At 42.2% G+C, this 144,179-nt stretch overlaps 1 protein-coding gene across 1 annotated transcript; it reads right to left on the bottom strand.

Annotated features, from left to right (window-relative positions):
- Positions 1 to 37,565: 37,565 nt before the first annotated feature.
- DUSP10 (dual specificity phosphatase 10) lies at positions 37,566 to 124,240 on the bottom strand. Its single transcript, XM_003419885.4, has 4 exons — positions 123,538 to 124,240; positions 120,482 to 121,335; positions 84,625 to 84,996; positions 37,566 to 80,477 (listed from the first exon to the last, which is right to left on the bottom strand). Exons 2-4 carry the CDS (start codon positions 121,290 to 121,292, stop codon positions 80,212 to 80,214), a joined length of 1,449 nt encoding a protein of 482 aa, XP_003419933.1. The 5' UTR covers positions 121,293 to 121,335; positions 123,538 to 124,240; the 3' UTR covers positions 37,566 to 80,211.
- Positions 124,241 to 144,179: the final 19,939 nt, after the last annotated feature.

Below are 144,179 nucleotides of genomic sequence, written 5' to 3'. Positions count from 1 at the left end.
AAGGACTATATGGCAGTTTTCCAAGTTCCGTCCAGTTTCTTCAGGGGCCGGACTGGTAAGTTAAATACATAGAGACCACCACCTTACAATATTTAAACATGGCACAAGTCTTTGATAACCCCCACAGCCACAGTATGTGATTCAGTTTGTGTCTTACCATCTTGGCCAGGGGTGAAGTGGAGCAGTTTTTGAGGCTCCCACTCAGACTTCCGCATTCTGATGGCTCTCATAGCCAGGTCCAGAACCCCGTGTGAGTGTTACTCCAACTGTGAAGTATGTCAATACCAGTTATACAATTAGAGACAGGAGAAATGGCCACTGGGTGGGTCTACGGATCCAACAGACTCACTTTAAGCTGGAGCATTTGACCTTGGTGATGCTCTGAGTCTTAGGATATCAGTGCCAACTCAGGCCCTGTGTCCAAGATTTCCCTAAATATCTAATAGTTCCTTTGCCCCTAGGTACAGTCAAGTAAATGGCCATAGGTCCCTGTGGGGAAGGACTAGGAAAAACAACGCAATGTATGCTTGCCATGGTGTTACAGGGCCCTTCCCCCCAGTGACCTGGCCACTTCTTTAGCCAAAAGGTTCTGGATCTGAAAACTGACTCAGGTCTGAAAATTGGGTAAATGATTATGATTTTTTATTAGGGTGTCTGCTCTCAGCTTTCTGTTTTTCCATCCTTGCTCACTTTTGAATACCTGTATATCTATATATTTCAATACTCTGCTTTCTTGGAACAGACTCCCTGGGTAGTACAAATGGTTAATGTGCTCAGCTTCTAATTGAAAGGTTGGTGATTCACCTACATCCAGAGACACCTCAGAAGAAAGCCTGGTCATCTACTTCTGAAAAATCAGCCATTGAAAACTCCGTGGAGCACAGTTTTACTCTGACACACATGGGATCACCATGAGTCTGAGTCAACTCAACAGCAGCTGGTCAGTTTTGCTCGGAACATGCCTGGCGTTAACTCTGCCAGTTGGATTTTCTGGGAAGTAGTTTCAGAGACAGAGTTAGGAGTGAGGTTTATTGGGGGAATATCACATCTGGGAAGGTGTGAGTTGGAGTTAGGAGTGAGGTTTATTGGAGAAATCAACTGTGAAAGAAAAGATATGAAGCAGGATTGGACAGGGGAGGCTATCCTGTCAAAGTCTCTATCAGCCCAGTGAGAAGCTCCAGAACAGAGATCGCTTGCTTTAGGAGCCCTGCATTGGGCTGAAGTGATCAGGCCTCTGTACAACCGTCTTGCTGACTCATTGGCTTGGAGCTGCCCTGAGAAGAGCATGGCCTCAGCTGCCGCCATTTTGCTTAGTCATTGAAGCAGGTCCATTCCAAAAGAGGTGACCATGGCTCAAAAACTGAGGCAGACCTTGAAGAAGCAAACATCTGGAGACTGCCAGCTAACCACGTGCTTCACAGCTGGGCAGTAGGTCCTTTCTTGAAGGAGGATCTAAGCGGCACGCCTCCATCTCGGCCACAAGAACGATAGACACTTACAGCCAGAAGGACCTTTGAGAATCATTTTGCCCACTCCCTTACTTTTAGATGCCATTAATTGTAAGAAGCACCGTTAGTTTGTCTACCTCCAAGAAAGAAGCCATCCAAACATACTCATATTTAAATATATTTTACCAGTTGCCATCAAGTCAACTCCAGCTCATGGTGACCCAATGTGTGCAATAATAGAACTATGCTCCATAGAGTTTTCTATGGCTGATTTTTTTTAGAAATAGATCACTAGGCCTTTCTTCCGTGGCACCTCTGGGTGAACTAGAACCTCAATCTTTCACTTAACAGCTAAACGCTTAACCATTTGCACCACCAAATGACTCCCATATACAAATATACTACTATCCAAAATATATAAGGACCTATGAGTCAATAAGAAGACAAGCAAACTGGAAATGAAACTTGAACAATAATTAGACACATGAAGAAAGGCTTAATGTCATCATTAGTCAGAAAAATGCAAATTAAATCCACAAATATACACTATGACATACTCTCCAGATTGATCTGACAAGTGTTGGTGAGGATATGGGGAAATGGGAACTCTCATTCACAGTTGATGGGAGCATGAATTGCTTCACCTATTTTCAAAAACAGTTTGGAATTATATATATTTACACATGTATATTCTAGCTACAAACAATTACATTCCTAGCAAGAATGTTCATGACATCACTGTTGTAATTGTCCAAAACTAAAAACAACCCAAAGGTACATCACTATTAGAATAAATAAATAAATATTTGGTCTATATCGACGGCACTGGGTACTGGGTGGGGATTCATTATTTCAAAACAAAACAAAGCTATCGGCATGTGGATAAATTTTACAAATATATGAAAGAAACAAGTTACCAGAGAACACAGCCAGCATGATTCTATTTATATAATTTTTACAAGCAGGATTATTCAAATAATATGTCTGAAGGATGCATACATACGTGCGGAAAGTGTTAAACAACAACAACAACCAGGGAACGATTACCACAAAAGTCGAAATAGTAGTTATTTGTGTGGAAGCAGACAGTGAAGGCCATCTGGGAGGGTCACACAGGAACTTCTAAAGTACTGGCAATATTTACTTTGCCTGAATGGCTATAACATGGATGCTAATTTTAATATTATTATTTAAATTGTATGTATGTTTATACAGAGCCCTGGTAAAGCAGTAGTTAAAGCATTGGGCTGCTAACAAAAATGTTGGTTGTTAGAATCTACCAGCTGTTCTGAGGGAGAAAGATGCGGCGTTCTGCTTCCTTAAAGATTTATAGCCTTGGAAACACTATGGGGCAGTTCTACTCTGTCCTATAAGGTCGCTATGGGTCGTAACTGACTGGAGGACAGTGGGTTTATTTATTTATTTATTTAGAATGTTTATAGGAAGCCCTGTGGTGCAGTGGTTAAAGCGCTTGGCTGCTAACAAAAAGTTGGCAGTTCCAACTCACCTTCTATGGGAGAAAAGACCTAGCGATCTGCTCCTGTAAAGATTTCAGCCTAGGAAACCCTATGAGGCAGACAATTCTACTCTGTCCTATGAGATGGCACACGACAGCAACATGTTCATACACTCCTTGGTGTATAAAATATATTTCCAAATTCACAAAAAAAATGAAGGAGGAAGTTTTGGGATTTGGTTCTTGATAAGTCTTTGACCCCTTCCTTACCAGCTGTGGGCTGACAGCAAAACCACCTTCAAGATGTGAGACGTTCAGTCAAAGCAACCATTTGTTTCTATCTCAGAGCATCACACTTGTTTGACCTGATCGCTGGGTTGCCTGCATTCTTTTGCTTTCTAGAGTTACATCTTTTGATTATAGGGTGTCAAGGGATGGTGTCAAGAGACTGGGTAGAACACCAATTTGGCTGGAGTCATTGTAGGGGTGTGGATATATATATATATATATATATATATATATATATATATATATGTATATATATGTATGTATCACCAAGGAGTGGTGGGAAGCTCTTCCCCCATAGGTTTCTAAAAACAAAATACGTATTTAGTAATCCGGAATGGATTAAGCTACCATCCAGTGAAGATAAGAATGTAACATCTACATTTCCCAGGACATTTCCAGTTCTATAAGATACGTTCTTCCAACACTTCCTTTATGGGCTTCATTCGTTTGCCACCTTCCCCCATTGCCCAGATTACAGGAAAAACTCAGTACTAAGTCAGGAGCTTTCAATAAATGGTGTTCTACTGGGCAGACAAGGTTAGTTAAGTATAGTTGCCTCAGGATTATTACTTTCAGATTCCTTTTTATAATTCTTATGGCACTTCTAAGTATTGCTTGATTAATGCCTGTGTTGCAAACAAGATTGTAAAAATGACCAAGAGAGAAGGGATCCCCTACCAATATTATTCACCTCTGTATTTCTCAGCTCTCAACAAAAGATCTAATGTGGAGAAAGTGTTCAATAAATATTCGTCAAATGAGTAAATAAGCAAATAAACACATGTATTAATATACATTGAACTACAAGCTCAGGGTTCAGAAAGTTCCCTTCTCTCATCATGGTTTTTTATTACCAAGGTGTGTCTTGCAACTAGACTGTCTCAGAGGCAGTCCTAAGATGCAAGCAGCCACAAGACTACTAGGATGAGGAGCCCAACCAGTAGCATCAAGCCCTCTACAGGTGCTGTGTCCACCCAGTATGACTGAGCCACACACAAAGTGCTGGCAAATGACAGAGGTTTAATTACGCTCAAAAAACACACAGCAAACAACAGGAACGGTTCCATGGTAGGCGGTCCCCTGTCTTGGAAAGCTGTCACGGGGGAGATAAAGGCTGTACATGTGCCCCCACTTAGCATCGTTAAGCAAGGCACTAGGAAGTCCTTTCCCCACCCAGATTTATACTCCATGGGCTACATCACTCATTGCAGGGAGCACAATCTTAGGTATTCTGGCCTGACTGCTCAAGGAGTGGGTATGGTTAGACATATGGGCACCAGGCAGAATTTCATCACTTTAGCCCTGCTGCTTATCTGGACAGAACATCAGACATTAAGGCGGGCTCTTGTTTGGTGGTGCAGTGGTTAATCTCTCAGGTGCTAACCTAAAGGTCAGTGGTTCGAATCCGCTGCCTGCTCCACAGGAGAAAGATGTGACAGTCTGCTTCTATAAAGATTACAGCCTTGAAAATTCTATGTTGTTGCTGTTAAGTGTCATTGAGTCAGTTTTGACTCACAGCAACCCTACATACAACCAAATGAAACAATATCCAGTCCTGTACCATCCTTACAACTGTCGCTGTGCTGGAGCCCAGTGGTTCAGCCACTGTTTGTCAGTTCATCTTGTTGACAGATATCCTCTTTTTTACTAACACTCTGCTTTACCAAGCATGATGTTCATCTCCGGGGACTGGTCTCTCCTGATGACATGTCCAAAGTATGTGAGATGAAGTCTCACCATCCTTCGTTCTACGTAGCATTTTGGTTGTACTTCTTCCAAGACAGGTTTGTTCATTCTCCTGGCAGTCCATGGTATGTATATTCAATGTTCTTTACCAACACCTTAATCCAAAGGCATCAATTCTTCTTTGATCTTCCTTATTCATTGTCCCAATTTCACATGCACGTGAGGCGATTGAAAATACCATGGCTTGAGTCCAGTGCCCCTTAGCCCTTAAGGTGAAGAGGTCTTTTGCAGCAGATTTGCCCAATGTAATACATCGTTTGATTTCTTGACTACTGCCTTCATGAGCGTTAATTGTGGATCCAAGTAAAATGAAATCCTTGACAACTTCCATCCTTTCTTCTTTTATCATGATATTGCTTATGGGTCCAGCCGTGGCATTCTACTCTCTTCTATAGGGTTGCTATGAGTCGAAATTGACTTGACAGCAATGGATTTGGTTTTGGGCTTGTTTGTTTGTTCTGAAGCCTAAAAGTACCACTGGCATTTTCTGAAGGACTGCCTCTTCTCACAAGGTAATTTTCCATAGAATCAACAGATATACTAGTAAACACGTACTTTAAAAAAATGATCAAAACAAATTCAAATTAAATGAAGAACAAAATATTTGCCATTTCAACACCTAACGTTGAAAAACATTACAGATAATAGTCAGTTTTGGCCAAGCTGCAGGGAAACAGGTATTCTGTGACAAAACACATTAAAACTGGTTGCCGTCCAGTCGATTCCAACTCATAGCGACCCTATTGGACAGAGTAGAACTGGCCCATAGGGTTTCTAAGGAGTGGCTGGTGAATTAGAACTGCCAACCTGTTGGTTAGCAGCCGTAGCTCTTAACCACTACACAAACAGGATTTCCGTTCTGTGACAAGGAGTCTATATTATTAAAAGATTTGTGAAGACAATTCAAATGGGAGGAAAACCTGCCAATTCTGTTTCTTGGTATTTGTCACCATGACATACTAAAAGATACGCACAAGACATAGTTTAGCAACATTTACTGATAACATTGTACATAATAATGAAAAACTGAAGATATCCTGAACACCCCCAAACAGGACATTGGTTCAATAATACAGGGTATATTCATTCAGTAGATTACTTTGAGCCATTAGTATTTATGTTGTAGGAAAATATTTAATGACATAGGAACACAGTTGCTATTTATTTGTTGTTGTTGTTAGCTGTGGTCAAGTCAGTTCTGACTCATGGTGACCTTACATGTAACAGAAAGAAATGTGCACAGTCCTGCACTATCTTCTTGGTAGTTGGTTTGTTTGAGTCCATTGTTGCAACTATTATATCAGTCCATCTTATGGAGGGCTTCCCTCATTTTTGTTGGCCCTCTACTTTACCAAACATGATGTCCTTTTTCAGCAACTAGTTTTTCCTGATGATGAGCTCAAAGTAAGGAAATCAGTCTTGACATTTTCACTCCAAGGAACAGCCTGGTTGTATTTCTTCTAAGGCTGATTTGTTCATTCTTTTGACAGTCCATGGCAAATTCAATATTCACACCACATTTTGAAAGTATCATTTCTTCTTCTGTCTGCCTTTTTCACTGTCCAACTTTCACGTGCATATGAGGCGATGGAAAAAACCATGGTTTAGGTTAGGCGTACCTATTGGCAAAGTGACATCTTTGTTTTTTAACACTACATATTTTGTTTTATTCACTTTGGACATGTTATCAGGAGGGACCAGCCTCTGGAGAAGGACATCATGCTTGGTAAGGTAGAGGGTCAGTGAAAAAGAAGAAGACCCTCAATGAGATGGATTGACACAGTGTCTATAACAATGGGCTCAAATACAGCAAGGATTGTGAGGATGGCGCAGGACCAGGCAGGGTTTTGTTCTGTTGTACATAGGATCGCCATATATTGGAACCGATTCCATGGCACCTAACGGCAACATTATTGTGTTTAAAAATACAAGTAGATTGCAAAGCAGTGTAGTTGATGTCATCCTATTTTTGTGGAAAAATAAATCATAGACAGGCATAGAAAAGGCATTATCTAAACCCTGAAAGAATATATGTCAGTATTATAGTGATTATCCTTGGGTAGTAGGATTAGGGATAATTTTTATATTCTTCTTGTCTGTATTTTCTAATTCTTCTACAATGAATTTATATATCTTTTATAATTAGAAAAAGAGATAAAAGTTAATTAAATTCTAATCAAATGTGTATATGGCAATAGGAAAAGATTGGAAAGATATTAAGCAAAAAATTAAATAGTAATTATCTGAGTATAGGATTGTGAATTTTATTTTCTTTTCACTTGAATGTATTCTTAATTTTCCAGCAATAATCTCATATTACTTTTGTAATAAGAAAAAGCCATAAAAGTCAGTTATATTTTAATAAAATGCATATAATTGCATTGGAAAATTTTGAAAGATATACAGCAAAACGGCAGTGGGTTATACAGCAAAAAATAAACAAGAGTTATTTATCTCCACATGAAGCATTAAGGGAGCTATATATTTTCTTATTTTTGCTTTTTTAATACTTCACGATTTTTTTTTTTAATGAGTACAGAATATTTGTGTAATGAAAGCAGAGAAAATGTTATTAGAACTTTTTCCCCATCAAGTTACAGGGACAAAAGTCTTCTATTTTTTTAATAGTAATTTTTTTTTGAGGTTTTGGTGAAAGTTTACACAGCAAGTTAGCTTCCCATTTGACAATTTCCATACAAATTGTTCAGTGACATTAGTTGCGTTTATTACAATGTGTCAACACTCTCTTTAATTGTCTTCTATCTGTTCTGTTTCTGGTACAGGCAGTCTCCAGGTTACAAATGCCTGATTTACATGTAACCCATAGTTAAGAACAAACCCCCATAAAACCCATTATATTAAAAATTCGAGGTTCATAATGACACAGGAGCTCCTTTGTGACACATATCAAAACATTATTATTACTGTATTATTATGTTAAAAAGGAGCCCTGATGGTGCAGTAGTTAAGAGCTTGGCTGCTAATGAAAAGGTCAGCAGTTTGAATCCACTAGCAGCTCCTTGGAAAATGTGTGGGGCAGTTCTACTCTGTCCTATAGGGTTACTATGAGTCAGGATCGATTCAACAGCAATGGGTTTGTTTTTTTGCTTTTATTATGTTAAAGATATTTTAGTGTATCTGGAACCATTTCTTTAATGTTTTTGCATAGAAGGTACACCGTATACTATATTTGAAGACAAACATACGACTAACTGATGTTAGATATAAACCATACCTAATTGTTCTGACTTATGTACAAATTTGACTTAAAGACAGACTTAGGAACGAAGCTTGTTGGTAACCTGGGGACTGCCTCTACTCTAGTTTCCCTGCCCCCTTATCTTCTCATGTTTACTTTTGAGTAACGGTTGACCTTTTGGTCTCACACAGATGGTTTTTAAGTAGAGCATCAATCTTACGGGTAATATCCTTTATTTTATGTGGTACTCTGCTATTTCACTAAAGGGTGATCTTAGGAGATAGGCTCAGTTCTAGGTTTAAAGAGTGTCTCAGGTCAATAGTCTCAGGGACTCCTCTGCTCTCTACTGTTTCAGTTTGTCTACCTTTTTTTTTCTTAATAAGAATTTGAGTTCTGCTCTATATTTTTCTCCCATTCTATCCAGGGCCAATGATTGTGACCCCACTCAGAATGTTCAGTGGTGGTAGTTGGGCACCATTTAGTTCTTCTGGTCTCAGGGTAGATGAAGTTGTGGGCCATGTAGACTTCCTTCTTCTCCAATCTCTTTGTTACCTTTTTACTGTTTTGCTCCTGGCAAGTAGGAACCCATAGTTCTGTCTTAGATGGCCACTCCCAAGCTCTTAAGACCCCAGATTCTACTCATTTCACTAGGATACAGATCATGATTTTTGTAAACTATGTTGTCTCCAATTGACCGAATGAGACAAAAATATTTTTGAAGAATGAAATGCCCTGCGAGTCACTTGAAAGGTTTAGAAAAGGAGTATTTTTTTCTCATAAAAATCGTCACTGAGGAAAATAGGAAAGTAAATGGATATCAATTATCACAACCCAGGTCAAGTAAAATTTGCACCCAAAACTTCAAAGCTGCATTCACAATGCTCCTTTCCACCTATGAAAGTCTGCCTACAGCTTGCTGTAAAATTCACAAAATATGGTGACAGAAATAACACATCGATTAAGGGTAGGGTTGCACAAAAAAGAAAAAAAACCAGGGCCGTCGAGTCGATTCTGACTCATAGCGACCCTATAGGACAGAGTAGAACTGCCCCATAGAGTTTCCAAGGAGCTGAGTATTATAATTTCTGTCAATAACTTGTATGCCTGTAAAAAGTTGAACTGGTAAAAGTTGTGTGATAGACATGTTTACAATAATGACTAAATAAATAAATAATAAAAGTAGCTGCTAAGGCTACTTATGCACAACCAAAAACCTCATGGGATTTGGTTCATTTGTTTGGAGGTTTGGTGTCATGGTTTCATGGGATAGTCCAGTTAATTGGCCTAATAACATGTTAAGTGCTTCTGTTCTACCTCCTAGTTTGTTGCATAGTGCCTAGGATCTTAAAAGCTTCCAAGCAGCCATCCAAGGCACAACAATTGGTTTCTATTCACCTGGAGCAACAAAGGAATAAGGAGAGTCAGGAATACGAGGAAGATATGAAATCTGAGGCTAATTGCCTCCATACACAACTACCTCCTTTACCATGAGACCAGAAGAACTGGTTGGTGTCTTGCTACCATTATTGAACAGTTTGATCAAAGATTCTGTAGAAGAATACTGATCAAAGGGGAAAATGCAGAACAGAATTTCAAATTCTCATGGACTCCAGGTTACCTGGGGCGATGAAGGTTGGACAAAGCCCTGAAACTATTGCCCTGAGATAATCTTAAAACCTTAAACCAAAAATATCCCCTGAGGTCTTCTTAAAATCAAGCAATAGCTCCACTTAACTAGTAAAAAATGTCTGTCTTGAGCATCATGCTCTTTTAAGAACTATCTGTATGGGATCAAATCCATAACAGCAAATTGAAAGATTAGATAGGAGCCTCAGTAGGAAGTGAATTTATGCTAATGGGGAGGAACAACTCAGAAATGGAGGGTGAGAATGGTTGCACAACTCAAAGAGTATAATCACAGTCACTGAATTGTACATGTAGAAACAGTTGAATTGGTGTATATTTTGCTGTGTATGTTCTCAGCAATAACAAAAAATTAATAAAATCAAAAAACATTCTCAAAATGATATTGAAATGACAGATTATCAGGTAAAAAAATATATATGTTGAAGGATTAAGGCACTCACAGTTTTATCCATTGCTCAAAGTCCACAGGTAAACCAAATATTGGGGAACAACAATAGTTCTCAGCAAAGAGACCTTTAGCAAGAAATATTTTATATATTTTAGGCACTATATTCAGCAGTAAAGCACTTGAAGCACTTCCTAATGAAAACTAAGGCTACAGCCTTCAGTATGAATTACACCTCAACATAAAGAAAACAGAAATCCCCACAACTGGACCAATAAACAACATCATGATAAACGGAGAAAAGATCGAAGTTGTCAAGGATTTCATTTTACTTGGATCCACAATAAAATCTATGGAAGCAGCAGTCAAGAAGTCAAACAAGGCATTGAACTGAGCGAATCTCTTGCAAAAGACCTCTTTAAAGTGTTAAAAAACAAAGATGTCACCTTGAGGACTAACATTCTCCTGACCCAAGTGATGGTGTTTTAAATTGCCTCATATGCATTTGAAAGCTGGACAATGAATAAAGAAGACTGAAGAACTGATGCCTTAGAATTATGGCATTGGAGAAGAATATTGAATATACCATGGACTGCCAAAAGAACAAACAAATCTGTCTCGGAAGAAGTACAGCCAAAATGTTCCTTAGAAGCAAGGATGGGGAGACTCACATACTCTCACATACTTTGGAACGTTATCAGGAGGAATCAGTCCCTGGAGAAGGACATTATACTTGGTGTAGAGGGTCAGCAAAAAAGAAGAAGATCCTCAAGGAGATGAATGGACACAGTGGCTGTAACAATGAGCCCAAGCACAACAATTGCGAGGATGGAGCAGGACTGGGCAATGTTTCCTTCTGTTGTACTTAGGATTGCTGCAAATCAGAACCAACTGGAGGGCACCTAACGATAAAAGCAACAATAGGCACACCTTCAGAGGTAAGAATTCACTGAGAGGATAATCAGTTTTAGTTGATGTGATGATCATTTTCATGTGTCAACTTGGCTAGCCTACGGTTTTGTGAAACACTAGTCTAGATGCTGTTATAAACTAATTAAAAAATGTGATTAAATCCGTTAGCCTTAAGTAAAGCAGCTTACCTGCCACAATGAGTATGCACCTGATCCAATTAGCTGAAAGGCTTAAGAGCCAAGAAAAGAGTTTCTCTAGTGTGTATTCTGCCTTGACTGTAAGCAGACATGTTGCCAGAACTTCTCCATTCTTCCCATAACCTGACCTATGGATTTTGGAATACAAACCTGCAGGACTCTCCAGCCTGTTGCCTGAGGTATGGACTTTAAACTTACCAGACCTCAAGATCATATGAAACAATTCCTTAAAAATCTCTCTTCTTCTATATTCTCTCTCTATACATCTGTTTCACTGGTTATGTTTCTCTATAGAACGCTGACTGTGATGGTTAAAGTTGTGTGTCAACTTTACTGGGCCAAGATTCTCAGTGGTTTAGCAGTTATGATGTAGTTTGGTGGCTGTATAACGATGTGATCACTCCCATGATGAGATCTACTGTGAGTAGCCAATCAGTTGAAAGGGAGTTTCCTTGGGAGTATGGCCTGCACCCATTATAGGTGAACATTCTGGCAAGTCTCATGGGCTTTTGTTCACTCTGGATCCCACTGATGTCTCCTGTTCATATGACCTCCAGTTCTTGGGACTTGAGCTAGCAGCTTACCTGCCGTCTTGCCTGCCAATCTTGGGATTCGTTGGTCTTCATTGCCTGTGAGAAAGAGCCTTGCTGTCTGACATGCCTATCTTGGGTTTGCCAGCCCCTTTGGCTGCTTCAATCAGGAGAAGCCTCCTGCCTGACCCACGGACTTGGGACTTTCCAGCATCTACAACCATGTGAGCCATTTCCTTGACATAAATCTCTCCATATGTATATGTATATGCTTTACTGGTTTTGTTTCTCTGAAAACCCAGCCTAAGAAATTTGGTACCAAGAGTGGTTCTAGAGAAATAAAATTGTAAGGATGAATTTTCTAAGTTGGTTCTCAAGTCTGGTTAGTTTTAAAGATGTTGATGACTCTTCTTTAGTTGTAAAGAGGGCACTGCTAATCCATGGTAAGAGGTAGCAATGTAATGCACAAAGTATCACCACCAATAGGTCAGGTAGTGGTGAAAGGCGAGCTCTCGATGAGTGCACGTTTGATACCTTTCTATAATTTTGTCATAATGAGAAGTATAAGAAAGCTTGTTGGTTGGTCCCACTTTCACTAGACAAAGTGTGAAAGAAAGAGATGAGCTCAGGGCTTCAGAGTCAAAGCTCAAGTGCCACATAAATGACCTCAGGTTCCACTGTGCCTTGAAAGAAAGTCTTATTTCTTGCAGTAACAGAGCTGATATTGCCGAAAACCAAACCCAGAATCTTATAAGACTGGCAGAATTACAACACCAACTCAATTCACAACCATGAGTGGTGTATGAAGTTAAAGTGAAGGCATTGGTTGGAGAGAAACAGGATCCTGAAATTTGGGATGGGGACATATGGAGGTATAATCAAAAAGTTGGGGACACTGAGCCCCTAAATTCTCTTGAATCACTCCTGCCAACAAAACCAGCCCTCTCACTCTCATCTGAAGAGATTACTCTGCCTTTGCCTGCTAAGCCACCCTCTCCAGTAAAACCATTAACCTCTCCCACCATCTGATGAGATTAATCCAGCTGGGTCTAAAGAGACTTTGTCTGAGTCATTACCTGGGGCATTGCCTGAGGCAGATGCCTTACAAGACAGTGCTGAATATTCTCAAAACACATCCCCATCACTTATTTTGGCTTCTAGACCTGTAAGGAAACTTAAGTTCCAAAGAGCTCCAAACGGTGGAGTATAAAGTATGACCCAGGAGGAAGTATACTGCACTCCAGAAGAACTGCTTGACTTTTCTAATATATACAAACAGAAGCCCAGGGAATATGTGTGGGAATGGCTATTAAGGTTGTGGGATAATGGTGCAAGGAACATAAAGATGGATCAGTCTGAATTTATCCATATGGGCCCACTAAGCACAGATTCTTCATTCAATGTTTCAGCTCTAGAGGTTAGGAAAGGATTTAACATTTTATTTGGTGGTCACTGAAGTATGGATTACACGGTGGCCTATAATAAATCAAGTTGAAGTACCAGACCTGACTTGGTATACTGTAGAAAAAGGTATCCAAAGGCTTAGGGAAATTGACATGCTACACAGTGCATTTATCAGGTTAGACCCACAGACCCACACATGGAGTGCCCAGAGGACACACCTTTACCACAATGGTGAGGAACAAATTTCTGAAGGTAGCCTCAGCATCCATGAAGACTGCTGTGATTGCTATTTTATGTAAGTCAGATTTGACAGTGGGAACTCCCCTAACTGAATTAAGACACCTAAGTACGATTAGGTGGCTGATTGAATCCCATGACAGCAGGGGCCAAGTGGCAGCACTCAGTCGACAAAGACAAGGTGGACATGGTTACCGTAATGGACAGCAGAGTCAAAGTGATAATCAGAATACTCTGACTCTTATGGACGTATGGTGCTGTCTACTTAGTCATGATGTCCGTAGCAGTGAAATAGATGGGAAATCTATTAAATATTTACTTTATCTGTACAAATGATGAATTCTGGGTCAAATGAATAGTAGTCTAACTCAGAATTACCAGAATAGAGAGTCACGGCCCCTCAATCAATTTCCAGACTTGAGCCACTTTAAAGACCCACAATCTCTTGAATGAAGGGGAGGCTGGGTTCCCTTGAGGAAGGATTCCAATACACCACCAAAAACTTATACTGTTAATCTTTCTCCCAGCCTTCCCCAAAGGGTCCACAGAGTTTTACTAGAGTGACTGTTCATCAAGAAAAAGGAAATAATCAGACTTTTTGCAGATTACTGGACACCGATTCTGAACAGACACTAATTCCAGTAGACTCAAAATGTCACTGTGGCCCACCAGTCAGAGTGGGGGCATATGGAGGCCAGGTCTTTAATGGAGCTTTAGCTCATGTCCATCTCACAGTAGGTCTGGTAGGTCCCTGAACCCATCCTGTAGTGATTTCCCCAGTTCCAGAATGCATAATTGGAATAGATATGCTCAGCAACTGGCAGAGCCCCCACACTGGATCTCCATCAAGTAGAGCAAGGGCTATTATGGTAGAAAAAGCCAAGTGGAAGCCATTAGAACTGCTCCTACCTAGAAAAATAGTAAACCAAAAGCAATACCATATATATATAGAGAGAGAGATTTATATCAAGGAAATGGCTCACGTGACTGTGGAGACTGGAAAGTCCCAAGTCCGTGGGTCAGGCTGATGGCTTCTCCTGACTCATGTACCTGCAGGGGTTGTGAACCCAAGATCAGCAGGTCAGACAGCAGGCCTCTGGCTCACAGGCTGCGGAGCTGACATATTCCAAGATCTGCAGGTAAGCTGCTAGCTCAAGTCTCAAGAACTGGAAGTCAGATGAATATCAGCCAGCTGCAGGATCCAGAGAGAGCAAAAAGACAATGAGCTTTGCAAGAAAGTACACCCATGTTGGATGCAGGCCACATCCCCTAGGAAAATTACCTTCAACTGATTGGCTGCTCATAACAAATCTCATCATGGGGGTGATCACATTATATCTGACCTCATTATGGAGGTGATTACATCATTACATAGCTGCCAAACTACATCATAACTGCCAAACCACTGACAGTCATGGCCCAGCCAAGCTGATACACAACCTTAACCATCAAAACTACTATCCAGTCTAAGACGAATCTTTGCATATTCTTATTCAGTGAAATCACGATTGATAAAAGCTTTGGAAATCTGGAAAGCTTTTGGTTTGGTTTGTTAATTGCAGGAAGAAGGCTGAGAAGAGATGGAAAACTGAGAGCAGATGCCAGATGCAAGTGACTAGAAAGGGAGGAAGGATGAGCAACATTGTATGGGTAAAGCTAAGGGTGTGACAGGGTGACGGGGGGTCTTATGTGAAGAAAATAGTAGAGACAGAGAAACAGTGCTTGTGTTACACCGCACTGAGAGTAACACAGAAAAATCCACATTCCACAGACTGGTTTGACAGTAACCGAAGATCAAAGTGCATTGATCCAATTACTGTCCTTGGCACCCCAAACCACATGCTAACAGGTGCAGTAGAGTCAGCTCTGACTCCTGGTAGCCCCATGTGGGTCAGAGTAGAACTATGCTCCATAGGGTTTTCTATGGCTGATTTTTCAGAAGACCTGCAGGCCTTTCTTCTGAGGTGCCTCTGTGAAGACTTTGGTTAACAGCTGATCATGTTGACCTTTTGCCCCACCCAGAGACTCCAGAGCTAGGATGAAAAAAATAAGCCCCCAAAATAAACAAATGCTATTTTTGGGCACTGCGAATATGAATCATTATGGGAGATCTTTGTGTCCAGGGGCCCATATTTCCTTACTGACATGAATGACCCAGTTCCTAGAGAAAAAAACAAACAAACCTAGAGAAGCACCTGGTAAACCTCTCCCTCCTCGGCCATTTGCTTTGACCAGTTCCTGCACTTTTGAACGAAGAAACAAGTATTTTCCTATTCATACAGTGAAAACTGTTGCTAATCTCATAGATGAGATTCCTGGTATCTTCAGATTTGTAACATGACAAGTGCGCATGCATAAAATCTCAGGAGACTGTCTTTGAAAACACTTTAAGTTGTTGTTGTTGCTGTCAGGTGTCGTTGAGTTGGCTCCGACTCATAGTGACTGTATGTACAACAGAACAAAACACTGCCCAGTCCTGCAACATTCTCACAATTGTTGTTATGCTTCAGACCATTGTTGCAGTTCCTGTGTCAGTCTGTCTCCTTGAGGGTCTTCCTCTTTATCACTGACCTTCTACTTTACCAAGCACAATGTCCTTCTCCAGGGGTTGGTCTTACAAAATTCTACCATTTGATCTCTGGCATTGTTTCTATCACCAAGGCCATATTTTTCCAATTACTGATCCTTCTTTTTTCCAACTTCCACATTCCAATCACCAGTAATTATCAATGCATCCTGGTTGCACGTTTGATCAATTTCAGACTGCAGAAGTTGGTAAAAATCTTCAATTTATTCATCTTTGGCCTTAGTTGTTGGTGAATAAATTTCAGTAATAGTCATATTAACTGGTTTTACCTGTAGACATATGGATATTATCCTATCACTGACAGTGTTATATTTCAGGATAGATCTCAAAATGTTCTTTTTGACGATGAATGCAATGTCATTCCTCTTCAAGTTGTTATTCCAGGCATAGTAGACCATACGATGGTCTGATTTAAAATGGCCAATACCAGTCCATTTCAGCTCACTAACACTGGTTTTAACACCTACGATATCAACGCTTGTGTGTTCCATTTCATTTTTGATCAGTTTTCCTAGATTGATATTTTGTACATTCCATGTTCCGATAATTAATGGATGTTTGCCACTATTTCTTCTCATTTTGAGTCATGCCACATCAACAAATGAAGGTCCTGAAAGCTTGACTCCATCCACATCATTAAGGTTGACTCTTCTTTGAGGAGACAGCTCTTTCAAAGTTGTGTTTTGAGTGTCTTCCCACCTGAGGGGCTCATCTTCTAGCACTACATCAGACAATGTTCCGCTGCTATTCATAAGGTTTTCACTGGCTAATCTTTTCAGAAGTAGACTGCTGGGTCTTTCTTCCTAGTCTGTCTTACTCTGGAAGCTCAGCTGAAACCTGTCCACCATGGGTGACCCTGCTGTTATTTGAATACCAGTGGCATAGCTTCCAGCATCACAGCAACATGGAAGCCCCCACGGTATGACAAACCGACAGACACATGGGGGTCTGAAGGATAAGGATTTAAAGTTTTTTTTTTTCTGTAATAGGAACATTGCAAAGCTGCAAACTTTCTACCCAAAAAGGAAATTTTCAAAGGGATTTTGCAGATATTTCATATTATTTAATCCCTGTTGATAATGCATAATTTATCTTCTTGGTAGGAACACATACGTAATTACTTGAGTCAATAGACAAAAGGGATACCTTCTATAAATTCTTTCAACTTCCCTTGAGAAAGAAAAGAAACATTATTACATGGTATTGGCAAAATGTCCCTCATAAGAGGTGTTTCCTAAGAGTCACCTATAGCAATGGAGAGATGGATGTACATGCAAGGCAAGTCGTCTTACCTCTTTCACTCTTCATATTTCCATAGCCTTGTGTGACTCACATCCAGCAGTTGCCAGCCATGCCACGAACACCACAGAATAAACATCATAGAAGATGTAAACGGGAATTTCAGGGGAGTAGAAATGTTACTTTTTAGGAGATAAATTGAAATGAAACTATCTTTACTCCAAAGGTTTTAATAGTCACTTTTTAAGTCACATATTAAATCCTTGCATTTATTTGGATCTATATCTATTTTTACTGTTCTTTTGCTCTGCCAGGTCCTATGCCTGTACCTTATTGTTTTCATTACTGTGCCTTTATAATCTGTTACTACTAAGTAGAGCTACTCCCTCTGTTGTGGAAGTTTGGGGTTGACGTCGAGGAAATGCAGGAACTCAGAACCCTTGGAGGACAGTCATCCTCAGGCACGAGCAAGCTGAAAGTGCTCAAGTTGAACTTTATCTTATTAAGTGAAGAGTGTTCAGATGTTCTTTGCTAAACTGATAAGCAATAACAAATGCAGTTAAGTCAATGAATGTAAGGATGCTGTGATATTATCAGGAAGTTAATATGTGCTTCATGCCTAGATCAAAGGGGAAGGACCATGTCATCATTTCAGCAGATGATGAAAGGGCATTTGATTCAACTAAACATTTATTCCAGATTTTAAAAAATTCTTAGTAAACTAGGGTAGAATAACTTGATAAAGAGATACACATCATAACCCAAAGCTAGCAGCATACTAACCAACGCAACTGAGCAAGACAGAACTACATAAAACTTATGATGTGTATGTGTGGTGTGAGAGGTGGGAAGGGTTAGAGAGAGAAAGAGCATTCTTTTGCAGGTGATCCTATTTTGCACTTGGAAAATCTAAGAAAAGCAATAACAGAAAATATAACATTGTTAAAAACAATGCTTCTATTGCTTCTGGTGCTCTAATATATTAATTTTTCCATATATCTTTATTGGTTCTTTCTTTAGTTTTGTTTGTTTGTTTTCTTTCTTTCCTTTTTTTTTTAATTTTTTTTATTTTGTTCCTTATCAAACTTCTTCAGTGGATCACTTCACTCTCATCTTAATTATTTCCTGAGGTCAGTGGTAGAGCTATGGATGTGTCTGTAAGAAAAGCTCTAGATGTATTCTGTAAGTTTTTAGTACATCTCACCAATTTTAATATGAACATTTCTTCATGTTCTACCACCCCTGAGACAGAAATGTATCTGTAATGGCAATGGGATCTTACCTTCATTGTGACCAAGAAGCAGTTGTGACGTGACAGTACAAACTTGATCCTAGCAGCTCATTTTCACCACTTCTCTTGACATATGTGTGCTGTTGGTAAATATCAACTAAAATACCTCCAAAAAGTTCCTACTTATTTGGCATTGAAATGAAATTATTGTATATGCAGAAATACATGGGAATGTATCAGCGGGGTACACATTTATATTAGTGATATGAATTTTGCCATTAAACAAATGACTACCACTCCATATTGTAAATCAGCTACCAAATGTTTTACTGGACCTAAGAAAGGAGCCTATCCCTAAGTAGGTGAAGCTGTGTTACATTTTGTTCCTGAGATGCATGAAAAAGGATTACCCATCACACACTAAGCTGTGCAAGTAAAGATAGGAGAAATTGCCAAATCCCTTGGAACAGATAAAAGAAAAATCAGAGCAATGAGAGCTGGTATGGCTCATCCATGAATAATCCAGGACTTTTTTTTTTTTTTGTCAAAGCATCAAATATCCATTTGACTGAGATTTCCTGCTGATTTTTAGCAGAAGCTGCTTTACCTCTAGTTGTGTATGATTCATTTGAGAAAAAAATTAAAATTAGGAGCTTGGTCAAATAAGAAATACTGATGAAACAGCAGTGTTCTCTGACATGCCTTTAAATTATACCAGGAATGTAAAAGGTGTTAAAGGGATCAATGTCATGTGCACAGGACACAAAAGCAGCAATCACTGCTTTATGATGCTTTTCATAACTGTTATTAGCCAAACAATAACAGAACATATTTACTTGTAAACCAGAAAACAATAACTGAGAATGAGATTTTTCTTAAAAGATGTCGTTAGGTATGAATACAAAAAATGGATGAACAAAGGTTGAGCTGCTGGAGGTCTGACTAAATGTCATCTGGAAGAGATGTATGGGAGAGTCTTAAAAGAGAATAAAGGAGGAAAAAGCAACACAAACCAGAGGATAAGCATAACAAAGATAGAGAAGAACATAAACCCATTTGGAGAAATGAATGGGTTCAGTTCGGACACGAGCGTCTACATGGCAATAAACATATCTGTTTGACACAATATAGATTGAATCGTTTCCCCCAAAACATGTTGAAATCTTAACACTGGTACCTATAAATAGGATTCTGTTTGGAAACAGAGGGTTTCTTTTGTTATGGTAAGGTAGTCATACCAGAGTAGGGTGGATCCTAAACCTTATCACTTCTGAATTATAACAAGTGTAGAATAGACACAGAGACACACAGGGGAAGAGGAAGACAGATGACAGAAAGGGATGCATCTAAAAGCCCAGGAATGCCAAGGGTTGCTGGCAGTTACTAGAAGCCAAAATAGACAAGACCTCCCCCTAGACCCATGCCCTGAATTCGGACTTTCAGAACCATGAGAAAATAAATTTCTGTTCTTTGAAGCCATCTACTTGTGGTGTTTTTTGTTATGTCAGCACTAGAAAACTAAGACACATATCCTTAAAATAGGACCAGTAAGCCAATGTAGATTTCAAAGTTATCTTGCTATCGAAGTCCTTCAGTGTTGGCAAAACTGAATTCACACCTTTTAAGGTGCTGCCTATTTTCAAATTTATTCCTTTTTGTGCCCTCTGCACCTAGCACAGGACTTAGTGCTTATTGGACATTGAGAAGCTGTTTTTCAGTTGAAAGCATTACGTGATTTTTGTAGCTTCAACATTGTCCTACAGAATGCTGAGCAGAAAGAAGACCTCAATACATGTATTGAGCGGTGGCCTGACTTGCCAGACATTGTCATGAGTTTGTTGGCAGGATTCATGATCAAAATCATGTATACTGTATTTCTTCCTCCTTTATATTGTTTGATTTTCCAACCATATAGATGTGTTCCCCAGGGTCCCTTCATATTCCTGCCTCCTTCACTGTATTTCCATGCCCCCTTGACCTCTACGTGCCCTTTCCTCTGCCATTTTGCCCAAATCTATGCAACGGTGAGTAGTTAAAGCAGCATTGCCAAGTGCAGAGTAACACTTCCCCTCAGCAACTGCTTTTTGGGCATCTTCTCACTCAACTCAATTAAAAAAAAAATCTTATTGCTCCATCGGTATAAAATGAAAAAGCATCAGTGTTTAGTGGAATCTTATTTTAGGTCTTCCTGTTTTTAGCAAAAGCCAATGAGGTCACACCACCCCCCCAATCACCACCAAATAAGTTAAAAGAAAAATAAAACACAGCTCTATCTTTGGCCCAGTGGCAAAATTGAGGCTGTTACGTAAGTGGGAAAAAAATACTTGAGGCATGCATTAGAAATATCAAAGATTGGATGACTTATTCTTTGAGCTTGGAATTTTCAGTATTTCCAAAACCAAACTGAAGACCCATGACTGGATGTTGGAGGAACAATGTGGAGAGCTGGGGTTTAACCTAACACAGAAACCTTGATTAATTAGCAATGAACGCTGGCAGAAAAATCTGCTTTCATCTTTTCTAGATTTAGTTTTATTATTTATACTACTGGTAGTGCCTTTGTTTTAAAGAAAATGTTCTATTTCACAGAGCTAGGATTGATTACCGACTTGTGCCAGCCAAAAAGACACATGGAATACTGTAACCCCAATTTACCATGTCACTAATTTGGCAGCAGGAGATTATGCCTAATGGAGTGAAAGAATGATATCATTTTTTGCCTGTGTCTTCAAAGCCAGAAGTTTATACTGTTTGAAAGAGAAGCATCATCACAAATTTTAAAACTATAATATTATAGATTGTAAGAGCTGGCAGGCCATTAAAATGAAGTGGCTTGTCCAAGACTTTACAAGTTGGTGATGGGGCCAAGACTAGAACCCAAAACTCCTGGCTCTACACCTATTGTCATACTGCAAATAATCTGTTCAAGATGTTCCGTGGACCCAAGGAGAATGTATCAGAGACACCAGAGTTGTGTATGAAGCCGTAGGACAAGTCACAGTGAAAATCAAGAACGCTTAGAGTCTCTTTTTTTGCACAGATTTATTGATTTATGAGCAACGAGTAAAAAGCATTAAGATAAGTTTTTTCCCCCCATGGTAGTAGTTAAGGTTTATTGAGTGTTTACAGCCTGCCACAGGCGGTTGTCAGTTCTTCCCTGCACTTCTCATTTAATCCTTCCAGCACCATGAGGCTGTGGTGCTGTTAGTTGCTGTCAAGTTGATTTCGACTCATGGCAAACTCATATGTGCAGAGTTTTTTTTTTTTTTTTTTGCTTTTGTGGGGCTCACATTCTTTTTTTCTTTTTTAATTGTACTTTACATGAAGGTTTACAGAAAAAAACTAGCTTTTCATCAAACACTTAGTATGCATATTGTTTTATGACATTGGTCAACAACCCCACGACATGTCAACGCTCTCCCTTCTCAACCCTGAGTTCCCTATTACTAGCTTTCCTGTCCCTTCCTGCCTTCTAGTCCTTGCCCCTGGGCTGATGTGTCCCTTTAGTTTCATTTTGTTTTATGGACCTGTCTAATCTTGGCTAAAGGGTAAACCTCAGGAGTGATGTCATTACTGAGCTAAAAGGGTTTCCGGGTCCATACTCTTGGGGTTTCTGTAGTCACTCTCAGACCAGTAAGTCTGGTCTTTTTTTTGTGAGTTATAATTTTGTTCTACATTTTTCTCCAGCTCTGTCTGGGACCCTCTATTGTGATCCCAGTCCGAGCAGTTAGTGGTGGTAGCAGGGCACCATCTCGTTGTACTGGACTCAGTCTGGTGAAGACTGTGGTAATTGTGATCCATTAGTCCTTTGGACTAATCTTTCCCTTGTGTCTTTAGTTTTCTTCTTTCTCCCTTGTTCCTAAAGGGGTGAGACCAGTGGAGAACCTTAGATAGCTGCTCAAAGGCTTTTAAGACCCCAGACTCTACTGACCAAAGTAGAATATAGAACATTTTCTTTATAAACTGTGTTATTCCAATTGAGCTAGATGTTCCCTGAGACCAAGGGCCCCACAGCCCAGAAATTCAGACCCTCAGGAAGTTTGGATGTGTCTATGGCGTTCTCACGACTTAAAGTAAGTATTGCTTGGAGAAATCCATAATTAAATATGAGAGATCAAAAGTCTTAATCACTGCACCATGCCTGCCTTTTTAAAGTAGCTCTAAGGAAAGGGGGAGTAAGAAATGTCTGTGCGCTTCTCCCCTTTTCCCAGGTGAGGAAACTGAGTCATGAGAAAAACAAAACTACACAGCTGCAGTAGAAGTAGCTCCAGAGCAAAGGCTCCCCCATCCCTGGGCTGCTTTCTGCAGCTCAAAACTTGTGTAATTCTATAAAGCACTCAAGATTCAGTGAGGACTCCAGCCCAATCAATAAATGATATATAGAGTTGAGAGACTGGGGTCTCTCAGCAGCTTTGCCAAGATCTATTAAAAGTAATTTCAATTCCCTTTTGAATTGCAGTTCTTTTTCTCTTAGCTCTGCCAGAAGGTTTTTATTTTATTTGTCTTGCATTTGGATGGCCTTCTTTGTTGGCTGTGGGATGGATTTAATTATCTCATTTCATTTGGTCCTTTCCATTCTGTTTCTGTGATTAGAGTGGATTGAAAATGGATTCCAAACTTGCTGCCTGAATATGAGGGAGGAAGACTTGCTCAACAACTTTGCTCCTGATCTGCTGTGGTAGACCAGAAGCCTTCCTTCCCATCTGGAAGAGCCCATGAACCCAGGACTCCCAACATCCATTCTCATCCCAGCCATCCTCACTCTGTTTTTTTTGTGCAGGGCTGTAGTATATCCTCAAACATGGCAGGCTTTTTCAGACTGACTTTGTGGAGAAAAGTGCCTGTTGTTTAAAGAATTCCAGGTCAACTTAAAAATCCACAAAATCAATCAGCTAATCAAGCAACAACTCTTTATTGAGCAGCTACTGTGCATCTGACAGACTGAGAAGACAAATAACGGCCCTGGAGGAGACCCTGGCTCAGAAGGACTGATGATTTTCCTCTCTGACTTCCACGTCCTTGTTCATACAGGATTGGGTAGCTCTCCTCAGACTAGAAGGTTTCTTTGATCAAGGTCATGCAGCCATTTTGTGATAGAGAATGGAATCAAAGCAAGGTGCGTCTACTACACCACAGTGTTCTTTTCACGCATGATCTTCCAGGACATAGCAACGCTTATGCTCAAAATGGCGTGCTCTGACTGGCAGAGCGCTCTGTGAAACGGCACCTAATTACACCAAGTCTCTGGTGGCTGCTCCCTGGAATTCAAGAGCACCTGCACTTTTGCAGAAGCTTCCCATGATCCCAGTGATGAAAAGGCAGGCTTCAGAGACCCTGCAAAGTGGCAGCCCCCTGCCGAGCGTGCATCAGCCACACTGTATCTCACAGAGTAAAAGATAGGGAACGTACCCATCCCTGGAAGTGGCCCAGCGCTGCTCACATGTCTTCTGGCGCCACAGCAGGATGGAAATTGTGCTGCTCTATTTCTTTCAGGGGGCATATTCTCTTATAGCCAGTGACTTTGGAAACATTCTGGACACTCTACCAGTGGAGCCTTATAGGGCTGAGAGGCTGGCTGGTGGATTCTGCACTGTTGTTCTGAATAGAGGTGGGACCCCAGAGCCCTGGGAAAAGCTGAGGCCAGAGGGTGTGCGGGGTCTGTTCTGAAATCCCTTGCCTACTGGGGATGCTGATGAGGCTCCAGAAACACTGAAGGACTGCCTCAGGTGCTTTGGCTGTAACCCTCCAGCATGTTTTGGCTAAAAAAGAAGGTATAGATTCCCTCAGAGCTTCAGAGCCTCTCTCAGGGAGATCCTGGTTTATTTCTGAATAGGCAGGGATTCAAGTCAACAACAGTAGTGTTTATTAATAATTTTCCACAAGCTCAATGTGGTAATGAAGGCAGCTCACCTTAAGGTCCTATAAGCCTCCTTGTGGAGTCAAGATTTATGACTTTATGATAATAGAGGATATCAAAATATCAGATGCTGTGTTGAATGATCTAATAATACATGCTTCAATAAATTGTAAAAAAGAAACTCCGTGTGAATTATTTTGGGTAGATTAGGTGTCTGGGTAGCTTAAATGGCTTGTGCTCAGCTACTAACCAAGAAGGTTGGTAGTTTAAATCCACCTGGCAGCACCGTGGAAGAAAAGCCTGGCAATCTACTTCAGTAAGATTCCAAACAAATAACTAAACAAACCCATTGCCACTGAGTCAATTTTGACTCATAGCGACCCCGTAGGACAGAGTAGAACTGCCAGCCATTGAAAACCCTAAGGAGCAGTTCTACTCTGAAATACATGGGGTTACCATAAGTCAGAATCAACTCAATGGTGAAGACTTTGGTTTTAGCTTTTTTTAATTGTTCAGCAAGGCTTTGTGGAGAAAAAGAAACTGGAACCAGATCTGGCAGTGTGAACCCGATACACAGAGAGGAGGGTAGGTGACGACGTTAGGCCCGCAGGAACGAGCATGTGAACAGGTTGTATAGGGTCCTCCTTCCTCTGCTCAGGAGAGCCCTCTCCAAACCCTGGTGCTGAAAGGAACAGAGAAGCCACCTAGGACAGTTAACGCATTCCGGAGTTAGCTATAGGCAAAAGACACTTAAGGCAATTGGATTTTCCTCTGTCAATAAGAAGAGCTTCCTGATAAAGCTAAAAAGCCAATTTAGATCAACTGGAAGAACTGCAGTAGATGACAAACGAAAGGAAGCCCCATTTTCATGTGGAGACAGACATACTGCAGCCACGGCCTCCCCAGCTGCATGAATCTTGTAATTCTATCAAAAAGCAACGATAATTAACTTTGTGCAACATTATTTTTCCATCAAACAACTTTGTTTATAGTTCAAGGGTTGGTTATTCTCTAGTTATTTATGGGTATTTTTCTTTTTAAATGTGAATTTTTGCATAACAGAGGAGAAACAGATTAGCTTTAAGGAGTCGTTTTAGAAGGAAACAGATATAGCTATAAATCTCTACCCATCATCAGTTGTGAGATCTGGAGTAAGAAACTGACATCTTTACTGAGCCCTGATTCCTGGGCCAATGAAATGGAGCCCAGTACTCGCCTTCTATAGCTGATGGGACAGTTAAGTAAAATGATACCCCCAAACCTTACTTACCTGGCATGTGGTAATCATTCAAAAAATGGTAACTATTATTATTCTTACCTTATTCCATAATAGCTAGGAGTTCCCTCTATTTGTGAGTATATGGGCGGGGGGGAAGTTACACAATCCTTAATTATTTTTCTACTTTATTTTCTATTGTCTTTCAACTATTTATACTAGCAAATCTAAGCAACTATTGAAACTAATCTCAAGATGTGGTTGTTAGGTGCTGTCAAGTCAATTTTGACTCAAAGCAACCCGAGTGACAGAGTAGAACCGCCCTATAGTGTTTTCTAGGCTGTCATCTTTAAGGAAGCAGATTCCCAAGTTTTTCTCCCATGGATCCACTGGGTAGGTTTGAACCACCAAAGTTTTGGTTAGCAACTGAGCTCTAATCCCAAAATACCAAACTAAACCAAATAAACAAACAAACAAAAAAATCTATTGTTGCCCAGTCCGTTCCAATTCATGGTGACTGCATAAAAAAATAGCCTAAATGTTGTCCAGGAATCCCAACAGGTTGTAAAGAGATCAAAGCTAGATCACATAGACATAGGACAGGCAGGTTACGTAAACAAAAGGCCCAAAAACTTCAGCTCTTTTCATATGGGGGAAAAAAATATCCAAATACTTGCCCAACAGAATAACCAGCTGGATTGACAAAAATTTTAACTCTCCAGGTCAATGGGAATCATATTATTACCACTTCACATGAGATGACCAAAAAATCTGTATATTGTCAAAGCAAGAAGGCCAGGGATAGTAGATTTCTGTCTTTTGCTTCTTTCTGAACTGCTCACTGATTAGTTAATAAGCAGGTGAAAAGAAACAGGAATGGTTTTAGGCACAGTTGAAGTAGCACATGGCTGTTGGTATGGTTGAAGAGTCAGCCTATCGCTGCCAGCCAGGAAGATCCCAATGGGCTTTATATTGTTTAGTTTGTATCTGGAAAATAGCAGGTTTTTAAACTCTTCACACTTACAGTATTGAGAATGCTTCATCAAGACTGCACAGCCCTGCCAAAGCTCTGATACGCTCTCCTCGCCTCTTCCCTGTAGAAGATCACCGATACACAGAGTGACGTGGTTGCCAAGAAAAGTAATGTTATCTCACTCTAGAAGCGTGACCTCCAGAATGAGGAATATATTTGTTCTGCCTGTTTTCTTTTTTGGCTGGGCCACACCTAAATCATTGTGTTCAATATTCAATCCCTTTAAAAGGAATATTGGCAAACTGGGGAGAGAAAAAAGACTCCAGATCCTCTTACCTCACACATGATTTAAGAAACTCCAGTTGTCTAACTGGGATAAGAGTGCAATGTGAGGAGACAGGAGAACTTAATTCCCATCCCTCAATCTTTGAAGGTCCACCGTACCTCTGCTGGAGCAGGGCTAACAATAGCGATAGTGACAATGGCTAACTTGTTGTTAGGTGCCGTCGAGTCGGTTCCTACTCATAGCGACCCTACGCACAACAGAACAAAACACTGCCCAGTCTTGCGCCATCCTTACAATCATTGTTATGCTTGAGCCCGTTGTTGCAGCCACTGTGTCAATTCACCTGTCGTAAGCTGTAAAAGGCTACGTCACTAAATCTATACAAAACCGGTGAGGGAGATACTATTATATGCATTTTATAGGTGAGGAAGCCAAGGTACAAAGAGATTAATTGACTTGTCTGTGGTCAGACAGTAAGTTGGGGCTGGAACTTGGCTCCAGAACACATACGCCTGACATTTGTTCTGTGTGGCCCAGACTGGAGAGAGGGAAGGTAACCAACTGGTGGGGACAACCATTTGGTAATTTAAGCAGGTGGATGATGGAACACATGAGAGAAGTCATTAGTAAGTCAATTAGGTGAAATGAGTCTTCTAAGGTTACCCCCACTAGTTTTCTCCTATTTTCACAATTAGGGTTGATGGACGCACTCTCTCTTCTTTTAGGTTGTAGTGTCCAAAAGCAGCGTGATAAGGTGGAAAGGGTGTGGACCAGGGTCAGTGCTGACTCTGTTGTTTCTTAGCTATGCGATCTTGGGAAGAAAACTTGCTCAACCTATTAAGTCTCAGTTTCCTTGTCCGTAAAACATACTTTAAAATATCTTCAGAAGGCATACAATAGGCCTTATTAGGAGATGAGTGATCACAATCTATTCTTATTGACACTAAGCTGATTTTCCCACCCAGAGTGGATGGGGCTAAAGGAGAAAGACATTTGTAGGAACCTCTCTGGGAAACTAGGATGGTTCTTTATGAATGGGATGTGGGAGCTTCTCTCTGGGTCATCATCCTTCACTTCTGAAAGCTAAAAACCAGGACACCACGCGCATTACATGCAGACAGGACAGTAAACAGCAGTGTTTCTCAGGGTTGCATTTCCCAGACTATGCTCTCAGAGGAGTTAGCAGGCACTCCGTGAGAAGGAGGCTCTGAAGTCAAATTTATCTGGGCCACGCTCTCACTTAGTGCTCCTCTGAGGTCAAAAGATCATTCGCTTACGAAAGAGTCTGAGAGTCTGCTGCAAAGAAAACTGCTTAACCTTGTAATTAAATAATCCCATGTAATGAGTAAACCAAAAAACAAAAAAACCAACCTGGGGCCGTGGAGTCAATTCTGACTCATAGCAACCTTCTAAGACAGAGAACTGCTCCAAAGGGTTTCTAAGGAGCGACAGGGAGATTTGCCAGGATTTATTCCAGGGAAGCAAGAGGGGTTCAATACTAAGAAATCTATCGGTGTAAATCACTCACCAATGTATTATGGTAGAAAAATCATACTCATTGTTTTTAAAAAGGAATTTGAAATGCACAAGTTATTCCTAGTTAGATATTATACCCGCCCTCAAAAAAAAAAAAAAATCAAACCCATTGCCGTAGAGGCAATTCCAACTCACAGTGACCCTACAGGGCAGAGTAGAACTGCCACATAGAGTTTCCAAGGAGCAGCTGGTAGATTTGAACTGACAACTTTTTGGTTAGCAGCCATAGCTCTTAACCACTGCACCACCAAGGCTCCAAGCATTATATAAGAGGGATAAAAAGAAATACTTTAAATATAACGATATTGTTTATCCAGACAATAGCATATATTACACTAAATGACGAAATAGTAAGATCATTTCAATTAAAATAAGAGGTCTATATTTGTTCAAAGTCTTTAGTCCTCAGAGAAATGCAAGTTAACGCCACAGGAAGGTAGCACTACAAATAGACCAGAATGGCTAAAATAAAAAAGACTGGGAATGCAAGTGCTGACAAGGATGATTTTAGCAACCAGGGTTCTCATACATTATTGGTGGGAATGTCAAATATTACAACCACTTTGGAAAACAATTTGACAGTTTCTTACAAAGTTAAACATACACTTACCATGTGATCACATGGTAAGAATTTGTCTAAGAATTTGTCTAAAAGAAATGAAAACATGTACTCACACAAAGACTTGTATATAAATGTTTGTACAACTTTGTTCATAATAGCCCCAAACAAAAATCAGTGCAAATATTGATCAAAGGATAAATGGATACACAAATTGTGGTACATTCATAATACTATTCAACAATTTAAAAAAATGTGAACTCTGATTCAGGAAGTAATATGGACGAACCTGAACACCATTACACTAAGTGAAGGAACCAAGTGCAAATGTGTGTACTGTATGTTCCTAATTTGTCTTAGTTATCTAGCGCTACTACAACAGAAATATCCCAAGTGGGGTGGCTTTAACAAACAGAAATTTATTTTCTCACAGTTTAGGAGATGTAGAAGACTGAATTCGGGGTGTTTTTTGCTCTAGTGGAAGGCTTTCTCTGTTGGCTCCCAGAAAAGGTCCTTGTCACTTTTCAGCTGCTATTCCTTGGCTCCTTGGTGATCTCCATGTAGTGTGACATCTCTCTTCCCCCACCTGTGCTTCTTTGGTTCCTTGAGCCTTGTCTAATCTGCTGCTTTTATATCTCAAAAGAGATGGACTCAAAATACACTTGACCCTAATGCTGTCTCATTTACATAACAAAGAAAACCCTATTCCCAAATGGGGTTATAACCAAAGGTATAGTAGGATTTACAACACATATTTTGGGAGACACAATTCAGTCCATAACACCATTTATATGATGTTCTAATCTATAGTAATAGAAATCAGGTGCGTGGGGTTACCTAGGGCAGGGACCCCTACATACCTTGGAAGGAATTGATTGCAAAGGCTCACGAGGGAACGTTCTAGATCTTGGCGGGGATGATAGTTACACAGATGTATATATTTATAGAACTTAATGAATTGTGCTCTTCAAATGGGTCAATTTTATTATTGGAAAATTTTATTTCAGTAAAGTAAAATAAAGGAAAGTTAAATATATTTAAAAACTAAAATACCCAAATAGTATAAAGCCCCTAATGAAGGCTTTCTGTCAGAAAACCTATTTGTGGGCTGCTCTGATTTTTTTGGGCTTCTCTAATTCTTGCCAAACTGTTCATAACTATTAAGACTGAGTTCCTCTCCAAATGGATTCAGAGCAATTGACATCATTTTTTTAAAGGGGAATCCCCTACTCCTTCAAAATTTTAGATCCATTTATTTCCTGGGCCTTTCTTATAAACTTTCAATGTCCACGTTGAAAAATTTCAAGTGTGTGTTTCTTAGGCCAGTGTTCTGGGTGAGTAGTGGGCTCACCTAGACAACACTTAATGGCCACGATTGTATAATCTCTAGCATTCTTTGATGAAATCTGTCTGGTGCAGTAATAATGAATAAGGAATTTATGACACTGGACAGCCTCTTGTTACTAGTAAGCCACGGAATCTCAGTGGGAAGCTCGCCGTGTGACCCACTGCAGGTGGAGTCTGGTCAGATAATGGTCAGTGACAACAGAGGCTCTCCAGTTTGGCTGCACACTCAGTCACTTCAGATGCTTTAAAAAATACTTCACAAGCCCCTCCCCAGGCCTACTAAATCAGCCTGTCTCTAGGGGTGAGGTCTGGGTATTAATATTTTTCAGAAGCAGCCAGCTCATTCAAATGTGCAGTCAGGATTGGAAATGCCAAAAAAAAAAAAAAAAAAAAGTCTGTCATTTGGTACCTTTTAAAAAGTCATATACATTTGTGACATGAAACTACTTTTAAAAGAGCAGGAAACATGTATCCTGCTATTGAAAAGAGAAAGATAAATATATGTTTTTCATTGAGTTAAAGGAATAATGCATTTAACGCCAGAACTTCCCCCCTTATTTGACTGTAGAAGATTGACACCTGTCAACAGGTTCCAGCTCAACCCTGCTTCAGTGAACACAGCCTCCAAATGGCTGGCCGAGTAACATAAGTCTAGATGTCACCAGAGGGCCACCAAAGGCCCTTCCCTTGATGTTTTTTTTCCATTATGTCTCCACCAAGGAGCTCTGGTAGCGCAGTGGTTAAGCTCTCAGCTGCTAACCAAAATGTCGATGGTTGGAACACACCAGCTGCTCCTCGGAAGAAAGATGTGGCAGTCCGTTTCCGTAAAGATTACAGCCTTGGAGACCCTATGGGACAGTTCTACTCTGTCCTGTGGGGTCCCTTTGAGTCGGAATCAACTCCACAGTCATGGGTTTTTATGTCTCCACCTCTCTGGTAGAGCTGAGCCAGTCTGCTCAACATTTGTTTATATCTACCTTACAGGTTCACACCTTTCTACCATCTTATTCCTTCATCTAAAATACTATTGCCAATGCTAGCAAACAATTATGTCTTTTCTTCACTCAAACCCTGCTCTACACTTCTTTCCTGGGGCACCTTCTCTGATAAATAGAGTGCCATCTTACACACTGCCTAGAGCCTTACTACTCAATGCCTGATTTGTGGAATGCACCAATGGCAGCATCCACCCAGTAGCTTATGAGAAATACATAATCTCAGGCCCTGCCCCAGACCTGCTAAGTCAGAATCAGCATTTTAACAAAGTGTCTGGGAGATTTACAGTTTACTAAGAATCTTATGGATGCAAAAATACGATAATGAAAAAGGAAGACACAAGAAGAATTGTTGCATTGGAACTGTGGTGCTGGTGGAGAAGCAAGATGGCAAGGCTTTGATGCACTTGCTTTGGACATGTCATTAGGAAAGGCCAATCGCTAGGAAAGGACATCATGTTTGGTAAAGTAGCAGGTCAACAAAAACAAGGGAAACCATCAATGAGATGGGTTGGCACAATAGCTGCGACAATGGACTTAAATATACTAACAATCATGAAGATGGCACTGGACCAGGCAATGTTTTATTCTGTTATACATAAAGTAGCCAAGATTGAGAGCTGCCAAGAAATCCCTGGTGGTGTAGTGGTTAAGTGCCACGGCTGCTAACCAAAAGGTCGGCAGTTTGAATCTACCAGGCACTCCTTGAAAACTCTATGGGGTAGTTCTACTTTGTCCTATAGGGTCACAATGAGCCGGAATCAATTCTATGGCAATGGGTTTGATTTTTTTGGTTAGATAGCAACTAACAAGCATCAAGGATTTTCCCATAACTCACGGAAGCCTTACACCAAGCAAGAGAGGAATGGTGAGACCACTGGCCTTTTATACCATAGGGTCGGTGTTTGGTCTGGGATGTATTCCATGGGATGTTGGCTGTAGAGGTGATTTATTGTTAAGTTTTCTCTTGTTCTTTCCAAGTTCAAGTGGCACTAAGCTGAAATGTGGATTTTACTTCTTTTATTCCTTAATCATCCCCAAGAGTTACTGGTAATATTGAAAATGAAAGAGAAGTATTATTCTCCCATGTGCTGTGAGAGAAAGTAAGTCTTCTCTGAATACAGGTCAAAAGAAAAGATAGTGTCTTAGTTATCCGGTGCTGCTGTAACAGAAATACCACACGTGGGTGGCTTTAACAAACAGGAATTTATTTTCTCACAGTTTAGAAGGCTAGAAGTCCGAATTCAGGACACTGGCTCTAGGGGAAGGCTCTCTGTTTCTGTCAGTTCTAGGGGGAGATCCTTGCCATTTTTTTTTTGTTGTTGTTCCTTGGCTCCTTGGTGATCTTCATGTGGTATGGCATCTGTCTTCCCTCATCTCGGCTTGCTTGCTTCATCCTTTTTCAATCTGCTCTTTTTATATCTCAAAAGAGATTGACCTAAGACACACTCTGCACTAATACTGCCTAGTTAACACAACAAAGAAAACCCCTTCCCAAATGGGATTATGACCACAGGTACAGAGGTTAGGCTTTACAATGCATATTTGGGGGGACACAACTCAATCCATAACAGATGAGTACTAGCATTTTTTAAACTGAGATATAATTCACATACCAAAAAAAATCCACCCTTTTAAAATGTACAGCTTAGTGGTTTTCAGTGTGTTCACGAAGTCACACAAAAAATCACTGCCATCTAATTTTAGGACATTTTCATCACCCCCAAAAGAAAGCCCATACCAATTATTAGTCATTCCTCGTTCCTCCCTCTCCCCTGTCCCGGGTAAGCACTAATTTATTTTCTGACTCTATATATTTGCTTTTCTGGAAATTTCATATAAATGGAATCATACATCACATGGCCCCTTGTATCTGGCTTCTTTCACTTAGGACAACGTTTTCAAGTTTAATCTACGTAGTGGCATCCATCAGTACTTTATTCCATCTTATGGCTAAATGATAACCTGTTGTATGAACATACCACATTTTTTTCTTTTTTTAAAATTGTTGTTGAAAATATACACCGCAAAATATACACCAATCTAACAATCTCTACACATACAATAGCGTGACATTGATTACATTCTTCAATTGTGCAGGCATTGTTATCCTCCTTTTCTGATTTGTTCCTCCTCTGCTGAGATACAATCACTTCACCCTACGCTTCCTATCTAACCTTTTGAGTTGCTTTTATCAGTTTGATCTCATATAGATAGTTCTTTAAAAGAGTACAATGCTCACGGCAGACATTTTTACTAGTTAAGCTAGACTGTTGTTTGGTTTAAAGAAGACTTCAGGGAGTATTTTTTGTTTAAGGTTGCAGGGCCATAGGTTATCTCAGGACAATATTTTCAGGGCTCCAGAAAGTCTGGATTCCATGAGAATTTGAAATTCTGTTCCATGTTTTTTCCTCTTTTGATCAGGGTTCTTCTATAGAATCTTTGATCAAAATGATTAGTAATGGTACCTGGGCACCAACCAGTTCTTCTGGTCTTGTGGCAAAGGAGGCAGTTGTTCATGAAGGCAATCAGCCACACGTTCTTTTCCTCCTTCTACTCCTGCACTTCCCTCTTCCTCTGTCATTCCAGGCGAAAAGAAACCAATTGTTGTATCTTGGACGGCCACTTGCAAGCTTTAAAGACCCCAGACACTATGTAATGAACTAGGAGGTAGAACAGAAGCACTAAACACTAATTAGGCCAATTAACTGAATGTTCCATGAGACCATGCCCTTAAACCCCCAAACCAAGAAACTAAATCCCAATCCCATGAAGTGTTTTGTTGTACACAAGCAGCTTCATCAGCTACTGTTCTTTTTGTTGTTATTGATGTTGTAGAAAAAATATGTATGACCCTGCTTTTGTCACTTCAACTTACTACAAGCGTACAATTTAGTGACATCAATTACACTAATCGGCTGTGCGACTATTACCCTTAATCAATGAGATTTTTTCATCACCGTGAACAGAACTCAGTACTCCATAAGCAAGAATTCCCCCTTCCACTCTCCCTCCTGTTCCTGGTAATCACTAATAAGCTTTGGTCTCTATGTATTTGACTGGTTTTATCTTTTTATGTAAGTGAGGCCATACAATATTTGTCTTTTTTGTGATTGACTTATTTCACTTAGCATAATATCCTCAAGCTCCATCCATATCGTAGCACTTCTAACTTTTTTTTTTAATGGATATTTAGATACTATAATTTGGTAACTTTGGAAATAAGATTCCCCTCTCTCTCCGGGGTTTGTTTTTTGTTGTTGCTGTTATTGTTATTTGTTTGTTTAGTGACTTTCCTGAACTAATTCTTAAAGTCTATGTTCTTTGTTGTGTGTTGTATTGGAATCTCTACTCGTTTAGCTTTGTGGTAATTAATGATTGGACAGAGATTTCCTTAAGTGCCTTGAACCAGTAAGTCTTCTAGCCTCTTCTGAGAGCTCTGTATATGTATTGGAGAACAATTTCAGTGCTCCACAAGCAGTTTGTATTTCCGCCTTTGCCTTCATTTTTTTGCTTGTGGAGAGCCTCAGCGTTAGCCAGAAGTGAAAGATTAGGGCCTTCTCAGATGTTTCCTGGGCATGCACAGCCCTGTATATGCACATGACCTTACAGTTTCCCAGGGGCTTTTCAAAGTCTCTATGGATGTGCCATCACCCAGGTTTTCCTTTTACCTTTTTTGTCAGCTTCTTGTTTGCTGCAACTGTTATCTCCACCTCAGGCAGCTGCCATGTTGAACAATTGCTGCTAATCACTTTTGACAAATGTCCCAGGGGAAAGGTGGTTTACAATAAGCGAGCTCTAAATTAGGTCAAATAAAGATAAACCCTTTGAGTGGGAATTCCCGGGGAACTTCCAGATGGGTAAAATAATGACAGCTTTCCAGGGATGGGGCTTTGGAAGAGTTACAGACTAGTTCTGTCCCTTCCAGTAGCTACAAAGCTGCTGATTTTCATGGTTACTGTTCTGGTGTTGGCTAAGAATACTGACTATAAAAGGGACTACCAGAAGAATGAACAAATCTGTCTTGGAAGAAGTATGGCCAGAAAGCTCCTTACAAGGGAGAATGGAGAGACTCTCCTGTACTTTGGACATATTATCAGGAGGGACCAGTCCCTGGAGAAAGACATCATGCTTGGTAAAGTAGAGGATCAGCAAAAAAGAGGAAAACCCTTAATAAGATGGATTGACATAGTGGCTGCAACAATGGGCTTAAATGTAGCAATCGTTGTGACGATGGCGCAGGACTGAGCAGTGTTTTGTTCTGTTGTACATAGGGTCGCTATGAGTTGGGAACCAACTCAACGACACCTAAAAACAACAACATTATTATTGTAAGCCTGTTGGCTTTAAAGGCTAACTCAGGGCTGGGGAAAGAGAAATGAGAATGGGGTAAATTAAAACAACACAAAACTCACTGTTCTCACAAAGATTCGACTGTATTTCTTGAATAACTTTTCCTCTGTTTGTTGCAATTTTTTGGTTAATTTCCAGGGTTCTGATAAAGTTTATTGTGACAATTTTTGCCAGCATTCTCACTGCTTTTAATAAAAAAAAAAAAAAGCTTTTAGGGAGGTACAAATTTTCAGTGACACTAACACCATCATTCTGGAAGTGTTCCTTCCTGGGATTGACATTTTAAGTTACACATAGTCATTTATGATAATTCATAAACAAAGCCATCTCTCTCAACCATAAATTGAATTCCCTAAGTACTTTAAAAGTTGTGAAAGTTTTTTTTTTTTAACTTTTATGCCACTGATGACAGAGAGTAATACTATAAATGCATTATTTCACTTTCCTCTCAGACCTCAGTAAATGTGTGAATGGCTGAGTGAGTCAAAAGAACATGACTCAAGAAAAAATGAAATGAGCGTTAGGAGATGTTATGGATTAAATTGCATCCCCAAAAAGTGTGTGTAAACTTGGCTAGGCCATGATTCCCAGTATTGTGGTGTTGTCCACCATTTTGTGATCTGAAGTGAATTTCATATTTGTTATAAATCCTACCTCTATTATGTTAATGAGGTGGGACTCATACAGGATTAGGTTGTATTTTGAGTCAATTTCTTTTGAGACATAAGAGAGAATCCAGCAGAGAAGAGAAGAGAAGAGGTCACATACTACCAAGAATGAAGAACCAGGAGGGGAATGTATCCTTTGGTCCCAAGATCTCTGTGCTGAGAAGTTCCTAAACCAGGGGAAGATTGATGACAAGGACCATCCTTGGTACCCTGAATTCAGACTTCTAGCCTCCTAGACTGTAAGAGAGTAAATTTCTGTTTGTTAAAGCCATCCACTTTTGAATTTCTGTTATAGCAGCACTAGATAACTAAGACAGGAGACCAGGATAGGCAGATTTTTGAGATCTTGTTTTGAAATTGGTCATAGGCGAAATAGAATAATAGGGTAAAGTATTTGAGGATGTATTTCCAAAAAGAAGATATCCAAATGGACAATTGCTGATCTCTTTCTTTCAACATATATTCATTTTGCTTTTCTAGAATTTCATATAAATGAAATCATACAGTGTGTACTCTTTTTTGTTTGGCCTCTTTTGCTCAATATAATGTTTTTGAGATTCATTCATGTTTTTTGGTGTATCAGTAGCTTATTTCTTTTTAATGCTGAATAGTAGTCCATTGAATAAATATATCACAATTTATTTATACCTTCACATATTAATATTTTAGTTGTTTGTTTTACTCTTTTGGGGCTACCTGCTGTGAATCTTCATGTACAGATCTTTTCATGGACATACATTTTTAGATAAATTTGAAGGAATGGAATTATTGGGTCAAAAGGTAAGTATATATTTAATATATATTTAGCTGTATACAAAACTGCCTAACTTTTTCCAAGGTATTTATAACATTTTACACCCTTACCACAAATATATGAGAGATCTAATTTTTTCAAATCTTTGTCAACACTTGGTATTGTCTATCTTTTTAATTTTAGCCATTTTAGTGGATTTATAAAAGTATCTCAATGTAATTTGCCTTTCCCAGGTAACTAATGATGTTGAGCATCTTTTTATGTGAAAGTTGCCCATTTGGATATCTTCTTTTCGGAAATACGTCTTGAAATATTTAACCTATTTTTTTGTTGGTTGGTTGTCTTATTGTTGAATTGAAAACATTCTTTATATATTCTGGATTTGAGACATTTGTTAGATATATGTTTGTGAATACTTTCTCCCAGTCTGACCCTTGCCTTTTCCTAACTGTGTCTTTCAGAAAGCAGTCTTCTTTTTTTTTCTGGAAGAGTCCTTTATTTAACTTATTTATTTATTTTAATTTTTTTTTTTTTATTGTACTTTAGATGAAGGTTTACAAAGCAAACTAGTTTCTCATTAAATAATTAACACACATATTGTTTTGTGACATTGGTTGCCAACCCCATGACATGTCAATACTCTCCCCTTCTTGACCTTGGAGTCCCCATTACCAGCTTTCCTGTCTTCTCATCGTTTCCCCTAGGCTGGAGTGCCCATTTAGTCTTGTTTTGTTTTATGGGTCTGTCTAATCTTTGGCTGAACGGTAAACCTCAGGAGTGACTTCGTTACTGAGCTATAAGGGTATCTGGGGGCCATACTTTTGGGGTTTCTCCTGTCTCTGTCAGACCAGTATTCTGGTCTTTTTGTGTGTGTGTGATTTAGAATTTTGTTCTACATTTTTCTCCAGCTCTGTCCGGGACCCTCTATTGTGATTCCTGTCAGAGCAGTCAGTGATGGTAGCCAGGCACCATCCAGTTGTGCTGGACTCAGCCTGGTGGAGGCTGTGGTAGATGTGGTCCATTAGTCCTTTGGACTAATCTTTTCCTCGTGTCTTTTGTTTTCGTCATTCTCCCTTGCTCCAAATGAGGTGAGACCAGTGGAGTATCTTAGATGGCCATTCACAAGCAGAAAGTAGTTTCTAATTTTGTTGAAGTCCTGTTTCTTAATTCTGTCCTTATGGTTCATTTTTTGTATGTCCAAAAAGTCTTTGGCTAACTCAAGATCTTAAAGATTTTTTTTCTATGTTTTTTTTTCTAAAAATGTGATAATTTCAGCTGTTACATTTAGGCCTATAATCAATTTCGAGTTAATTTTATGTATCTTTAAAACTAGAAATAAAGTACTTTTTTATTTTTTCTTTCACCACATTAATGTCCAGTTGTTCTAGCACAGTTTGGTGAAAAGACTATTCCTCCCCCCATCAAATTACTTTGGAACATTTGGCAAAATCGAATGCCCATTATAGCTTTTCATTAAAGAGTCTTATATTTTGTTTTGGCAAGTAGATTTGTCCTTTCAAAGCTGGTTTTTAAGATTTATTAGGCCAAGTCTAGAGGAGGCTTTATTCTATGGCTAGTAGGCTAGCCCTGTTGCTAAAGCATAACTGCTCTGGGGTTACTAATGAATACTCCAAGTATTCAGCATGTGTCTCTGCTCTGACTAGTTGGGGATATCCCTCTGTGAGCTCTGGGAGTTATTCAATTTTCAGTTCTTCACAATTTCTTTTTTTTTTTTTTCCCTGGCCTCATGGATTTCCACCCAATGTAAGCTTAGCTTCATATTATGGCAAAGACCCAAGGGAATAACTCTGCAGATTTCTGAAACACTTCTTGAAAGTTCTCTCCTCTCTGGTACTCAGTCCTTCAAATTTGAGCTGCCTCAGCCTCTCTGAGTCCAGCTTGTTGTTTCCTCACTCAGTGAGAATTCCGTGCTCTGCTTGGCTTCCCCCTCCCTGCATGCTGGCCCAGAAAGTACTTTTGTACAAAACACTGAGGTGACTCTGGGGCTTATCTCGTGATATCCCCTCTCTTAAGGATTACAGTCTTGATTTCTTTTTACCTAATGTCTGAACGTACTGTGTCATATACTTTGCCCAGTTTCCTCATTGTTGATGGCAGAGGAACAAGTCTAGTATCAGTTACTCCATCATGGCTGTATGTGGAAGACCAGTGGGAAACAAGGCTTCATGAATATTTTCACTTTTCTATACTGTCAGGGTTTCTGAGTAAAAATTACTAACAAGCTGGATTAAAGGATGATTGAATGGTAAACAGACCTCTAGGTCAGTAATAGTGAATAGCTCTGAAGAGATTTAAAGCTTTATCTTCTCCAGAGCCATTTGCTTACATTCTAAGGGTATTAAAAGCCTGAGGACTTTCCTCTCCTTTCCCTAGGAGGGATTTGTTTACATTCCAATGCAAAGGTCTCTCTATTTCTCTCTGTCTCTTTCCCTCCTTCCCCCTAGAAGGAAGAAGGGGTAGATGGATCAACCCATATACTCTTCCAGTCTCATAATATCGGGGTTCCTATCCTGTAGGGAAACCTATGAGGTCGTTGGTGGTTCAGTGGTAGAATTCCCAACAAAGGTTAAGAGCTTGGCTGGTAACCAAAATGTAGGCAGCTCAAATCCACCAGCTGCTCCTTGGAAAATCTATGGGGCAGTTCTACCCTGTCCTATAGGGTCGCTATGAGTCAGAATTAACTGGACGACAATGGGTTTGTTTTTTGGTTCATGCTGGAAACCTGGGTTCAATTCCTGGCCCATGCACCTCACGTGCAGCCACCGTCCACTTGTCAGTGGAGACTTGCATTTTGTTGTGATGCTGAACAGGTTTCCACAGAGCTTCCAAACTAAGAGGAAACGCTGGTGGTGTAGTGGTTAAGAGCTACAGCTGCCAACCAAAGGTCAGCAGTTCGAATCCACCAGTCGCTCCTTGGAAACCTTATGTGGCAGTTCTCTGTCCTATAGGGTCACTATGAGTCAGAATCGACTCAATGCAATAGGTTTTCTTCTGTTCCAAACAAAGATGGACTATGCACTAGGAAGAAAAGGCTGGCAACCTACTTCCAAAAATCAGCCAGTGAAAACCCTATGAATCACAGTGATCTGATCCCCAATTGACCATGGGGATGGTGCAGGACCAGAAAGCATTTCATTCTGTTATGTCGCCATGAGTCAGAGGCTAACTGGACAGCAGCTAACAACAAGGGCAATCCCCACCCATGAAGATGCATCTAGCCTTCATCCAGTCCCCCACAGAGGGGACACTAAATACTGTGTGAGTAAATGGTTTATTTTTTTGACCCAGAGACCTCTCATTTCCTGTCAGGATAAATGGATAAATAAATAAAGGTGTACAAACTTGACAAAAACCCTTTACAATTTGGGGACATTCCCTGCATAAATTACAGGTTGAAATTTTGTACACTGGTACTTGGCCAAAGGGTCAAGGACTAGCCTGTTCCCACTGAAAATTCCCTGGCCAACTGTTTTCATGAATGTGAACATCCCACATTACAGCAGCAGCAAGCCATGATCAAGAGAAAGCATGGGGACATCTTACAGCTCAATTCCCAGAGAAATGGGTTGATTTAATCTCATCTCTGGCCCAAATCTAGAAGAAAAAAAAATTACATATCCCATCCTAAGCACATGTGATATGGATAAAGGCTAACCATAAGGAAAGAGAGTATACCAGGAGAACAAAAGCTCTGTCCCCGGCTGCTCACACTTACTGGCACTTTCCATATGCCAAGAATTATACTAACACGTGGGAGACAGTGATCTAACCATAGTCACCTGAGACTTACACTCAGGTCGCCTCGTTCCAGAAAGACAGGGCATAGACTGGAAGAAAATACAGAATTATCTGTTCCTAAAATGCCTTCCCCCTGAAAATCATCCGCATTAATACATAGACAACTACATTGGCTGATAATGATTTGAAAAGATCGTATGCTAGTTTAGAGAGTGCTATGTGGGTATTCTTTTATTCAAAAAAAGAGAACCCAAAAACAAAAGCGTTGGGGAATGGGAAGTGGGAACTGTCACGCAATGGAGCCCTTCGATCTTTGGAATTTTGGATCCAAAACTCTGCTCTGTTGTTGCTTTTCCCTTTTTAACCACTCCTGTTTGTCAATCTCTCTGATTTTTCTAAACTGCCTTTATTTCAAATCACCAATGACCCTACAAAACTGTTTAAAAACTGTAGCTATCCCTTTTGGACTGATCAGGATTCTTGATGCTACCACATGAACAGTTTCTAAAGTTTAACCAGATCCACAAGGACAGAAGGGACCAGAGATGAAGTCATGGAGAAGGTCTCATTTTTGTTGAAAGAATTTTAGACAATTCTATTGCCTATTATTTTGTTTGATTGGGAAGACTGAATTATAGAAAAGTCATCCCATTTCTAATTCCTCCAATTTAAACAATAGAAAAAATATTCACTTCCTTTCAATTCAAGCATAGAAAGCAGATACAGTCCCACAGGAAAAAGATGGTGGCAGTCACAGGTTGATTCATAATTGTATCCAAAATTCCCAACCAACCGTGTTTAATGTCAGTAACAGTTAAGATAGAAAAGCAAATAAAACATAAGGAGCCTTATTCAAGTAGCACCTCTATGAAATAGTCACTGTGGAGTCTTCCCATTTGCAGTGTACTACACGCGATACTGGAGTCTCTGGATGGAGCAACCAGTTAAGTGCTCGGCTACTAACTGAAAAGTTGTTGGTTCAGATCCACCCAGATGTGCCTTGGAAAAAGGCCTGGTGCTCTACTTCTGAGATATCAGTCACTGAAAACCCTATAGAGCACAGTTCGACTCTGAAATATATGGAGGGGGTCTCCATGAGTTGGAGTCAACTTGATGGCAACTGTTTTGCTGTTGTTGTTGTTTTAAATGTGTGATACTGGTGATTTAGGTCATCGCCATTTGTCAAACAGAAGGAACAGCTTCTTATCATTGTTTTAAGAAAGTTATAGCCTAAAGCTTTTCCAATATGCAATGAGCAGCTTAAGGGTAGGTACCACATCTCAAATATCTTTATATCTCTAGTGTATCACAAAGTGACTTGAACATAGTAAGTGCCAAACCTATGCTTTTAAGTTGAATAAACATGATCAGTACTTTTTCCAAACTATCTCATTTATTACTTACAGCAACGCTATGAATTAAGTCTTTATCAGCTCTAGTTTATAGATAAAGAAACTGGGGGTCAGAGAGGTAAGCTCATTCACCCCAGCTAGTTAATAGCATAGCTGGGATTCAAAGAGGACATTTTTGACTCCAAAGATCAGTTGATCTTCAGCTGCATGGAAGACTAGGTCATCTTGTCACCAACTTCTCATTTAATCTCAACTTTAATCTCATTTTTAAAGAATTTACTGGGATATTAAATACCAGCCACAATTATTTACATAAATGCCACTTGTCACCTGAAATGGGAGGCATTCAGAAAAATAATGTGAATATGATATTCATTAAAATGTCCATGAATTTAGGCAAAGTTGTCAATATTAATAGTGGTTAGGGATATTGGAGAACTAACACATGAAATTTTAAAAAAAGGTAAAATTGGTGGACTGAGTAAAAATAATATTATTGTGCTCATCATTCAGTCTAATTACTATCTATTACAATAATTTTTACATAAATGTTTAAAAATGGTTTCCATTAACTTGTGCTGTAACTCATGGGGTCATCCTGAGTTGGAATGGACTTGAAGGCAACTAACGACAAATGACAGGTTTACGCACATCTCAGGGTAAGCTCGTCTCAAGGCAGCTCGGCCTTTGGTTGTTTTGCCCATGTCGCTTGAATAAGAAAGCACGGGGCAGCAAGTCTGCTCACGAGGTAAAGATTCATTCATGACATCCAAAGAGGAAGCATAGGGCTAGATTTCTTTTCAGTCCCTGCTCCCCTTTTCCTTTCCTATGCTAAACTTGAGCATTTATGGTGAAAAGAAAACTCAAAACACAGCCCCTACAGCAATGCTGTCAATAGAATTATTCTTCAATTTGAAGGAACAGTTCTTCCTCTCTTTCTAGGCTTCTGCTCATTGGAACTGATGGCTTCTCTTTATAATCCAACCAGTTTCACAAGGTTCGGAGTTATGTTTTCAGCTGTCTGGTGGCCTTTTTTAAAAATGCCTTTTTAGCTAGACGTAAAGCCTCAAATAAAAAGAGAAAACACTCAATGGAAATTCTTATTTCAAGAATTAATGTACCATCTCAGAGTGTCAGAAGCAAGAAATGTGTGTGAATTACATGCTCTTGGATAAAGAGCCTTGAAATACCCACACTGTGTCCCATTCATAAAGACATTATGTTTGTAAGCACTCACAATATGTTGCCTCACTGATATACGTAGCTAAACAGTGGATACTGGTGAGGCAGCAAAGGAATCTCACTAGGGCATAATAAATAAGGGCAGCTTACTAGGGTAGAAGCATATTAATAACTGGCAACATAATTTGAAATAAAATTGGTGTTAGTCATTCAGGAAACAAGAAAGCTGCTCAACAATATAGCATGTGCTCTGGTGGGTTTGACACAATAAAATGGCAAGTGGCGAAGCCACACGTGGAGAGAAATGCCTGATAACATGACAATAGCTTTATAGATGAGAGCGGAGGGGGGTGGAGAAAGTCACTCTAAGGGAAACTAAGTTAATATAAGACGTTGATGGTTCAGTTGTAGAATTCTCACCTTCTACACAGGAGACCGAAGTTTGGTTCGCAGCCAATGTACCTCACGCACATCCACCACCGTTCTGTGGAAGCAGAGGCTTGCATGTTGCTATGATGCTGACAGATTTCAGAGTGGTGCAGTGGTTAAGAGCTCAGCTGTTAACCAAAAGGTCAGGAGTTCAAATCCACCAGCTGCTCCTTGGAAACCCTATGGGGCAATTCTACTGTGTCCTATAGGGTTGCTTTGAGTCAGAACCAACTCGATGGCAATGGGTTTGGTTTTTGGATTTCCACACTAAGACAGACTAGAAAGAAAGGCCTGGTGATTCATTTCCAAAAATCAGCCAGTGAAAACCCTGTGGATCACAATGGTCTGATCTGCAACGACAACAAAATCCATATAATCGTCAGGAATGACCAGGCTGTAATGAAGTCAGAGTGACTTGAAGGCTGTAGCAGACCTGGACTAGTAGGGAGGAGAGAGAAGGGTGTGGGGGAAACAGCAGCCTTGGAGGTAATTCATAGGCATATTGTGCTTTCAGTTTGAAAGATACTTCTGGAACTATTAGTAGTTGTGAAAAAATACCTAAACGTCCTTAATATCTAACAATATACCATATTTTAGTACACAGAGCACATGCCCTCAGGGTGGTGTATTATGCAATTAGTTAAAATGATCAATAAGATTGCTGAGTAATAACTTAGGAGTAAGAAAACTAACTTAGAAAACTGCTTTGATATATTATTAAGCTACAATAGCAATTCCAAAAATATACATACAACATGACAACAATTATATAATTGTGTATGTACATAAATGTCAGTTATGACCATGTGACCAGTTACAGCATCACAGCAACACACAAGACCCCGCGGTACAACAAACAGACAGACGCGCGGGGGATGTATGCATGTGTGTGTGTGTATATATGTGTATATACATATATATAGCAAATGTCTTTGTTTTATCCCCGCCCTTATTCCATTGCTTACTATAAAATATAAGCTGTAAATGGGGCCAGTGTACTTTTGGTTGTATGCATGTTAGTTGTATCATATCAGGCACAAGCATGAGTGTATAATTGTCTTTATTTAGAGATTATGTATGGTTTTAGGGGATGTGTACAGGTGCCCTGTTGACAAATGGTGGACTGTAATGGTTATAAGTCAACTTGGCTAAGCCATGATTCTCAGTGGTTTGGAAGATATTACATAATCATCCTCTATTTTGTGACCTGATGGGAGCAACCAATCAGTTGAAAGGAGAGTTTTCTTTGAGGTGTGGCCTGCATCCAATGTATACGGATGTTTTGGCAAAGCTTACTCACTCTCAATCCTACATCCAACTTGTCATCCTCTGACCTCCAGTTTTTGTGACATCAGTCAGCACCCTGCCATTTGATTTGCTGATTGTGGGTTCATCAACCCCTGAAACCATGTGAGTCAGGTTCAGCCTCCAAGCCTGAAGCCTGACCCACGGATCTGGGACTTGCCTGCCTTCACAACTCCGTGAGCCATTTCCTTGAAATAAGTCTCTCTCTCTATATTTATATATACACTTCCCTAGTTTTGCTCCGTAGAGGACCCTGCCTAAGAAGCTGCTCCATTGAAGCCAATTGTATTTTTCTCTCCAAATACTGTTAATATTTTCAGTTTTTCTTTGATATTTATCAGCTTAACTATGATGTACTTAGGTGTGACTTTCCTTTTATGTATTCTCTTCTGTGTTCATGCTGCTTCTTCAAGCTTTAATTTGATATATCAGTTTTAGAAAAAATATCAGTCATTATCTAGGCAAATATTGCTTATGTCTTAGTCTATTCCTCACCTTCTAACATTCCAATTACACACATACTAGACCTTTCATTCTATCACATATGTATTTTCTCATATGTATGTAACTGAATCACATGTGTTTCTTCATATGCATTTCACCCTATCCTTATGCATTTTCCATCTTTTTAGTTATTCACCTTTTATTTTAGAGATTTTCTTCTAATCTCTCTTCCTCAGCTATGTCCAATCTTTTTTTTTTTTCTTTTAAGCCCATACAATGAGTTCTTACTTTCAGTTACTATATTTTATAGGAAACCTTGGTGGTGTAGTGGTTAAGTCTATGGCTGCTAACCAAAAGATTGGCAGTTCAAATCTGCCAGGCGCTCATTGGAAACTCCATGGGGCAGTTCTACCCCATCCTATACGGTTGCTATGAGTCAGAATTGACTCGATGGCAATGGATATTATTTGGTTTTTATATTTTATTAGTGTTAAAATTTCCATTTGGTTCTTTTTTTTTTTTTTTAAATACCACAGAGTCTACATCGGAAACTTCACTATGTTCTCTCTTTTTTTTTTTTTTATAATTTTTATTGAGCTTTAAGTGAACATTTACAAATCAAGTCAGTCTGTCACATATAAACTTATATACACCTTACTTCATACTCCCACTTACTCTCCCCCTAATAAGTCAGCCCTTCCAGTCTCTCCTTTCGCGACAATTTTGCCAGTTTCTAACCCCCTCTACCCTCCTATTTCCCCTCCAGACAGGAGATGCCAGCACAGTCTCAAGTGTCCACCTGATGCAAGTAGCTCACTCTTCATCAGCATCTCTCTCCTACCCATTGTCCAGTTCCTTCCATGTCTGATGAGTTGTCTTCAGGAATGGTTCCTGTCCTGGGCCAACAGAAGGTTTGGGGACCATGACTGCCGGGATTCCTCTAGTCTCAGTCAGACCATTAAGTCTGGTCTTTTTATGAGAATTTGGGGTCTGCATCCCACTGATCTCCTGCTCCCTCAGGGGTTCTCTGTTGTGTTCCCTGTCAGGGCAGTCATTGGTTGTGGCCGGGCCACCATCTAGTTCTTCTGGTCTCAGGATGATGTAAGTCTCTGGTTCATGTGGCCCTTTCTGTCTCTTGGGCTCATAGTTATCGTGTGACCTCGGTGTTCTTCATTCTCCTTTGATCCAGGTGGGTTCAGACCAATTGATGCATCTTAGATGGGCGCTTGTTAGCATTTAAGACCCCAGATGCCACATTTCAAAGTGGGATGCAGATCCATTTGGTTCTTTTTTAAAGTTTTGAGTTTTCTGCTGAAATTCTCAATCTATGTTGCCATTAATTTGTTGAGTATATGAAGCGCATATTTGAAAGCTCACTATATAGATCCCCTGTGGATTTATTTCCATTTTCTATCATTTCTCTTGTTTTTCGGTTATGTTGTTTTCTTGTCTCCTCATACGTGGGTATACACATACACATTATGACATACACATACTATATCTATCAGCTAGGCTAGTGCTAAGAGCACTCTCAATCTCAGGCTCATCTGACTCCAATGAGTGATTCAGATGGTGCAGAGCAGAGCTACACTGTTTATAAGCATTGGAATATCATTATATATCTTCAGTCATAAGCTGTTTTTTGGGGTACCAATCCAACAACCTGGAGATTTACCGGTATCCTTACTTTTTTTTACTTCCTAAGAGCTACGGCTGCTAACAAAAAGGTCAACAGTTTGAATCCACCAGGTGCTCCTTGGAAACCCTATAGGGCAGTTCAGTGGCAACAGGTTTTTTTGACGTTGTTGTTTTTTCTTTTACCTCCTAGAGATTCTGAATCCAATGTTTCACCTAGACTCCTGAGCCTACCAGAAGCTTTGCTCAACTTTTCAGCCTCTCAGCTGCCTATTCCAGAATTGAAGAGCAGTTTCTTCCTGGTCCAGATCATTGGGTTCCAACCCCTGCTGAGAATTTTCATTTCTAATAATTCCCCAGGAAGTTATACAGAAGAATCACCAGGGCATCTTGTCAAAATTTATATCCTGATTTAGAATATCTGTGATGGAAATGCAAATTCTCAGTAGGGAACTTGTTGGAAATGAAAATTCTTGGCAGGAGTTTGAACCAGAACAAACTGGTATGTACCCTGTGGAGGACAAATTCAGGTAAACATCCCCAAATGCCAGGCTTATCTCTCTAGGTTTCTTTTTTTTCCCGGATTTTGTCTCCCTAATTCAGAATGGTCTTGACAGTTTTCTCATGTTATTGTGTTATTTATATTTTTCTCAGATTGCCAAATTATTTTCAGTGGGAAAATTAGTCCAAATTACTAGACTTCCATTACTAAATGCAAAGCTTTCTCTGGTAACTTTTAAAATTTTCTGATTTTCCTTGATATTTTGTAGTTTCTCTAGGATGCATTAAATATCAATTTGTTTTTATTCATCTTTCTTAGTACTCCTTGTTCTTTTTTAATCTGCATTCAATGGCCCTTTCAATTTCTGAACTCTCTACTACCACCTTTTTAAATATTATCTATCCTCATTCTCTCTATTCTCCCCTTTTGGAAATTCTGTCCTTTTAACTTTTCCTCCAAATTTTTAATTTATTTATCCTTGTGTAGTACATTCTAAGTGTTTTCCTCAGAATTATCTTCTAATTTAATAATCACTCTTCTGTTGAATCTTATCTACTGTTTAACCTGCCCATTGTGTTTATATTTTAATGACTGTATTTGTCATCTCTGAGAATTTCTATTTTTTTCTTTTCAAATATATTTGCTGTCTTTCATAATTTTCTATTACCTTCCAAATTATTTACTTTCCCTTGTGACTTGAACATCTTTAACATATTTATTTGAAGTTATTTTTAGGTTGAGAAATTTTTATGTTAAAAAACTAAATATTTATTCTGCCTGTTTTCTGAAGAGTCTCCGCACTTTCCCAGAGTTGAGCAATGTCCCTAAAGCTTCTTCTGAGACCTTTGCATTGGTAATATATGAATTTTACCTTAGACCAAAGCATGATGCAAATCAATTTCCCTGTATTTTTATGTGCTTAGAGTTGAGGATGGGCTTAGGGAGGTGGCTTCCAGAACTTACTTGTTCCACTCTCCTTTAAGGGAGTCAAAACATTCTTTAAGCTTCTAAGTGAAATCATATTTGAGAAGAAGAAAATGCTGGTGCCTCTGCCAATTTGCTGTTAGGTGCCGTGGAGTTGACTCATAGAGACCCTATGTGCAACGGAACAAAACACTGCCCAGTCCTGCACCATGCTCACAATCATTGTTATGTCTGAGCGCATTGTTGCAGCCACTGTGTCAGTCCATCTGATCGAGGGTCTTCCTCTTTTTCGCTGATCCTGTACCTTACCAAGTATGATGTCCTTCTCCAGAGACTGGTCCTTCCCGATAACAATGCCAAAGTATATGTGACAAAGTCTTACCATCCTTGCTTCCAAGGAACACTCTGGCTGTATTTCTTCCAAGATAGACTTGTTTGTTCTTCTGGCAGCCCATGGTATATTCAATATTCTTTGCCAACACTTAATTCTGAAGGCATCAATTCTTCACTCTTCCTTATTCATTGTCCACATTTCACAGGCATATGAGGTGATTGAAAATACCAATGCTTGGATCAGGCCCACCTTCGCCCTCAAAATGACATCTTGGCTTTTGAACACTTTAAAGAGATCTTTTGAAGCAGATCTGCCTAATGCATTGCGTTGTTTGATTTCTTGACGGCGGCTTCCATGGGCATTGATTGTGGATCCAAGTAAAATGAAATCCTTGGCAACTTCAATCTTTTCTTTGTTTATTGTTATGTTGCTTATCGGTCCAGTGGTGAGGATTCTTGTTTTCTTTATTTGAGGTGTGTTCCAAACTGAAGGCTGTGGTCTCTGATCTTCATCAGTGTTTCAAATCCTCTTCACTCTCAGCAAGCAAGGTTGTGCCATCTGCCAATAACTCATCATAAATATCCTAACTTCTATGTTTTCTCCTGACAAAATTAATTAGTAAATAATTTAGATAAAAAATCTGAACCCAAGTTCAAGTGATATGCATTATAGAACATGTGTAGTGGTATGAGTGGTAGAGGAATATTCTCTCTTAGACTCAATTCCAAAGAGGTTTATAATAAAGCATCCAATGGACTTCATTATCAAATAGTATCTTCTGACTTTTAACTACTGTGGAGCCTCCAAGGACCATGGTCAGGACTCAGAAGGCATTTGAAAGCGTAGCCCTGGGAATACATCCAAATTTCATTGCTAGAACTCACAGCTGCCTAGCTGAATAAACCAGAGCATTCACTCAGTAAGAAAATGGTTACCACTTCTGTTTTTCCCCAAGACTATTTTAGAGCAGTACGTCGCTCATAGTAAGACCCTGAAAAAATCCAGTTGAACAGTAGCAGTAATAAATGATTGCAGGAAAGTAAGTGTGCTAGGACTGCAGTATAGATTACCATAGTTTACCCAAACAACACACATGTTGTATATTTTTTTGCCAACCATGCCCTCCCAACCACAAAGTATTTTTGTAAGCACGCTGTGCTAATTTTTTTACAGCAACAATTCTTTTTACAGAAAAAAATTAGCATAGCGCACTTAAGAAAATACCTTAAGGGGGAGGGTGCAGTTGGCAAAAAACAATGGATAACACGCATGTTATTTGTGTAAAAATATACTACTACAGCTCTTGATGGAGACCTCCCAAAGACATAGACAGGAGGGTACCATTAGCAGTGCAGTCAATGGGGACCCAGAATATAAAACTCGCGGCCCACTGCTCTTTCCTGAACGTCTTCATAAGGGTTTTGCCACGGTAATAACCTAAGGGTTTAAAATCCCTTCAGTGACTTGTGTAAAAGCCATAATAAAGGAAATCCTGGTGGCATAGTGATTAAGAGTTCAGCTGCTAACCAGGTGCTCCTTGGAAACCCCATGGGGCATTTCTACACTGTCCTATAGGGTCACTGTGTTTGTTATTTTTATCCTGCAATGGAAAGAATGCTGTCCTGGCAGTCTTGACTGTATAACCTTGAGCAAGTCACTTCCTTTTTCTGGGCTTTCATTTCCTCATCTGTAATTTAACATTGGAGAGGCTTAGATTAAATGACATTTTAAATCCCTGTCCTGCCTGGACATTCTCTGATGGGCTAGAGAGCTTCAAACCAATGTAGTAATAATAAAACTGTTGATTGATTGGGGCCTTTCTCAGCAATATGGCTTTTTTCAAATAGCCAGTGGTTATTAAAAATGTAAATACATCTCCCAGTTCATTCATGATGATTTTCTAGAATTTACAACCGATTTATTATAGACTTTCAAGAGCACAAAAGCCAACATTATGTTAATACTGGACTCCCTTTATAGAGTGCAGTTTATTCTAAATCATCATGAGATACCGTCTCACTCACCAATGAACTTCAATTATATCAGAAAGGGAAAAAATCACCTATACTCAACAATGAATCTGTGTGGTCAGACGAGAAGAGGAAAACAATGCACCTGGTGCATTCTGGGGAGGAATTCCCAACAGAGGAAGTGAGGTGATGGAAAGGCCCTTACAGGGGTCAGAATCCTGGATGCCACCCCTAACTCTAGCACTTCCGGCTGTGTGGTCTCGAGCATGTCATTTCACCTCAGGTTTCTCATGAGTAAAACGGAGGGTTTCTCTAGCGATTTTTTAACCCTGGCTGTGCAGCAGAATTACCCACAGAACCTTTTAAATTCAAAGTCCTGGGCCACATACATTATAACTAAGGTGAGGCCCTATAATGTACGTTATTAAACATCTTCCCAGGTGATTCTGGCTCCAGTCACAGGCCAGCGTTTGAAGAAAAGTGGACTAGAATCAGCCCCCTCTCAGAGTTGACTTTCTAGTATTCTGTTAATATATCTTTTTGATAAATTGCTCCCAAATCTTCTAAAATATATTATAAAATCTCAGTACCAGTGATGGGTTACTCTGAGAAGAATTAATAAACAAACAAAGAAGAGCAAAAAGAAACCTTTATCTTCAGGGTTATAGTACCTTAGTTACTGAGTTTATTTCACAAATACTTACGGACAATCTACTATATGTAAGAAAATGTACCAGACACTAGGACTACAACCATGAACAAGCCTCAGAGATCTTACAGTCTGCTGCAGGATGTTATTGTTAATTGTTGTCAAGTCAGCTCCAACTCATGGTGACCTTGTATACAACAACAAAACACCGTCCAGTCCTGCACCATTTTCATGATTGCTGGTGTATTTCAGTCCATTGTTGTAGCTCTTGTGTTAATCCATCCCACTGAGGGTTTTCCTCTTTTTTTCCCTGGCCCACCACTTTACCAAACATGATGTCCTTTTCTAGCCATTTGTCTTTCCTAAGGACGTACAACATTATACCAGGCAATATTCTATTGTGATCCATAGGGTTTTCATTGACTAACTTTTAGAGGTAGATCTCCAGCCCATTCTTTCTGGTCTATCTTAGTTTGGAAATGCTGCTGAAACTTGTCCACCATGGGTAACCATGTCAGCGTTTGAAATACCAGCAACAGAGCTTCCAGCATCATAGCAACAGGCATGTCACCACAGTACAACAAACTGACAGATAGTGGGCTAGAGAATTCAGACAAGTAAAGAGGCTATTACAAAGCAGGGTTACTTTATCTCTAAATACTTCCATAAGGCATTATGTTCAGGGTCTAGCCTGGGTATGTGAGAGGAGCGTGTAATACAGATTTTGGAATACCAGGTGTCTTAGGCTGGGTTCTCTAGAGAAGCAAAACCAGTAAAGCATATAAATATATATAGAGAGAGATTTATATCAAAGAAATGGTTCACAGGGTTGTAGTGGCTGGAAAGTCCCAAGTTTGTAGGCCAGGATAAAGGCTTCTCCTGAATCACATAGCCACAGGTGCTGGTGAAAACAAGATTGGCAGATCAGGTAACAGGGCTCTTGCTCACAGTCTGTGAAGATTGATAAATTCCAAGATCAGCAGGCAAGACTGCAGGTAAGCTGCTGGTCCAAGTCCCAAGAACTGGAGGTCAGATAAACAGGAGGCAGCTGCTGGATCCAAAATGACCAAAAGCCCACAAGCCTTGCCAGAGTATCCACTTATATTCCATGCAGTCCACACGTGCAAGGAAACTCCCTTTCAACCGATTGGCTACTCAAAGCAGATCCCATCATGGAGGCGATCACATAGTATCAAATTTCATTACTATGGAAGTGATCACATCATATGACTATCAAACCACTGAGAATCACGGCCCAGCCAAGTTGACGCAAGACCTTAACCATCATACCAGGGAAGGCTTCCTGGAGGAAGAGACATCTAAGTTGAAACCTGAGCAGCTTGGGCAAAGGCAGGAACTCAGCGCTGGTACATAATGGCTCTGGTGAGATGGATGGAGCAGGAAAGGAGCTGCGGGGTGAGGAAAAGAGAAGCTGGAGAGAACAAAAAATGAGGTGTCAGATCATTAAAATGGGACAGGTTGTCCAACAGTGACCACCCTTTTGGAAACTTGTCAAACCCTGCCGTGGAGTTTGGTATATGTATCTGTGCACCCAGCTGTGCTTGCAAACGTGGCCTCCAGCCTTTCCCATGAGTGCTTCCCATCTTAGATCCAATCAGTAAGGTGCAGTGTGATGAAGTCATATTATTTTTCTGAGTGGTCTCTTTTCCTGAACATCCCATTCAGCAGATTGTACGTTCTAGCTAACAGTCTAGGGAGTGGGATGTAGAGACAGGGCTTTTCAGCCCAGGCTTAGCATGAAGATGCAGGCCCAGAGCTTACAAGTTTCCGGTGCGAAGGAGAAGGCCCAGGTGAGGGCTGTCAATTGGGGTGTGCCAAAAGGGAGGGAGCTAAGGAAACCTTCATGGCAGTGCACTATCCTCCCCAGGGCCAGCTGTCAGAATAAATACATAGTTTTACCTTGCATGATGACCCTTTTCTCTTAATTTTCTATAACAATTTCAATTTTACAAAAAAGTTACAAAAATCTTCATATATCTTTTATTCAGATTCACCAGGTATTAAAATTGTGTCTGCATACGTTACATATAATGTAAATTAAAAAAATTTCCATCAAGTCAATTTCAACTCGTAGTGACCCTATATGTATGTATTAGTTTCTGAACCCGAAAGTAATTTGCAAACATCATGCTTCTTTATTCCTAAATGCTTCCATGTATATTTCCTGAAACAAGGACATTCAAAAATAATCACAGTATAATTGTCAAAATTTAAAATGGCTACAATAAGAACAAAAAAAACAAACCCATTGCTGTCAAGTCGATTCTGACTCATAGTGACCCTATAGGACAGAATAGCACTGCCCCATAAGGTTTTCAAGGAGCAGTTGGTAGATTTGAACTGCCGACCTTTGGGTTAGCAGCCGGGGTTTTAACTACTGTGCCACCAGGGCTGCACAGTTACAATACTATTAACTTATTCACAGTCCATATTAAAATTTTGCCAGTTGTCCCCAAAACTGTCCTTTGTTGCTCATTTTTCCTAGTCCATGACCCAATCCAGGATTGTACTTTGCATTTGGTTGTCATATTTCTTTAGTCTGCTTCAATCTGATAGAGTTTCCCACTCTGTCTTTCATGATTTGACATATTTGTCATACATGATTATTTTGTAGGACAGCTCTCAGTCTGGGTTTGTTTAATGTTTCTCCATGATTTGATTTGTTGTTTTTGTTGTTGTTAAGTGCTGTCAAGTTGGCTTCAATTCACAGTGACCCCATGTACAACAGAATGAAGCACTGCCTGGTCCTGTACCATCCTCACATTGTCATGCTTGAGCCCATTATTGCAGTCACTGTGTCAATCCATCTCATTGAGGGTCTTCCTCTTCTTTGCTGACCCTCTACTTTACCAAGCATGATGTCCTTCTCTAGGGACCGGTTGCTCCTGATGACATGTCCTAAGTGTGTGAGAAATAATCTCGCCATCTTTGCTTCTAAAGAGCATTTTGGTTGTACTTCTTCCAAAACAGATTTGTTCGTTCTTTTGGCAGTCCATGGTATAGTCAATATTCTTCACCAAAACCACAATTATTCTTCGGTTTTCCTTATTCATTGTCCATGGTTTGGGTCAAGTGCCCCTTAGTCTTCAAGGTGACATCTTTGCTTTTTAACACTTTAAAGAGATCTTTTGTAGCAAATTTGCCTAATGCAATGTGTCTTTTGATTTCTTGATTGCTGCTTCCATGGGTGTTGATTGTGAATCTAAGTAAAACGAAATCCTTGAGAACTTCAATCTTTTCTTCATTTATCATGATGTTGCTTACTGGTTGAATTGTGAGGATTTTTGTTTTCTTTATGTTGAGGTATAATCCATGTTGCAGGCTGTGGTCCTTGATATTCTTCAGTAAGTGCTTCAAGGACTCTTCACTTTCGCCAAGCAAGGTTGTGTCATCTGCATAGTGCAAGCTGTTAATGAGTCTTCCTCCAATCCTGATGCCCTGTTCTTCTTCATAAAGTCCATCTTCTCAGATTATTTGCTCATCATACAGAATGAATAAATATGGTGAAAGGATATGACTCTGACACACACCTTTCTGACTTTAAACCACGCAGTATCCCCTTATTCTGTTCAAACTACTGGTTCTTGATCTATGTACAGGCTCCTCATGAGCACAATGAAGTGTTCTGGAATTCCCAGTCTTCGTAATGGGAATAGAAATGATTTGGTTTGGGATATGCACTTAGAATATGCATTTTTAGTTGGTAGAGCATGAAAGATGTTGTGTCCTTCTTTGTGCATTGTGTCAGGAGACACAGGGATGTCCTGTTATTGGTCAGCATAAGATCTCTTAAAGGGGATTTTGGAAAAGTACATCTCAGCATTGCTAGACCTGACTTCCCAAGTCCAAAATCTAGACCCACAAATATAAGGGTTTTCATGGGGACAGAATATCAAAAATCAGGAGGGGACCAACATCTATTGTATGTCTTGCACTCTAAAAACTGTATCATAGACATCATTTTAGTCCTTGTAGAACTCCCTGAGGTAGGTATTATTATCACTAGTTTAGTGCTGAAGTGAGTCAGCAAGGTTAAAAACTTGATAGAAGTCATACAAACTAACAGGCTTTGAATTTTGGTGTACCTTACATTAGGTTATAGCTCATAATCACCTTATTAAACAGATTGATTTAAACTTACCCAGATTGATTTAAACTTAGAGGTAATCAAATTGAGGTACTCTATGTGTTTTCTGTCAATAACCCCTGCAGAGCCACACGGCTCCATGCACCCTCTTTGACCCCCACCTGACAGCACCTTATCTACTACTCACTGTCTTTGGCTGCCTCTGGCTGGCTAGTTCCCTACTTCTCCCCACTCACAGCTCCTCTCATCAAAGATACCTTGGGCTTGAAATCTACCCAAGGATTTCTTAACCTTCATCAGCATTTTTATTATTTCTCACTCTCTCGGGTGCTTTGGAAACCTAGGCTGTAGTTGCCAAAGCATTTCACTCGTCTTCCTCTTAAGGAATCCCGGGACTAAACTCTTGGGAGAGGAGCTGTGTGGTTGTCTTTTCTCAGAAATTGCTCCTTAAACATTGATGGAGGTAAAATGCTCAGAAGTTGAATGGCCAGAAATGAAGAGATATACAGCTCTTTCCATGGGAATTTATACTCTAACAATCCCACATCCAAAGGAAGGTTCACACTATAAAATACTAGGCATCACAGAAGGCCACAGGCAGGTCTGGTCATGGGGGGTAATCTCTTGAGAAAGTCCACTTTCAGGCAGTGCTCACATTTCCATCAGTGTTCCAGAGGGTTCGCTTTCCCTGAGGGAGGCTGTGCAATGCCTTTGGAGATCAACAGGAACCACCAAAACCAACACGCCAAACCTGTTGCTGTTGAGTTGATTCTGATCCATAGCAACCCTATAGGACACGCAACTGCCCCATAGGGTTTTGGTTAACAGCCATATCATTTAACCACTGGGCCACCAGGGCTTCACAGGAACCACAGTTAGTGGAATTCGAAGGTTAAGCCAGGAGAATAGAAGAGTCGAAGGGCAACCGATAACTTCCTTTAACTAACAGTTATTCATCCCTTTGTTTTTTTTTTTTTTAACTCGTTCATCCAACTCTCCAAACAACACAGGAAACCAACATCTGTTTATTTAGAGAAAGTTTAGCATAGAGGTAAGAGCAAGGGTTTTTGGGTCAGACAGACTGGGCTTCCAAACCTGCCCTCACCTGCCCCTGCTGTTGCACTCAGTGTGACCCTAAGTTAGGTGTCTGACTTTTCAAAGTCTCTGTTTCTCATCCATAAATGGGGATAATAAGGTCTACCTCTGGGGAGGTGGTGAGTACTGGATGAGATGGTATCTGTAGAGTTTGTGATAGTGTTAGTGTATTCTGAACACTCAGAAACTTCTAGCTATTACTATGGAGCACCCACTCCCGTGTGGGAAGGGGAGTAGGCTCTTTCCATTCATTTCTTAGTGGATTGATCAGGCATTCCAGGTGTCCCCTCTGAAGAAGGTCATACTAGGTGGATATGAGACATGGGAACTGTTCAGTTACAACACAGGGATGCAGTACGGGTCATGTTGTGTGTACACATGTACTAGGGGAACACGGGAGTGGAGAACCTCAGTCCTGCCTGGGCAAGAGGTGGGGAAGGATGGGGGCCAGGGGAGAAGAGTGCTGGGAAAGACTTCAAAGTGATAGTGACATCTAAGTTGGGTCTGAAGGATGTGGAGGACTGCGTCGTGTGGGAGAGAAAATAACTGCATGGCGCCTCTGCAGGTCTGTCTGCAGTCATTTGCCCTGATTTACGTGTTCACAGGCAAGTCTGTTATTTTTGGGTTTTCATCTATGTTTGGTTTCTTCCCTGATAATAGATGGTAAGTTGAGACAATAACCTATCTTCTTTTAGCAAGTTATTTATCTTTGCTGAACTTTTCTTCTCCTCTATAAGATGAAGCTGAAGCTGCCTCATGGTTTCTTTGTGAAAATTAAATGAAATCTCTCTCTCTCTCTTTCTACATATATGTATATATGTATATTTATACCAAAAAAAAAAGAAAGAAATCCAACCCGTTGTTGCCGTTGAGTTGATTCTGACTCATAGTGACCCTAATAGGACAGAGTAAAACTTTTGGTTAGCAGCCAAGCTATTAACCACTGTACAGTCAAACCAAAAACCAAACCCATTGCTCTGGAGTGGATTCCAACTCACAGTTACCCTATAGAACAGAGTAGAACTGCCCCCATATGGTTTCCAAGGAGCAGCTGGTGGATTCGAACTGCCAACCTTTTGGTTAGCAGCCAATCTCTTAACCACTGTGACACCAGGGGTCCACTGTATCACCAGGAGTCCGTATATTTATACATAGACACATACATATATGTGTGCATGTATGTGTGTATATGTATATAAAATTAAAATGTATATAGTAGTGCCTGGAGCCTAATAGCTGCTCAACAAATATTATTTATAATGGCCTCCTCTATTCCGTTGACAAATTTCTCCTTGCCTGTACACCGTAGAAAACAAAACAGACAAAAAGGATAGTTGGCTGGGATTAATGGGTCTATAATTTTAACTTGAGGGCGACTTGACTCCCACAATGCTATAACCCACCAAAAAGCCAAACCAAACCTGTTACTGTCGAGTCAATTTAGACTCACAGCACCCCTATAGGACAGAGTAGAGCTCCATAGGGTTTCCAGAAAGAGCTGGTGGATCCAAACTGCCAATCTTTTGGTTAGCAGCCAAGCTCTTAACCACTGCATCACCAGGGTTCCTGTATCTCCCAAAAAGTCTAGCATATAGGAGGCTGGGGAAAGAAGGGAGGAGGGGGGATGGCAGAAAAGGGAAGAGAGAAGAGGGAGGAGAAAGACTGGCCCGGGTATTACTTTATGAACCCTGTGCTGTGGGAAATTTATCTCCTTCCCTGCAGGGCAAAGTTGAAAATAACTTAGTTATTGTGGAATTTTTTCTTTCTTCTTTGCGTTGTGCTATGGGTTCTCCATCTACATTGTCTCATTTAATCTTCACAGCTGAAGCTCAGAGGTATTTGAGTAACTTACTCAAAGTCACACAGACTGAAACCCCAGTCTGATTCCAATGAAATTTCTTTTTCCATAACATCATACTGAACATGACTAAGATATTGCATTTCTCTAACAAGGAACCACGTGTCTCCCAGAAGTAAAAGAGAAAATATCTGGTTTCTTGTCCAAGATGTCCTTTGCTAACTGTATGTGATCTTCGGGTACTCACAAACTATTATTTGTTAAGGCTCAATTTGCTCTTTTGTAAAATGGGGATAATGCCTGCCTTTGCTAACCTCACAAGATTGCCATGAGGGTCCAACAGCATGGGTGTGTAAAAGAAAATAACCTGTGTAAATTGTAGAGCTGTAAACATGTGAAAACCTATTAAAGGCACATTCACACTAATGTGGACATGACTGATATCAGATTCTACACGGAGCAGAGATGGAATAGGCCAAGTAGGAAGAAATGGACAGAGTAAAACATTGGCACAGAGAAATAAAAGGGTGCAAGAACAGGCTGGGGCATTTAAAGGATGTTTCAGCTATATAATTTTCTGAACCAGTTCTGCCCAGGCCCAATGTGGCATTCTTTACTCTCCCGCACACTGTTCCTGTGTTTACCTAAGCTTCCAGAATCCATAGGATGTCCCCCGCAAACACACGCACACATACACACAGACGTGCACACACACACACGCATGCATGTACGCACACACGCATGCATACAAACATACATACACCCTCCCTGGGGAGGAGAGCCTTTCCTCTCCAAATATGTACAAAACCACCAGACCCAAAGCCGGCTGTGGGCTGAGATCAGGGCTATTCTGGGGCCACCAGTTTGCACGCTGATAGGGGGAGATTAATGAGACAGTCTGCTCATCCATTGCAATTAGTAACAACACTGGAACTATTCTGGGGCTATTTCTATGCCGGGAACTTGAACTGCTCATCAGCCGTCCTTACTTGAAGACCTGTGGGTAATTAGGGCCTTGTTAAATATAGGAGAATCAGCCCCGAGCAGCCCCATCTGTGCCGGCGCCTTTGGAGCTGAGGAGACGTTGTGCTCTTCAAGAGCAGCAAAAGGGGGATTTAGCTTCGACCTGGAGGATTTTGGTGTTGCTTAAGGAAAGCTAAAAATGCCCCAGGCTTTTAGCCCCACACTGGCTGTCAGATACAATTTAGGAGTGAAAACCACATCAGGCTCACACATTTATGGGTCCTGATTAGCCAGGCCACAGGTTTTCCACCTGCCCATTATAAAAGGACAGCTTAGCTTAGGACGGAGGCCACAGAGGGACTGCAGTGTGACTGTAAACTTCATATTTGAACAAGAACAGCTTAAGAAAATAGAGAGGGTGAGGAAGGATGCACTAGCCTGTAGTCGCAACACCCTCCGACCTCCAGCTCCAAACAGTTGTGTAGGCATTGGCTCATTATGAAGCACTTTTCTGTCCTTGTGAAAAAGTACTCTTAAGTAATGAGCTAATACCATTGCCCTCGCGTTGATTCTGACTCATTGCAACCCTAAAGGACAGAGTAGAACTGCCCCATAGACTTTCCAAGGAATGCCTGGTGGATTTGAACTGTCGACCTTTTGATTAGCAGCTGTAGCACTTAACCACTGTGCCACCAGGGTTTCCAACAAGCTAATAGCATTCCGTATATCTAAAGTACTTTCTTCTGAAGGGTTTGGAAATTCTTAGCAGACATTAAGCTATTTATCTCACAAATATTTCTGAGGGTCTAAGAAAGGACACATATTATTATCTCCATTTTATAGGTTTTATTGTTGTCTCTCCTTGCTTGAAATTGGGGTGTGGAGAATAAAATCAGGCTCCTGGGTAGAGTCCACAATAGGCCCCAGAGAGTGCCACCCTGGGGTCCTGTGGCCACCAGTCTCAGTGGTCATGGTCTCTTTGTCCTTTGAGCCCTGCGACTCAATATATGGTCCTAGCACATTGTTTCAGCAGCAGGGAGTTTCTGTTTATCAAGATGGGAAATTTGGCAATGATTATGGGAGATTTTTGAGCAGCATGATTCATGTGATTACTATCGCTAAATAAACTAACCTGTGGCCGTCGAGTCTATTCTGACTCACAGTGACCCTAAAGGACAGAGCAGAACTGCCCCCATAGGGTTTCCAAGGAGCGCCTGGTAAATTCAAACTGCCGACCTTTTGATTAGCAGCCGTAGCTCTTAACCACTACGCCACCAGGTTCGCCTGAATTGGAAAATGTCATGTTATATATATTTTTGCAACAATAAAAACAAAACAACAAAACAAGTGTGGGCCTTGGATCAGCAGCATTGGCGTGCCCTGAAATCATGGTAGAAATTCAGGTTCTCAGGCCCCATCCCACTTCTACTAAATCAGAATGGACTTTTTTACAAGGTCCCCAGGTGATCTGTATGCATAGGAAAAGCCTGATAAACACTCTCCAAGATGCTGCCACCTTGTGTCTTGGAGGGAAGTGGGTAAAAGGCGGCTTTCCAGGTAATCTCAACCAGTTTGAGGAGATGTACTGTGAAGCCATTAGACTTCTGCAATGCCCTCGCTGTTGGTTTGTTTGTTTTGTTTTCCTAATGCCTGAAGATCAGACACTTTTCTAACTCCCTGGTCTCCCAGGATGGCATCTAGATAAACTCAGTTCATCTGACATCCAGCGTGGAGGCCCACGATTGTCTGCAGCTCCCCTTCTAGGCATTGCCCTGAAGTGCATATGTCTGAGCTTCTTGAGGCGAGTTTCTGGGCCAAGTCCTGTCCATCCATCAAGCCTGATGAAGGAAGAGGATTCAGGATTTCTAGACTGAGAAACCCTCTCCCCTAATTGATTCAGGATATTCCATTGTATTTGTGATTACTGAATGTTATCTTATCTACAACTCAGTTACTAGCATCTTCAAGAAGGGGAGGTGGGCTGTGCATTCCTACAGCTGTAGACCTTGTCACTGTTGAGTTCATATTTCATTCCTGCTACGTTGGCCTGGCCCTGTGAAATCTCCAGGGTGGTAGCAGGGGCCATCCTATGCTAAGCAGATCCGTGGGAATCAATTCTTGGTAGACTGGCCCCAGCAGAGGTCAACTGTCCCGGACAGGAAGAGAAATTGCTGACTTTGCAGGTGCTTATGAGTTGCTGGCCAGGAAGGCCACTCTCAGGGCTTAAGGTACTAAGCGCTAGGCAGCAGGCACTCAGGCTGCTGCAGCTTAGTTGTTGTTTTAATTATCTAGTGCTGCTATAACAGAAATACCACAAGTGGATATCTTTTAACAAAGAGAAATTTATTTTCTCACAGCCTAATAGGCTAGAAGTCCCAATTCAGGGCGTTAGCTCCAGGGGAAGGCTTTCTTTCTCTGTAGGCTCTGGAGGAAGGCCATTTTTTTAGTAGCTAGAAGTCCCAGTTTAGGGCGTTAGCTCCAGGGGAAGGCTTTCTTTCTCTGTAGGCTCTGGAGGAAGGCCATTTTTTTAGTAGCTAGAAGTCCCAGTTTAGGGCGTTAGCTCCAGGGGAAGGCTTTCTTTCTCTGTAGGCTCTGGAGGAAGGCCATTCTCATCTATCTTCCACTGGACTAGGAGCTTCTCCACGCAGGAACCCAAAGGTCCAAAGGACGCTCTCTGGTCGCAGTGCTTCTTTCTGGGTGGTATGAAGTTCCCCCACCCTCTGCTCGCTTTCCTTTCCTTTTATCTCTTATAAGATAGAAGGTGGTGCAGGCCACACCCTAGGGAAACCCCCTTTAAATTGGATCAGGGATATGACTTTAGTAAGGGTGTTACAATCCCACCCTAATCCTCTTTAACATAAAATTACAATCACAAAATGAAGGGCAACCTCCAATACTGGGAATCATGGCCCAACCAAGTCAACACATATTTTGGCAGACACAATTCAGTCCATGACAATTGTTGAGACTGCACCAGGCTCTCCATCTCTGATAAGCCATTGGGGCTATCTTTTTTGAGTTCTTTTGATTTTTCCAACTCATGGACTTCAGGCAATCAAAACCACTCATATGACACCTGAAAAATGAATAAGGAAGACTGAAGAAGAATTGATGCCTTTAAATTACAGTGTTGGCAAAGAATACTAAATATACACGTACTGCCAAAAGAATGATCAAATCTGTCTTGGAAGAAGTACAGCCAGAATACTCCTCAGAGGCAAGGACTAGTCCCTGGAAGACATCATGCTTGGTAAAGAAGAGGGTCAGCGAAAAAGAGGAAGCCCTTCAACAAGATGGATTGACACAGTATCTGCGAAAATGCACTGAAGCATAGCAACGATTGTGAGACAGGCACAGAACTGGGCAGTGTTTCGTTCTGTTGTACGTAGGGTCACTATGAGTCGATAGCACCTAACAACAACAACCCAGCTAGAAAATTATCAAGGGGTGGCAGATACAGCACCACCCTAGTACGTGGTATTCCACAGGACATTTTGCAGCCATTTAGCCCCATCTGCTGCTGATCAACCAGTTGCTGTCATGTGGTTTCCAACTCATGGCGACCCCATGTGTGTCAAACTATACTCCATAGGGTTTTCGATGTCTGATTTATCGGAAGCAGATCACCAGGCTTTTCTTCTGAGACACCTTAGGTGGACTCAAACCTCCAAACTTTAATGCTTAACACACTTGACTGCTAACCAAAATGCTGCCGATTCAAGTCCACCCAGAGGTACCTCAGAGGAAAGGGTCTAAAGATGAATGACGGGCAAGTATGTGCCATCTTTTTACCCCACCTGATCACTCCTGTCCTGTGGTTTCTGAGAGGTTCTTATAGCTCCATGTCAAGAACTATACAGTGTATTATGCCACCAGCTATTACATGACACACGGAAGGAATTTCAGGAGAGGAGTATCTTCACTGGCTCTACTTCCTTAACTCTTGAACAATTCTCTCCTTGCCCAAGTAAGCAGCACAGATGCCATTTGTCAGGTTGCCCTTTTTGTTGATTTTCCTTAACAGCATGAAGGGCCCAGAGTAGACGTTGTTTTAGGTGCTGCAGGTGTAGCAGTGAACAGGCAGACATGGTTCCTGCCCTCGTGGAGTCTACAGATTGGTGAGGGAAGAAGATCTCAAATAAACAATCACAAAAATAATTGCACAGTTAAAATTGGAACAAATGTGACCAAGGAAATGTGCAGGATGATACATACATTGGTGTTCTGGTTAAAAAAATGCTGTCAAGTCGATCCTGACTTATGGCAACCTCATGTGTTACAGAGTAGAACTACTCCATAGCATTTTCTTGGCTGTGAAAGCTGGAAAATGAATAAGGAAGACTAAAGAAGAATTGATTCCTTTGAATTATGGTGCTGGCGAAGAATATTGAATATACTATGGACTGCCAGAAGAACAAACAAATCTGTCTTGGAAGTACAGTTAGAAGGCTCCTTAGAAGCAAGGACAGCAACACTTCAGCTCGTGTACTTTGGACGTGTTGTCAGGAGGGACCAGTCTCTGGTGAAGGACATCATGCTTGGTAGAGTAGAGGGTCAGTGAAAGAGAGGAAGACCCTCAATGTGATAGATTGACACAGTGGCGGCAACAATGGGCTCAAGTGTATCAATGATTGTGGGGATGGTGCAGGACTGGGCAGTGTTTCGTTCTGTTGTACACAGGGTCGCTGTGAGTCAGAACTGACTCGACAGCACCTAAAAACAACTAATGGCCTTTCTTCTGTGGCGCTGCTAGGCAGGTTTGAACCACCAACATTTAGGTTAGTAATCAAACACAAACCATTGGTGCCTCCCAGGGATCTTTGTTATGCTGGCAAACCAGCATCAAAATTAAAAAATCCTCATTTGTAGCATTTGCCCATTTCCATGGTGTAAATATTTCTACCATGGCTGATTTCAAAAGATCAACAGTTGCCAGCTCACAAAATTCCAGAATATTTAACAATCCTCTCATGAGCTGGTAGGATCCTACTTCCACATACCACTGGGTCAAGTAGAACATAATAGAAAGGGACTGAGCCAAGTTATGGGGGTCAGAGCTTTCCTGAAGAAGTTCAATTCGACCTGAAATCTGTAGGACCAGCAATAGATAGCTAGGAAAAGAGTGGGGGCAAAATACTTTCCAGGCAGAGGGAACAGCTTATGTAAAGACCTCAAAGTAGGAAAGAACATAGTGTTTGAAGTAAAAGGAGAAGGCAAATGTGGTGGAGCTTACAGAACCCCAAAACCACATGAGAAAAGGAACTGAGCTACAGGCAGGTTAAGTAACCAAGTAATTTGTTCAAGTTCACACAACTGCAAAGTGGTAGGGTATGGATCTGAATCTAGGCAATCTTTCTCTATAAAAGTCTTCCATATTATCATTACTTTCTGCTGTTTTTCAGATGAAACTGGAGAGGTAGGCAAGGATCAAACCACAGAGAAGCTGGTGAAATTTGGGACTTAGTCTAAGACTGATATCAAATCCATGTTCTCAGGGCATCTTTCTAGGCTGTCACTGAATCCATTTGGTTAAAAGACCATCGAAAAAATCTGATGAAAAGTATAGAGTCCTGCATCATGTTGAATATGTTCACACACAAACACCTATGTGGGTTTTGAGGGCTTATAGACACCCTGAAGTCCATTTATGATCTCTCTATTGCTGCAAAGACTGCAGGAAAAGAACTCCTGTGAACTGAAGCTCTCTTCCTGCTTACCTCTTATCTACTCTCCTTCTTACATCCTTTTTGGATTTCATTCTTGCTCTCTGCCTGCTGTCTTTCTAGCTTCTCTTGCTATTCCTAGAACAGGACACTTTGTCTTCTATTGGAGTCTTGGGGCCACAACCCTGAAAATACCTCTAGCAAGAGTGTGGAGCTAGGGATCAGAAGATGTTGGTTTTTATGTCGCCCTGCTATGTGACCACTTTACCCCTTGGTTTCCCTACCTATTACATGGAAATGATTTAGGATCTACATTTAATGTTTTCCTCAAAGATCCATACTCTGGGACTTCCTTTGTCAAAAATACATCATAAAAATTTACATGTATATGTTAATAATTTAATTTTCAGTAAGTATACTCTGTATTGACATATTTCAGAGTAAAACTGTAATTATACTTTGCTGTACATTCTTAAGTAAATGCTTTTGAATTCAAAAAAGATATTTAGAAAAGTATTAAAAGCTCTTTGGAAAGAGAGTGCCATTTAAATGCAGAGTGTTACAATTATGGTAATAATTATTTTGCTGCTCTTCCACCATTGAGCCTGACCTTGTCTCTTCCCTCACTTGGAACCAGCTATTTTCTCCCTGCCATCCAAAAGAAGAAGGAGTCATGATGGCACAGAAGTTAAATATTCAGCTGCTAACCAAAATGTTGACAGTTCGAACCTACACAGCGGCTTTGCAGAAGAAAGACCCGATGATCCGTTTCTGTAAAGATTAAACCCAAACCAAACCAAACGTGTTGCCATCCAGTCAATTCAGACTCATAGAGACCCTATAGGAGAGAGTAGAACTGCCCCAGAGAGTTTTCAAGGAGCTCCTGGAGGATTTGAACTGCCTACCTTTTGGTTAGCAGCCCAACTCTTAACCACTATGCCCCCAGGGTTTCCACATGATGTAAATGAAGCAAGTGTTTGTTGAATGAGCAAATAAATGGGTAGATGTTAAGGGCTAGTACTGCCTGACATTGAGAAGATCATTTTCTTGAAGAATTCCACCTACTTATGTCCAGAACAGGGAAAAAAAAAAAAAAAAGTTGCTATCGTGTCATGGCAACCTCCTGTGTGACAGAGGAGAACTGTGCTCCTTAGGGGTTTCATTTGCTGATTTTTCAGAAGCAGACCACCAGGCTATTCTTCTGAGGTGCTTTGGGTAGACTCGAGCTGCCAACATTACAGTTAGGAGACTAGCACTTAACTGTATGCACCACCCAGGGGCTCATCTGTCCCGAAGTTTAACAGCTTGGTTAGTCTTCCTGATAACTACACGGAATCTCCTTTCTGATAATTGGGGTATGTTATGGATTGAATTGTATCCCCCAAAAATGTGTGTCAACTTGGCTAGGCCATGATTCCCAGTATTGTATGATCGTCTACCATTTTGTCTTCTGATGTGATTTTCCTATGTGTTGTAAATCCTACGGAAACTCTGGTCGTGTAGTGGTTAAGTGCTACAGCTGCTGACGGAAGGGTCGGTGGTTTGAATCCACCAGTTGTTCCTTGGGAACTCTATGGGGCAGTTCTGCTCTGTCCTATAGGGTCGCTATAAGTAGGAATCTACTCCACAGGCGAAGGGTTTTGGTTTGGTAAATTCTACCTCTACGATGTTAATGAGGCAGGATTAGAGGCAGTTATGTTAGTAAGGCTGGACTCAATTTACAAGATTAGGTTGTGCCTTAAATCATTCTCTTTTGAGATATAAAAGAGTGATGTGAACAGAGAGATGGGGGCCTCATACCACCAAGAAAGCAGTGCTTGGAGCAGAGCACTTGCCGTCCAGGGGAAGATTGATGACAAGGACCTTTCTCCAGAGCCAACAGAGAGAGGAATACTTCCCCTGGAATGAGTGCCCTGAATTCGGACTTGTAGCCTAGCAGACGGTGAGAGAATAAACTTCTGTCTGTTAAAGCCATCCACCTGTGGTATTGGCGTTATAGCAGCATTCAATAACTAAGACAGCAGCCAAGCAACCACTTGCACCACCCAAGGCTCCTAAGCCAAATATAAGGCAGGGCCTCTTTCCAAGATCCATAGTTGGCTGGTAAGAAGTTAAGTATCTTCTGGAAGGTACAAGTCTGAAAGCTCATCCTGTGTGCAAGCAGGTGGGGGCATCCATTTTTCCAATGGTGAGCAATCATTCCAAGTTCCAATAGTAGTCCCCCCTTCCCCACATCAGGAGCATTCAGGTTTGTCTTTGCAACATATCAAGCCAAAGGAAGGAGAGGAGGTCCAGAGAATTAGCACTGAGTTATGAACTATAAAATGGCTCTCAAACCAGTCACCTTCAAAATGTGTTACATTGTGAAAGTCTGATCTGGGTGAAATAAAAAGATAGGTGGTGTGATTCTTAGGAAAACTGGCATGCCTATCAGAACAAAGAGTTCAAGGAATTGTCAAGTAGGTATAGCTCTCCCTTGGCATCCTTCCCCCCCCACCCCCATTCTTCAGGGTTTGGGCTAGGAGCCTGGAAGAGGAGTAGTCATTGGAACCAATGTGGAGTTCAACTGTTAGCCCTGAATTACAAAACTATCTGAAATGATTTACGGAGGAAATTAAGGTCTTTGCTTTCCTTACTGTCATCCCCCATTACTGCCTTCTCTAGATTACTACTAAAAATGATTCTTCTCTCCTGAATCTGATCTTGCCTTAGTGCTTCACTTGATAAATAGAATGTACAGAAGTGACATCCTGAGAGATCACTTAATCTGAGTTTATGTGATTTAGCATCCTGGCATCTTTCATCCAAGCTCCTTGGAATGCTTGCTCTTGGAAACTAGCTGCCCTGTTTTGAGGACACCCAGACATTCCCATGGACAGGTTAATGTGAAGAGCATCCACGGTCTCCAGTGGACAACCCTGGATGAGTTTCCAGTCAACTACAAGAAGCAAATCACCAAGCATCTTAGGCTGGGTTCTTTAGAGAAGCAAAACCAGTAAAGTGTATAAGAGAGAGATCAATATCAAGAAAAAGGCTCCTGAGATTGTAGAGGCTGGTTCAGAATGGAAGCTTCTCCTGATTCACGTAGCTGCAGGGGCTGATGAACCCAAGATCAGCAGGTAAGCTGCTAGCTCAAGAGTCAAGAACCAGAGGTCAGACAAACAGGAGGCAGCTGTAGGATTCAGAAAAGACAAAAGCAGAATGTCCAGTTACATTCGGGTGCAGGCCACACACCCAAGGAAACTCCTTTTCAACTGACTGGCTACTCACAGCAGATCCCATCATGGGGGTGATCACATATAAACACTGAGAACCATGGCCCAGCCAAATTGACACACAATCTTAACCCTCACACCAAGCCATTTGAGCAAGCCATCTTTGAAGTAGATCCTCCAGCCCCAGTCAAGATACCCAGATGATGTTTCTTGAAGCAGTGATGAGCTGCTACTATTGAACCTTGCTTAGATATCAGATTAATGAGAAAAACAATTTGTTTTTGTTCTTTTAAATCACTAAGTTTTGAAATAGATAAACTACCTGCCAAAATAATGAACAAAAGCAATATTACACCCCTAAAATAATTATGGAGAGCCAGCAACAAGGTGCTCCGCAAGAGCTACCATATACCCATTTATTTTATCTGTTTGACCTATGCAGAACACAGATGAATATTGGAGAATGACAGTGGATTTAAAAAAAAATCTCAGTCTAATGTTAGCTCTAATTGCAGCTGCTGTTCCAGATGTGGCTTCATTGATGGAGCAAATCAACACAGCTCCTGGCACCTGGTAACTAGCTATTCATTTGGTAAATGCTTATTTCTCTATTCTTCTTAGTAAAGAACAGGAGTTGGACCATTCCAGCCCATGAGCCAAATCTAGTCTGCTGTATGTTTTCGTAAATAAAGTTCTACTGGAAAACATCTATACTCACTCATTTACATATTATCCATGTCTGTTTTTGTGTTACAACAACAGAGTTGAGAAGTTGTGACAGAAATGACATGCCCCACAAAGACTAAAATATTTACTATCTGGCTTTTTACAGAATGTTTTTGCTAACCCCTAACTAAAGACCATCAGAAGCAATTTGCTTTCAGTTGGCAGGACCAGCAATGTACCTAAAGGCTATTTCAACTCTATAGTCTATGTCATAATTTAGTCCACAGGGACCTTAATTGTCTCCACATTGCACAAGACATCATGTAGGTACATTATATTAATGATATCATGCCAACTAGACCTGGTGAGCAGGATGTAGTAACTATTCTAGATAACTTGTTAAGATACTTTCATACCAGTGGGTGTGAAATAAATTCCACAAAAATTCAGAGCCCTCCCCCAGTGAAATTTCTAGAGATCTAGGGGTTTGGAACATGTCAAGAAATTTCTTTTACGTTGCTACATCCAGTACCTCCTACCACTAAGAAAGAGGCACAATGTCTAATGAGTCTCTTTGGATTTGGGAAGGAGTATAGGCCTCATTGGCCATGCTGCTGTATATAACCCATTTACAGTGTAACATGAAAGGTCATTAGTTGTGAATGGGGCCCAGAACAAGAGAAGGCTCTACAAAAGTTCCAGACTGCAGTGAAAGCTGCTCTGACATCTGCACCCAGTATAGCCGAAGGTGGTTGAAGTGTTTTTATTAGACAGGGATCCTTTATTGGGTCGTTTAACTTATAGGTGAATTATAAAACAGATATTTAGGATTTTGGAGCAAAATTACGACAGCTTTTGCAGAAAAATGACTCTTTTTTGAAAAGTAGTTTGAAACTGGAAGTTCGATAATGGGCCATCAAGTTACAGTGCAGCCTGAGCTATCTATGATGAGCTAAGTGTTGTTTGACCCACTAAGCTAGACATGAATAACAGTGGATAATGGATAATCCCGTTATCAGATGGAAGAGAAACAGATGAAATTGGACTCAAGATGGTCCTGAAAGCCCAAGTAAGTGGAATAAGTGAGTGACCTAGATACCCGTAGCCGCTATTGCTGCTACCATAGCTGCTTTCCTGGAACTCATATCTTTGGTCTCATGAGAAGTTCCCTTTGATGATGGACTGAAAGACTGTTGGCCTTGTTTACAGATAGTTTTGCATAATATCCTGGTATCATCCAAAAATGAATGGCTACATCACTACAGCCCTACTTTGTGGTTGCCTCGAACAATAGTGTTGAAGGACAGTCATCCCACTGGGGCAGAACTTCCAGCAGTGCACCTGGGTGACTTTGCCTGGAAGGAGAGAAAACCAGAAGCATGAATCTACATTGTTTCATAGATGGTAACTAATGATTTGACCAGATGATCAAGACCTAGAAGAAACATGATTGGAAAATTAGTGACCGGAAAGTATGGAGAAGAAGTATAGAGATAGACCTCCCTGAATGGGCATGGAATGTGTCCCACGTGAATGCTCACCACAGCTCAACCTCAGCATGTTGTTGTTATTAGCTGCCATCTAGTCAGCCCCAACTCATGAAGACCCCGTGCACAATGGAACAAAAGGTTGCCTGGTCTTATACCATCCCCAGGATCAGTTGCGTATTGGCCCATTGTAATCCATAGGTTTTTCATTTGCTGATTTTTGGAAATAAATTGCCAGGTCTTTCTTTCTAATCCATGTTAGTCTTGAAGCTCCATTGAAACCTCTTCAACACCACAGCAACACAAAAGCCTCCACTGACAGGTGGCTGCTGACTGTGCATGAGGTATATTTACCAGAGATCAAACCTGGGTTTCCTGCATAAAAGGTGAGAATTCTACCACTGAACCACCACTGTCCCTCAGTCTCAGCATGTTGTTGTTTTTGGTGCTGTTGAGTTGATTTCAACTCATAACAACTCCATGTAGTGTAGAACTGCCCCATAGGGTTTTCTAGGCTATAATCTCCACAAGAGCAGATCACCAGGTCTTTCTCCCACAGAGCTGCTGGGAGGGTTTGAACCATCAGTATTTTGGTTAGCAACCAAGTGCTTAACAGTTGCGCTACCAGAACTCCTTAACCTCAGTACAGGGGGAATCTTAATAATCAGTTGGAAAAGATGACCCATTCCATGGACCTCTGTCAGATCTCTTTCTCTGGTCACTCTTATCCTTGACAATTGGGCTCATGAATAAAGTAGTCATAGTGGCAGGGATACAGGGTATGTATGAGCTCAGCAAAATGAACTTCCCCTCACCAAGGGTAATCTGGTTACAGCCACTGCTAAGTGTCCAACCTGCCAAAAGCAGAGGCCAACACCAAGCTCCTAAAGTGGCACCATTCCTTAGGGGAATCAGACAGCTACCTGGTGGCAGATTAATTACATTGGACCACTTCTATCACAGAAGAGGCAGTATTCTGTTCTAGATTCATAGAAACTTACACTTCATATGGATCTGCCTTCCCTGCCTGCTTTTGCCAAAATCAGTATCTGTGGATTTACAGAATGTCTTATCCACCATCGTGGTATTCTGCGATGCTTTGATTCTGACCAAGAAACTTATTGTGCAGCAAATGACGTGAGGCAAAAGGCTCATGTTCATGGAATCCACTAATCTTACCGTGTTCTCCATCAGTCTGAAGAAGTGGAACGGTTCTTTTAAAGATTCAGTTATTCTGATAGTTGGATGGAAACACTTTGCAGGGCTAGCAAGATGTCCAACAAGATGTAGTAATTCTCTAAATCATCAACCAATAACGTTGCTGTTTCTCCCTTATCTAGGATTCATAGGCCCTGGAATCAAAGGCTGGAAATGGGAGGAGCTCCTCTCACTATTACCCTTTTTGACCCACTAGCAAAATTCATTCTTCTTACCCTGTAAATCCACCAAGTGTCTTCCAGTTTGTTGTACTGTGCTGGCTTGCATGCTGCTGTGATACTGGAAGCTTTGCCACGGGTATTTCAAAAACCAGCAGAGTCGACCTTGGTGGTCAGGTTTCAGTGGAGCTTCCAGGCTAAGACAGACTAGGAAGAAGGACCTGGCCGTCTACTTCTGAAAAATTGGCCAGTAAAAACCTTATGAATAGTAATGGAATAGTTTGATGTAGTACCGGAAGATGAGTCTCTCAGGTTGGAAGGCACTTAAAATACAACTGGGGAAGAGCTACCTCCTCAAAGTAGAGTTGACTTAATGATGTGGATGGAGTCAAGCTTTCCGGACCTTCATTTGCTGATATGGCATGACACAAAATGAGAAGAAACAGCTGCAGACATCCGTTAATAATTGGAACCTGGAATGTACAAAACATGAATGTAGGAAAATTGGAAGTAGTCAAAAATGAAACAGAAAGCATAAAGATCAATATCCTAGGAATTAGTGAGCTGAAATGGACTGGTGTTATTCATTTTGAATAGGACAACCATATGGTCTACTATGCCAGGATTGACAAATTGAAGAAGGATGGCATTGCATTCATCGTCAAAAAGACCATTTCAAAGTCTATCCTGAAGTATAACACTGTCAGTGATGGAATAATATCCATATGCCTACTTGGAAGACCACTTAATATGACTATTATTCAAATTTACCCACCAACCACTAATGCCAAAGATGAGAAAATTGAAGATTTTACCAATTTCTGCAGTCTGAAATTGATCAAACATGCAATCAAGACACATTGATAATTACTGGCAATTGGAAAGCAGAAGCTGGAAATAAAGAAGAAGGGTTGGTAGTTAGAAAATATGGCATTGGTGATACAAATGACGTTGGAGATCACATGATAGAATTCTGTAAGACCAACGACTTCTTCATTGCAAATAACTTTTTTCAACAACATAAATGGTGACTATACACATGGACCTTGCCAAATGGAACACACAGGAATCAAATTGACTACATCCGTAAAAAGAGATGATAGAAAAGCTCAATATCATCAGTCAGAACAAGGCCATGGGCCAACCGTGGAACAGACATCAATTGCTCATATGCAAGTTGAAGTTGAAACTGAAGAAAATTAGAGCAAGTCCTTGAAAGCCAAAGTACAACCTTGAGTATATCCAACCTGAATTTAAAGACCATCTCAAGAATATATTTGACACATTGAACATTATTGACTGAAGACAAGACTAGCTGTGGAATGGCATCAACGACATCATACATGAAGAAAGCAAGAAGTCATTAAAAAAACGGGAAAGAAAGAAAAGGCTAAAATGGATGTCAGAAGAGACTCTGAAACTTGCTTTTGAATGTAGAGTAGCTAAAACAAAAGGAAGAAACAATCAAGTAAAACTGCTGAACAGATTTCAAAGGGCAGCTCAAGAAAACAAAGTATTATAATTATATGTGCAAAGACCTGGAGATAGAAAACCAAAAGGAAAGAACATGCTCAGCATTTCTCGAGCTGAAAGAATTGAAGAAAAAATTCAAGCCTTGAGTTGCAATATTGGAGGATTCTATGGGGAAAATATTAAACAACACAGGAAGCATCAAAAGAAGATGAAAGGAATACACAGAGTCACTATACCAAAAAGAATTGGTCGACTGTCAACCATTTCAAGACATAGCATATGATCAAGGACTGATGGTACTGAAGGAAGAGGTCTAAGCGCCACTGAAGGCACTGATGGAAAACAAGACTCCAGAAACTGACAGAATACCAACTGAGATGTTCCAACAAATGGATACAGCACTGGAGGGGCTCACTCATCTATGCCAAGAAATTTGGAAGACAACCACCTGGCCAACCGACTGGAAGAGATCCATATTTGTACCCATTCCAAAGAAAGGTGATCCAACAGAATGCAAAAATTATCAAATAATGTCATTAATATCACACTCAAGTAAAATTCTGCTAGAGATCATTTAAAAGCAGTCACAACAGTTCATCAACAGGGAACTGCATGAAATTCAAACCGGATTCAGAAGAGGGTGTGGAACGAGGGATATCACTCTTGATGTCAGGTGGATCCTGGCTGAAAGCAGAGAATACCAGAAAGATATTTACCTATGTTTTATTGATTAGGCAAAGGCATTTGACTGTGTGGATCATAACAAATTATGGATAATAGTGAGAAGGATGGGAATTCCAGAACACTTAACTGTGCTCATGAAGAACCTGTACTTAGACCAAGAGACTTCAAACAGAAGGGGATACTACATGGTTTAAAGTCAGGGAAGGTGTGCATCAGGGTTGTATCTTTTCACTATACCTATTCAATCTGTATGCTGAGCAAATAATCCGAGAATCTGGACTATAAGAAGAAGAACAGGGCATCAGAATTGGAGGAAGGCTCATTAACATCCTGCAATATGCACATGACACAAACTTGCTTGCCGAAAGTGAAAAGGACTTGAAGAACTTACTGAGGAATATCAAAGACCACAGCCTTTAGCATGGATTAGACTTCACCATAAAGAAAACAAAAACCCTCACCACTGGACCAATAAGCAATATCATGATAAATGGAGAAATGATTGAAGTTGTCAAGGATTTCCTTTTGCTTGGATTCACAATCAATGCCGACGGAAGCAGCAATCAAGAAATCAGAAGACAAATAGCATAGAGCAAATCTGTTGCAAAAGACCTCTTTAAAGTGTTCAAAAGCAAAGATATCACTTGAAGAACTAAGGTGGGCCTGACCCAAGCCATGGTGTTTTCAATTGCCTCATGTGCACGTGAAGGCTGGTCAACGAATAAGGAAGACCGAAGAATTGATGCCTTTGAATTATAGTGTTGGCAAAGAATATTGCATATATCATGGAGTGCCAGAAGAATGAACAAATCTGTGTTGGAAGAAATACAGCCAGAATGTTCTTTAGAAGCATGGATGGCGAGACTACGTGTCACTTACTTTGCACATGTTATCAGCTGAGAACAGTCCCTGGAGAATGACATCATGCCTGGTAAAATAGAGTGTCATCTAAAAAGAGGAAGACCCCAATGAGATGGACTGACACAGTGGCTGCAACAATGGGCTCAAACACAGCAACAATTGCGAGGGTGGCACAGGACTGGGCAGTGTTTCATTCCGTTGTACGGGGGCCACTATGAGTCGGAATACACTAAAGGGTGCCTAAAGCCTCCTATGCTGTGGAGAATAAATTCCATTTGTTAAAGCCAGCCACTTGTACTATTTCTGTTATAGCAGCACTAGATAACTAAGACAATTGGGAATCCAACTAGCATTCAGCCACTCTCACGATAAGACTCTGGTTTGGTTTTTGGCAATATCAGCTCTGTTACTACAAGAAACAAGGCTTTCTTTCAGGGCACAAGGACAACTTTTAGGACTTTTATACCGCCCTTGAGGTGTGACTCTGCGGCTTTGAGCTCATTCTCTTCTTTCACCACTTTAGTGAAAAGTAGGACCAACCAACCAGCTTTATACTTCTCATTCTGACAAAACTGTGGAAAAGTATCAAATATACAATCACCTAGAGCCTTGTCTCTCACAAATCTCTGATCCAATGGTGGTGATACTTTGCATATTTCTATTGCCACTTCACACCATTTTTTTTTTTTTCTTCACTTCTGGAGATAGGGTCATCAGTGCCTTTAAGACTAGCTAGACTTGAGAAAGAGCCATGGTGGCGCAGTGATTAAATGCTGGGCTGCTAATCGGAAAGTCAGTGGTTCTAACCCACCAGCTGCTCTGTGGAAGAAAGACGTGGCAGTCTGCTTCTGTAAAGATTTACAGCATTGGAAACTCTATGGGGGCAGTTCTACTCTGTCCTATAGGGTCACAATGGATAACAATGGGTTTATGAGTTAGACTTGAGAACCGATTCAGAAAACTCATCTTTACAATTTTGTTCCTCTGGAACCACTCTTTGCTTCTCTAGAGGAGCAAAACCAATGAAGCGCATATATATATATATACATAGAGATGTTTATTTCAAGAAAATACCTCACAAAGCTGTGGAGGCTGGCAAGTGCTAAATCTGTGGATCAAGCATCGGGCTAGAGGCTTCTCCTGACTCACATGGGTGCAGGGGCCGATGAACCCAAAATCTGCAGGTCAGATGGCAGGCTGCTGGCTCATGTCCCAGGAACCATAGGTCAGAGGAGGATGAGTAGCACGCAGGATTGAGAGATGGGGAGCTTTGCCAGAACATTCATATATATTGGATATACTCCCAAGGAAACTCCCCTTTCAACTGTTTGGCTGGTCCCCTCAGGTCACAAAAGAGAGGATGATTAGACAACATCTGCCAAGCCACTGAGAATCATGATCTAGCCAAGCTGACACATAACCTTAACTGTCACACCTTCCCTCCCTCCATTCTGAATATAACAACTGTCCAATCAGAACATAGAACCAAACATCAACTCCTACTTCCTTAGTTTAGATATTACATATTTAGACAAAGACCTCAACCATAACATGTTGTGGGTTATTTTCAACAGTCGTCCTCGAATATGGTAAAGACCATTATTGCGTGATCGCTATTCCATTTGGCTTGCCACACCTCTTACCTTCTAGACCTGGTTAGAGTGATTTATTAGCATTCTGTCTTGGTCAACTTCTGGAGTGTAACTCAGGCCCTAGTTCTTTACTCTGACATATATATTATATATATTCATTCATTTATTTATACATTTATGTAATCATTTGACAATCATATATGTTTATATGCATAACTGTATTTTTCTAGAACCTCTCATTTTCTCTTGTTTCTCATATTTCATTACCCTTTTAAAAAAAAAATTTTTTTTTTTTTTTTTTACCCTTTTAGAAGGTCATATTTCCCCATTTACTGGCAACACGCGATCTCTGGGTTTTGTACATGTCTTCCTTCATATTTCGCTTTGTCCACGTCATTCGTGTGTCAGCCTCCCTGCCTGCTCCCCTCCCCCTACTCCGTCTATCCCTGATCCAGAAGTAGCTGGCATAAGCTTTTCCATAACATGTGAACTCTATATCCTGGTTAATATGCATTGATTGGAGAAGTGTTATCTTTTGCAATAGACGAGGAGGATCCGGAGCTGCTATTGTTAAACGTAAGGTAACAATGCCTACTGTATCTTTTTTCTGCTAGGTGTATGACAGATTCATTCTATTAAATAATTGAAATTGTTGAGCATAAAAGAACGCTTGCTGGATTCTTAGAACGATGCCTGCATTGGTCGATGAGATTCTGCTTTCTCAGGAAGATGAACATTCAACCCTTTCCCAGCTTAGCCCTAAAGCTCCTGGGCACCGAGTGAGGCCCAGAAACCTAAGGAGTCTGGTTTATACAGCAATGGCTTGGCTAATCTGTATTATTTTCCTGAAGTGGTTAACATTCCTCGTGAAGAAACAGAGGCTAAGTGACTCGAAGTAGATTAGTAAAAAAGATCTGAAACCCTCTTAGAATTCTTGGTATGCTGGTTGGCAGGATTCCTGTCTGCCCCAGGACAGGCTTTCTCGCAAAACCATGAACTTCGAAAAAATAAATCGTCCCCATGTAGGTAAAGAAGAGAAACTGTATTGCTGTTTTTCTTTTTTTCTAAAAAGAAAGAGAATGAACCTTAAACACCAGCAGAAATGTAACATTTGAACTTCAAACAAAGGAAAAGAAATGTCTTGTAAAGCATCATGACTTATCATTTATCAACCTGACTCCTTAAATACACCTAGGAAATTGTCAGCCTGAACAGCAGAAAGCACCACAAGAGAGATTAACTTTTCACTCAATTAACACTTTGTATTAAAAGGAAAGTAATTCAACAGCTCTCAGTTAATTCCCGTTAACTCAGTCTCCACTTTTCCAATAAAAGAAAATTTTAAATCACTGCCAGTAGAAAAGATATTTAAAAAATAAATGTCCAAATATTTCATTATATCATTTGTATGGAAATAGTCACAAAAATATTTAGTGCCAAATGTAGTTATATAGAATTGGACTTGCCAGAATTCTTCAACTGTTTGACTCACCCCAGGCAAATTTGAGTTTACCGCGAACGTTTCCTATAGCCAAGTCCCCCAGTTGTTGTTAGGTGCCATCCAGTAGATTTCGACTCACAGTGACCCCATGTGACAGAGTAGAACTGCCCCGTAGGGTTTTCTAGGCCGTAATCTTCACAAGAGTGGGTCACTAGGTCTTTCTCCCACAGAGCTGCTGGGTAGGTTCGAACCATCAACCTTTTGGTTAGCAGCCAAGTGCTTAACCATTGAGCACCGGGGTTCCTTAAGCCCCCCGGACATATATTTTAATAAAACATAGAAAATGTCCAGATTCTGTTTTTTCCCCTGTCCCAGTCTCCATACTCTGTGGATAGGAACCCAGCTGTATATTACCGAGTGTTACTATGGGGAAGGAGTCCCTGAACGGTGGAAATGGATAATGCACTTGGCTGTTAACCAAAAGGTTGTTAGTTCAAGTCCACCCAGAGACACCTGGAAAGACAGACCTGGTGATCTACTTCCGAAAAACATCAGCCATTGGAAACCCTATGGATCACAGTCCTCCTCTGCCATACATGGGGTCACCACGAGTCAGGCTGACTCAGCTGGAACTGGCAATCGCGGCGAACTTAATAGCACTTAATAACTTATCAAAGGGAGTTCAGTTTGCTGCAAAAGAGGAGGAAACGGCAACTTGCTGCAGGGCACTGCGTGCGTTATATAGCAAAGACGCGAAGTGAGCGAGGGGCAGTGAAGGGACCTTCGAGACCCCTGTCGATCAAATAGCCACTAGGAAGGTCCCTGAAGTTCTGCTTCATCTTTCAGTGACCTGGTCACCAAGGCCCAGAGGTGGGTGTAAACCTGTTCCTACCTTTAAGGTGACTTTACTGTGAGCCTTTCAGAAATTAAGAATTACATTTGTAGACGGGATGGCAGGGTTGGGGAAGTGTAGGAGATAAGTAGGTAGATCAGTCTTGGAGCTCTTTTGCTCCCTTGCTAATTCTCTCTGCTTCACAAGGAGCAGAGAGTATTTTCCCTTCCTCATCTCTCCGTCTCCATACGGGCACTGTACTTCCGTCATATGTACAAGTTACAACAACAAACCAGACTATGTCACCGATGGTAAGAGATGCTTGAAGTGGAGTTGAGGAAAAGGGGTGGGAGGGAGGCACAACCCAAAATGAATTTCATTTATATAATGAAAATAAATTTTTACGCAATCAACAGAAACACACCGAGGTTTTTTTGCGAAAAATATTTTTTAAATAAATTTTTGTCTTTTTTTTTTTTTTTTTACATTCTGATATACATATGTAACAAGGTTTATGGCACTATAACCAGAATCAAATCAAAAACAAAACAAAACAAAATTGAACAAAGGTACAAGATGGGGAAGAAAATAATTGGTTTTGTTTAATTCCTTGCTATCTCCAAGCTGGCAAATTTGCACTATTTGTCTACTATGAGGCTGCCAGCGCTAACTTGTTTGCACACTGAAAACACCACATTATTGCACAAGAAGCCAGTGAAGGCACATGGTATAATGGTCAAGTTCCTTGCTACTAAAAAAAAAAAAATCTCTTAAACCCAGAGAGGAGAAAAAAAAAAAAAAAAATCCAGAGTATGAAACACACAAAATCAACAGTATCCTTTGTCTCTTTAAAGAATGTGTGAAGGAAGGGTTCTCAGACAACTGTAGCTGCCTGATCTTTTCTTTGCACCAGTGAGCACTACAGGGCTTGGCTGGGTTGCGTTTTGTATTCTACGTGGACGGCCTGGGCAGACCTCAGGCCTTCACGACTCAATGTCTTTTCTCCTTACTTTTGGTTCTTTGTCTTTGTCAGATGTAGCATCTTCGGTCTATGAGCCTGCACAGACTATTTCGTCACAAACTCTACAGATAGCTTAAAAGAAAAGGGGGGAGAACCAAGTTTTACTATATTTTTATTGTTGGCTTAAAAAAATGACTTCTTTAGCCTCCCTGTTTTATCAGTTTGTGGGAAGCGAATCCTGACATCAATGGCATCAACAATGATACCATTGGCATCGAAAGTTAAATTCTTCTCACACGTGTAAAGAATAAGAAGTTTCTGAACAAGTTTGTTTCCATCCACAAACTTTACCCCATCCTAAAAAAAAAAAAAACAAAGAAGAAAGAAAGAAAAAGAACATCAGTCCTCCTTTCTCTTCGTCTTCTGATGAAGACCAGGAATCCTTTCCCTCCAGGCTGCAGTCACACGACCGTCTCCACGCCCATCAACTTTGGCGTAAGGATTCGTGGTGTCACACCGTTGTTTAAGTCTTCCTCAAACTCCAGCAACTGTCCCATGAAGTTAAGGTTTGGGGAAATAATTGGTCGCTTGCCTTTGACAAACTTGTAAGCGTCAGTCATGGTCATTCGAGTGTGCTTCATCAAGTAAGCGATGACAATGGTGGCAGAGCGGGACACCCCCGCCTGGCAGTGGATAAGGAGCCCCTTGCCACACTGGTGAGCTTCCTCTGGAGAAGGGTAGGAGAGCAGGAGTGGGAGGGGAGGAGGGAGCGAGATGGAAGGAGAGAGATTAACTTTTGTTTAGAACTGACAAGGCCATATTTTGTAGAGAAAGAATACATTAAAAAAAATTTTTTTTTAAAACAAGTATATGTTACCAGTTAATTTTGTATGTATATGTCAGAATCACAACGGGCTAAAAGCAATATTAGCCTGCGTAAGAACCTGCCTTCTACTTCTTCTACATTTAAAAAGAAGATGAGGTAGAAGAATCATTTGTAGCAACAGTTTACTTCACAGATGATAGCAGCAGACTGAAGCTGGACTACAACGCAGTTAATGTACATGGTCAACAAGCGACTGATCAAGGAGCCCTTAATTGCCATGAAAGGAACCCTGGTGACACAGTGGTTAAGGGCTCAGCTGCTAACCAAAAGGTGGGTCGTGGAAACCCACCAGTGGCTCTGTGGGAGAAAGACGTGGCAGTCTGCTTCTATAAAGATTACAGCCTTAGAAACCCTATGGGGCAGTTCTACTCTGTCCTACAAGGTCACTACGAGTTGGAATCGACTTGACAGCAATGGGTTTTAATAGCCATGAGTCAGGACAGCAGCTAACAATAATAGTCATTTAGTCTCTCTCTCAAATATTTTGTTCTTTTTTTTTTTCAAAATCATTCTACTTAAAGAGAGGGAAGGAGGAAGGGAAGACGAGATGGAGAGAAGGAGGGAGGGAGAGAGGGTGGCAGGAAAACATACACATCCACACACACACATACACAGTATATGGTTCTCCTTCTGATTAAGGATGTTGATTCCAATCACCAAGTTGTATGACTTATCAAAACTAATGTTACTAACACTAATTCTCCCACACGATGGAGAAGATACCATTTATTTCTTTATACTATATAATTGCTCTATACAGGAACTGATACTACATGAGCAGGAGTTTCAGTCTTACTAAATCTTGACTAAGGTTAAAGGAACAAAGCTCAACTAGAAACTTACTATGTTCAGCTTCTCACCAAGAAACCCAATAGTTGCAAAATGAACTAAAGACTTGTAGTACACAGGTTCAGGGTACCCCCTACATCTTAACCGTTCAGCCACCTTCACATCCAGGCCTGCTGTTCCAACATGGCGGCTATGTGGAAGACGGAGGAATTCCTGTCATGGCTCAGGATCCATCAGGAAGATGGAAGAATCCCAGTCATGGCTCAGAGCAATTGAAAGAGGCACTACTGTATAAGTTTTCAGACAGACATATTAAAAGCTCTGGAAAAGAGCTTATGGGCACTGCCTGAACGGATTCTTACTGATTCTTCTAGATTAAAAGGCATCCCATAGAAAGCTACCCTGAATGAATGCCAGTTAGATAAAGAGGCAGGGAAGGGGAGCGGGGAAGAGAGGAGAGTTTTAACTAAATTGCTTTTATTGGCTACCCACCAAGGGACCAAAACCAAAAACATGATGTAAGTGTTCACCGTAAAAATCTATAGATTAGGCAGACATTTCAAGAAGTAAGGTATCTCCCATTTTCAATTTCTTCTCTTCAGCACACACTATTTAGCAACCTCCAAACCGAGACAGGGTAGCATGGTGGTAAGAGTATGAGCTGCAAAGGGCTACGGTGGACTCTTGGTTGCATACACTCCAGCTGAGTGACCTTGTGGGAGTCAGGAGACTCCCCAGAGCCACAATCCCCCTGTCTGAACAATGGGAATAATACTAGCTAAACAGCCTCAGGGACTAGGGGAACAACACCGTCAGACTCAGGGAAGAAAGTAGCATATTTGAAGCCTAAAACCAGACTTTGAGTAGTTTGTATTAGCCTCTTTGTATGATATAATCGTATTTATAAAATCTACTGTATTTTCTCTAAAACAAGACTAAATTTTCAGTTAATCCAGTGTATAACAATGAAACTACAATTGCGCCTAGGCAGACTCTGATTCTGAATTTGTTCTTCAGGCTAAATGCGGCTTTGCTTTTTTTTTTTTTTTTTTTCCCTTCTGAACAAGCAGTCAAGTCTGAATAATCTACAAGGAATGTGGGTGATTTGGTTGAAATCCTCTTAAAACAGGCATATCTTATGCTACTTGTTAAATGGAAAACAATTTCCTAACTTCCCTCAGCTGGAACTAAGTCGGATGAAACTGTACTTGGACATTATATATCAACCAGGAAGTTTCTCATCTACTTGGTGACACATATTCCTTCCCTGGGAGCTCAAGGTTTGGCTTAGGTATTATTAATAATCCGCAGTATCTCTGCATCTTCAAGCGTTGCCAGTTGGGAACTAATACAGCATTGTAAACACTGCCCCAGGGTGTTGCAGAAAGGCCTCTGGCCTAAGAGCCAAGAGTCTTGGGTTCTGGTCCCCTCTCTGACATAAAAATTCCTACGACCTTGGAGAAGTCACTTTACTTCTCTGAGTTTGGTGACCACTCAGAATTTCCTTCCCAACTAAACAAGCCATGGTCCTGAGTTTAAGGGGTCGAAGGCACAATTAGCAAGGAAAACAGCCAGGCAATGTGACCAGAGCTACCTACCAATCTAGAGCAAATCCACCAAACCCAACAGATGTTAAGCCCAAGGCTTTTTTCAGGCTTTTTTTCTGACAAAACCCTTTGCCGGCAAGTCAATTCCTATCCGTAATGACACTGGGACAAAATAGAACTGCCCCCATCAGGCTTCCCAGGCCGCAGTCTTAACGGGAATAGATTCACATCTTTCTCCCTAGGAGCGGCTGGTGCGTTCAAACCACAGACCTTTCGATTAGCAGCTGGGCGCTTAACCACTGCGCCACCAGAGCTCGCTTTTTTTCTGACAAAGGAGCAACACATGAGTAGAATATACCTGGGACAAAGATTCAGGAACAACCTGCAGCAATATTTAGGAAAAAGTACTGAGCCACTCTTTAATGCTGAAAAAGGGTTGGTGTCAAAAATTTTTGAGCGTCCGTTATGTAGCAGGAGTTCCTTAAAAGACAGTTTGAGCCTTATGACAGTTCAGGGGTACAGAAGAAGCAGAAGTTAAGGATAGGATTAGGGTTAGGCTAACAGACACTTCCTTCTGGAGGTTAAAGCCTGCTGTGGAGCCCCTGGGTGGTACAAATAGTTAACCCCCTCAACTGCTAAGCAAAAGGTTGAAGTTTTGAGTCTGCCCAGAGGTACCTTGGAAGAAAAGCCTGGTGATCTACTTCCAAAAAAATCAGTCACTGAAAATGTTACGTGGCACAGTTCTACTCTGATACCCATGGGTCACCATGAGTTGGAATTGATCTGATAGCAACCAGTTGGTTGGTTGATGACTAGAGTATTACTTCTCAGGAACTATTTGGACTACATAACCTGAGCTTTCCAATTTCGGTGAGTTTGGGATAAATTGTATAAGGAAATCTAGTACCATCTCACTAGCATGAACGTTTCTTGCTACCCAATATTTAAGAACTAAGACAAAGAAGTTAGAGTGCAAACCAGGTCACGACCTCAGCACCCTCTGCCCAGACCTCCGCTCTTCTCCCTCCCTAGGCACGAATGCAACAACTATCCTGAAAAGGTTCCCTTGGAGCCAACCCTTTGGCAAATGCTCCCTTGGCCTCAACCTCATGGAAAGAGGCTCTGCTAATTCCACATCAGTTTTACTCAAGGTTAGGAAATCGAAACCCCTCCAATGCAAGATGAGTAAGGCTCGGTAGGGGAATAGGGAGGTATGTGTTGGTGAGGAGCTGGTGTCATGGAGATTCCCTGTATTTTCTTTCCTGCAAGGCACTCAGGGGTGCTAGCAGGCCATGAAGCAGCAGCATCTGCTCTGGCCTCCAATTCCTGATTTTCCATCCACACTTCTGGTTGGAGGGCATAAAAACGCTAACCCTTCCACTTGTTCACTGAGAACTTTCAGGATGAAGACTTCTAGTTGAACTGATCCCAACTCAGTGGAATTGCTTCTCTTATACACAGCCTGATGGCTCATGGATACTTTGCTGGCTAGGACTAGGAGCACACGTTGGCTGCATCAAGTGGCAGAGTCCAAAACCACCTCAGAGCAGCGTTTCTGAAACGCAGGGAGAAGCCTCGACTGGATGCCAAAGCACAAGCCTGAGGGAGGAAAGCAAGCAGGGGGATGAGAGTTCCCCTTAGGCGAGACTTACCGATAAACTCAAAAGCCTCTTCAAAGTACTGGCGCAGGTTCTGCTTGTTGCTGTCGGTGGCAGGCAGCCGCTTGTAGTTGAACAGGCCTTTTTCATAGTGATAGAGAGGAAGGTGGGTGGTGACATTGATGACATAGCCAATGTTCAGCCGCTGCATCGTGTCCAGGTCCTGAGCATCCTGCTCGTTGCCAAGAAACAGGAAGGGCAGGATGGGGGTCAGCTCTGCGTTCTCGATGTCAGGGGTGGTGGGGAGGGACTGAGGTAGTGTGCCCGAGGCCGCAGACGCTCCACCCCCAACCTCCGGGCACTCTTGGAGCTGGAGGGAGTTGTCACAGAGGTTTTCATGGTTCTGCTTAAAACTACTGAGTCCACCTGGAACAAAAACACAGAAAAAGAAATGAAGGCCCCTAAGGCTTCAGAGCCGGCAGAAAATACCACCTTCCCCATAGGAATGAGTGCGGGTGGTTGCTTATGTGGATTTTTTTTTTGGCATAACCGAAACAAAATGAAAGTCCATTTGGAGACCCAGGACAAGCTTGGGAGGATGTTGCTTCGTGCAGTGCTTTGTTGGGAAATGCGTTCTTTGTACAAACTGGGACACCCTCCTACTGGAAAGAGTTCCACCAGCATCAGGAGATTTCGTCATCTGCGAATTTTATCAGCCTCAGAGAGCCGTATGCTCAGTGGCCTAGGTAGTGCCCTGCACTTTGGGAGCTGAGGAAGGCACAGACAACCTCCCTGGTGGAGGATCTTCCATGAGGACCTCAGCACTGCAGGCTTGTGTCTCGCACTCTTCATCAGCTCACTCCACCTGGAAAACCAAATTTGTTCCCAGTACAGCAGAGTGGGTAGAAGCAGAGACCCTGAAGGAGCCAGGCTACCTTGACCATGACCCTAGCTCCCCCGCTTCTTGGCTCTGTGACTTGGCAAGTTTATGTCTCTCTCTGTACCTCGGTTCCCCCAGCTGTAAATAAATGAGGGTACTGGCATCTACCTCTTATTGTGATTGTGAGTCTGTATTGAATGAACACACAGGAAGTGTTTAACACACTGCCTGGCAATAGCACGTGCTCAGTCAGTATGAACTATTTTTATTAACATTATCTATATCATTGCCCACCGGTGGAGGCAGCAGAGAAATGCTTGGAAAAGATGAGACAGGGGTATTCTTTATGATCTCTTTTTTGATGTTCTCCATGTCATCTGTCAACACTGCCTTCCAGCAGAACAAAGTCTGAGAGAAGCCCAGTCCCTGGTACCTGACTGTCCAAGGTCTGTGTACCCATAAACCTATCAGGAAATCTCTAATGGATCCAGTGAATACACAGCTTTGAGCTTAAGGCTCAGCTCTGCCTCCCAAGAGTAATGGGTCTAGCGTAAAAGCTTAAACCGAGCCTGTTTCCCCATTTTAAAAAGGTAAACCTCCCCCTAACAAGCACAGTCTCACTTATGGGGTTATAGCTTAAGGGAATAATCTAACCAAAGACGTCCAGCTAGATGTGTAAAGAGAACTGCCCACTGTGTCTGTGTGTGTATGTGTATATACATACAATACAGCATTATCTGTATTGTGGAAAGGTCAAATACATGACAGGAGGAAAACACAAATAAGTTATTATACTCATTCAGTGGAATATTATGTACCCATTAAAAGAGTAAATTGTGAAAATTATATGAAAACAAAGAAAAGGTTTTTGCTTAATATTAAGTGAAAAAAGCCCATTCAAAACCACCCACTACAGAGATAATCAAAAGCTGAAGGACTATGCAAAAAATGAAAAGAACAGTTAGGAAATTTAGGGATCATAGTTTCTTGTTTAAATTTTTCCTTTAACATTTGCTGCACATACTGACACACAGATAACCCCAAGGAGTTATTAGGGGGCTCAAGTTATATACCATACGTGTAAAGACAGAGAAATTTGGTTGACATCGTTACCGAGACCCTGCTACCACTGCCGTGAGTCAATTCCGACTCAGAGCGACCCTACAGGAGAGAGTAGAACTGCCCTAATGGGGTTTCCAAGGCTGTAATCTTTATGGCAGCAGACTGCCACATCTTTCTCTTGGGGAGCAGCTGGTGGGTTCGAAACGGCCAACCTTTCCGTTAGCAGCTGAGCACTTCACCACTGCACCACCAGGCCTTCTTTTATTACCACCACGTGAGCTCTAATTCTGATCTTACAAAATTAGAGGAAGTCAGGCCTTCCCTTTGAAAAGAGGGCAAAACTGGAAAACCCCTATAAGCTGAAAGCCACAAGAACAAAACACATACACCCAAAGACCGTCAGATGCTTCACGTCTGTCTTGACAGCTCCAGAAGATACGCGGGAACCACAAAGTGTGAACAGGATACGGTTATGTTGAAACAAGGGCAGGAAACCTATCTGTCCGCTAGCTCTGAACCGAACCTACGTCCTTCTCCATTTCAAGTCTCATCGGTGGCAACCACAGCAGGAAGCTCCAGGCTGTCAGCTGACTGAGCCGCACCACTGTTCACAGCCCATGGACAGAGTGACTTTCGTTAAGGGACAGTGAGGATCTAAAGTAAATTCAATTCCGATCAGGACCATTTGACGCTTCTGGTACAAGTCAAAACCTATCCTGGCTCCTGAAAAGAAAAACAAAAGAGCCGTACACTCATTTTAATCGGTTTCCAGGATTCAACTCTGCCCCTTTGTATGATTAGTTGTCCTTCCATGAAACCACAATAATAAAATCTGCCTGGGTTCAAAGAGATAATTTTTAAAGTTGAAAGATTAAATGGAAAGCCAGCAAAACTTTATCAGAGAGCACCTCAAAAAAAAAAAAAAAAAAAAATTACCCACTGTCAATACCACAAGTTCCACAGAAGAAACTCTGGGACATTAAAAGAGTTTTTGTTTTTAATCTTCTCAGCTTTGCCTCCACAAAATACAAGTAAACTGTTCCACACAGACACACAGAGTCTGTGACGGAAACCCAATTCACTTTTTTTCCTTAAGAAAAAAGCCGTTGTTACACTTTTCCATATAAGAGGGAAGAACGACAAAACAAACTTAAGAAGTCTCTGAGGGGGAAAAAAATCTCTCTGTTCTTATTTAGGGTAGCAAAGCTGTAATTTGTCTTAAAAACAGCTAGTAAAAAAAGCACGCCAGAAAACCCCCCACACAGAAAAGGCCACATTCAGCTTTTTAAAATTCCATCTCTACACCTCCTTTCTCAATGACATCAGCTGGAGGCTCCCCACCTGCCCAGTTGCCATAGCACTTACACAAAGACATACAATGACATCAGTTGGCATGGTATCAGCTCTTTGAGTGCAAACAATACAAGAAGAACTACTTTGTTTAAGGCCTTTGGTGCAACTGTGTTCTGGGGAACCAATGATGTAATGCTAACAGGTGGCATGGGCCTGCCATTTGCCTAATGGGGGAAAAAGCCCACAGAGGAGGGGTGAGGGAATTTGAGACAGACCCACACAGAACGCTCTGAATCCCAGGGCGTGCTGCTGTGCAAAATCACGTGTGTATTGTATGTGTAAGTCGTGGGGAACTCAGCACAGACAATATTTGGAGAGAGAGTGGGTAGGAAAGGAGACACGATAATCCCAGCATACTGAGCTAGACAAGGAAATTCTCATTGAGGGACCCAAAGGTATATCCTCCCGTTCAATTGCCAGCCTACTGATCACCTTAGTCATCAGTTCCCCTTAAGGGTAGTGCACACCTATGGACTGCAGTAAAACAGCAGCAGCAGCAAAACCAACGCTGTGGATGGTACTTAAAGCAAAATGAGCCAGGAGAAGCTCACAGTGATTTGCTAGAAAGAAGTGTGTAGGGAGGGTTGTTTTCTTCCCACGGGGACTTAGAAACTGGAATAGGGAGCTGGGCTGAGGGAAAGCAGGGCTTGAACAGTTTTCTCTTCCAGTTAATACATCAAATACCACCAGAGGCCAAACTGAGCAACTCCTTCCTCAGGAACTTTGATTATTTTATATTTGCTATGAGTTGTTTTTGGGTTATTACTATGTAAGAATATTGGAACATAATAACTAAGAAACAGCTAAAGCAGAGGTGGGGTGCTACAGCAGAGGTGGGGTGCTACAGCAGAGGTGGGGTGCTACAGCAGCTAAGAGCTACGGGTCAGAGGCAGACAGACCCAGGCTGCAGTTGTGACCGCTTCATACAGGCTGTGAGATCTGGTGAAAATCACTTTCCCTCACTTAGCCTCAGTTTATCTATCTATAAAGTGGACATATTGCCTACCCATAGGGTTGTGACACAGATAACAGAGAAAACTTATGTAAATGTCTTGGTATATTACCAGGTGTTCGTTAATAGCTTATGTTTATCCCAATAGCATTACTGTGGGCCTCACCTCCAGCTGATTCACGAGCGGTCCATGAGAGTCCTAAGCGCAGTGTGGTGATTCAGGGTAGGGGCTCAGAACCCAGACTGCTTGGGTTTGAATCCCGCACTGCCAGGTACCAGCTATGAGACCTTGGGAAAACATCTTACCTTCTCTAGTGCTCAGTTTCCCCAGTAATCAGCGAAGATAGTAATAGCACCTACCTCACAGCACTGTTGTGAAGATTATATTGGTTAATAGAGTACTTTGAAACAATGCCTCGCACATAGTAAAAAAACATAGTAAGCACTACATAAATGTTAGCTTTTATTGTTTTATTTTTTACTTTCGGAGGCTATTGTTTTAAACCCTCCCCCCGCCAGTTGCTTAATATAAACACCTTCAATGATAAGTTAATGCGCCAGAGTTTTTAACTTCTAAATTGTTATTAAAAAAAAAGGAAAGAACTGGGAGCCAAGATGTCTGATGAGTTTGAGTAATATATTTTGATCCTAAAGAAAGCAATAGCTCTCCATCCTCCTTAAATGAATGATCTGACTTCACTTGGTTTGGCCTGGCTTTCCCAGTGAAGACTGCATGTTTTTAGATTCCTCATTTTTCCAGAGGAGGACTGAATTTTTTAAATGAAACGACTCATCTCCCCTCCCCAACCCACCCCACCCCTGCCCAGTGAGGTGACCTTCCTATGCACACAAGGGCTTGCAGTTATCAGTGCAAATATTTTCTAAGCAGGAGCAACCATGCTGGGGGCAAAAACAACAACAACAAAAAAAAACTGAAACTGTTGTCATAGTGTTACTTCTGACTCATAGCGACCCTAAAGGACAGGGTTAGAACTGCCCCATAGGGTTTCCAAGGAGCCGTTGGGTGATTTGAACTGCCAACCAAACTCTTGGTTGGCAGCCAAACTCTTAACCACTGTGCCACCAGGGCTTAGCTTTGCCACAATGAGTACGGTCAGCATGGTGTCCTGAATGGCAACAGCAGAGAATACCAGCGGCCTAAAGAAAATGATGTAGAAATACCCCTCATCATTCTTCCAGCAGGAGGTCAGATAAGTGGCAATCCAACTGAAGAAGCAGATTCTAGTTTGGTGGGAAACATGGCTTCGGAGGTGCATTTCAGCTCCTGGTGCTATTTTGGCATCGTAGCCCTAGAAAGAGAAGAGCCCCCGTGTTGTGATTCAGAGGCTGTGCTCTGCTTTGAAAGTTAAAGAAACCACATCCAAATACAGAGTCTGTAAGCAAGAGATGTCCGTGGTCCACAGATGGCCAGCACTGTGCACACAAGCTTTTTGGTATTATGCTAAGCTGAAAAGTACGTACTTTTCAGAGATTTAAGGAAAACATACTGAAGATCAACAAACAGAACTCAAAAAAAAAAAAAAAAAAAAAGGGAGGGGCAGGGGGTGGTGACTGAAATTGGACTCTTCTAGAAGTCTGTTGCAAGCATATTGATCACCATTCGATGTTCCTGCGGAGCCCTGGTGGCCCAATGCTTAAGAGCTCTACTGCTAAGCAAAAAGTGGGCAGTTCGAATCCACCAGTCACTCCTTGGAAACCCTATAAGGCAGTTCTACTCTGTCCTGTAGGGCCACTATGAGTCTGAATTGACTTGACAGCCACGGGTTTGGTTTTTGTTTGTTTGTTTGTTGTTCCTAATCTTCCTTACTGGGTGACTAATGTTTTGAACAATGATGGTACTTTGATGGTAGCAGTTAACAACATAGACTTGGGAGCTACCCTGACTGAATTAAAAACCCTGGCTCCTATTCCTGACTAGCTGTGTTGTTGTGGGCAAGTCATGTAACATCTCTGCACTTCATTTCCACATTTGTAATATGGAGATAATACCAGTACCTATCTCATAGAGCTCTTAATGCGGATAAGATGCTATGTAAGAGTTAGATATTATTATTACAAATGGGAGAGATACTGGTATAAAGTGAATCCCAAATGGATGCCTAATTTGTGGGTCCTCCATCTGTCATTGGAGGCGTGCATGTTGCTGTGACGCTGAACTGGTTTCAGTAGAGCCTCCAAGCTGAGAGGAATTAGGAAGAAAGCCCTGGTTTTCTGCTTCCAAAAATTAGCCAGTGAAACCCCAATGGATCACAACGGTCCGATGTTCCGACAGTCATGGGGATGGTACAGGACCAGGCAGTGTTTCACCCATTGTGTACAGGGTCACCACGAGTCAGGGGCAACTCGATGGCAGCTGAAAACCACATAGAAAGCTGTCTATATCATAGAAAGTAGCAGGGAAAGAGCTCTGTCTCATGAGAATTGTGGTTCTGCCACTTGCCAGACCAGTGTCTTTCTGCAAGTTATTGAATCTTTCTGGGTAAGCTTTCTTAACTACAAAACAGGGATATTGTTCTTTAGGGCTGTTGTAAAGATTCAAGAAGACTGTATAAAATACCCATCCAGGTATCTTTAAAAGGTCATTCAAAACCTGTAGCTATTCCCACGATAATAATTGTCAACGGAGTAGCAAAGATGCTAAGCGACCTAGATGGTTAGAAACAGGAGTGATGACAGTCGGCTAAGGTGGTCAAGGAGTCCCTGGGTTGTACAAATTGTTAACACTTTCAGCTGCTAACTGAAAGATTGGAGGTTTGAGTCAATCAGAGTTGCCTCGGAAGAAAGGCCTGGTAATCTATTTCTGAAAAATCAGCCATTGGAGACCCTAAGGAGTACAGTTCTACTCTGACACACATGAGGTCACTATGAGTTGGAAACATTTTTTTTTAGTGTCATCAAAGTAGGTGTCGTTGGAGGTGAGACCTTGAAGAACGGTAGGGTTGGTTCTGAGAGGTGGGAAAAAATGCAGAACCAGGGAAGGAATGCCAAAGGAGGGGCCATACGGGGACCCTGACTGTAGCTCTGCTCCTGTGAAGTCTGTATTCAGCACTGTTGGGTCATAGTTTAGACTCCACAAGTGTAGGATGAAGCAGCATGCAGGGCTGAGGGGCTGGGACTTGTGGTTGGTGGTCTCCATTGGAAGCCTCATTTATTTAGTTCTTATGTCGTAAGAGTTCATTACATTGGGGGGGAGGGCATCTAGGCTTATCAAGTAGCCAAAAATGGATTCCTAGAAAAAATTTAAGAGTACATACTCTGTTTTTACACAAATAACGTGTGCCTTCTATATTTGTTTGCCAACCGTGCTCTCACTGGGATGTATTTTTGTAAGTACGCTATGCTAATTTTTTCTTATAGCAACATGTAAAAAAAATCTGACATAACACCACTTATGAAAATACCTCATCATGCTGTTGGCAAACACATGTAGAAGGTCCGTGTTATTTGCATAAAAATACGGTATATAACTTCTTTATACCTCTGTTTCCCCAATAAGCTGAGATGGCCACAATTTTTCGCAGGTTCACGCTATGAAAACTTTGTTCCACCAACTTACTTATTATATATGTACATATATATACACACACACACACAAACACACACACACGTACGTATACATGTATGGCCTCATTCTGCAACTAAAACTGTGCTACTAATATTTATTCATATTTTCCTTCACATGCGCATCCAAACTGGTAGCTTTAATCGAATTTAAGTTCTCAGAGAGCAGAAATAGTCTTACTGAAATCCCTGTGTACACAGGACTCCGCCCTGTCTTATGGAAAAAAACAGGTGATTTGCAAATACGTTATATACCAACAAGTGCTGTAGGAAAGGGTAATTGAGGTTGGTGATCTATCTCTTTTCAGAAATAATTTACAAAAACTAAAAAATAAAGTGAAAGGATCTCCCTGGCATCTGCTTTACCTAGTGACAAATGATAGGTCCAAATTACCTCAGGAATGCCCCTCGCAAAACTCTGTGTCCTCCCACAATAGACTAAAGATTACTCCCGTTTTTTAGTCTAACCAAGTTGTATTTAGTGATGCTTTGAGAGAAAATAGAAAATCTGAAAAGTTTACACCAGGATTGCTTGAATTTTGAGTTAATGATAGAATCTCTTCGTTGTTTTCTGCTAGAAAAAAAAAAACATAATTTAGACCGTCGATACTTACCTGAAACAGACTTTGACATTCTTGTGTAGTCATTGTAGCTCTGGTATCGCAGTTATTTTTGTTTCCCTCAGGTTATGTGCCATCTCCCCACCTCAACAATTTGAAACATTATAAAACCTAGCATCCTGGGGATACACTAATGCTTGGCTAAAACACTTATCAAGAACTAAAAAAAGTAACTTTTGCTCATTCTTAATCTTTGCATAATTTGCAATGTGCTCTTTTTCTAAATGTTTAGTTCTATATACTTCTTGGAAACAGTGGTGGCGCAGTGGTTAAGAGCTATAGCTGCAACCAAAAGGTGGGCAGTTCGAATCCACCAGGTGCTCCTTGGAAGCTCTGTGGGGCAGTTTTTCTCTTTCCTCTAGGGTCGCTATGAGTCGGAATTGACTCGACGGCAGTGGGTTTGGTTTTTTTGGTTTATAGGGTCCCTATGGGTCAGAATCGACTCAACAGCAATGAGCAATGTGTATATACTTCTATGCCACAGTGATTAAGCATTTGGCTGATATCCAAAAGGTCAGCAGTTTGAGTCCACCAGCCGCTCCTTGGAAACCCTATGGGGCAGCTCTACTCTGTCCTATAGGGTCACTATGAGTCACAATTGCCTAGTGGCAACGGGTTTAGTGTGGGTTTTTTTTTTTTTTATTGTACGTCTATATTTTTAGTCCTTAACTTGTTTGTAATTGCTCTTATAATTGTTCTTATGTCTTAAAATATATCGCTTATTCTTTGATTGATAAAATCTTTATAATGACCTCAACTGAAAAAACCCAAAAATCTCACCTAAATATTTACCTCAAAAAGGTAAACTGAATCAGAAAGATCCAATGACTTACGAAATGCGATTTTTAAAAACAGAAAAATAAAGCTCTAATTGTAAGCCTTCCAAGAAACCCTGAGCCTGGAATGTTTCCGTGAGTTGAAAAGATTCTCCCTTTCCTAGCACCACCCACCCTCCCAGCTCAGAAGTTAACTCTGGTTCACACGCGTCCCCTCACTACAGAATTGGTACAGAAAAGGGCTGGTGATTAAATTTCAGCTGAAGCAGCTCAGTCAACATGAAAAAAGGCAGCTTCCTGTTACTGCCTTCCTAAGACTGGAGGCGCGGTTTTAATATCCCCTTCCTGCCATTTCTCCTTTAAGGGTTTAATGAGTAACCAGTGTTTGGAATACCACAAGCTGAATCTGTGTGTATTTGAATAACACAGGCAGATTGTTTGAGAGGCTGCTCCACAAGTATGTAAATACAGCCTGTTCCTTTAAATCTGTTACCTCATTTATTTACATTAGAACAGAAAGCTCTGCCAGAAGCAACAGCTGATGACAGTCATGTAATTTTCCACAAAGACAACAATTAAACAGCTTTGTGTCATTTTAACGAGCAGATGACTTTTATGTGAGCAGGTTTCACACTGTAAGAGCTCAGATTTCCCAGAACCAGGGACCCCTTCAGGTTTCACAGAAGTCAACGGGGCCTGAAGGAAGACCCCTTCTTCTTCCCCACAGCAGGCTAGAGTTTGGACTCTCCTGCTCTCTCTTCTCTCTCCTCTTTCTCTGATAAACGCTTCAGGAGTGAGGAGAGGGGAAGGAAACAAGAGACAGAAAGATTTTACCCAGGGTACATTTTGATGCTTCAATTTCCAACGACTCCACAAAATACATTTTAAACCTATTTTTATAAAGTTGGAGGTGGGGGAGTGGTTACCCCCACCCTCCATATTTTAATTGAGGCCCTGTTGGTGCACTCAAGCTTCTGAGCAAGTTTCAGACCCACCAGACCCCGTCAAGGAACTCTGGATTTCCACCCTCCCCATTCTGGCTCAAAATGGTTTCAATATGAACTGCCTGGAAGGCAGGGGTCAGCCTAACTGACTTCTCCAGTCACCCCCTCTGCCAGGGGCGGGGAGAATGCCTTCTACTCTCCATTAGGCCTAGTCTGGGAAGGCCTGAGGAGACATGTCTGGTGTCTGTCTACTTTCCCCTTACACTGCCCACACTCCCCACTAAAGGCCCCGTCTGTGGGGTCTTATTTCACTGGGAGTCCAACTGCCTTGAAACTGAGCTTCACTCCTGCTAACAAAAATGCCAGTTAAAGAAAGTAAAAGTAAACTGTTTTTCCTTTCAGGTCAGGGATTTCGGAGGCAACCAAATGATCGGCTTTCCACTCAGGAGTGTGCCTGTCAAAACACGGGCTGGGGTTTAGGGGCATGTGGAGCAGCAGCCCAGTCCCAGCCTCCACTTCCCTGACCACTTGCAAGTTCTGCTTCCCTCTGCTTTCTCTAACCCTCTGTGTCTGAACTTTACCTAACTAACCATGTTAGCACAGATCAGCTCCCCGGGAAAAAGGCACGTCATAAACACTCAGCTCACGTTTCTGGGTTTCTTTTAAGAGATATGCCAACGTTGCATTAACGTAATTTTTCGCTTGTATCGTCTCTTTTATCTAGGAGTGAGCACTCCCAGGGGCCCTGGCTGGGCAGTGGTTAAGAGCTCAGGTTGCTAACCAAAAGGTCAGCAGTTTAAATCCACCAACTGCTCCTCGGAAACCCTATGGGACAGTTCTATTCTGTCTTAAAAATCCATTGCCATGAAGTCAATTACGACTCATAGTGACCCTATAGGACTGCCAACTTTTTGTTTAGCAGCCGAGTTCTTAACCATTGCGCCACCAAGGCTCCATTAATTTACCTGATTGTACAATTTACCCACACTGCAAAGTGTGGGCAAAATTCAAAACTTTTCTTTCTCAGAATACAAACTTTTGCACCACTTTTAATTCTGTAGGGTCACTATAAATCGGAATCGACTCGACAGCAATGGGTTTGGTTTATAGCTTACTATATATTTTTTATATATAGTAAGCTATAAACCAAACCCATTGCTGTTGAGTACATATATATATATATATATATATATTTTATATATATGCTATAATCCTCACCTTAACAGAGCCACACCAAAACCTGTGGACTGCTTGACAACCAGGTCCCTGGGAGCCAGCCCAGGTGGGGACTGTACATACCTTCGAGTTAAACCAGAATGGTGAAGTGTTATGGAAAAAGATAGTGAGAATGGTTGTATAACTTGAAGAATATGATCAATGTCACTGAATTGTACATGGCATATGGTCCATTATATACATTTTCACCACAATAAAAAAAAAAAAAAGTGTTCCATGCTATTTATTCCTGAATGTAATAACCTGATCACGACACTAAATAACTGTATCTTAAAAAAAAAATTTTAAACCAGAAATGACCCAGGGCCAGGATGAATGTACTGCCTCAAGGATCAGCATGTCTATTAGAAGCAAGTCCATGGAACCTTCCAGAACCTCAGTTCCAGAGGCCCAGTCCCTTCCAGAAGACACATGTCTGCTTGTTACTCCCACCCCCTTGTGGGTGGGCATTGCTTGATGCCCTCCTTCCAGGTCTCTCTGGGCCTAAGGGTATTATAGCTGAAGGTTTTCCACACCTCAGGGAGGCTACTCCAAGCCATGTTAGGGCTCCACCTTCTCTGCTTGCTCAAAAGCTCAAAACTGGTTAACCCATCAAGACAGATTAAGGGAGAGAGAGAGAGAAAAAAAAAAAAAAAAAATCCATGAGGTCATGCTGGAAGGCTGTGGAGGGAAGAATGTTGACAGGAGGAGTTGCTATAAAACACAAAGCCAGATTTTTCCCAAGAGCTCAACCAGATACTCTCCATTATTGTTTAATTCTCTGAAGAGAGAGAAAACATTCTTTGCTTTTCAGTGCAGAAGAAGTTTAAATAATGAAGCACTGCTAAGCAAACAAACAGAGGAAAGTCCGGTAAAGCTATTCATTAAACAAGCCCACTGCACAAGAAAGGAAAACTGTTGCTCAACAATCCAACCCCGCTGAGGACCGACATTTATCTTAGACCCCAAATTAAACGCATCGCAACTTCACAGCAAAAGTATGTTTCCCGGTGGAATTTAAGTAAAGTCCAATTAAATAAATCTCTAGAAATGTCAAGAGGAAGCCTCAAGGGAGAGCATATTTCTACTGTGAAACATTCCCATTGGAAATTGCATTCATGAAAGGTCATCAAGAAACATTCACGACACGACAAGAGGAGGGGAGGAAAAACAGGCAGCAATGCAAGGCTGCCACAGTGGAGCCTGGGTTGGGTTCCATTGCGAAAATCTTATGTGCGAGCGCCCAGCCAAAAATGTTGTCTGCATCTTCACTGGCTTTGAATGAAACCACTGCTTCCAAACAAACAGCTTGCATGACTATGCGTTTTAATACAATCTGGAGGTCAAAGGGCTGTGGCTTAGGGATTTCAAAAAGTGGAAAGGGAGAGCATGAATGCCAGCATCAGAATTTGAATTGTGTTCCTAAACCAATGTTTTTAGTTCACAAAAGCATAGCAACAACTACAAGTGACTAAGCTGAATTCTATATTTGGCAAGAACACCAAGCAAGCTGACCATTAACAATCAACTGCCAGAAAGAGAAGGCATGAGCTATTCTTTCACATGGATTCACCTAGTTGGCCATGCCCACTAGTCAGACTACCCTATGAGGGCTGAGCTTGGAAAGATCAGCCTGAAATCAGGAGGCCTCTGTGCACTAAGAGATACCTAAGTTGACATCAGGTCAAATGTAGCACGTTCCCACCTGGGCGAACCACCTTCTGGGATTAAGGAGAAAAAATTCAACCAAAAGGCCACCTCTGATGAGGTGGGTTGTGACGATATTTTGCAACAGAACTTGAGGCTAAGTGGCGGGCCAGCCAAGTAATGGTCTGTTTGACCTGGGACAGATGGAATAGAAAGTTGACCTGGGAAGCACCACATATCTGGCACCATCAAACTTCTAGTCACTTCACACTGAACCCATGCCTAATGCTGCACAGGGTGATAGAAGCCCTGAAAGCAAGTATGGAATGCAACCCTTCTTTCCACACTGAAGCCAGGCTGGGTTCTAGCTCAGTCACCTCCCTGACTTTAGAAGTTTGGATAGCCTTTAAGTTTCTAGCATTCTATAACTTCAACACAGCTTTGATGAGCTGGATATGGAGAACAATGACAAGAAGGTGAGCAGCTGTCCAAGGGTATATAATCCTGCATGATCTGGCTCCCACTTCAGGGCCTTTGCACAGGCTGCTCTCTTCCTAGAACTCTCTTCTTCTAGGTCCTCATGAAGGCGATTCAGACCAAACGTCCCCTTCCCTGACATTCAACTGAATTTACAGCTGCCCTCTCAAATCTCCCTTTCATCCTATCACACTTTCACTGCCTCCAGAGCACTTACTTATTTACTTATTTCTTCACTTGTTCGTTGTGATTATTAAAATGTGGACCCCCAAAGTAGCAGAGATGTTGTTTGCCTTAGAAGAAATAAAGGAAAAAGGTTAAGTGCACTGTAGTCGGGCTACTTCCACACCTTTCCAACACTATGATGTTGGCAGAGTTGCTTAACCTCTTTGTATCCCAGCTTCCTCATTTGTAAATGGGGCTAAGAATAGTACCAACAGGCAACAATAGAGTTACTGGGAAAATTAAATTAGATAATGTTGTTGTCGTTCGGTGCCGTCAAGTCAGTTCTACCTCATAACAACCCTACGTACAACAGAACGAAACACCGTCCAGTCCTGCACCATCATCGCAGTCATTGCTGCGTTTGATGAGTCCACTGTTGCAGCCACTGTGTCAATGCATCTCATTGAGGGTCTTCCTCTTTCTTGTTGACCCTCTACCAAGCATGACGTCCTTCTCTAGGGACTGGTCCCTCTTGATAACATGTCTGAAGTATGTGAGATGAAATCTCTCCATCTTTGCTTCCAAGGAGCACTCTGGCTATGCTTCTTGCAAGACAGATTTGTTCGTTCTTCTGGCAACACCATAATTCAAAGGCATCAATTCTTCTTCAGTCTTCCATATTCACTGGCCAGATTTTGCATCTGTATGAGGCAACTGAAAACATCATGGCATGGGTCAGGCATACCTTGGTGCTCAAAGTGACATCTTTGCTTTTTAACACTTGAAAGAGATCTTTTGCAGCAGATTTGGCTAATGCAATACATCTGTTGATTTCTTGACTGCTACTTCCATGAGCGTTGATAGTGGATATAAGTAAAATGAAATCCTTGACAACTTCAGTCTTCATTTATCATGATGTTGCTCATTAGTCCAGTCGTGAAGATTTTTGTTTTCTTTATGTTGAGGTGTAATCCATACTGAAGGCTGTGATCTTTGATCTTCATCAGTAAGTGCTTCAAGTCTTCTTTGCTTTCAGCAAGCAAAGTTGTGTCATCTGCATGTCAAAGGTTATTAATGAGGTTTCCTCTAATTCTGATGTCTTGTTCATCTTCATATTATTTGCTCAGCATACAGATTGAATAAATATGGTGAAAAGATACAACCCTGACAACCCTGACACCCCTCCTGACTTTAAACCATGCAGTATCCCTTTGTTCTGTTAGTATGATTGCCTCTTGGTTTATGTACAGGTTCCCCATGAGCACAATTAAGTGTTCTGGAATTCCCATTCTTTGAAATGTTATCCATAATTTGCTATGATCCACACAGTCTAATACCTTTGCATAGTCAATAAAACACAGGTAAACATCTTTCTGGTATTCTCTGCTTTCAGGCAGGATCTATCCGACATCAGTGATGATATCCCTGGTTCCATGTCCTCTTTTGAATCTGGCTTGAATTTCTGGCAGTTCCCTGTCAATGTACTGCTGCAACTGTTTTTGAATTATCTTCAGCAAAATTTTACTTTCGTGCGATATTAGTGATATTGTTCAATAATTTCCATACCCTGTTGGATCACCTTTCTTTGAAATGGGCACGAATATGGATCTGTTCCAGTGAGTTGGCCAGGAAGCTGTCTTCCAAATTTCTTGGCATAGACGAGTGAGCGCTTCCAGCGTTGTATCCAAAAGAGATTAAATAAACTTTGGAATGAGATGACGATGAATCAGATAATATTAAAGTACCTACTATGTGCTTAATAATAATAATAGGTGCTTTAAAATTATCTGATTCATCGTCATCTCATTCCAATTTTCATTTAATCTCTTTCAGATGTATTAAGTGCTTGAAAACCCTGGTGGCGTAGTGATTGAGAGCTACAGCTGCTAACCAAAAGGTCAGCAGCTCGAATCCACCAGACACTCTGGAGTCAACTTGATAGCAATGGGTTTTTTTTTTTTTTTGGTTATTATGTGCTTAACATTATGCAAAAAGCCTGAAGTGGGAATTTAACATTATATGTTTAGCTTTATGCTAGGGATTCAAGGAATTAAAAAATAGTAACAAATATACAATGCCTTGAGTTCAGTGTAATGGGAGAAAGAAAGTAGGAATGAACATTAGAGGAAAGTTAGCAAAAAGGCTGGCAGAAGAAATATGGTAAGTACACCATGATTGATTGACAGGATGGAAACGGTGCCATCACCTGTAACTCCTGCAAGACAGGTGCAGGACCAGCCGGGTGACCCAGAGGAGGACTTAGAAATCCTGTTACTGCCCTGGCTGGGAAGGAAAGCCCGCAATGCTCACGAGGAAGAGTCAGCCTGCAGGAGTATCAGGCCTGAAACACGACAAGTACAAATGGCCATCCCCAGAGAGGCTTGGGATCCCAGACAAACCACAGTTGGTGGCCTCGAACCCTTTCTCCCCTCTCCATGCTGCCGTCTTAGACTTTCTATCTGAGTGATGAATGGGGAAGATGGAGGGAAACAACCTTGATGAAGGCTTAAAAGAGAACACAGGGTGTGGGTGAACAATGGGAGGGACACTCGTTCAGTTCAACACATAATCACTAAGCACTAAACATGGGCTCCAGAGCAGCCCTGGTGGCACAGTGGTTAAGGGTTAAGCTGCTAACCAAAAGGTTGGCAGTTTGAATCTACCAGCTGCTCCTTGGAAACACTATGGGCAGATCTACTCTGTCCTATAGGGTCACTATGAGTTGGAATCGACTCGAAGGTTAAACATGGACTCCATCACCCATCTGTCAGTTTGTCATACTGTGGTGGCTTGTGTGTTGCTGTGATGCTGGAAGCTATGCCGTCAGTATTTCAAATATCAGCAGGGTCACCCATGGTGGACAGGTTTCAGCAGAGCTTCCAGGCTAAGGCAGATTAGAAAGAAAGGCCTGGTGATTTGCTTCTGAAAATCAGTCAATGAAAACCCTACGGGTCACAACAGAATATTGTCTGATCCAGTGCTGGAAGATGAGCCCCCTAGGTTGGAAGTACTCAAAATACATAGTGGCTGCAACTTGTACACTTGAGTTAGTGAGGATGGTGCAGGAACGGGCAACATTTTGTCCTGTTGTACGCGGGGTCACCATGAGTCAGAGCCAACTCAGTGGCAGCTAACAGCAACAACAATTATGTCTGAGGGCACGGTGCTAAGGACGGGGCGTACAAAACCGAACGGGATGTGCTGGCTGGCCCTCTACTAGATGTGGTGTGATGATTAGTGGCAGATAAATGACTCAAACACGGTGTCTTTCCCTCCCCCAAGCAGCTCCATTTCCACTGCCCCGCTTCCTGCTGGAGCAATATAACCCAAGATGTAAAATCAGGAATTCTGGGCTTTTCTTATTCCTCTCATTAACTGTGCACTGTCTAGGGTCACTGTAGGGTCATTATGAGTCAGAATCAGGGTTATGGGGTTGGGCAAGTCACTTAACCTCAAGACCATTTTAAAGCATATGATCATATCTTAAGAGCTTCTTGTTCAAACACAGGAGTTTCGTCTTTTCTGAAAAAGGGCTGCTACCAGCCTGGGTTCTCTCAGAGGCACTGCACGTTACAGGTGCTCTTGGGAGTAGACAAGGAGCCTCTGGTCTTCTGGAGAATGAGACACCGAGGGTGCTGAGAGAGAAGTGAATGCCTAACTTTCCATACTGATTTAGTGGGTGCAGGAGCCCTGGGGGCACAGTGGTTAAGAGCTTGGCTGCTAGCCGAAAGGTCCCCAGCTTAAATCCACCAGCCACTCCTTGGAAACCCTATGGGGCAGTTCTACTCTGTCCTATAGGTCGCTATGAGTCAGAATGGGCTGGACAGCAATATTTTTTTTTTCTGGTCAGTGGGCTCAAGGTCCCTGGGTGGCACAAACAGTTGGTGCTTGGCTACTCACCTAAATTCGTACTCACACATACATGTAGGGTCACTATAAGTTGGAATCAACTCAATGGCAACAGGTTTGGTTATCGATCTAAAGGTTGAAGGTTCAAACTCATTCAGTGGCACTGAGGCAGGAAGGCCTGGCAGTCTGCTTCCATGAAGATTACAGCCAAGAAGGCCCTAAGGAGCAGTTCTACTCGGTAACACATGGGGCTGCCGCGAGTCAGCATGGACTCGACAGACATGGGTTGGTTTTTGTCCTTTTTGTGGGTTCAGATGAACCTGCCCTACCCTCTCAGCAACTGGGGCTGCCATGCTCAGGGAGAGCTGCCTGATAGCAACCTGGTGGGACCTGCACCCTACCTTAAAAGGGAACACCTCTGAAGAACAAGCCTGGCATAATAAAAATAATAGCCGCGTGAAAAGTACCCATTGCTGGCCTGAGTTAGAAAGAAATCAAAGCATCTTATAATTCAAGAGGCCTCCTTATGCAACTCTGAAACCTTTTGTTTCATGACTGGTTTTCACTGGTGAAGGCCCCTTCCCTCGCAATAAGAACAGAGCTTAAGTTGGTCCCTTCTTAGAAATCTGCCTTCCAGGGCAGCCCCAGGATGCACTGGTAGGTGTCAGCTCTCTAGGAGCTGGTGACCTACGAGGGCCTCCCAGGACAAAGGCAGGGCCTGAGTATGAACAGAGGGCAACAGCTGGCAGGACCACAGGCAAGAGGTAGCATTTATTTTAAGTGGGAAAGAGAAAGCAAATCCAAACACATGGGATCATGGCTTAAAAATCCAGACAAAAGTCACCGAAGACAACAATTGATTTGAAACTCTCTTCACAGATGTGCTAGGACAAATGCCACAGAAGCAGGATTCTAGGCAACGCAAACTATTAAAACAAGCCCCCACAAAACCCCCCTTACCCATACCATCAACCTACATCAGTTCCCTTTAAGGAACTCAATCCCAACATCAATATTTGAGAATATCTGGTATCAAAGGGGAGCACCTGGACAGAGCAAACGGTTAAAGCTCTTGGCTACTAACCAAAAGGTTGACTACTTAAGTCCACCCAGAGGTGCCTTGGAAGAAAGGTCTGGTGACCTACTTCCAAAAAAATCAGCCACTGAAAACCCTACGAAGCACAGTTCTACTCTGACACACATGGGGTCGCCATGAGTCAGAGTCAAGTCAATAGCAACCGGTTTGGGCTACTGGTGTCAAAGGGGACCAGCCCAAACGTGTGCTGCCGCCGCTCCCACGATGCTGTCTGGGTGGTAAAGAAGTGGAGAGGCCCATGGGCTGCAGGCTGGAGGACACTGGGCAGTGCTGGGTGGAGACCTGCCTGCCTCCAGGCTGGGTGTTGGGGTTAAAAGCAGTTGCTTGAAGATTGAGCCATTTTATAGGTCTAGATTGTAACTGACCACCGTCCCCAGGGAAATAGGGTTAAAGAGATAAGCAAGTCAGTTGATAGCCCTCAGCTTTCCCAGCCACTGTGCCCCTAGGACATACACCCAGACGCAGCGCTATCTATCCTGCGGTAGCGGTAAAGAACACGGGCTCCGGAGCCAGGGTCTGAGTTCGCCTTTCTGCTGTGTGACGTTAGGCAACATACCTAACCTCTCTCAGCCTCAGTTTCCTCATCTAAAGAATGGGGATGATCATACTGCTATTAGCACCCATAGATCGGCTCCATTCAATAGAAACATAATGCAAGCTACTATGTAATTTCAGGGTTTTTTTCCCTAGTTGGTTCATTTAAAAAAGTAAAAAAGAAACAGGTAAAATTAACTTTACTATCATATTTTATTTAACCCAACAGACCTGAAATAATATTGTTTCAACACGTAAAACGATTACCAGTGGAATGTTTTACATTCTGTTTTTATGCAAAGCCTTTGAAATCCAGTATTACACTCGCAGCACATCTTGGTTTGGACTAGCCATGTTTCAAGTGCTCGGTTGCCACGTGTAGCCCATGGCTACCATATTGGACAATGCAAGTACAGGTAACAACACTTTTGTTACCCCCATTAAATGAGCCCAGTGTCATCGCCGTCCTCATTTTATGAATGTTAACTAAAATGTGTATACGCAGAAGTAGCGACCAACGACTAAAACGTAAGGCACTTAAACTGCACTATAAAACACAGCCAGCTCCCCCAGAACATCCACGGTCTCTCTCTTCTTAGGGAAAGGACAGTCCCACCTGGGGTTGAGAGGGTCTAGGATAGATTCGGAGTCTCTGGGTGGTATAAACGGTTAATGCACTTGGCTGCTAACCAAAAGGTTGGAAGTTCGAGTCCACCCGGTGTGCCTCGGAAGAAAGACCTGTGGATCTACTTTTGACAATTCAGCCCCTGAAAACCCTAGGGAGCGTGGTTCTACTCTGACACACATGGGGTCGCCATGAGTCAGCGTCGACAGGAAGTCAGTTAGGATACATTAACCACCACGTGTCCATATAGGGTCGCTATGTGTCGGAATTGACTCTACGGCACTGGGTTTGGTTTTGGCTGGTCCGTCTCCTCTCATGCTGCCACAACTCCCCACACACATGTTAATACCGGGAGAGTCGGTGACCACAGACAATATCTCTCAACGGGAAAAGCCTTGACAAGCAGCCAGATGGGGATGTTTCTAGGAGCTCCAAGTGGCTGGGGAGTGAGGAGAAAGAGAAGCTGCAGGGAGGAGCTGTGATTATCAAGTCTCTGAGCAGCCCCTCCTAGCCCTCTCGGGCCACCTCCCTAGTCACTGCTCAGCCACTGGCCAACTCTACCCAGGAGGAAGCTCTGCGTCATGAATCCAGAAGAATGTCGCTGGTAGGAGGTGGATTTCAAGGTAATTACTTAGGCAGCTTTGTAGCATCTGATTCTCAGGCCCCAAGGCATTCTTAAAAAAAAATTTTTTCTAAGATGCAGATACGAATATGAAAGCTCTATGCCTTTTAATGGTGGGGTCCCACATTCCATTTCTCCTAGCCATTGCAGCAGAGAGCTGCCGGACACCCTCACCGGGGCATTCAGCCACTTCGGTTCTCACTGGGGGGGTAGAGGGAGCTTCCTAGCCACTCTCCAGTAGGAACGAAGAGATGCACCTAATAAGGGCAGACAAATGCATTTTTACATAGTAAGCAAGATTAATTATAATAAATTCAATCCAATTCACATCCTCCATCAAGAAAGGCAAGCTAATTATCTGTCAGAGAATTATCTCCTATTTAAGGGGCATTTTACCTCAATTTGGCAAAAAGAACTAACGGGAATTGTGTCTCCATTCTGATGTAGTCTCACCGCCTGCGTTTGCTTAAGTACCCAGAAGACTTCAGTACTGCACTAAAACCCCACGGTTTAAAAAAAAAGAACATATTACTCAGCATCTCACAGTCTATTTCTGCTATTATTGCAACGGTGTCCCTTTCAAACTGTTTTATCAACAAGTGTAAAACTGGGAGTGACTCATGTTTATGAAACAAGAAGCTGTTGCTGGCCCTGCCAGACCATTCACTTCCACAATAGCTTCTGTTTTTAATAGTGCTGAGTGGTACCTCCAAACGTCCTACCTCTGCCCATCAAAGTACGAGTCCGAGGTTTGCAGCAGGTGCATTAATACACACACCTCAGGAATTTGTGGGAAGACCTGGGAGCAAGGATGAAGGCTTCCCTAAAAACTAGCAGCTTTGATAGGTACTTGGATCTTGTATTCTCAAGAGAAAAGCAGGAAAGAAAAAGTGAAGGAGGTCAGGGAAAAAAACAAATAAACACCAGGTGGCTGGCAGCCTAGTCTCTATTGCTCTAAATGGGGGTGGAGGAGGATTTCAAACAACCAAGAGGTTTCTCTTGCATCAAACAGTTTAAGATGATCTTAACTTCCATTAATAGAGAAATTGGTTAAGTAGAAATGTGGTACATCATAACCTAAAGCATGTAACAGCCCTAAGGAAAAAAAATCTATGATGACTATAAAAAAAAAAAAAAAAATCCCATTGCTGTCCAGTCGATGCCAACTCATAGCAACCCTATAGGACAGAGTAGAAGTCCTCCATGGGGTTTCCTAGGCTGTAATCTTTGCAGAAGCAGACTGCTGCATCTTTCTCCCTTGGAGTGGCTGGTGGGTTCAAACAGACAACCTTTTGGTTAGCAGCCAAGGACTTCACCACTGCACCACCAGGACTCCTCGTGACCATTAGACAGGAAGTAATGTACAATATAAAGTGAAAATGGATTTCAGTTTCTAGATGAGAAACTACAGAAAATATGTACATATATGGGAAAAGAATGAAGAGATCATGTAAAAATGAAACTAGGCTTGACAGAGTGGGATTAGTATATCTTTTTTTTTTTCTAAAATTCTGTTAATATCCCATGAATGGGTATACAATAAATAGCCTTTGCTAAGACTTAATTTTCTAAGACGTCTTTAGATAGAAGTATTATATAATGCTTCAGTGTGCCACTGACGCATAAAAATCCTAATGTAGTTCTCTGCCCACCCCGGTAGAAATGCTGGGGTTTTCCAAATCTTTAAAGAAAAAGGTCTACGAAGCATATAAGATTTCTTCCTACTTATGTTCACCACTGGCACTGTCAAATCATTTTACTAAATTATACTTCACATATATCCCTTGGATATAAGCAGGTGATGGTGAAAATGATAATAATTTATTATTATTATTTACAATATATCATTATTAGTATACTATTATGGTATTCAATACATGGTAAAGTTTTCGGTGCCAGTTATGACACATCAGGCATTGTTCAAAGCACTTGGACATATGTTAGCTCATTCAATCCTCAACTAATCTCATGGGAAAACTGCCATTATCCTCCCCACTTGATGGATGAGGAAACTGAGGCACACAAAAGTTAATTTGCTCAAGGTCATACTTCTAATAAGAGGCAAAGTCAGAATTCCAACTCAACAATCTAGCTCCAGAAATCTGTGCTCCCAATCCCCACAATACACTTCGTCTGCAAGAAACAATATAAATCCTCAATGTAAAGGCTGAATACAAACATGCAGGGGCGTCAGTGGACAGATTCATGAAGAAGCCACTTAATAAGCTCACTAGAATGGTAAAAAGAAAGAAAACACGGAGTGACTGGCTGAACATGTGCTCATAAGATCTGCTCATTTAATAACAACTCAGACACAAGACAAGACATTATGCTCCCACTGGGATTTAAAAAAACAAAAACACTGAACTGAGAGTTAGGAAACATGAATTCTACGCCAGCTCTGCTAGCAGCTATTTATAAGTCCTTGGGTAAGTAATCAGTTTCCATACCTGTAAAATGGGGCAGGTGGACCAAATGCTCATAAGGTCTCTTCCTACTCTGTGATATTGTGCTCTACAAAAATTTTAAAAAAAAAAAGTTTTTTTTTTTTTTTTTTTAATTCAACAAATTGTGAATGAATGTTTATGGGTGCAAAAGGTTATAACCAACAGTTTTCTTCATCATTTCTCAAGTTGCTCGGGGGTTGTTATGCTCCGGAAAATCCCTCTTGCCATCTAAAGGTGAATGGTTATCATCAGTAAAGTTAATATCCTAGAATTTATTTTAAACTTTCTTATAACAGGCTCATGACCAAAGTGGCCATGGTGGCAGGGATGGAAGTTATGCATGGGCTCAGCATCATGGACTCTGCACTCACCAAGACTGACTTGGCTACAGCCACTGCTGAGTGCCCAATCTGCCAGCAGCAAAGACCAACACTGAGTCCCAAATATGGCACCATTCCTAGGAGTGATCAGCCAATAACCTGGTGGCAGGTTGATTACGTTGGACCACTTCCATCATGGCAAGGGCAGTGTTTTGTTCTTACTGAGATAGACGCTTACTCTGGATACAGATTTGCCTTCCCTGCACACAGTGATCCTGCCAACGTTACCATCTATAGACTCACAGAATGCCTTATCCACTGTCATGGTATCCCACACAGCATTGCCTCAGATCAAGGAACATGCTTCACAGCAAATGAAGTGTGGTTATGGGCCCATGCTCATGGAAATTACTGGTGTTACCATGTTTCCCATCATCCTGAAGCAGCTGGCTTGATAGACTGATTTAATGGCCTTCTAAAGACACAACTGTAGCATCAACAAGGTGGAAATACCTTGCAGGGTTGGGGAAATGTTCTTTAGGAGGCTGTCTATGTTCTAAACTAGCAACCAATATATGGTGCTGCTCCTCTCATTGCCAAGATTCATGGATCTAGGAATCAGGGGTAGAAATAGCTGCGGCGCCACTCACTATTACCCTTAGCAAAAGTTTTGCTCCCTGTTCCTGTGACCCAATGCTCTGTGGGTCTAGAAGTTTTAGTTCCAAAGGGAGAAATACCCCCACAAAAAGACACAACACTGATTCTAGTGAACTGGAAGTTAAGAATGCTACCTGGCCACTTTGAGCTCCTCATGCCTCTGGATCAACAAAGAAGGGGGTTACCTTATTGCCTGGTATGATCGATCCTCATAACCAAAGGGAAATAAGATTGATATTACATAATAGAGGTAAAGTTAAGAGTATGTCTGGAATACTGGAGATTCCATGCCCTATGATTAAAGCCAATGGAAAACTACAGCAACCCAGTTCTGACATGACTACTAATGGCCCAGACCCTTCAGGAATGAACGTTTGGGTCACTCTACCAATCAAAGAACCATGACCAGCTGAGATGCTTGCTGAGGGCATGGGTATATGAAATGGGTGATGGAAGAAGGTAGCTCTAAATACTGTACTATGACCACATGACCAATTGCAGAAATGAGGGCTGTAATTGTTTTTAGCATTTCTTGTTTTGTTATAAGCATATGAGTGCATATATATATATATAAAACAAATGTTTTTGTTTTATTCCTTCCCTTATTCCATTAATTATTATAAAATATAAGATATAAATAGGGCTAGTACATTTTTGGTTGTACACATTAGTTCTATTGTGTTAGCCACAAGTATGACTTTATAATTTTATTTAGAATTATGATTATATACGGTTTATGAAGATGTGTACAGGTGTCAAGTTGACAAGGGGTGGACTGTGATGGTTAAGATTATTTGTCAACTTGGCTAGGCCATGATTCTCAGTGGTTTGGCAGATATTATGTAATAATCTTCCATTTTGTGACCTAAAATATAGGATGTGAGCAGTCAATCAGTTGCAAGAGGATTTTTCTTGGGGGTGGGGCCTGCATCCAATATTTATAGATGTTTTGGCAAAGCTCCCCCTTTCGGGATCCTGCATCCAACTCTTCATCTTCTGACTTCTGGTTCTTGGGACATGAGCCAGCAGCCTGCTGTCTGACCTGCCGATTTTGGGTTCATCAGCCCCTGCAACCACTTGAGTCAGGAGAAGCCTCCAGCCTGATGTCTGGCCCCTGGATTTGGGACTTGCCAGCCTCTATAACTGCATGAGCCATTTCCTTGAAATAAATCTTTCTCTACATGTGTATATACATTTTATATACACGCTTCATTGGTTTTGCTCCTCTAGAGAACCCAGTCTAAGACAGCTATATTTGTAGGCTCAGACTGTAGAAGGGAAGAAGAGAGATGGGAAATGGAAGAAAGGAAAAAACAAAAACAGTAAATAGTAAATGGTTTGATGGGATCCCTGCTCACTTACCCCAGAGAATTAACTTTCCCAAAGGGCAATGATAATCTATTAGAGATTCTTTCTTCACACACTTGGGTGAAAAAAATCCATAGTTAATTTTATTATCTAAACTAATAGAATGGATAATGAACATGAAGTATGAAACATCTAATACCTGTCTTTGAGATGTGGTTACACACACTTATCGTATGTGCTTTCTCACTCTATACCCATCTTCCTCCTCACTCATCTGTTTCCCGCTCTAGAAAGTAAGTGAGGATATTAATATGTGTGGAAGAAAGAAGCATCCTCCTATATCCACAGGCAACTATGGGAATGCGGTCTAAGGTGCTTAGCATTACAAACACACAGAGCCTAAGCTTAAGGGTGCCAGGCCCAGGTTTTACCACGCACCAGATTGAAAGGCCTCGGACAAGTGCCCGGACCCCTCTGAGTCTCAGTCACATGTAAAATGGAGTGTTAGCACGAGGTATAATGCTCCCATCACAGAATCCAGTATATAATAAGCACCCAACACATGACAGAAATAATTATTGCAGTTTCCAAAATCTCTTTGATCCATCTGTTACTCCCTAAAAGCTTCTGCCATGACCAAATTTAAAGTGTCCAAGTTTTATAAAGGTCAAGGCTATAATCTAACTGAGATCAAGGTCAACAGGAAGCCAGTTCTTCTCTAAGGACATAAAGCAGGTCACTCTTAGCACTGAAATGTTCAGTTGCAGATATACAAGAAAATGGTTTGCGGGGGGAGGTAGTGGCATAAACTTGGGACAGCTCTGAGATAAAGCCAGTTAAAGCCAAATACACAGGCAGCCTGGAAAAACCTTGGGCTTTAGAATCATAAGCATTGGGTTTCAAATATAGTTTGCCCATCCACTAGCTAATGACATGGGAAGAAATATTTAATCTGTTCCTCAGATTCCTGAGCCGTCAAAGCAGGGATACAAAACCTCTCTCACGGAGCTGCTCTGAGAATTAAGATCCATACATGACAGACCAGTGCCCAGCACATAGAGGCACTTGGTAGCTATTAGTTTTCTTCCATCCAAGCTATCTAGAAAATGATTTTCTAATTTCAGGGATGATAGAGTAGTTAGAGGTGATTAAACAACGTTCCACCGGCAGATTAAAATATCACTTCACGAGAACGCTAAGACCCGTTATCTTAAAGTCTTAACATAAAGATGTGGTATTGTAATAAGAACAGAAATAACAAGACCCAAGAATATGTCCTCCATCCCTTCAGGAAAGGGACTCTTAGAAGTTCGTGTCTAGTGTTTTGATTTTAAGAGGGAAGCAGAGGTACTACTGTAAAGGCTATGACTGTAGCTTACAGGCCTGAACACAGGGAGATACTGTTTCGTCATCCTGACTGTCCCCTCAACCCACAGACTGCTCTTTCCTCTGCCCTCCTCTCCCTTGCTTTCCTTTCTTTCTGGTTTCTTTTTTCTTCCCTTTTGCCTGCAGCAACAACTGGTAATATTTAGCCCAATGACAATGGACCTTGGGGCCGTGGTTCAAAGAACATGGGATTATTTATTCTGTAGAATAAATATGGAGTATCAAATCAAGGAACTGGACAGCGATGAGCCGAGGCAAAATGGGGACTGCCTCCTAACCCAGGGACACAAAGTGAGATCAGTTGAGTTTACATTAAACATGAAGAGAGGATCTGCCTGACATTACTCCTGGGTCAGGCAGTTTCATCTATTTGCCTGATATTAGAAACAAGCAACAGATACCAGACGGGGTCCTACCAGGAGTGGTCTGACAAAAGCAAAATGTTCTGCAGAGCACTTGAAGAATTTGGCTTTGCTTTCCTTTTGGTGAAATTCAAGACTGGGAAGTGGGCAAGGGGAAGGGAAGATGATTAGGTCTTCACCACAAATAAAACATTCAGGACAATACGGATAATGAGATGAATCGGCAAAGCCGTTTCTTTCTGTTAGTGCTCTTCCACTGCCCAAGGCAGAGCCCGGGGTGATGGCCTTGATCTGCCATGAAAGTCCCAGGCCTGCACTGCTCATTTCCTTATCCAGGACATGGGCTCCAGGCTCTTTTTTCTTTAACTCACATAAAGCATAAGAGGTTCAAATATGTTAAACCTTGCTAGAGAGGTTAAAATATGTATGTATATAATATACATACACACATATGTATGTGGGTCCCTGTGAGTTGGAATTGACTTGATGGCAATGGGTTTGGTTTTGGTTTTATATATACAAATATACACACATATATATCCGTGTATCTGTATACGCACACATATGGCTACCCTCACAGTTGGTATCTGGGTGCCTGGGCAGGAGACACAATGAAGGTTGCTCTAACTACAGTTACAAGGGCTGCAATCTGCTGTCCCCAAGGGTATCAATATGTATACACACACACATTATGTATTCATGTATCTTCCCCAACTTTTAAGCAATAATACATAATACAGGCATAACCTGGAGAAAAAAAAGAAAAGGTCAAGACCTTGCTCATGGATTATAGATGAAAACAGCTCAAGAGTCAAGACTTCATAATTAGAAAGGAGATTATATCCATTTGAATATAGAATGTATACTTTTAAAAGTCCTCAGATGACATTCAGGCTGGGCTTCATTCTCACCGTCTGCTCTTCCCCCCGTTTTTCCTGTGGTGGGGAAGTTACACTATATGAATGCACAGTATACGGTAGATTGCATCATAATCAATCTTTTTTTTTTTTTTCCCCCATAGTTTAAGGGAAAAAAACTCAGGCCATGAAATCACAGAAGGTCCCTGAGTGTTGCAACTTTCAACTACTAACCTGAAGGTTGGCGGTTCGAACCGACCCAGCGGTGTCACAGAAGAAAACCCTGTTGATCTGCTTCCCTAAAGATTATAGCCAAGAAAACCTCATGGAGCAGATCTACTCTGTAACAAATGGGGCTGCCATGAGTCGAAATTGACTTGAAGGTAACAGGTAAAATCACAAAGGCCTATATTCCTCCCAGCCCCGCCTCTTAGAGTGGTTTTTAATTGTACTTGCAAGCTTTTCCTTATTTTTTTTTTTAAGCAAGCCAAAACTTTGTCTCTGAAATATTGTTTACAATGCTGGTTTGCTTAGTGTGTCCTCCTTTCATAGACAGCACGCAGGAAAAATAAACGCAGGCCTTGTTCCTATCAGCAGTACGTCCAAAATTAGTGGGCTCCAAATTACAAGGTTCCACTCAGCTACTTAAAGGAGGCCTGGCAGCCCTGAGCTATGCAGATTTCCTTTTCCATTAAAAACCAATATATGATTTCTTTTCGGATCAAGGTGTCGGAAAGACTTTCTTTTGGTCCATGAAGATGCACTTAGAAAAGGCCAGACTCTTTCTTGAAAGAGAAAAGGAGAAAAATGCTACATAAAAATATATTTCCCAGAAGCACACTGCCTGAAGATGAGCCTCTCTCTAAACGGGGGGGATGAGGAAGAGCACAAACAGGTACATGACTTTCATTCAAGGTGGAGAGAATCCGGAAAACTGGCCTCTTCCAGACCTGCTCTCCTTCAAGCATGTGGATGACAACCTGTGTGATGGCAGACACACCGGCCTGCAGGCAAGCGCCTAGCACCCAGAATGTACTCAGTAACATTTGTTGAGCAAATGCGTGAATCTCCTCTGCCCACAAGGCTGGACATCTGTGGAGACAGCCTAGCAAAAAGACAGCACCTGTTTAAGCCCAGAAGCCTGAGGCTCTTGGGTACCATGGTGCATTTTGATTACCTGTACTTCGGTCCTTGCTTAAACCATTCAGTTTCCTGCAGGATGAAACTAAGTCAATCTTAAGGTTTATCCTATATTTCTAGGATCCAGGTAAATATCTAGACCGTGAGCTGCTAGACTAAAAGTCCTTAGTCTTGGGCCTTTTTAGTTCTGAACTGAAATCTCAAAATTCAAGAAAAAGGGTTCTGATTTTCAAAATTATTGATTAAATATATTATTTCATATTCTGTTATACTTTAGATACTGTTATTATTAGATAATAATACACACACACATACATCAATCTGTCAAGCCTGGCAAGAACTTTTTTTAGCACTAAGGAGCAAGGCTGTAAAATTAATCATCCACATGACCTTGGATAAGTCATAAACCTCCCTAGGCCCCATTTCTGTAATTGCAGAATGAGAAGACTGCACTAGATCGATGGTTTTTAAACTTTGCTTCACATTAGAACCCACTGGGGAGCTTTTAAGAATCCTGGGCCTCAGGATATACTCCAGGTCAATTAAATGAGAAACTCGGAAGTGGATCTGGGCATCAAAGATTTCAAGTCTCCCCCAGGTAATTCCAGTGATCAACCTGGGTTGGAAACTACTGGACTAAGGGGTCCCTAACGTTCCTTTTTTCCTAAGAGCTGGGATTCTTCAGTTCAAAGAAGGCAAGATGACCTCTTGTGGGATTAGAATTTCTACCCCTGGTGCGTATCCTTATGGACCTACTCGGGTTACTTTACCTAGGTACTACATTACGACACATTTTATCCTCCAACTGCTCGCCAGCAGTGTCAGGGCAGGGAGACTGGCTGCTGATAGCACAGGGTCTGAGGCAGAGGGGCTGCTGCTGGTCATGCCTTGCTCCCAGGGGTCTCTGCATCAGAAGGCTCTGGAAGAGCCTGTCTGCTCCTGTGGTTTCTTTTTCTTTTTTTTACTATATTTTTGTTGTTGTTATTGAGAATATACGCAGTGGCATATACACCAATTCGACAACTTCTACATGTACAATTCAGTGACACTGATTACATTCTTCAGGTTTCGTAGCCATTGCCATCCCCTTTTCCAAATTGTCCTTCCCTCATTAACATAAACCTACTGCCCCCTAAGCTTCCTATCTAATCTTTGGAGCCGCTGTTGTGATTTTGTCAGAGCTCCAGATGTGTTTGCCTAGAGGACCAAGGACAAGCTGTTCACCATTATCCCCTCTCTTTTCTCCCATGCACACACATTTGGAAAACAGAATTAGGCAAACTGCTTTATCCATTTAATGTCCTTCCCCTACCCTGCTTTTTCTAATCTCCAATCATTATCCACCACTCAACTTGCCCTTGACAAGTCAGATGGTTAAATGAACTGATCTGAACTGGTGAGGACATTGTTAGCATGCTGCCACAGAACATGCTGAGAACAACTTGCCACCCTTCCCGCCAACACAATGGGAGGTCCCTGGGTGGCACAAATGGTTTGGGCTCTGCTGCTAACAGAAAGGTTGGTGTTTGAAGCCAGCCAGCCTCACCACAGAGGAAAGCCCGGATGATCTGGTTTGGTAAAGACCTGCTTTGATCTATAGAGCTCGGTTCTACTCTGTTAACACACGGGTTTGCCATGAGTCAGAACCGACTTGATGGCAAGAGGTTTGGTTTTTGGTTTAAGGTAATGGGTCCTTAAAGAAGGTAAAGATAAAGGGCTATGGCCCAGGGGCCTAATTATTGACAGCTGTCTATTGTCAGGCACTTTGTTTACCCTGTCTCATTTTATCCTGTGATGGTGATATTATCCCTGCCTTACAATGGAGAAGAATCTGGGGCTCTAGCAGGTAAAGTCAGTGGCCTAAGGAAGGACACATACAGTCGGTTAGTGGGAAAGTCTAGATTTGAACTCAGGTGTGAGGGAGCTAAGCATCAGGCTACTGAACACTGAACGAGGAACAGATTGGGCAGGCATATGGCAGTGGAGAGAGATCACTTATACTCTCCTCCTTTACAGTTTAATTAGGAAGCAGGATGGTATACCCGGAACCTGATGCCGTGGACCCAGAAGCTCAGAGTATAGGCAACTGTAAAGCAGTTCAGGGTAAGGGCTCAGGACACTCAGAGGAATGACCAGGCCCTTCAACCCTTTCCTTTTCTTCCCTTCACACTCCAGTTCTTCACAACTCAAAGCTTTGTGAAACTTTAAAATGAAACACACCACCCATCCCACCTTTTATATTCTGACTACAACTATCATCCCCAAAATAAATTAGCCTGATGAGAGGCCAGAAAAAGCAAACTGATAGTTTTATACTTTCATTATTTAGTTATGGAACATTGGGTAGGCAGATTTACCACATATTACCAAAACCCCCTACAAATAAAGAATTCTAGGATATGTTCAAATTTCTCTGGCCTCTTGACTCCAATGTGTTTTTTGTAATTACTTGGCAATGCAACTGTATGCTACTTAAATTAGTTAACAGTCACCAAGTTATTTTTAGGCCATAGCAACACACACACACACACATTCTACCTATCTTGATGCTTGGACTCCTTTGTAAAAGGAGCCAAAATTCCCTTTGTTTTACTGGCACCATCATTTCTGTCTCATCACTAGTAATAGTAAATTAAAATATTAAGCTACATTTATTTAGTGGTTCCCATCTGTGAGGAATTCTTCTAAACACTTTACAAACATTAATTCACCTAATTCCTAAGCTAACACTGTGAGGTTGCTACTCTAACATTCCCTTTTTGTAAATGAGGAAACTAAGGAACTAAGGGATTAAGCAACTTGCCCAAGGATACATCACTGGTAAGGGGAGAACCAAGACCAGAACTCAGGCCAACTGGATCCAAAGTCCTTCCTTAATCTTGCCACCATTTGCTACAAGGCAAATATTTGGCATGTCTGGATGTTAAATAGAAGCTCAAAATGACAACAGGCAATTTTTAAATGTAGCTATGTCTTTATTTTACATGTCTTTAAAAAAAAAAAAAAAAACTCCATACTATTCTTGAAGGGCAAGAGAGGACTTTTGTTCCCCCGTCAAAACAAAGCAGGGATGGAAAGAATATTTTCACAGGGTCTCTGATTTCTGAGCATGGCCAGTCACTTTGTTACCAAACCCTAATCCTGCCTACAAGTGTTTATTTCAGAATCATTTTGTGACTGTGGACAAATGTTCAGTCCTCATTTCTCAGGAGACAGGATGGAAAGTTTTACAGTATAAAAACCTGACTCCCTATGTCCCCGAATCCTTCCTGTGTACCAGCCTCCTGAACTGTTTCCCTCTCCTTGCTCCCCAGTAAATACCTCTGGTCCCAGAGCAGGCCTGTCAGAGAGCTGCAGTCTCTTAATCTTTTCTTTTGTAACAGCACAGATCAAGTCCGGGCATGGTGTGGAGAGGGGGAGAGACAGACCCCAGGAAGGTGCCTGGAGGGAGAGAAGCTTCTCCACAGACCTGACGGCACACCAGTTATAGGAAGATGCTAATTTTTCTTTTTTTAATCTCAACAATGGACATATAACACAATAATTTAAGAGTGAAAATGTCCATGCTATACTGTAAAATATTCTAGCCTTATTAAATTTAAACCTTTCAATTTAAACATTAAAATATTTAGATGTTTTAAAAAGTCATCTCTACGGTATTTTAAAACATTTCAATGAGAAAGGAAGAGAGCAACTAGGGCAAAATATTAATAATTGTTTAATTTAGGTGATAGGTATAACGGTATTTGTTATACTGTTTTTACTTTCTATGTGTTTGAGAATTGTGTAGAATAAATACTTTAAAGGCACATATTGTCTTCAAGGAGGAGGCAATAGTTGGTAAAATATCCTCTCCTACATAGGTAAATAACAAATTATTTCCCTGAAGTCAGTCCTGCTGAAAAGGACCATTATAAACATCATAGCCAAGATGGTAAACCCCATTAGGAAATACTCAGCATTACCTACCCTTCCCACTCCATCTGGATAGAAATCATATTAAAAATCAACTTGGAATAAAATGAGTGGACTTCGTGAAGTCCTGAACATTTATTCATTTGGATCATTTTTACCAGGTAAGTAGAAACACACGTCTGATGCTATTTATTCTCAGAAGATGAGAATACAACATGGATTCAGACCTAGGTCAGAACAGGGAGGGGACTGTAAATTAGAACAGCAACTTAATCCCAGGGGCTCTAGGCCTCTGATCGGTTTCTTCCCACCCTGACACAGCATTACTAAAATGGCAACACAGCAGCCACTCTCTTGACAGGCAGCACCAAACATGGAGAGCATGGCACTGAGACAGGGGGACATAGAACTTGGACAGGGAGGGTAGCAACCAGTGTTTACAAACATAAACCTGGGAATCAGATGGGTCAGCCATAAATTACCAGAGATCGCACTGAAATCTCAGAAAATAAATTAGCAAGGCCTTAGATATTTCCACCTTATATTCGAACTATCCCCCACCACATCTCCTCTGCAAAAACCATGCATGCCAAAATGGTACTACCACCACTCTTGCTGAAATGAAATCTTAGATCACCAAGGAAGGGGATTACTGAAACCACAGCTGAGAAGCAAGGCCAAAATGGTCTGCTTGACCCACTCAAGAGTATACTTCAGGAGAATCTGAGAGAAGTTGGCCAAGTCTTTTGAGAGATGCCCACCCCGACCTTCATGCCAATGGTGCCATGCTATTAACCTTTGGTTTGCCTAGATGAAAGGATAATTGGGAGTATTCTAAAGTTGATCCCTTTCCCTTCTTTCCCATCTTGGTCCCAATTCTAAGCCGTTCCATCAAAAAAAGCTAAAATAATAATGATAATAATAATAAATAAAGCAGATTACAGACCTCTTTGCTCCTAAACTATGTACTTTCAACCAAACTCCCAGATATTTGAAGAAAAAGGCCCGAAAAGCTACAAATAATCCAACCTCTACCACCAGAACGTCTTCCAAGTCAACCGCTGCTGTGCCTCACCAATCTGAAAATGACGAGCCCTCACAGTGGCCGCCCAGGGCGCCCAGTGGTGAGGTCAGCAGCGTGTCTGGCCCCACCCCATCAAGGCAATCTTATTCTCTGACACTGAGGAACAAGCCCAGGCTTCCCTGAATCTCAGCTGCACCCACAGCAAAAGGGGAGAGAAACCCTACTTTCGCCAGGAGCACCAAGGAGATTCATTTCTCAGTGATTGACAGACCACCCCATATGCCACAACATCCGTTGAAAAATAGAGTAGGATCTACAACTATTCCTAATCACCCACATTTTTTAAGTCTGGGACCTCTTAATTTGTATTGTTTAGTTTGTGTCCTTGGATCACACAGATATGACAGGCTGCGTTTTATCAAGAACATCCACTCTACATGAGGGAAAAAGAGAGTATCAAGGCCTTTGGCTATCCCTCCTGATTAACTCTTACAAATGGGAAGACAAATTCTTAAAAATGGGAAATGCGCAGATGGTATTTTCTCATCTGAAAAAGATGAAACAACTAAGATCATGGTGAGAGAACAATAGCAAGGTAAATCTACTGGGAATCACTCAAAGTCAACTAAACAGGAACACATAGGCGATAAAATCCGGAGCTACACAGAGGAAATCTGAACATAGTTTGTAGCCCTAAAAAAAACCATCAACAACAACAACAAATGTCTGGGTGTTGCCGGGACTCTCTGAGTACAACCTTTAGAGCCCACCAGCCCTTAGGAAAGTTGTGCCTGTGTCCAATGAGGCCAAGCTTGAGGAGGGGTTGGAGGGTGGGAAGGGAGAGCGTATCAAAGGAATTCGGAACCAACCATATTCCCTAGAATACTAAACCAAATACAGAATGCATCATTGGGAAGACAAGAAGGAGAACAGCAGAGTTGTCCTACAAAGACAAACAACTGACTTGCTCACCCAAATGGCCTGTTGCAACACGGTGTTCAAAGGAGCCCAACAATACCTTTGGTCAACATAGTTTAGGAGACTGGTTAGAAATATGGCCCAGAAACTGTGTACCTTGGCTCAAAGCTCAATAGTAGAGAAGAAAAAGGATGACTATCTCTTACTACCACTACCAGGTAGAAGACACTGAAGAGGAACAGTGATGTGCAGTACCCCCAAAGGATGACCTCTGATGCAAAAAGGCACAACGGGGATGGATAGGAGATGAGGGCTCCCCTACCAGATAAGGGAACATTGTGTGGGAGGAACAAAGAGATAAGCAGGTAATTAAATCCTTCTGCCAGGGCTCAGCTCCACTGACTACACAGCTGTTCTCTATCCAATGTGCCAGGGCAGGCAACCCACCACCCCATCTTGGGAGGATCCATAATACCAATGGTTGTCAGGTGAGGCCAGAAAGAACAATCGATTGGGGAAGAGTTCATGGAAATGTGTCTGTCCCCTTGGAATTTTGACAGAGGAATGGATGCATTTGATGAAGTTGTACTTTTCATGGGGCCTTATAAGTAATAGTAAGGGTCTCTGTCCTTCTTGAGGGTCACTTTATAAACCATATAAATGTCAATCAGCTCAGAGGTTAGAAAGAGGAAGAACTTCCCACAGGAACAACTGGTACCTGTAGATTGACCTGTAGTTCATCAAAGTTGCTGCTTCCTCCATTTCACCCACATTGGTTAAATCTGAGAGACAGTAACTTTTGAACTAGTTATTGACTGGAATAGAGAGCTATCAGAGGAGGCATCTGATATTGAGATACCATCTGGTATAAAGCCCCTTTTTCAAAAGATGAGAGTACAGTCTCAGAGAGGAGAAATGGCTTGTGCAATGCAAATTAGAAGCCAAACTGAGACTAAAACCCAGATCTTCTGGCTTCCAGTTCAATGTTTTGTTTTTTAGTTGGTTTGTTTTTATTTTTATTGCTATACCCAAATAAGGAAAGAGCATGGAGGGGAAGACAAGAAGAAGAAGAAGATCTGTTTTGGTCTTTTGTAGCCAGGGGAAGGAGAGTGCTGTTCCTTCTAAGCAAAATCCCAGGCTAGTGAGGAGTGTGCTTGGGAGGGGCACAGAGACATTACCTTTCAACACCAGAGGTTCTTTGCCTTCTCTCTTCAAGGACTCGAGGACTATGTGGAGTGGCTGGGAGGGCATCACTCGGCTCGGCTCATTGGTATTCTCATCATAAACTATAATTTCTTTGGAAAAGATCCTCTTGAAAGAGTCCTTGCCTTCCCTACAGGAAATCAAGTCCAGGACAGTGATCTTGCCCTGCTGCAGTCTCCGCCGGCTGATCTTATCGGCACAGTTAATGTGGACAGCTCCTTGGATGTGACTCTTGTTGTACTCCATGAAAGGCCTACAGTCAATGATGACAGGACTCTGGCTTGGCAGGTGACTCTTGCTGCATTTGGTCATCTTCTTCGCCAGGTCGTTGGGGTAGATGATTTTGATGCTGGCTAGCTGCTTGGGGGTTCCTGACACAGGGCCGCCCACCCCACCTGATGGACTCAGAGGGCCTGTGTTCTCATTGTTGTTGACCATCTGGTTAGCAGGGCAGGTGGTAGAGGTTCCAATGGCGGTGGTGGCGGTGCCAGCAGCGATGGCTTGGGTTTGGGTCTGATTGTCCTTGTCGTAGGTTGCCACAGTGCAGCAGCTGGCACTGCTGCATCCACAATTCAGGGAGCGGGCAGAGCCGCTGGATGAGGGCATATACGTCAGATTCGCAGCCTTGAGGGACACAACGGTGGTGGCGATGACAGGAGGGTGGCTGTCACTGCCTGGGGTGGCAGAGCCAAGGTAGCTAGAGTCTAAACAAAGGTTGAGATCCTGAGGTCGGACGGGCCTAGACAGTGCCACTACTACCCTGTCGTCTAAAGGAGATGGAGGCATGAGGAGGCTGAAAACTGGCAATTCAAGAAGAACTCAAGACAGTCTGCAAAGAAGGGGAGGGGGGAAAGAGAGGATAAAGTCACGTGACACAAAAGGCAGTCTAATCCAAACCCTCAGGGAAGAGCTTTGCAACCCTCTGACCAAACGGGTCCCAAGTGCCCTTTAGCATGCCGCCATCTAAGCTTGAGACTCATTTTTCACGTATTCAAAGAGGATGCACCTGAGGGCCCCATCTAATTTGCTTGACGAGTCTCAGGGTAAACGTATAGTCCATGCAAAAGTTGGTGAACAACCTTTCATGGACTGACATCAAAGTTCAGCCTTAGGAAAGGTAAAAATGCAAAGAATTAGACAAGCTGAAGACAGGAGGGGGTTTCTAAGGAGGCCCTCTATTCTGGGCCTCAGCTCCCAGGCAGAAGTACCCTGCAACCATTGGAGAAAGACCCATGTGTCCACCCTTGCATGCTTTCCATGTAATTCCTCGTGTACTGCAAAGGCAAAGTGATGACCAAGAGTATTGGCATGGCTCACAGAAACATACAGCTAAATACACCGCAGGGGTGGAGGTCAACTTTCTGCAAATCAGAATGAAAGTGTCCCCCTAAATGAATCTCTTTCACTAGGAGCTTTTCTTGTTCTCCGCTCTACCAGGCCCTTTGAAAAGCACAGCATAGTCATATTAAGACCTCTCATGTTTCCCGTTAGCTTCTTATAAATTAATCTGCATTTCCCCTTTCCACTACAGATCGGTGTTCCTAAAACAAAGCCTCAAGCACCGGACCCAGGCCTGGAAACCCCATCCCTGGCAGCTCCATCACCCGTTGCTGCCTGCTGCACCTCCCACTCCTGCTTCTAAGGACAGGTCCATCTCAACTCTCCTCCCCCTTCACCTCCTCCGCTGGTGCAGGCTAGGCGTCCTCAGGCTTCCATCAATGGGAGGCAGCCAGCCGGTCTGCTCTGTAGAATATTTCAGTCTCACACTGATAGCCTCTCCTCCTTCAAAAGAGGACTGAACTTCACGTGGATTCCATATAGAGGACTTCCCAATCAGCCTATTCCTGATAAAGGAGGCAGCAAAATGTAGCCCACCCACCGGCTCGGTCTACCTCCAGTCTCCTCAGAGAGCGCCTGCAAAGGGACAGGTCCTTTCTCCCTGTAGACACTGGGGCGCTCTACACGGCGGCGGCCCTGCGGGATCCTCTCCTCCTATTAGACGGGCTCACAGCAAAGACACCAAACCCCAGACAAGCGTTGTTCACCTAAAGGAACTTTAAGAGCTGTCTGGAAAATATCGACTATCATCCCTCTACACACGACCGTCACTATTCTCTGACACAGAGCTAAAGTGTCACAGGCAGAATCCACACACACACGGGCACGCACCCATCACGTCCCCAGATCCCCAACGACTCGGGTTTCTCTCACCCACCTTTGGATGGGAGCGAAGGAGCCAACTCCCTCCCTCCCTCCCTTGCGTAGTATTTTTTGAAGAGCGAGTACTATTCCGGAAGCTATAACTGTTTGCCATCTGGACCAAGGAGTGAAAGCCTTCGCTATTGTGTTACCTGGTAGAGTCCGTCCCAGGATCAACAGTCCATTTCCTAGGAGAGGGACGCTGAGCGTGTCCACGGAGACACTCCGGGACCCCCAGGACCACACGGAGTACGCGGCTGGCACCCACGCACAGAGTGTGTAGCGAGACCTGCACCCCTGCAGCAGACGGCCGGGCCGATATATTGCCCGTGAAACCATCCAGCCCGGCCCAGGAAGCCTCCCAGACAAACCCTCAGCTCTCCCTCTCCCGCTAGTCGCCCTGCCACCACGGGGCTGGGGCTGGCAAGAAAACTAAGTGGTTAGAAACGCCCCTTCCCCACTCCTGGGGCGCTTCATCTCCCCCTTGGCAACACAGCGCGCTAAAAAGCCTCAGGCGTTTAAAACTACCGCAAAGCCTCCCAACAAGCCTCCTTTTTTCTTCGCCCCAAATCCAAGTAGACTGCAGAGAGAGTACACGCACCGGGTGGCAGGAGCCAGAACCTTATAACCTCACCTGCTGCGGCTCCCCCAGCAGCATCGCATCACACACACACAGTCACGCACACACTCACACACACACACACAAACACACACGCACACCCTCACGAGCACACACCCCCACACCCACACCCACACCCACACCCACACTGCCGTCCACTCCTCCACCTCCACGCCTGGGCTCTCAGGAGTGGCCGCGGTGACTTCCACTTACTTCATAAACGAGTGCAGCCCTCCACCGTTTGGCGCGCCGCCTCAGCTACGGGTTCGCACCTTCAGCCCCCATTCACTCGGCTTCATTGATCTCCAGCAGCAACATAGTTACTTTCTCTTTTGCTACACTGTAAATGTACGGCTCGGAGGGGGCGGGCCGGCCGCCGACCGACGGCGCGCTGGGCCAATAGGAATCCGGAGAAAGCCGACCGCCACCTCACAGTGGCCTGCAGCCAATGGGCGACTGGAGGGGGCGGTCCCGGGGCGTGGCCTGGCCTCTTTAAGGCGGGGCTAGCCGACGCCGCTTCGGGTCCCCTGTGTTATAACCCGGGCGGTGATGTCATTGGCAACCAATCAAAAACTTCAAAGGGCCAGCCGGGGCCCGCGCGGAGCAGCTGCTCTCTATTTACCCGTAAAGCCAACCGGCCGGCTGCAGTTAACCCTTTCCGGGGCTGAGTTGTCAATGGGCCGGCCTCGCCGCTCCCGCGAAGCGGGCTCCCCGCGCTGAGCGGGACCCCCGGCCCCTCACCCGGGGGCAGACGGCGCTGTCCTTTATTCTGCCTTCCTACTCCGGAGGGATTACCCGGAGCGCCGGAGTTAACTTTCCAAAGGCGGGAGAAACAGCACAGCCACCGTCCCTAGTGGGACCGCGCTGCTCTCGGTGCCCCGACCAGTCTCAGCCCGAGATCCACGCCCCCGCCGGTGGCCTGCGCCCGGACCAAGGGGCCGCGCAGCCAGGGGCGCGTCTGTCCTCCGACCCGCGCCCGGGCCAGGCGCTGGACGCCCGCGCTCCCCGGCACCGAGGCCGCGTCCTCGCCTCGGCCCCCGCTGGCCCGCGCGCCGTGGGAGGCGTCCACCGCCCGCAGATGTCGCTGCCCCTCCGGCTGCCCTACTGCCGCCCAGCGCTGTCGTCGCACCCGTCGTGGGGGCGGCGCGGCACCGTCCTGCTCGCCTTCGTCCCCGCCCCCGTCACGCCCCCGCCGTCCCCCGCCGGCGCCCCGGGGCGCTGCCCGGAGGAAGAGGACTTGATCGAGGCGAGAGGCGACACGGGGCCCCCGGGCGCGGCGTCTCGGGGCTCGCCGCGCCCCCGCCGCGCCCCCGGGAGCCGGCCCCCGACCGCCGCCGCGGCCGCCTCTCCGGCTGGCCACACGGGGTCCCTGCGCAGCGCCCGTTGCCCCCCGCGCCCTGGGCGCCCCGCCGCCCCTCACGGCCCCCAGCCGGGCCGGGACCGCTGGCCCGGAGCTGCTGGACCGGCCGCCGGCGGCGGCAAGGAGCCGAAGTCGGCCCTGATTAGCCAGATGGAGTGTGGCCCGCCGAGCGTCGAGCGAGCCGAGCCGTCCCGCCCAGTCCCCGGGACTCCGGCAAGCCGAGGGGTCACCGGCCCGGGCGGCGCGCGTCCCGGGGAGAAAAGCAAGGGGCAAGGCTGGCGGGCCGGCGCCTCGGCGGGAAAACATCAGGGCAATTGCGGGAAAGTTGCCTTGGGGTACACGAGGGACCGGCGATGCCAGAATGAACTGCGGAGAGCCTGCCTCAAAGAAGAACACTAAAGAAATACAGCTTTTTCTTTCTTTTTTTTTGTCTTCCCACTCCCCTGTCTCGGGGCGGGGTGGGGGGAGTGAAATAATCACAGTGGAATAATACATTATGAACGCAGTGGAACGTTTGGCTATGATTGTTCTCTTTTACCGGATTGGAGGTCTTTGGAGACACATTGGAAGTTCTAGGCCTACGAAGTAAGCGAAGTGGCAGCGATGCACTGCTAATGTCATTTTTTTTTTTGAAGTATGAATCTGAAATCAGAATATGCAAAAGGAGTGGCTGAAACGAAAACCCCTTGGGTACTTGTGAAAAACAAATTATAGTATCACGGTAGGACTACTCAAACCCATTCAAGCTCTTCACACCATTGTTCAACACACGCTGCATACATAAAATCATGGTAAACAGGGAAGGATTTTGTGTTCCTTTCCTCAGCCAGAGCACCAACACAAACGCACGTTCACCCACTTAATAACAGCTAAAGGGCGCTGAGGGCGCACCATTTGGTCCCTGTACCTTTGGGGATTAGCAGGTCAGGACCAGGAAAGTTGGATTCTGGGTAATTTCCATAAAAATCAGGAAAGAACTTCCCAGAGGGTCTACCCTGGATCTATTTGGAGCAGGAAGGCTGCAAGGCTGCCTTTCCCTAACAACAGACACTCAGAAAATTTTCACCGGCTCAGGGTTCAGCAGATCTGATGTAGGTCCTGATTCTGACTCTGACTGGTTGTATCAATTCATGCGCAGCATGTGTTCAGTTATTTATTTTTAAAATGGTGATAGCCAAGCTCAATATAAAAAAGGGAAAAGTACTTGTCCTCTCGCCCAGGTGAAAAAATTCTCTGTTGATAAAGGCATTCAGTTAAAAGAGCTTTGTCCTTGCTTCAGGAAATGGGATGCTGCTTTTTAAAGATACTTGTAATCTATTACGAATTCATTGCTAACACCTAAATATCTAAGCTCAAACTAGGGATTTATACAACTGCACGAGAGTTCTTAACAGCTTTTTTCCTCTGAGTTCCGAAAGGGGAAAGTAACTCCAAAAAGAAATGTAACTCATTTAATGAGATGATTATTTCATTAGAGTTTCAAATGAGTGAATTATTATAATTTAGTTAAGAATTCAACCCTTCCAGGCTGCAAAACTGGGAAAGGTGGCAAACTTCATCATCATTTATTAAACCTGAAATAGGGAATAATTACCAGATTAACATAGACAAAGATTTAATTACTTTTTTAAATTAAACATCTCTAAGTGTATATATTTTTTAAGTGTATAGTTTAAGGAGCCCTGGCTGGCACAATGGCTAAGTGCTCTGCTGTTAACCAAAAAGGCAGCAGTTTGAGCCTTCTAGTGTCTCCTTGGAGCCCTGATGGCACAGTGGTTTAGAGCTATGGCTGCTAACCAAAAGGTTGACTGTTCTAATCACCAGCTGCTCCTTGGAAAACCTACGGGGCAGTTCTACTCTATCCTAGAGGGTGACTATGAGTCAGAATCGACTCAGTGGCAATGGATAGCGTCTCTTCCAGAGAAAAGACCTGGCTATCTGCTCCCATAAAGATTACTGCCTAGGAAACACTTTGGGACAGTTCTACTCTGTCATAGGGTTGCTATGAGTGGGAATGAAGTTGATGGCACCCAACACAAGTGTTTAACTTATAATCAAATTAAAGTGATAGAAAAAAAAATCCAAGAATAGATGGACATTTATTCAGTCACGGTGTTTTTAAGTTTCTTTGTACAAAAAGAGGTGACCTTGTTCCTATTTTTGAGTCATAAATGTGAAAACACTCTCTGAAATACTGCTCTTGCTGTTTGAATTTGTAATACCAGCCAGCCAATTGCTATGTGCCTGATCGGTATGCAAATAACTGGTGAAGCCTAAATGTTCACTTTTAGTCCCAAAGAAAGTGCAAAGCATCTTCATTATATTTGGGTGTTGTGACATGATAAACACTGAGGCATAGTTTTATTCCTACAAACATCATAAAAAAATATTGTTTCTCTCAGTGCATAGTGTTATGTGTTAAACAAAGCCAAAAGATGAAGAAAACATAGGCCAACATTTAAGATAAAATGTTGAACAATTGTATTAATTAACCTACTTCCTTTATGTGCACTCAAGTGGTTAAGGGTATGGGATGAGGACAAGAGGTGAGCACTGGGTAAGAACCAGATCTTCAAAATAATCCTCAAGGTCAAGGTGGGATTCCTAAAGGAAGTAGAATTGAGAAGAGAAAGGCTTGGAGAAAATGTGGAAATAATAAATCCCTGGGTATAACCCAAAAACAAACCCACTGCCGTTGAGTCAATTTCAACTCATAGTAACCCTATAGGACAAAGTTGAACTTCTCCAAAGGGATTCCAAGGCTGCAATCTTTACTGCCACATCTTTCCCCATGGAACAGCTGGTGAGTTCGAACTGCCGACCTTTCGGTTAGCAGCCAAGTGCTTGACTGCTGAGCCACCAGGACTCCTTCAAATCCCAGGGTATGGGTGATATTAAATCAGCAAGAGGTGGGGGATGAGCTCAGGAACAGAAAAGCGAGGCGTGGAGCAGCTGAGGTGGATGAGGCCAGCCTGGTGAGACATCTTGCAACAACGCCCCAGGCCTAGAGAAGAGTCGGTGAGAAGGAGGTGGCGCCGGCAGCATAGGATGGGGTGCAAGGAGCAGAGGTAGGTACTGGCTGCGTGGCTCACCATCCCACTCTCCGTGACCTTGGACACCAGAGACCTACAGGTCTTTCTCATGAAATTCAAGGTTAGGGTGCACTTGTGACCCAGGAAAGGACTTGAGCCATTCGGAGTTCTTTATCTGTGTTTCTGATATGGTGGCCACTTGCCACATACAACTATGGAGTACTTGAAATGTGGCTAGACTGAACTGAGATGTGCTGTGTACACTTGTGCTATGCTTCATACAAATAAAAGAATGTAAAATATCTCGATTATTTTCATATTGATTTAAAAGGAGTCCCTGGGTGGTGCAAACAGTTCAGTGCCTAACTATTAACCGAAAGGTTGGCAGTTCAAGTCCATCCACAGGCACCTCAGAAGAAAGGCCTGGTGATTTGCTGCCAAAAGGTCACACCCTTGAAAACCCTGTGGAACAGACCTATTCTGCGCACTTGGGTTTGCCACGAGTCAGGATCCACTTGACAGCAACTAGTAACAGCAACATGTTAAAATGTTTATATTTTGGGTGTTGTTGTTGTTGTTAGGTGCCGTCGAGTTGGTTCCGATTCACAGTGACCCTGTGCCCAGCAGAACAAAACACTGCCTGGTCCTGAGCCGTCCTTACAATCGTTGCTATGCTTGAGCTCATTGTCGCAGCCACTGTGTCAGTCCACCTCGTTGAGGGTCTTCCTCTTTCCCACTGACCCTGTACTCTGCCAAGCATGATGTCCTTCTCCAGGGACTGATCCCTCCTGACAACATGTCCAAAGTATGTAAGACACAGTCTCGCCATCCTTGCTTCTAAGGAGCATTCTGGCTGTACTTCTTCTAAGACAGGTATGTTTGTTCTTTTGGCAGTCCATGGTATATTCAATATTCTTCGCCAACACCACAACTCAAAGGCATCAATTCTTCTACTGTCTTCCTTACTCATTGTTCAGCTTTCACATGCATATGATGCGATTGAAAATACCATGGCTTGGGTCAGGTGCACTTCAGTCTTCAAGGTGTTATCTTTGTTCTTCAACGGTTTAAAGAGGTCCTTTGCAGCAGATTTACCCAGTGCAGTGCGTCTTTTGATTTCTTGACTGTGCTTCCATGACTGTTGATTGTGGATCCAAGTAAAATGAAATCCTTGACAACTTCAGTCTTTTCTCCATTTATCATGATGTTACTCACTGGTCAAGTTGTAAGGATTTCTGTTTTCTTTATGTTGAGGCGCAGTCCATACCGAAGGCTGTGATCTTTGGTCTTCATTGGTAAGTGCTTCAAGTCCTCTTCACTTTCAGCAAGCAAGGTTGTGTCATCTGCATAATGCAGGTTGTTAATGAGTCTTCCTCCAATCCTAATTTCTCATTCTTCTTCGTATAGTCCAGCTTCTTGTATTATCTGCTCAGCATACGGATTGAATAGGCATGGTGAAAAAATACAACCCTGACGCACACCTTTCCTGACTTTAAACCAATGAGTATCCCCTTGTTCTGTCTGAACAACTGCCTCTTGATCTATGTAAAGATTCCTCATGAGCACAATTAAGTGTTCTGGAATTTCCATTCTTCACAATGTTATCCATAATTTATTATGATCCACACAGTCGAATGCCTTTGCATAGTCAATAAAACAGAGGTAAACATCCTTCTGGTATTCTCTGCTTTCAGCCAGGATCCATCTGACATCAGCAATGATATCCCTGGTTCCACATCCTCGTCTGAAACCAGCCTGAATTTCTGGCATTTCCCTGTTGATATACTGCTGCAGCCGTTTTTGGATGATCTTCAGCAGAATTTTGCTTGCCTGTGATATTAATGATATTGTTCTATAAGTTCGACATTCAGTTGGATCACCTTTCTTGGGACTAGGCATAAATATGGATCTCTTCCAGTCAGTTAGCCAGGAAGCTGTCTTCCGTATTTCTTGGCATAGATGAGTGAGCACCTCCAGGGCTGCATCTGTTTGTTAAAACATCTCAATTGATATTCCATCAACTCCTGGAGCCTTGTTTTTCACCAATGCCTTCAGAGCAGCTTGGACTTCTTCCTTCAGCACCATCGATTCCTGATCATATGCCACCTCTTGAAATGGTTGAACATCGACTAATTCTTTTTGGTATAATGACTGTGTATTCCTTCCATCTTCTTTTGATGCTTCCTGCTTCGTTTAATGTTTTCCCCATAGAATCCTTCACTACTGAAACTCGAGGCTTGAATTTTTTCTTCAGTCTTTCAGCTTGAGAAATGCCGAGTATGTTCTTCCCTTTTGGTTTTCCATCTCCAGCTCTTTGCACATGTCATTATAATACTTTGTCTTCTTGAGAAGCCCTTTGAAATCTTCTGTTCAGTTCTTTTACTTCATCAATCCTTCCTTTTGCTTTAGCTGCTCAATGTTCTAGAGCAAGTTTCAGAGTCTCCTCTGACATCCAAGTAGACCCGGCAGGCTACTTCTGAAAAACATTAGCCAGCGAAAACCTCATGAATAGCAGCAGAACATTGTCTGATATAGTGCTGGAAGATGAGCCCCCCAGGTTGGAAGGCACTCAAAAGATGACTGGGGAAGAGGTCCCTCCTCAAAGTAGAGTCAGCCTTAATGACATGGATGGAGTAAACCTTTCGGGACCTTCATTTGCTGATGTGGCCGTGACTCAAAATGTGAAGAAACAGCTGCAAACATCCATTAATAATCAGAACCTGGAATGTACGAACTATGAATCTAGGAAAATTGGAAATCATCAAAAATGAAATGGAATCCATAAACATCAATATCCTGGGCATTAGTGAGCTGAAATGGACTGGTATTGGCCATTTTTAATCAGACAATCATATAGCCTACTATGCTGGGAATGACAACTCGAAGAGGAATGGTGTTGCATTCATCATCAAAAAGAACATTTCAAGATCTATCCTGAAGTACAACATTGTCAGTGATAGGATAATATCCATACGGCTACAAGGAAGACCAGTTAATACGACTATTATTCAAATTTACGCACCAACCACTAAGGTCAAAGATGAAGAAATAGAAGATTTTTATCAGCCGCTGCAGTCTGGAATTGATAGAACATGCAATCAAGATGCACTGATAATTACTGGTGATTTTAATGCAAAAGTTGGAAACAAAGAAGAAGGATCAGTAGTTGGAAAACATGGCTTTGGTGATAGAAACAATGCTGGAGATCGAATGATACAATTTTGCAAGACCAACGATTTCTTCATTGCAAATACCTGCTTTCACCAACATAAAGGGCCACTACACACATGGACCTTGCCAGATGGAACACACAGAAATCAAACTGACTACATCTGTGGAAAGAGACGATGGAAAAGCTCAATATCATCAGTCAGAACAAGGCTGGGGCCGACCGTGGAACCGACCATCAACTGCTCATATGCAAGTTCAAGCTGAAACTAAAGAAAATCACGGCAAATCCACGAGAGCCAAAATATGACCTTGAGTATATCCCACCTGGATTTAGAGACCATCTCAAGAATAGATTTGACGCATTGAACGCTAGTGACCGAAGACCAGATGAGTTGTGGAATGACATCAAGGACATCATCCATGAAGAAAGCAAGAGGTCATTGAAAAGACAGGAAAGAAAGAATATTTTGGATATGTTGGGTTAAATAAAATGTTCTTAAAATTAATTTCACTTGCTACTTTTTATTTTTAAATATGACTATTAGAAAATTTTAAATGACATGTGTAGTTCACATATTACTATTGCACAGTGCTGTTCTAGAACCTACAATTGTTCCTTTGATTTGAGGTCCTTTTGATGCCAAAGGCACCAGAAGCACAGAATTTTAGACTTGGAAGGAACTTAAGAGTTTATCCAGCCAGTGGTTTTCCAAGTGTGTCAAGATGAGCCAGAGGAAAGGGTACTAATGTAACCTGGTGGGGGGAGGGGGCGGCGAGGGGGTTGGAAGGCGGTGGGGGGGAATCGAAGTGATATATATATATAGAGAGAGAGAGAGAGAGAGTCCCTGGGTGGTGAAAACAGTTAAGTGCTAGGCTGCTAACTGAAAAGTTGGCAGCTGAATCCACCCAGAGGCACCCTGGAATAAAGGCGTGGTAACCTACTTCCAAAAGATCACAGACATTGAAAATCCTGTAGAGTGCAATTCTACTCTGACACACTCATGGGGCCACCATGAATCAGAATCAACTCGATGGTAACTGGCTTGCTGTATATATACACACAGATAGATATATGGATAGATGGAAGACCAATGATAATTGCAAAGACTACTGACATAAAAAATACAAGTATAATATGGATTATAATGAGATGATTACTATGGGATTTATACATTATATATATATATAAAACATATGTTTTATATAGAAATGTGTATTATATATAAGATACCAAAGTAAAGTTTCATTCGAAGAAAGAATTCTGATTGTATTTATTGTGTTTTGATTCCTGACCAGTCCCTTAGTGGTAATTTGAGGCCCAGAGAATGCATATGGCATGGGCAGAGCCATGCTTGACCCCAGGACTTGGCCTCAGAGCCCTCTTCGAAGCTGAGCCTCTCTTTACTGACCACGTGGAGATGACTGACTGGATGGGGTTGTTAATGACCATGTTCCCTCAGCTGAGGAGAACAGATCCCCTTTCCTGGCCCCCTCCCCCCGCTCTTCATCTGTGACCTCACAAACCCCACTATGCTCTGTCAGAAGAGGGATTTGCCTGGCCCCAGGGGCGTGGACTATGGACACAAACCTATTCATGAAAATAACAAAAACTAACTCACTGGCAGTAAGTCTCCAGCTACTCCTTCTTCAGTGATGGATGCCCTATTATTATGTTATTATGTGCTTTTACATCAAAGCCTATTAACATCTTTCCCCTTTGCCTAAGCTGAGCAGTCATGTGTTATCATTAGGAAATGCAGTCCAACCCATAGCTCCTCAACCCCAGGAGGCTGGGTCTGACAGTGTTCCTGAGGTTTGCTGTGGAATACCAAGTTAAAAGGTGTACACGAGCTCTAAGCGTTCCTAAACCTCCTTAGGCCTCATGTCCGTGCGAACACCACGGGATTAGTCTAACCCTCTCAGCATATCCTATTGTGTTTAGACTAGACGGGGTCTAGATATAACGTGTTCCTTTAGGTTATCAAATGCTCCATAATATGCCTCATTTATCTTTACATTTAAACGTTACCCGAACTCTAATTCTAAAGATCTGGAATTTGGGAAATAGTAACAGCTAACGTTTATTGTTTTGCTCTGTGCCAAGCACCGTTGTGATTTAAATGCATACATTCACTGAGATCTTCACATCATTGCTACATGCATTTTACTGACCTTAGTTTGAAGATGAGGGAACAGAAATACAGATGGGTTAAGTAATTTGCCCAAGGTCACACAGCTAGAGAGTGGTGAGTCCAAATGGGAACCCAGACAATCTGGCACCAGAGCACCTGCTTTTAACCATTGTGTTATTTAAGGCATTCTCTTTGTGATTTTAAAAACTTCTGTCACATATCCTCCTCTACCTCTAGCCTACCAGGATATTTTTAATTGCCTCTTCTAGAGAATTCCCTATTTATTTCTCTATTTTCTTCTGAACTTCTCCAAGTCCGTTACATCCTCACGGGGGCTCACTTTCACGGCGGCATCCTTCGTATCTGGGACTGGATCACAGCCTCGACTTTGTTTCCAGAATCCTCCCATACATTGCTTTCAATTTCCTCCTTTTAGTTACCGCTGCAAGTTTCAAAGTACAGCCTGTTCCCAAGACCATGGTATGTTCACCAATGTATCCCTAACCCTGGAACTGGAGCATAGTATGAGTTCAATAAGTTTCTATTGAACAAATGAACTGACCATTTTTCTTATATATATACCTGTCTTAGTTATCTATGGAGCCGTGGTGGTACGGTGGTTAAGAGCTCAGGCTGACAGTTCAAATCCATCAGCTGTTCTTTGGAAAAACTATGAGGCAGTTCTACTCGGCAAGTGTCTCTATGAGTTGGAATCAACTTGACAGCAATGGGTTTGGTTTTGGCTTTTTGGTTAGTTATCTAGTGCTACTATAACATAAATACCACAAGTGCATGGCTTTGACAAACAGAAGTTTATTCTCTCACAGTCTAGGAGGCTAGAAGTTGGAATTCAGGGTGCCAGCTCCAGGGGAAGGCTTTCTCTCTCTGTCAGCTCTGGGGGAAGGTCCTTGTCCTCAATCTTCACCTGGTCTAGGAGCTTCTCAGAGCAGGGACCCCGGGTCCAAAGGGCATGTGTGCTCCTGGCTCTCCTTGCTTGCTGGTAATGAGCTCCCCGAGTCTTTCTGCTCTCTTGTCTTTTCTATATCTCAAAAGAGATTGAGTCAAGACACAACCTAATCCTGTAGATTGAGTCCTGCCTCATTAACATAACTGCCTCCAATTCTGCCCCATTAACATCATAGAGGTAGGATTTACAACAAAGAAAAATCATATCAGATGACAAAATGGTGGACAATCACACAATAATGGAAATCATGGCCTAGCCAAGTTTACACACATTTTTGGGGGACACAATTCAATCCAGAACGATACCCTTGAACTTTATTTCTTTTTCTAGATGCATACATATTCTGACTATTCTGAAAGCTTTCTAGCTACTGACCTGGCCTTCGGTAATACCTGAAAATTTAGGGATCTCTGAAATCCCTAAGTTCAATTGTACTTCTGAATTATTTATGCAGATGTCAGCCAACTATCTATCTCTTGGGAGCCCCATTGCTTACACATCACTGGTTTTTTTAGCTACATTCTCCGAGTTACAATTTAACTTCAGTTTCTTTCTTTTTTCCTAGTATCTATTGAACCATAAGTGTCTTTTCTCGTTGTAATCCATCTCGTTAGACTCCATACCATACTTGTATTTTTCTGTTTAATCTGTCAGCACTCTTCGCAGTTAGGATTGTCTTCCATGCTTAGGAAAATTCCCCATTTGTACATTGAGTTTCTGCAGAATCTTTTCTCTTTCAACATCTTCCCTTTCATAGCACTCAAAGACATACATTTCCTTGTGTTAACTGACACTCAGCTTGTCCGGTATTTCTTTTCTAGCATGTGACTGGTGCCAATAAATAGCCTTTTTCAGGAAGAGGCATTTTATCAAGGACCTGTGCCTTGAGAGTCAACGAGCTCTCCATCTTCCTGGGAGTTAGGCGGATGTGATCTGAAAGAAAATGCGGCTCCAATTCCTGCTAGGTGGGGAGCAGCAAACTGAGACATCCTGCTTCAGATGCTCTGTGAAGGCAGCCTTCTGGATTTTCCACCCAGGAGGATTGCTTGGTGTTGCCCCTGGTTTATGTCATGAATAAAGCAACCACTTTAGAATCAGGCTTTTGGAGGGAATGAGCCAAGAACATACAACTGTGTTGGTTGAATCTTTCCAGGACAAATTTAAGTGCCCACTGTGTGCTGAGTACCGAGGCCACAGTGCCACCTGTGGTACATGGTAGGTGCTTAAGTCAATTCAGATCAGGTCAGGTCAGGTCAAGTCATTCAACAGGGAACAGAAAAAAAGCCCTATTGGACTTAACTAAAATTTTAGTTCAAGTAGGAACCTTGGAGAAAGAGAAAATGTTGCTAATGTCACAAACTTGCCGTTCACAAATATTTAGAGTTTAAAGGAGATAAATAGATTGGATCATAAAGTGGCCAAACAGAGCCAAGGTATGTTTCATGAAAGTACAGGATGTAGCAGGTGTCAGTGACCAAGCAACTGTGTCACCTTTCTATAAGAACACACTAAGACATATGATTCATAGGGAATTCTTAGCTAGCTTCTGCTTCATCTTGCAATTCCTATTCCCAGGAAATAGAAAAATTGACACAATTCTATAAGCTGCCAATCTGAACTTTAAATTGGATTAATAACAGCACTCAATCCGATGAATTATTTTCTCTAAATTCTGCACAGAAAACAGATATGACTTCCCTTTCCAACATACAGTCCAGCCATCATGTACTACATGGCTCCAGTATATGAACTACGAAAGTTAAAGACTTAGACGTGTTACTCATCAAGATGGCCTAGAATACTCTACCGAAGGTTGCATCTAGGAGTTGTGATGGCTTTTCCTAAAGGGCAATTTTTTCCTTTCCCACTTCCCATCCTCCAACCATGAAAATTATTTGTGGGTGGAAGGAAGAATGGGAAGAATGGGAAAAGGCAGGCAGACAACAGGTAGACTGTCTGCTGGTTTTTTGTTTTTAACTTGCTGATTGTATGTTTTGACCCCAAGGTTGGTATCGGTGGGCTTGAGCAGAGAGAGGGGCAAGGAATGGGCAAGTAGAGGAAATGTTGCCAATCCCAGGAATTTCAGATTTCACAGGCTAAATAGATTAAAACAAGATCTGGCCACAGACAGGGGTTGTTGAATGTTTTGCAGCCAAAACATGTGGTATCATTGAGCTCAACATAATTGTCCTCAGCAGACCCCAGGCCCAGGCACCTGGGATGGAAAGAAGTGGTCAGGGCCCCTAGTCTTGGTGCATCTATCTCTACGAGGGGCAGGACCGGGGGTTCAAAGGTGAAGGAAGCCAGTCCCTGCCCTCTGGGAAAGCTGGGACCAAGAGTGTGCACAGGGCACTGTTCAAACCTAGGAAAACCCTAAAGATGAGATTCTGGTATCCTACATGTCTTTATTTCCTAATGCTGATGAAACACAAACACCCCAAGGGGATCACTTTGAGGAACAAATATTTATTGTCTCACAGTTTTGGAGACCAAGAGTCCAAGTCAAGGCCTCTGCCATGTCAGTTCCTTGTTGGTAGCCCCAGGCATTCCTTGGTTACTTAGTGTTCCTTGTAGAGGGTTCTTACTTGATGTCTGTCTTCTCCTGTGTGTGGTCTCTGCGTCCATTCTGATCTCTTTATAACTCAGAAGTGATAGGTTTAGGGGCCACCCTACATCGGTATGACTACAACTGACAGATTATATTCCATTAGATTGCATTATAGAAGGTGATTACATTACCTTAGATTACAGCCACTGGTATAGGGGTTAGGATTCCAACACATATTTTGGGGGGACCCAATTCAATCTGTAACACCAGAGTTTGGGAGCAAATTGTGCCTATTTCCTATGAGGACGCAGAGCTTTTCCCTTTGTGTGTTAAACTACTGTGATCTCCATCCTTCCCCTTTGGTGGACAGGAGTGAAGCCTGGGAAAGGAGGGTCAACATCTCCACTCCTGTCCTGCTTTACTGAAAAAAAAAAAAAAAAACTGAAGACTGCCTGAATTGGCGACACCTTCATCCCTGAGTACCTTAGTTTCCAAAAAGAGTTGAAAGATACTCTGTGAGGGTGATGAGGATTCACATGATAAATCTAAGAATTATTGGTGAGAAAGGAAAGAAAATTCTCCCCCTACAATTAATTGTGGGAAAGTAGACAATCCCGGCGAGGGTTCTGGCTTTGGGTTTCTAACGCAATCTAGAGACCGGAGAGATAAAAATAGACCCGAGCTATGTTCCTGAGATTCTGATTTGTGTCCATTCAGCCTGAAGGAAGAAAGATGTGAATATTTTGCTTTCCCCTGAATGCATATTTAATCTTTGTCTAAACATCCTGAATTTTGAGCCCGTCAGGAGTTTCCATAGTAAGTACAGATTGCTTTCCTGATTTTATAGCACTTGCTAAGAAAGCCATTTTAAACCCCAGAATTAATATCCACACCTTGTTGCAGTTATTTATTTCTTGTTACTTCTGCCTTCCCGGGTTAATTGACATACGGCTGAATTATTATGAAGTCTCAGCATAAGGGCCTAAGGAGTTGATTTCTCAAAATGAAGAGGCTGCAGTTCACCAAAGGGTATTAGAAACAGAATTCACTCTGTTTTTTGCATCTGTCTAGTATTTTAAGTTATACTTTCTTTGTTGAAACCCTGTGAAGTGCGTGGTCATGAATATACAGCACTAGGTGCCTTCTGGAGCCCTGGTGTCTCAGTGGTTAAGAGGTTGGCTGCTAACCAAAAGGTTAGTAGTTCAAATCTACCAGCTGCTCCTTGGAAACCCTATGGGGCAGTTTTACTCTGTCCTATAGGGTCACTGTTAGTTGGAACTGACTCGATGGCACCTAACAATAACAACAAGAGGCTTTTTCCCGGGTGGTTCAGGGGTAGAATTCTCCCCTGTCATGTAGCAGACCTGGATTCGAGTCCCAACCAATGTACAGCCACCAACTGTCTGTCAGTGGTGGCTTGGGTGTTTCTACGATGCTGAACAAGTTTCAGTGGATCTTGCAGACTAAGAGACTAGGAAGAAAGATCTGGCAATCTGCTTCTGAAAATCAGCCAGTGAAAACCCTGTGGATCACAACAGCCTGATCGCTAACCAATCACAGGGATGATGCAGGACCAGACAGCATTTCATTTCGTTGTGCTCATGGGGTTGCCCTGAGTCAGGCTGACTGCATGACAGCTAACAACAGCACATCAGCAGACTTCAACCTCCCGATTTTCTAGTAGGCTGGAAGGTCACTGTTATCTATACCAGTGCTTCTCCAATTGAAAGTGTACCCAGATCACCTGGGACTTATCACCTGGAGGTCTTGTTAAAATGCTGATTCTGATTTAGAGGTCTGGGTTGTAGAAACATTTCCTACAGTCAGGTCATTTTGATGCAGCCGGTCTGCACACCATACTTTGGCATTTCAACCAGTATGGTCCAGTTCCATAGCAACTAGCCATAGTGGTTATTGAGTACTTGAATTGTGGCTCATTGGAATTAAAACATACTGTAAGAATAAAATAGTACTAGCTATTGAAGAATCAATAGGAAAAAAGCATATATTTCATTAATAATTGTATACTGATTACAAGGAGGACTGGTGGCCCAAAAGTTTAAGTGTTAGGCTACTAACAGAAAGGTCTGTGGTTTGAACTCACCCAGTAGCTCCACGAAAGAAAAGCCCTGGTAATTTGCTTCTGTAAAGATTCCCCCAAAACCCCAACGCTGCAGTTGAGTCAATTCCGACTCATAGTGACCCTATAGAACAGAATAGAACTGCCCCATAGTGTTTCCAAGGCTGTAAATTTTTACAGAAGCAGACTGCCACATCTTTCTCCCGCTAGTGGGTTCAAACCACTGACCTTTTGGTTAGCAGCCAAGCACTTTAACCACCGCGTCACCAGGGCTCCTTTCCATAAAGATCACAGTCTAGACAGCCCTATAGGGTAGTTCTACTCTGTCATATGGGGTCACTACGAGTCAAAATCAACTCAATGGCACCTAACAACAACGTGTTTAAATGATGAAAAAGAAAAATTAGCTTTAATATATTGAGTTAAATACAACGTATTATTGAAATCAATTTAGCCTGTTTCTTTTTACTTTTTAAAATGTGATTACTAGAAAACTTAAAATTCTTTATGTCACTAGCATTTGTGGATCCCAGTGTATTTCTGTTGGACAGTCCTGTTCTAGATCAACAGAACTGACCCCAGAGACATGGGTGAGGGAAGCGAATTCCCTCCTTCTTCATCACTTTCCACCAGGCACTGAATCCTTCCCTTAAACCATCCCCTTGGCTCTCTGGAACTGGTTGTACCTGGTTTGTCCTGCACCTGTCCTAGCCCGACTCCACTACTTTTCCACAGGTGCGCTCAGCACTACCTGGCCATCTTGGTTCTTATCTGTCAGAAAATACACTCATTTAGACAAAAATTACATCGGTGCTTTCCAAAAAAAAAAAAAAAAAAAAAATTATCAGTGGGGCTCTCCTTTGAGTTCCCTAAAAACTTTGTGACACGGTATAGCATCTATAAAGGGTCAAGTCTTTTAGCAAAAAAGGTATGGGTTTTAGACTCAAGAGACCCTGGAGTTTAATTTGATTGATTGTTCCTAGGTGCTGTGGAGTCAATTTTCAACTCATAGCAACCCCATGTGACAGAGTAGAACTGCCCCATAGAGTTTTCTAAACCGTAATCTTTACAGAGGAGCCCTGGTGGTACAGTGGTTAAGAGCTAGGCTGCTAACCAAAAGGTATGCAGCTTGAATCTAGTAGCTGCTCCTTGGAAACCCAAAGGGGCAGTTCTACTCTGTCCTATAAGGTCGCTATGAGTTGGAATCAACTAGACGGCAATGGGTTTGGTGTGGTTTGGTTTGGTTTTAATCTTTACAGGAGCAGATCACCAGGCTTTTCTCCTGTGGAGCTGCTAGGTGGGTTTGAACCTCAGATCTTTTGGTTAGCAGCCACAGTGCTGAAGTGTTGCACTACTAAAAAAAACTAGGGCTCCTTAATCAAATATTAATTGATCGATTAGGTAATTCAATAAAGATTCATTGAGCACCAACTATGTGGCTCTTTTCTAGGTACTAAGGTATAATGGGGAGCTCTGGTGACACCAGGGTTAAGAAATCAGCTACAAAAGGTTGGCAGTTCGAATCCGCCAGCCACTCCTTGGAAACCCTGTAGGGGCAATTCTACTCCGTCCTATAGTGTTGATATGGGTCAGAATCGACTCACGGCAACAGGTTTTTTGGTATCACAATACTTAGCACTTCAGAGATATTCAATAAATGCCTTTTGAATAGAGCTGGAATAGACGTTGGAATTCTAGTACAAACCTTCATTTTCCTGAAGAAAATAGAAGCCATAGAATCGAAGTGACTTGCCCAGGAACACAGTTTCAATAATAATTACAGAAATAATAGTTTCAATAATGGAAGAGTTTGTGGAAAAGCAGTCAGAGAAATGAGAGGATAACAGAGAAAAAGAGGATCTTAAAAATGAGAATGTTCCAAGAAGAGAGTAACTAAAAGTAAATATTGTAAGAATTTTAGCTAGGGTGAGGATATAGAAAAGACTTAGGTATAACAACTGGGAGCTTTGGCAAGAGCAGGGTCCAGAGAGTCAGGGAAGGGGGTGAAGACTGCCAGGGGAGTCGAGGACGTAGAAACAGTACATCAGTTTGTTTTTCCATAAGTTTTGTGGTGAAGGAGAGGAGGGAGATAATGAGATAGCTGGAGGAAGCAGAAGTACTCAGGGGACGTTTGCCTGTTTTGCTTTGGAAGGGAGGTTTTGGGCACTTTGGAAGCTGAGGTGAAGGAGCTTATTAAAATACAATATGGCGGGTACAGGAGAGTAAAGAGGCTTTGTCAGCACCAAGTCCTGGAGGAGGGAGGATGGGTCAACAGGATGGGTGAAATTATTAGCCTTAGGCACCTTTGCTTCTGAGACAAAAAAAGAAATGTGGATAAACATTCAGTTATATTTTTGAGGTGGAGTCCCTGGGTGGTGCAAATAACTAACACAATTGGCTGCTAAAGGAAAGGGTTGGAAGTTTGCGTCTACCCAGAGGCACCTCATAAGAAAGGCCTGGAGATCTACTTTCTAAAATGAGCCATTGAAAACTCTATGGTGCACAGTTCTACTCTGACACACATGGGGTCACCATGAGCCGGAATTGACTCAATGGCAACTGGTTTTGTAGTTTGCGGGGAGAGCAGGCCAGCTGAAGGAGTGAGGAAGGAGGCTAGGCAGTCTAGGGAGGGGAGGTGAGCATCACATGCTGTGGCCTACCTGTACTTCTAGTCCAGACTCACATCAATTCCTCATCTAGACTCATGCTCACCAAGTGTTGTCCATGGACCTGCGAGCGTTGACGAACTCTCCATTAGTGGTCCGAATCCAGAGAAGGAGCTTGTGTCAGAAAGCAAATTAACAATGGCACTAACCACACTGTTTACTCCAGCTGATTTTTTCTCTCTCTCTGAAAGAAGCAGAGCATTCATTTACCTTCTGGCAAGGGCTGCTTTTCTCACCGAGGGCCTGGTAACAGTTTGCAGAGCAGGCGCTTTTGATTAATATCGATCCATACAATTTCTACTGACATTTCAACCTTTACCCAAACTGAACTCATTCCCTTACCTCCTCAACTTGCTCTCACTCCTTTATCCTCTTCCTCAGTGAGTTGGTGCCACCCAGCATCAGGTCTCCAAGCCAGAGACATGGAAGAAGGGAGTCGATCCTACCTCCTGCTTCTTCTTCTTGTCCTATCCTTCACCAGCCTGGTTGGCAGGCTATCCAAAACAACTCTCAAATCTACCCTTTTCTTTCCATTTGCATTATCAACAGTCTGGTCTAGATCACCATGAAAACTTACTTGGATATTACCACGGACCATGGGCCCTAATTGGATTCTCAATCCATCTTCCACACTGCTGAACCAGTGACCTGTCACAAGCCCATTTCTGTGCACTGCACTCCCCTAATCAACCCTTCAATGGTCCCTCATAGTCCATTCACATACCTTAGACTGGCTCACAGTCTACTACTCATGAGCCAGGCATTCTGAACTACTGGCGTTTGTCCTCTCTTTGTATTTTCACTCATGTAGCTCCCTCCACATGTAATTATTGTTTTCCATTTCTGTCACCTCAGCTCCTTACGCCTAAGGGTAGAGTCTTAGACTTTATAACCCCAACAAGCACTCAGCACAATACCTGGGAAACAGTTGGTAATCAATACACGTTTGTTGAAGAAATAAACGAAGCCAAAACAGAAAGAGATGAGTAACTTAGTAGTTGACCCCGTACTGAGCAGAGCTGATGAAAGTGAGGTCGTTAAATAGTGCCCGACTATGGTCAAGGAGATCACAGAGCCTGGAGGTGAACTAAAACTGTCTATGGAAAGTTACAGAACATTAGCCATAGGGAGAAGTTGTGTTGGTTGGAAGCCAGGCCAGGTCATTATGAAAATACATTCATTGCCTGTGGCTTCTTTAACTGAGCCTGGAACATTCATGAAAGTTCTCCTGGATTACACTGAAGGCAGCCATGGCTGAGACCGTCTTCTAAATGGGAGTCCCATCACCCATGTACCATGCTGCTCTTCATTGTTTGGCTTCTCTGGTTTTCTCTCTTTTTGCCATAATATTCAGCCCTGTTATTGTTGAATTGTGTCCCCCAAAATAATGCGTTAGAATCCTTACCCCTATATCTGTGAATTTAATCCCATTTGGATATAGGGTTCTCTTTGTTACATTAATGAGGCCCTCTCAGGGCAGAGCAGCCCTGGTGGCTCAGTGGTTAAGAGCTCAGCTGTTAACCAAAAAGGTCAGCAGTTTGAATCTACCAGCTGTTCCTTGGTGACTCTGTGAGGCAGTTCTGCTCTGTCCTATAGGGTCCCTATGAGTTGGAATTGACTCGGCAGCAATGGGTTTTTTGGTTTGGTATCAGTGCAGGGTGTACCTTAAACCTAACCTATTCTGAGTTATAAAAAGGGTGGATTAGACACAGAAGCAAGCGCAAACAGGGTTGGGGGTGGGGATAGATGTCATGTGAAGACTGCCAAGGAAATTGGGAACCCCAGGACTGTAGAAGCTGAAAGAGACAAGCACCTTCCCCCAGAGCAGACAGAGAGAGAGCCTTCCTCTAGAGCTGGTGCCCTGAATCTGGACTTTTAGCCTCCTCATCTGTGAGAAAATACATTTTTGTTCTTTAAAGGCACCCACTTGTGATATATGTTACACCAGCACTAGGTAACTAAGACAAGTCCCCTCCCCACCCCCACCAACGCTACACCCTTTGGGCTTCGGCTCTCAGCTTAGGCCTGTTTACTTACTGTGGCGTCTGTATTTTTGTGTTCCTGTAAGACATGAATGTATACGACTTGCAGAATCTGGCCACAGATTCCAAACATAGCAAAAGACAGTAAGATGGATCCGGTTCTCTTCTATCCAGGTCTTCAGGGCTCCACTGACGAGGCTGTCACTTTATGATAAGGTAGGTTGGACAGGGAAGGGGGCTGTGGAAACTAGCACAACCATTTGGGGCCAAATAATAGATGATGGCTGGAAATTCCCGCCTTGATTTGGCTCGAGGGCCACCGCTATATTTGGCTGGCCCCTGACTGACATAATTACTATTGCCAGAAAGTAATTTTAGAAAGAACTTAAAAGGAGGACATGGTGATTCAGGTCCTAATAATAGTGTTTCTGAAAGTCTGGGTTAATGACTCCGTAACTCGGGTAAAGGAATAGAGGCCTCAGGTGTGCAGGGCTTACTACCTGGAGCTGAGTTTGGGACAAAAAAAAAATTCTGTTGGGGAGTCAAGTAGGGCAGGGATAGATCACACGTCGCTAGGAAATTTTAGGGAAATAGGGAGAGATGTGGACCATTGAGAGCCCTGGTGTCTCAGTGGTTAAGAGCTCAGCTACTAACCAAAAGGTTGGCAGTTCGAATCCACTAGCCACACCTTGGAAACTCTGTGGGGCAGTTCTACTACGTCCTATAGGGTTGCCATGAGTAGAAACTGACTTGAGGACAAAGGGTTTGGTTTTTTGGTTTGGTGGCTCATTTTACATTGAAAAGTCATCTAAAAGAATTACAAGTAAAATGGAGTTTCACAAAGCAGATAATGTGTTAAATTCACCCATGGAGCCTCCCTGTGTGCAAGGCCCTGTACTAAGTCATTTGGAAGACTC

Source organism: Loxodonta africana, chromosome 25, assembly GCF_030014295.1.
Source record: "Loxodonta africana isolate mLoxAfr1 chromosome 25, mLoxAfr1.hap2, whole genome shotgun sequence".
Taxonomy (NCBI): Eukaryota; Metazoa; Chordata; class Mammalia; order Proboscidea; family Elephantidae; genus Loxodonta; species Loxodonta africana.
This window is presented reverse-complemented; position numbering and strand designations above follow the sequence as displayed.

Bases quoted from the DNA above. Each gene is read 5' to 3' on its own strand.
- DUSP10 (XM_003419885.4), bottom strand. From the start codon at position 121,292: ATGCCTCCATCTCCTTTAGACGACAGGGTAGTAGTGGCACTGTCTAGG. The intron at 84,997-120,481 runs GTAATGTCTCTG...TTTTTGTTCCAG, and splicing joins AGAACCTCTGGTGTTGAAAG to GTGGACTCAGTAGTTTTAAG. The intron at 80,478-84,624 runs GTAAGTCTCGCC...ACCCTTCTCCAG, and splicing joins AGAGGCTTTTGAGTTTATCG to AGGAAGCTCACCAGTGTGGC.